The following is a 144,179-nucleotide window of genomic DNA, read 5'->3' on the forward strand; positions in this document are numbered from 1 at the left end:
ATGTACTTCGTACTACAGACTGAAAGCACCGAGCAGTGTAAAATGAAAACCCCACACCAAAAGGAAGAGCAAAAGCATGGAAGTGGATAAAAGGTCAGTGACATGTTATGTGGTTTGACCACGCAGTTCTCTGAGGCAACTAAATTGGATTGGATTGTAAGCAACAGGGAGCTGTTGAAGAAAGGATTTTTTTTACACAATTGACACAATGTTGGGTACAAACACATCTTTACATCTTGGCTGCCAACAAGAAAAGACATAAGAAAATAACATCACTGTGTGCTTTTGTGTGTGTACACTAAAAAAAAAAAAAAAAAAAAACTCTTCCCTCTCCCACCCCCATCTCTTTCTGGTAGGGTGGGTGGCTGGAGTTTGAGTGTCTCCAGTGTGGGTACACGGCCCCCGGTGCTCCTATGACCACGGGCACTACTGTTGGTTTCACCTTCCAGGCTCTCTCCAGCACTTTCTTGAGCCCTTGGTATTTCTCCAGTTTCTCATGTTCCTTTTCCCTGATATTTCTATTGTATTTATTGTTATTGTTGTTGCTATCGTATTTGTTTATTTATTTACTGTCATTTTTGGACTATAAGCCACACCTGACTATAAGCCGCCACCCGCCAAATTTGACAAGAAAACGTAATTTGTTCATTGATAAGCCGCACTGGACTGTAAGCCACTGCTTTCCTCACTGTATTCTGGGATATTTACACCAAAAGATATTAACCGGTAACACTTTATTTGTCAGCGGCATCATAAGATGTCATAAGACCAAATGACCCACCATGAAGCTTAGAACCAATTGGCTGCAAAGCTTCATTGCTTCAAGAAGCTTTCTTTAACCATCACTGCTCCCTAGGAGGAGACAGTCAACCTCTGCTGCCACCTGCCGTCATCAAACATGCCTCCTAGCATTCACTGCAGCGCTACAGATGCAAATAATCAAAATTCATGTTCTATGCTATTAAATCTTCATTTTTCTGTTCCAATTGTTTCAATAACTGCTAGTTTTTGTATTTGGCAACACTTTATTTGACACAAGACTGTCATAAGATCATATTAATAATGACATGACACGGCCATGAGCATTAATGAATGCTTAATGTACCGGCTTTCGATTACCAAGTAGCCCTGCTAACCGAGGTATAAAATTTCAAAAGCACCTTCTGATGATGATCCAGTATTTGTTTATTGCGATCGAGGCGTTTCCAAGCTTGTTCACAATCCAAATAATGGTGAGGGATTTCTTATTGCAAGCGACTTGAGTTTTGTTTGTGGTCAGTGGTCATGAGTCGTGGTCGTATGTCTTGTAAGTGTATTAAAAATGTTCAGATGGTTTAGGTGGTCAAAAAAACTGTGTGGCTATCCTGTCCGTGTCCAAAACAAAACTAGCTTCTCATTTCTATTTAAACACACCTGGTAGGTGTCAGTTGATTAGTGCACCATTTGCAGCTACCGTACCATCAACTACACAAAGGGGGTGCCATCTTTTCAAAATACAACAAACCAATACAATGGGTGACCAGTACTGAAATATGAACTTAGAATATGAACACAACTTTGCTAATGAATAATATGGCTTCAACACTTATGACAGATTTCATTTTGCGTCATCTGCCAAATTATCTCACTTTCGAATAGATGCAAAAGTTCCAAGCTGGACATAAATGGAGTTAGTGACAGAATTTGCCGGATGACACTTACAGTGGGGAGAACAAGTATTTGATATACTCACAATGGGAAAACCCATTGGCAGTGACATCCGTCATAAGCATTCATTAATGCCCATGACAGTCTCATGTCATAATTATGAAGGTCTTATGGCAGTCTTATGGCGCCGCTGTCAAATAAAGTGTTACCTATTAACCCAAAATAAATAAACAAATAAGCCGCACTGGACTATAGGACGCAGAATTTAAAATGAGGGCATAGACTTTATAATTATATTGACGGGACACGGGGCGCAGGGCCGACATATTGTTGCACTACATGAAGATGGCCAAGGCTACAAGATTGCCAATACCCTGAAACTGAGCTGCAGCACAGTGGATAAGATCATCTAGCATTTTAAAAGAGCAGGGTCCACTCAGAACAGGCCTCGGGTTGGTCATCCAAAGAAGCTGAGCACACGTGCTGAGCGTCACATCCAAATGCTTTCTTTGAAAGATGGTCGCAGGAGTGCTGTCAGCATTGCTGCAGAGACTGAATAGGTGGGCGGTCAGCCTGTTAGTGCTAGGACCATACGCCTTAGTCTACATCAAATTGGTGTGAATGGCTGTCACCCCAGGAGGAAGCCTCTTGTTAAGACGGTACACAAGAAAGCCCGCAAACGGTTTGCTGAAGACATGTCAACAAAGCACATGGATTACTGGAACCATGTCCTATGGTCTGATGAGACAAAGATTGATTTGTTTGGTTCCGATGGTCTCAAGCATGTGTGGCTGCGACCAGGTGAGGAGTACAAAGATATAAGTGTGTCATGCCTACAGTCAAGCATGGTCGTGGGAATGTCATGGTCTTTGGCTGCATGGAGAGTTACATTCCATTGAGGGAAACATGAACTCCAACATGGACTGTGAAATACTGCAGCAGAGTATGATCCCCTCCCTCCAGAAACTGGGTCACAGGGCGGTGTTCCAGCATGACAATGACCCCAAACACACCTCAAAGATGACCACTGCTTTACTGAAGAGACTGAGGGTAAAGGTGATGGACTGGCCGAGCATGTCTCCAGAATTGAACCCAACAGAACATCTTTTGGGGGATCCTCATGTGGAAGGTGGAGGTGCGCAAAGTCTCAAATATCCGGCATGTTAGGGCTCCTGCTCCTCCCTCCTGAGCCCTGGCCCACCTCCTGCAGGTGTGCCTGTTTTTATTTTGATTACAGATTGCACGAGACGGGGTGAGCGGCCACAGGTGATGGTGATGATAATCAGCCCTCTTTAAAAGCAGTGGACGCCGCCACCTCGTCGCCCGATCAACGTGTCTGTTTGCTAAGTCAGTTGTATCTCGCATTCTTTACTTAATTCTCTGATCACCGGCTCACGACATTTTTTGCTCTTGTCCCAGGTCCTGTTTTTTGCGCGCCCCTTGTCGGATTTCACGCCTGCCTCCTTCCCGAGCTTCATCGCCTCACGCCCACTCGGCTACCCCGATCAGGAAGTTCCACTGCTTTTGTGTTGGACACAATAAAGCATTTTTATTCATTGCCACACCGTGCCTGTGTCTGCATAAAGATCCCCTCCATTCCGAGAATCCTAACAGTTTGATCGGGCCACGATGGATCTCGCAGACAATCCTTCCGGCTCTCCCAGGTCACTCCGGGACCAACACCAAACCATTGACTTCCTCTTCCATAAGGTAACGGCCATTTCCCACTCACTCCGGGCCTTACAAGCACAACTAGCCCCGTCACCTCTTCGCCACGCCGCCGCCTCGCCAAACCGCGTTCCAGCAAGTAACCCGCCGTCATTTGCTACGGGCCGAGAGCCTCACGTCCCCGCTCCGGCGCCGTACAATGGCAACCTCGGCACTTGTCGCGCCTTTCTGTTGCAATGTAGCCTAGTTTTCGAGCTACAGCCACACACATACCACGAAGATAGAGTGAAAATTGCCTACCTTATTAGCTGCCTAAGCGGGGTTGCTCTCGATTGGGCGTCATCAGTCTGGGAGCAGGGATCCCCCGTGTGTCGCTCGTACGCGTCCTTCACCGAAGAAATGCGCAAAATATTTGACCACCCAGTCCGCGGCAAAGAGGCAGCCAAACGGCTCATGTCGGCTCGCCAAGGGTCTCTGAGCGTCGCCGAATTCTCAGTGGAGTTCCGGACGTTGGCCGCTGAGAGTCGTTTTAACGACGCGGCCCTACAAGAGGTATTCCTCCGCGCATTGAACGAGCCTCTCAAGGACGAATTGGCCACCCGGGACGAGCCAGATTCCCTGGACAATCTCGTCAGCCTGTCTATCAAAATTGACAATCGCCTGCGTGAACGCCAGAGACAACGCAGGGTGCGGCCGGACGCCCCGCATTTGCCCCTCACAGTCTTCCCGCGACCATCCCCGCTTCCTGTCCTGGCCACTGACACGGCGCCAACGACATCACCCCCTGCTGAAAGGACCGCGCCAATGCAGTTTGGCCACACCAGGCTGTCGCAGGAGGAGCGTACACGCAGGTATCTTGCACAATTATGTATTTACTGTGGTCAAGGTGGGCACTTTATTTGCAGCTGCCCGCTGCGTCTGGGCTCACCCAGAAAAGGGGGACTACTCGTGAGCCACATGTCCAATCATTCCTCAAGCCGGCTCCAGCTCACAGCCACACTCACCTGGAAGGACCAGTCCCGCACAGTGACCGCCCTTGTGGATTGTGGTTCTGACGAGAACTTCATGGATCGTGGCCTCGTGGAGCAGTTGGGGCTGGTTACGCATCCGCTTCCTGCCCCGTTAAAAACCACAGCACTCAATGGGCGTCTCCTTTTTAGTGTGAGTCATAAAACAGAAGCCGTCGACGTCATCTTGTCCGGAAACCACAGAGAGGTGAGCTCCTTTCTAGTTTTCCATAGTCCCGGCACACCGTTGGTCCTCGGCCTGCCATGGCTAAAAACACACAACCCTGCCATAGACTGGACACACCCCAAGCTAACTGCGTGGAGTGACTTCTGCCATGCTAACTGTTTGAAATCCACTTTAGTGCCTGCTCGTCCTGTCCAGAGCATGGGACAACCTGACCTGTCCGCGGTACCAAAATGCTACCACGACCTGGGGCAGGTGTTCGATGAAGACCGCGCAGCATCGCTCCCCCCACACCGTCCTTATGATTGTGCTATCGACCTCCTTCCTGGTGCGGCTCTTCCCAAAGGTCGCCTCTTTAACATCTCGCTACCAGAAAGGGAGGCGATGAAAAAATACATTACAGAGTCCTTAGCAACTGGTGCCATTCGCCCGTCGTCTTCCCCTGTAGGTGCGGGATTCTTTTTCATAGGCAAGAAAGACGGCGGCCTGAGACCCTGCATAGACTTCCGAGGCCTGAACGAGATAACAGTAAAAAACAAGTACCCTCTTCCCCTTCTTGATTCCACGTTCACCCCCCTCCAAGGTGCTGCTATTTTCACGAAACTCGACCTACGTAGCGCCTACCACCTTGTCCGTATTAGGCAGGGCGACGAGTGGAAGACCGCCTTTAATACACCCATGGGCCATTATGAGTACTTAGTAATGCCATTTGGACTCACAAACGCTCCAGCGGTTTTCCAGAACCTCATTAACGACGTCCTGGGAGACATGATTAACAAATTTGTGGTGGTCTACTTGGATGACATCCTCGTGTTCTCCCGCACACCTCAAGAGCACGAGAACCACGTCCGTCAAGTGCTCCAGCGGCTCCTTGAGAACCGACTGTACGTCAAGGCAGAAAAGTGCGAGTTTCATGTCCCGGAGACCACGTTTCTCGGCTACGTCGTAGGGCAGGGTGAGCTACGCATGGACCCGGCAAAAGTCACTGCAGTTCTGAACTGGCCTCGCCCCTCTGACCGAAAGCAGCTACAGCGGTTTCTCGGTTTTGCCAATTTTTACCGCCGCTTTATCCGTAATTACAGCCGGATCGCGGCTCCACTCACGGCCCTCACTTCCACTGCCAAGCCGTTTCTTTGGTCCAAGACTGCAGACTCCGCCTTCAGCGACCTCAAGAGCCGTTTCACCTCTGCCCCGGTGCTAGCTCATCCCAACCAGTCGCTGCAGTTCATGGTGGAGGTCGACGCCTCGGAGATAGGCGTGGGTGCTGTGCTATCCCAACGCCAGCCCGCCGACGGCAAGATACATCCATGTGCCTTTTTCTCCCGCAGGCTCTCTCCCGCTGAACGCAATTATAGCATCGGGGACAGGGAACTCTTGGCGGTAAAACTGGCCTTGGAAGAATGGCGCCACCTCCTGGAAGGGGCATCCCAGCCCTTTGTCGTGCTCACCGACCACAAAAACCTGGAGTACCTCAAGTCCGCCCGGAGGCTGAATCCACGACAAGCCAGGTGGGCCATGTTTTTCTGCCGCTTTGACTTCACCCTTTCATACATTCCAGGTTCCAAAAACGCCAAACCAGACGCCCTGTCACGCCAGTTCCAGACCACCGAACCCAAGGAGGAACCTGCCCCCATTCTTCCACCAACCTGCTTCCTCGCCTCAATGGAGTGGGAGATTGAGCGGAAGGTGAAGGACTCCCATGATGAGCACCCAGACCCCCGAACTGGCCCGCAACCTGACCTGTTTGTGCCCCAAGCTCTCCGTTCCCAGGTGCTGGAGTGGGCTCACTCCTCCCGGCTGTTCTGCCACCCCGGCATACGTAGAACGATGGCTGTGCTGCGCCAGCGGTTCTGGTGGCCGTCAATGTCGGAGGACACCAGATCCTTTGTTTTGGCATGTACAGTCTGCGCCCGCAGCAAAACTACCACCAAGCCCAGCTCTGGACTTCTCCGCCCGTTACCCATTCCGAGCCGCCCTTGGTCTCATATAGCGCTAGATTTCGTCACCGGTCTGCCTCCTTCCAAGGGTCACACAGTCATACTCACCATCGTGGACAGGTTCTCCAAAGCCGCCCATTTCATCCCCCTTCGCAAGCTCCCGTCAGCCACAGAAACCACAACCCTGCTCACTGACCATGTATTCCGTTTGCACGGCATTCCTGCAGATATAGTCTCTGACCGCGGACCACAATTCACCTCACAAGTTTGGAAGGCTTTCTGTGCGGCCCTGGGCGTGAGCGTGAGCCTCTCCTCGGGTTACCACCCACAGACCAATGGCCAGTGCGAACGGACTAACCAACAGCTCGAAGCGGCCCTCCGTTGCACTACTCAGGCTCACCCCAGCACCTGGAGCGATCAACTGCCCTGGGTCGAATACGCGCACAACTCCCTGCCAAATGCCTCCTCGGGTATGTCACCGTTCTTGTGTTCCTTGGGTTACCAACCCCCGTTGTTCCCCTCACAGGAACGGGACCTCGCCGTCCCATCGGTCCAAGGACACATAGATCGTTGTTCCAGGGTCTGGGAGCAAGCGCGCGCTGCACTCCTCCGCGCCTCTGAGAAATCCCGTGCCCAGGCTGACCGTCGCCGCACACCTGCACCCAGCTACGCCGTCGGCCAAAAAGTGTGGCTGTCTTCAAAGTCCCTGCCACTGAAAACTGAGTCTGTTAAGCTTTCCCCCCGGTTCGTTGGCCCTTTTGAGATCACAAAGTTAGTGAACCCTAGTGCTGTGCGCCTTAAGCTCCCTGCCCATTTCAGAGTCCACCCTACCTTCCACGTCTCCCAAGTCAAGCCGGTTTCCACGAGTCCCTTGGCCCCCCCTGTTCAGCCGCCTCCGCCACCTCTCTCGGTCGATGGGGGTCCTGCCTACCGTGTGGAGCGGCTTCTCGACGTCCGCCGTCGTGGCCGGGGGCTCCAGTATCTGGTGGACTGGGAGGGTTATGGCCCGGAATAGCGGTCCTGGATTCCAGCCCGGTGGGTGTTGTCCCGCGAGCTGATCCGTGATTTCCACCGCACCCATCCTGGAAGTCTTCGTCGGGCGCCAGGTGGCGCCCGTAGGAGGGGGGGTCCTGTTAGGGCTCCTGCTCCTCCCTCCTGAGCCCTGGCCCACCTCCTGCAGGTGTGCCTGTTTTTATTTTGATTACAGATTGCACGAGACGGGGTGAGCGGCCACAGGTGATGGTGATGATAATCAGCCCTCTTTAAAAGCAGTGGACGACGCCACCTCGTCGCCCGATCAACGTGTCTGTTTGCTAAGTCAGTTGTATCTCGCATTCTTTACTTAATTCTCTGATCACCGGCTCACGACATTTTTTGCTCTTGTCCCAGGTCCTGTTTTTTGCGCGCCCCTTGTCGGATTTCACGCCTGCCTCCTTCCCGAGCTTCATCGCCTCACGCCCACTCGGCTACCCCGATCAGGAAGTTCCACTGCTTTTGTGTTGGACACAATAAAGCATTTTTATTCATTGCCACACCGTGCCTGTGTCTGCATAAAGATCCCCTCCATTCCGAGAATCCTAACACGGCAGCTTCGCAACATTGTCATGAAGGAGTAGAAGAGCATTCCAGTAACAACCTGTTAAGCTCTGGTCAACTCCATTCCCAGAAGAGTAAAGGAAGTTCTGGACAATAGTGATGGCCACACAAAATATTGACAGTTGGCATGTTGTATGTTAATATTGACAACTTTCACTAAGGGGTGTACTCACTTTTGTTGCCAGGGGTTTAGATATTAATGGCTATATTTTGAGTTATTTTGAGGGGAGAATAAATTAACTCTATTATTATAAGCTGCACACAGACTACTTCTCATTGACTCAAAGTGTCATTTTGTCAGTGTTGTCCCATGAAAAGATATACTTAATATCTGCAAAAATGCGAGTGGTGTACTGACTTTTGTGATACACTGTAGATATGGACATAAAACAGTCTCGATTTTTGGTTAAAAGCAAAAAAAAAGAAAAAAGTACAGTTAGCATTTATTTTACGAAAATCTGTCGAAGTACGATGCTAGTCTATCAGTCAATGTGGCAGCTGCCATATGTAAACAGAGCTTTTCCGGTGAAAATGCTTGTGAATAAATGCTTAAGTCCATGAATCCTTTTTAGATATGGACATAAAACAGTCCCGATTCTTGGTTGAAAGCAAAAAAAAACCAACGTGCAGTTAGCATTTATTTTACGTAATGTGTCGAAGTACGACGCTAGTCTGTTAGACAACGTGGCGGCAGCCTTACAACAAAGAGCTTTTTCCGTTGAAAATTCTTGTGAAAAAACAAAAAATATAATAATTACCTTAAAACAAAAAATATAATAATTACCTTGAATCCTTGAACAAATCACTACTGAGACAATGCTTCCTTCAACATAAATCCAGCGTTGGATTGCTGCATGTGTCGCTGGGGCCGACTGCGAATAACTGAAGCGGATTGTGGGATGGCCCCCTACTTGAAGGCAATATCATTATGAAGTCTATGATGAGGGAAAAAAAGTAGTGGCTTATAGTCCGAAAATTACGGTATGTGTGTGTGGGGGGGAGGTGTCTATAACATACATATGTATGTAGGTGTGTATGCGTGAGTGTATGTATGTGTGGATGTAGGTATAGCAGATCATTTGAGGATGGTCGTTTGAAAAGTAACTCCAGAGGTAACAAAGTGTGGGCACCCCAGATATAAACCTTGAAATGCTTGGCGGTTTAATAAATGTAAGTACAAAGTACTATAAATATTGTATGTGAAGGTAAGTGTTGCCAGAATCAAATCTGCGTTCGCCAAGAATTGTTTACACCAGGATTCATGTTGGCAGCTCCTGACATCAGTGCTTGGCTGGCTCTGACCATGGTACCGAAATGAGAATTAAAGCATTTTGACGGTAATTAATATTGCCTTCATCAATGTAGGTAATGTCTAAAATTGCTATCTGGACTCAGGGCTTTATTCCATCCACAGGACACACAGATGCATGTAGACAGACACGCACAAACACGCTTACATGTTCCTCCAAAGTTTTGGTACAGTAAGGCTAATTCCTCAAATTTTTTCTCAAGACTGAAATATTAGGGATTTGACGTTAAGAGTTAAATAACAACAAGGGCTTAACATTTTAACTTTCAATTCCATCATTTTATATATTGATCTGGCACAGCTAGACCTACGTCCGTATGAAGATAGGACTTTTTGTTAAAGCCCATCCATTTTCATGTAAGCAAATGTTTTGGCACACATGACTGTCATGTATGTTTGTTACTTAAATGCTCTCATTTAATAAATTTCCAACCTGGAATGTATCAAACGAGAGATGGTTTTAGCGCAAATTGTGGCCATTCAAAATAGTTGTTTTTTTGTTGAGCTGTTTTATCATAACAAATAAAGGGCTTGCCACACAACAGCAACAATTTCGAATAGGTAAATTGGTATTTCTGCAGTGAGGAAAATACCTCACTTCTCATCCACATGTCATCATGCCCGCATGAGTGATTTTAAAAACATGCCTGCCTCAAAAGCAAGGACCGTGTGCTGTGCTGTTCCCCAACGTCTCAGTGCTTGCCTGACAAGCTACATCCACAATTCTCCTCTGGCTGACGGGCAATTACTCTTCCTGTGTTTTACTTTGTCAGTGTAGACAGGAGGTACAAAATGCCCCCAAAAGAACCATGTACCCAACACAGTGGCCTCATAATGGTCTGATGCATCCACTGAGGGATGATTATTTCATATGATTTAACAAGTAAATAATATTATTTGGGGGCATGTTTTCTACCATCTCTTGGATACTTGATGTGGTTTCTCTGACTACAGTATATTAACAGCACAATGAATAAAAATAATGATATTGACTAATTGTTACAAAAAAAAGAAAAAACAATACTTTTCAACACTTTCAGCTCATTTCACATTCAAATGATGTATTTTTGATTACTTCAGTGAACATGAAAATAACTCATGGGCACACTCTTCTAGCTAAGTGAAAATTAGGTAACATCATAAGTGAGCATCTCTGCTGAAGGAGCTGCTAGTTGTTATCAGCTGTATTAAAAGCCCACTGAGCATGACCTTCACAGCAGAAAACAGGTTAGCTGCAGTTTGTAATTAGCACAAGGGGGTATTAAATCATTTACAAAAGTCACGACCAAAATATTTCTTGTACTGTACATACATACCACTGGCCCTCTCTGAATTTTACTGCTACGAAACAAAACCATTCGTATGACATTGTACATTGAACCTGTAGACTTTCTTAAATTAACAAGACAATATGAATATAGAGTTTTTAGAGGAATCTGACCGTTTTTGTCCAATTCAAATAACAATCCTTAGGACGACATTTACAGTGCCCTCCATAATTATTGGAACCCCTGGTTAAGATGTGTTTTTTAGCTTCTAATATTTTTTTTTAAAAAATTCAAATATTATGGAACCTTAATGGGAAAAAAGAGAAAAATCCAACCTTCAATACAAGTGCATTTATTAAGTGGGGAAAAACATATAGAAATAATTATTTGACATCAAATAATGTGTGTCACAATGATTAGCACCCCTGGTGTTAATACTTTGTACAACCCCTTTTGCCAACAAAACAAGGTCTGGGGACTGAGATGGCCATGGGAGGAGCTTGATTTTGTGTCTGGTGAACCATTTCTGTGTAGATTTGGCCATATGTTTAGGGTCATTGTCTTGCTGAAAGACCCAGTGACGACCCATCTTCAGCTTTCGGGCAGAGGGCAACAGATTTTGATTTAAAATATCCTGGTATTTAAAAGCATTCATGATGCCATGCACCCTAACAAGGTTCCCAGGGCCTTTGGAAGCAAAAGAGCTCCACAGCATCACTGACCCACCCCCATACTTCAAATTGGGTATGAGGTGCTTTTCAGCATGCGCATCTTTCGTGGCACGCCAGACCCACTTAGAGTGTTTGGTTCCAAAAAGCTCAGTCTTGATCTCATCTGACCAAAGAACACAGTCCCAGGCTTCAACTTCAACACACATTATTTGATGTCAAATAATTATTTCATTATGTGGGATTTTTCCCCACTGAATAAATAATTTTTTCCATTAAGGTCCCATATTATTTTAAATATATGTATGTATGTATATATATATTAGAAGCTAAAAAACACATCTTAACCAGGGGTGCCAATAATTATGGAGGGCACTGTATAAACATTAACAAAAATAAGGAGAGAACTCGATTCAGTTGAAAAGCTTGCAAGGAGAAGGAGGGAAAACTATACAGCTTCCGCAATCGTTCTGTCTAGCCCCTCCTTTACCTCACTTTTATTTGGGATGGCCCTAGCAACAGACGGGTGTCTTGCCCTTGAAGGGGAAAGGGGAAGCAAGCTGGCGACACCCCTTGTCTTTGTTTGGCTATGTGTGTGCATGTATGTGGAATTATATACATGTGTGTCAGCACATTTCAGCAAAGCAAAGCGGCCTCTTCTGCCCTTGACCAGGCAAGAGGCTTCTTCAAGACAAAACATTCTTTGTGAACAATAATAAAAAGCAAAAGCATTTATCATTGCGGGCAGCAATTGATTAGCGCAAATATATAATAATAACTTTATAATTATCTCATCAAATACATTTCATGAAGCAATAGCATTTGGTCAGTAATAAAATGCAACAATATGATTTCTTAAATGTCCCAGACAGTTTTAGTTTCTCAATGTCTGTGGCTTGTATTGAAGTTGACCTCTGGAACCTGGGTCCGGTTTAAACCGGTCAGAATGACAAGGTAGTTTTATCAAGAGCTAAACATATCTATAGTTATCAATCACTAAAATATCTCTTTCTGTAATCAATCATGGGACATAGTATTATAGCAATTAATTCTTTATTGTGAGCCTTCATTGGTAAAAGCAAATATTTAATAACCATGTAATAATCATCTTATCAGTTTTTTTTCTTTCATGTGTATTCTTGAGCTCCTTTCCAATGTGAGTGTGCTCATGCACTTACTGCTTAGAACTATAACTGAGCTTCCTGTTGCAGACTCTCCCTCAACCTATTCCTGTCGCTGCCCTATGTCACTGTTCTTCCTAAGATCTTTAATTCTCCTCCACCTGTTTTTCAGTCACAGCGGGATTGTAGGGAACGTTACGGGTTGTTGGCGGCTGTCTCACAGATGTATTGATTTTTCAATAGCAATTGGGTTGGGAAACTCGCTTCTTTTTGAAGGGGGTGGCATTGTGGTACGCTGAAACATGCACACAGAGTTCTGCTTCTTTGAGACTAGTTGCACAGTGCACTTCCCTTAGCTGGGAATAATCTATTCTTAGCTTGTAAATCATCAACAAAATCTTGGTATAGAGACCAATGCATTGCTGTAATTCCTGGGCATTTTCCAGTCCTGTTGCAAGTCTTGTTTTTATTTATCATCTTGTTATGTGTTATGTCATTTTGGGGGGAGAATAACAGCTGCAGGGAACTAAATTGCCCTTGTAAATGGTCCAGTCCACAGTGTTATTTTGTATTTTGTCTTCCTTAGAAAATTGTTCAAGTTCACCAGGATCACCAGGAATTTTAAAGACAGAATGAAAATGAAGTGAAAATGCATTTGGGGCAGACTCTATTAAACCCTTGATAATGAAATCATTTGCACCCGCAGCTCTCCCAGGAGTTATCAATATTGCATACTGAATAAAAGGATAATGACCAGTAAATCTAATTTCACCCGGGCTTTTTGAGCTTATTCCACTCAAAATTCAGACAACACGGGAAAACAAGGATCATTGCTAGTAATAGACAGTATTTTGAATTAAGCATGACGAGCTGGGGAGGGGAGCTGTGCTTCCGCGGGGAATTGCTGAACAGTAGGTGTACTTTGGAAGGCGGAATAAGGTACAAACAAGCGTTTCAGCCAGTGCCATAGCTGGGCTGCGTTCCACCTGGGTTTTGAGGTCAAAGCAGTGTTGTGCTTGGCAGCTCGTTTAATTTTAGTCGTGTCTTTTGGAGATAAAAACTTATGTCTTTCTCATATTTTTGTCGGTTGAAAAGGTGTTTGTTTTCGTCTAGTCTTAGTAGACGAAAACTCAATGTCTCGTTTTACTAAACTAATATTTGGAATTTTTCCTCTGAAATTTTTTTTTACCGTTTTTAGTCTGTAAAAAATCAAAGCCTACCCGATTTAGGAGCTTACTTGAGGGCTACTCGGTATGAGAACCTGATCTGAATTGTTTATAAACAAGCAAGGGCGGGAGCTTAATTAAACAGCAGTGACAGACTGATTCACAGACCAGCGAGGCTAAAACAACAATCTCCCAATAGGTCACTCCTACCAGTTAAACATGATAATCAATGGAAAATTACCACTTCACTGTGGTTCTTGGTATGATCGGTAGAAAGTACAGACAGCACAGAATCACACATAACAGGTAGTTCTATTTCATCCCTGCTAACCGCCAGAGGCGGTGCTGAAAGCACTGAATGATCCCTTCGCGCATGCGCAGTGCGAGTATTAATACCAAAAAAGTCACCTGTGACCCCAGGTTGACCTCCTGCCGGGGTATAAGTTCCGGCGTCAACCTCGTACCAGCCCCTTTTTTCTTCTCGCGTGGCAGTTGCTACTTGTGTCGCGTATAGCCTTGTTAGACTTTGAGTCGGAGCTGCGGGTTCGCCCTCCTAAGGCTGCGTCACTCTATTGGCAATCGGGAAGTCTTGGGCTTTCTTCTTGTTTCGTTTTCCGGACTTGGGACTACTGCCGACCCGCGCCGGTGACGGCTTCGTGCGCGACCCCTCTCCCGGCCGGCGGCGTCTGTGTTGGGTGAGTGATCACGGCTGGCCCGCTGTTTGCGCGGCCGCCGGCTCCGTTCGCCCGTTTGATTGTCCCCGCCGGCGCGTTGCTCGACCGCCGCGTCGGCTTCCGTGCCGCCCTGTTTGGCCGCGCGCGGGCATTCGCCGTGTGGCGTCGCTTTTCCGCCGCTTGTGGGCGATCGGTCGCTGGCCTACCTGTGGTTTGCCTTTTTCGCTAGCTTACCTGTGGTTAGCCTTTTTCGCTAGCTTACCCGTGGTTAGCCTTTTTCGCTAGCTTACCCGTGGGTAGCCTTTTTCGCTAGCTTACCTGTGGTTAGCATTTTTGCTGGCTTGCCTGCGCTTGCCGTGTAGGTGCCGTTCGCGCCACCTTCCCTCGGCTCGCTGTTTTCACGGTCGCGTCGCTATGGAGGGCTCTCACTGCTGTGTGGCCTGCGGTTCCCTCCTTGGGCCGTCCGACACCCTGAACCGGTGTGCGGCTTGCTGTGGCCTATCTGACGACCCACGCGGGGGGTTTGCGGATGTTTGTTCGTCCCCCTCCCCCGTCGTGCTCGGGGGCCCGTCCGCATCTGAGACGCGGCCCCCTTCTGGGCTTAGGCGCTCGAAGCGTCGCGGTCCTTCGGCTCCTCCGTCCGGCCCCCGTCCGAAGAGATCGAAAGTTGACGAGCTGCTCGCCTCTGATGTCGAGCGGCTGCGCAGGGAGGTGGCTGAGTTGCGGTCTCTATTGGGTGACCGTCCCCCGGGTGACTCAGCGGCTGCTTTTGATCCGCGTTCGCCTGGCATGCCCGACCTTGACCTGGAGGCCGATGCCGTCTCGCTGGCGGCTTCGGCTTCCATGTTCCATGATGACGTGGGTGAGTCGGCGTTTGTGCCTTCGGAGCTCGGCTCCTCGTCCTCTGCGCTGGGCTCGTCAGCCGGCTCCCCTGACGCTTCCATACTGGCGGTGCTGCGCGGCGCGTTGGCGCGTCTACAGCTGGACTTGCCTCAACGGCCCGTTTCGGCGCCGGCGAGCGCATTTTTTCGGCACCAGCGGTCCGCCCCGAATTTTGCGGTCCCTGCTTCGGCCGACTTTGTTAGGGAGCTCCATGCGGGCTGGAGGGATCCGGCGGCTCTCTCTCGTCTTTCGGCCGATGGTCGGGCTCTGGCGGCCATGCATGATCCGGCCGCTGTGGGCCTGGACCGCATGCCGGGTGTTGAGCCCGCCATTGCATCCCTCATCGTGTCCCCTGAGGAGTCTCTCCGCCCGGTTGTGCGGTGCCCTCAGCCACAGGGTCGGCTGACGGATGAACTCATTCTCCGGGCCTATGGTGCCGGTGCGCGTGCTGGGCGCATCGGTAATTCCATGGCTCACCTCTTGTTGGCCCTCTCGGCGTCCTTGCCCGAGAGCGGTGCTGACACCTCTGCCGTGGGCTTCTGCGACGCGGCGTTGCACGCGTTCGCCCTGGTGACGCGGGAGCTCGGGCGGACGATGTCCTATCTTGTGCAGGCTCGTCGTCAGGTGTGGCTTGCTCAGTCCCCCCTGACTGAGCCTGCCCGGAGGACGCTCCGTGACGTTCCGGTTGAACCCGGCCATCTTTTTGGCTCGGCGGCGGTGTCTGCCTTGGAGAGGACTATTTCGGCCCGTGCGACCAGGCAACAGCTGTCGGGCCTGCGTCGGGGCTCCGCTCCTGCAGGTGGGCTGGGGGCTCCCTCTGCTGGTTTTCGTCCTCGCCGTGCGGCGCACCTTTCCCCTGATGGGGGCTATGGTGCCCAGCCAGCCTCCCGGCATTCAGCCGATTCCTTTCGTGACCCCGCCCGCTTGCCTCCACGTCGGGCGCAGGCGGGGCATCCCGCCCGCCAGCCCCCCAGGGCCCGTCGGGGCCGGAGGGGCAGGGACTGAGGCCGTTGGGCCGGCAGTCGGATTTTTTTCCCACCAGCAGCTCAGGTACTGGGCTGCTCGAGTTTCGGACCCCTGGGTGATATCCACCTTGACCCATGGGTACGTGCTCCAGTTCCGACGCCGGCCCCCCGTGTCCCGCCGGGTCCGGGTGACTACTGTCTCGGACCCGGCGAGGGCTCTGGCTCTGAGCCGGGAGCTGTCTTCTCTCCTGGCCATGGGGGCCATCGAGCCTGTGGATCCCCGGGCTTGCCCCCGGGGTTTTTACTCAACTTATTTTCTGGTTCCGAAGAAGACCGGCGGTTTTCGGCCGGTTCTGGATTTGCGGGGCCTCAATCGGTACCTGAAGGTACTTCCGTTCCGCATGTTGACCGTCGCGGATGTATTGCGGGTGGTCGCCCGGGGGGAGTGGTTCACCTCCGTGGACCTGAAGGACGCCTACTTTCATGTGCCGGTCGCTCCTCGCCACAGGCGGTTTCTCCGCTTCGCCTACAGGGGTCGCCACTGGCAGTTCAGGGTGCTCCCCTTCGGGCTCTCCCTTTCCCCGAGGGTGTTCACCCGTGTTGTGCGGGCTGGTCTGGCTCCCCTCCAGTCGGTGGGCATGAAGATTCTGCCCTACCTCGACGACTGGCTGCTGTGTGCGCCGTCGCGCGCTCAGGCGTACGGCGATACGGCAGTCCTTCTTGCCCACGTGGATCGCTTGGGCATCAGAGTGAATTTGGGGAAGTCGTGTCTGGTTCCTTCTCAGCAGGCGACCTTCCTCGGGGTGTCTCTGGACTCGGTGGCCATGTTGGCTCGACCGTCGTCCCGTCGGGTGGAGGCCGCTCTTCGCCTCCTCTCGCATTTTCCGGTGGGTCAGGTACGTCCGTATCTGACCTTTCTGCGTCTCTTGGGCGTGCTGACGTCCCTGACCGCGGTCGTGCCCCTTGGTCTTCTCTTCTTGCGCCCCCTGCAGCGTTGGCTGAATGGCTTTCGCCTGGACGCCAGGCGGCACCGACGACGGTTACTGAGAGTCTCCAGCCGGTGCGCGGTGGCCTTGGCGCCGTGGAGGAACGGGGCTTTCTTGTTGGAGGGCGTTCCATTGGGGGTTGCCCCAGTCCGTCGCGAGGTGGTCACTACGGACGCCAGTCGCTTGGGATGGGGTGCCGTCTGGCAGCGCAGGGCTGCTCGGGGCAGCTGGTCTCTGCGGGACCACGCTGTCCACATCAACGTCCTGGAGCTGCGTGCGGTTCACCTGGCTCTCCGGCACTTTTACCCTTTCCTACGGGGAAGGCACGTGCTGGTGCGTTCAGACAACGCTGCCGCCGTGTACCACATCAACCACCAGGGGGGCACGAGGTCTGCTCATCTCTTGGAGGCCTCCCGCCGTCTTCTTGTGTGGGCGGCCCCTCGTCTTGCGAGTCTGCGGGCCGCCTATCTTCCCGGCCAGTTGAACCGTCTGGCGGACTCCTTGTCCCGCCGTCGCCTCCAGCCGGGGGAGTGGCGCCTCCATCCCGAGGTGGTGCGCGCGATTTGGGGAGTTTTCGGCCAAGCCGAGGTGGACCTCTTCGCCTCCCGGGAGTCGGCCCATTGCCCTCTCTGGTTTTCCCTGGGGGAGCGCTCCAGCCCTCTCGGTCAGGACGCGCTGGCCCACCCCTGGCCGAGGGTCCTGCTCTACGCCTTCCCGCCGCTCCCTCTGATCTGGCTGACGCTTCGGAGGGTGTCTTTGGAGGGGCACTCATTGCTGCTGGTGGCCCCCTTCTGGCCGGCTCGCCTATGGTTTCCCCTGCTGCGCAGCCTGTGTGTCGGCGAGCCTTGGTGCCTCCCCGAGAGGCGGGATCTACTGTCCCAGTTGGGGGGCCAGTTATGGCATCCCGATCCTCGCCGTCTCCGCCTGCACGTCTGGCCGCTGAGGGGACCGACTCGCTGTTTGACGCCTGCTCGAGTTCAGTCAGGCGGACACTTTTGAACGCCCGGGCGCCCTCCACCCGGCTGCAGTACGCTGGCCGGTGGAGGTTGTTCGTGAAGTGGTGCGGGGACCGTGGGGATGACCCGGTGAGTTGTTCTGTCCCCACTGTTCTGGACTTCTTACAGTCCCTCCTTGATATTGGTCGCTCTCCGTCCACCCTCAAGGTCTACGTCGCTGCCATCTCTGCTCATCACGCCAAGGTCTCTGGTGGATCTGTGGGGAACCACGGCCTGGTCGCTACATTCCTCAAGGGGGCTCTGAGGCTCCACCCCCGCAGGTGTCCTCGCGCCCCGGTCTGGGATCTGCAGCTGGTGCTTGACAGCTTGTGCCGCCCCCCCTTCGAGCCTATGGATGCGGCCGGGCCTCAGTGGGTCGCCCGCAAGGCGGCGTTCCTGCTGGCCGTTGCCTCTGCTAAGCGGGTTGGCGAACTGCACGCACTCTCGGTTAGCCCGTCGTGCATGTTTTGGCACCCCGAGGGTTCAGGTGTCACACTGTGGCCTAACGTTGCGTTTATGCCCAAGGTGTTGGCTGGCTCCCGTTGCAATCGTCCCTTACGCCTTGCTCGTTACCGCCCCCCGCCTGGGGAGGGTGGGGGCAGACAGGAGCTGTTGTGCCCGGTGAGGGCCCTGAGGCTTTATGTGGACTCCACGGCAAGTTTTCGTAGGTCGTCCCAACTTTTTGTCTGCTACGGGGCACGTGGTCGGGGCTCTGCCCTCTCCAAGCAGCGCCTCTCTCATTGGGTCGTTGATACTATTTCTTACTCCTATCAGATGGCTTGTCGCCCCCTGCCGTCGGGTGTGCGCTGTCACTCTACCAGGGGCGTGGCCACATCCTGGGCTGCCCTGAAAGGGGTGCCTCTGGAGGACATCTGTGCCGCCGCCTCATGGTCGGCGCCTGGCACCTTCTTCAGGTTCTACTGTTTGGACGTCACCTCTCCCCACCCGCTGGGTGCGGTCTTCGGATCGGAGGGGACTTCCCTATGAGGTTTGTGTCTGTTTCTTCGTGACCCCGCTGGTATTGGTCATTCAGTGCTTTCAGCACCGCCTCTGGCGGTTAGCAGGGATGAAATAGAACGAAAGTTACGTATGTAACTACGGTTCTATGAATCCCGAATGACCGCCAGAGCGTTCCGTCACTCAGAATCCTCGTGCCACACGCGAGAAGGTTCTGTAGGGGCTGGTACGAGGTTGACGCCGGAACTTATACCCCGGCAGGAGGTCAACCTGGGGTCACAGGTGACTTTTTTGGTATTAATACTCGCACTGCGCATGCGCGAAGGGATCATTCAGTGCTTTCAGCACCGCCTCTGGCGGTCATTCGGGATTCATAGAACCGTAGTTACATACGTAACTTTCGCTTTTATTGCAACAAACAAGAACACGACCGGCTGCCCGCACACCAATTAATCCCGGCGCGCGTGTTTTTTTTTTTATAGCTTTTCCATGCATGCACACTCCAAATTTCCACGCACACAGAAACTGCTGACTTCTGAGGCAGTACTCGCAACAACAGATTTCAGTTATTCAATCAGCGCACAAAACAATATCATGTACTTACCTGAAACATGGAAGCTGGTTAGGCTCAAACTAGTTCCTGGAGCACCATTTTCTCCCCACAGGTCTCGACTCCTATCTGTCCAAAATTTCCTTAGTTTTTCAGATTAAAGTTCCATTGGGGGTTGCCCCAGTCCGTCGCGAGGTGGTCACTACGGACGCCAGTCGCTTGGGATGGGGTGCCGTCTGGCAGCGCAGGGCTGCTCGGGGCAGCTGGTCTCTGCGGGACCACGCTGTCCACATCAACGTCCTGGAGCTGCGTGCGGTTCACCTGGCTCTCCGGCACTTTTACCCTTTCCTACGGGGAAGGCACGTGCTGGTGCGTTCAGACAACGCTGCCGCCGTGTACCACATCAACCACCAGGGGGGCACGAGGTCTGCTCATCTCTTGGAGGCCTCCCGCCGTCTTCTTGTGTGGGCGGCCCCTCGTCTTGCGAGTCTGCGGGCCGCCTATCTTCCCGGCCAGTTGAACCGTCTGGCGGACTCCTTGTCCCGCCGTCGCCTCCAGCCGGGGGAGTGGCGCCTCCATCCCGAGGTGGTGCGCGCGATTTGGGGAGTTTTCGGCCAAGCCGAGGTGGACCTCTTCGCCTCCCGGGAGTCGGCCCATTGCCCTCTCTGGTTTTCCCTGGGGGAGCGCTCCAGCCCTCTCGGTCAGGACGCGCTGGCCCACCCCTGGCCGAGGGTCCTGCTCTACGCCTTCCCGCCGCTCCCTCTGATCTGGCTGACGCTTCGGAGGGTGTCTTTGGAGGGGCACTCATTGCTGCTGGTGGCCCCCTTCTGGCCGGCTCGCCTATGGTTTCCCCTGCTGCGCAGCCTGTGTGTCGGCGAGCCTTGGTGCCTCCCCGAGAGGCGGGATCTACTGTCCCAGTTGGGGGGCCAGTTATGGCATCCCGATCCTCGCCGTCTCCGCCTGCACGTCTGGCCGCTGAGGGGACCGACTCGCTGTTTGACGCCTGCTCGAGTTCAGTCAGGCGGACACTTTTGAACGCCCGGGCGCCCTCCACCCGGCTGCAGTACGCTGGCCGGTGGAGGTTGTTCGTGAAGTGGTGCGGGGACCGTGGGGATGACCCGGTGAGTTGTTCTGTCCCCACTGTTCTGGACTTCTTACAGTCCCTCCTTGATATTGGTCGCTCTCCGTCCACCCTCAAGGTCTACGTCGCTGCCATCTCTGCTCATCACGCCAAGGTCTCTGGTGGATCTGTGGGGAACCACGGCCTGGTCGCTACATTCCTCAAGGGGGCTCTGAGGCTCCACCCCCGCAGGTGTCCTCGCGCCCCGGTCTGGGATCTGCAGCTGGTGCTTGACAGCTTGTGCCGCCCCCCCTTCGAGCCTATGGATGCGGCCGGGCCTCAGTGGGTCGCCCGCAAGGCGGCGTTCCTGCTGGCCGTTGCCTCTGCTAAGCGGGTTGGCGAACTGCACGCACTCTCGGTTAGCCCGTCGTGCATGTTTTGGCACCCCGAGGGTTCAGGTGTCACACTGTGGCCTAACGTTGCGTTTATGCCCAAGGTGTTGGCTGGCTCCCGTTGCAATCGTCCCTTACGCCTTGCTCGTTACCGCCCCCCGCCTGGGGAGGGTGGGGGCAGACAGGAGCTGTTGTGCCCGGTGAGGGCCCTGAGGCTTTATGTGGACTCCACGGCAAGTTTTCGTAGGTCGTCCCAACTTTTTGTCTGCTACGGGGCACGTGGTCGGGGCTCTGCCCTCTCCAAGCAGCGCCTCTCTCATTGGGTCGTTGATACTATTTCTTACTCCTATCAGATGGCTTGTCGCCCCCTGCCGTCGGGTGTGCGCTGTCACTCTACCAGGGGCGTGGCCACATCCTGGGCTGCCCTGAAAGGGGTGCCTCTGGAGGACATCTGTGCCGCCGCCTCATGGTCGGCGCCTGGCACCTTCTTCAGGTTCTACTGTTTGGACGTCACCTCTCCCCACCCGCTGGGTGCGGTCTTCGGATCGGAGGGGACTTCCCTATGAGGTTTGTGTCTGTTTCTTCGTGACCCCGCTGGTATTGGTCATTCAGTGCTTTCAGCACCGCCTCTGGCGGTTAGCAGGGATGAAATAGAACGAAAGTTACGTATGTAACTACGGTTCTATGAATCCCGAATGACCGCCAGAGCGTTCCGTCACTCAGAATCCTCGTGCCACACGCGAGAAGGTTCTGTAGGGGCTGGTACGAGGTTGACGCCGGAACTTATACCCCGGCAGGAGGTCAACCTGGGGTCACAGGTGACTTTTTTGGTATTAATACTCGCACTGCGCATGCGCGAAGGGATCATTCAGTGCTTTCAGCACCGCCTCTGGCGGTCATTCGGGATTCATAGAACCGTAGTTACATACGTAACTTTCGCTTTTATTGCAACAAACAAGAACACGACCGGCTGCCCGCACACCAATTAATCCCGGCGCGCGTGTTTTTTTTTTTATAGCTTTTCCATGCATGCACACTCCAAATTTCCACGCACACAGAAACTGCTGACTTCTGAGGCAGTACTCGCAACAACAGATTTCAGTTATTCAATCAGCGCACAAAACAATATCATGTACTTACCTGAAACATGGAAGCTGGTTAGGCTCAAACTAGTTCCTGGAGCACCATTTTCTCCCCACAGGTCTCGACTCCTATCTGTCCAAAATTTCCTTAGTTTTTCAGATTAAAGTTATGATCGGACGCACTGTTTTCACAACAAATTATTGATACAAATGATACTTGCGTGTTCATGCATTCGGTCAGAACAAATTACTTTGGCATGTTCAGATTGATGCTACCTTCATGTGGTGTCATAATTATGGCAAATATGGTGAGAAACTACCATATATACAGTGGTACATCGACATATGAACGCATCGACATTTGATTTTTTTTTACATAAGACGTCAAATTTGACTCGTCATCTGTCTTGACATATGACGAAATGCATACAATACTACCGTAAATCTTGACATACAACGATTTATGGCAGCGCTGGAATTTCATTGTTTTCCTGCAAGACGGCAGCACGTCGGATTTTCTTGAGAGAGAAATCATCATGGGTCCCAAGAAAGCATAGACTTCATAATGTAATTGACAGGACACGGGCGAGGGGCCGATAAATAGGGTGCTTGCATTGTTGGCGAGGCCGTCAAAGCTGACCTAGTGGAATCACAGGCAAAGAGCTTTTTTCGTTGAAAATTCTTGTGAATAAATGCTTAAATCCCTGAATTATTTTATAGGTAGATAGCATTTGCAGGCAGTAAATGCAGGTAGCATTTATTTTACGTAAATATGTCGAATGTGCGGCTCGTCTTTAAGTTCACTGTGCCGCCGCCTTACCATAAGTCCACAACAAAGAGCTTATTATGTTGAAATTCTTGTGAATAAATGCTTAAATCCTTTAATTCTTTGTAAATATGGATGTAAAACAGTCACGATTTTTGGTTAAAAGCAAAAAAAAATGTGCAGGTGTTATTTATTTTACGTAAAAATTGCGAACTATGATGCCAATGCCTTAGAGGCTAATTTCTCCCTTTTTTTTTACAACGTTTCAAAATGCACGCACGGTACGAAAAGTATAATATTTACCTTGAATGCTCGAGCATATCACTCCTGAGACAAGCTTTGTGGTACAGCTTATGTACTTTTTGAACCAAAATCCACCGTGAGTTTGCTGCGTGTGTGTGTTTGTGAATTGCTCCTCTTGATGTGGGCGGCCCCCTGCTTGAAGGAGTTGCGCAGTGCATGGCCGAGCTGACCCGTCAATAATGATGATGTCTATGCAAGAAGGTTAGTACAGGTGGTAGTAGTGGTAAAAAAGGAAGAAGGCTACACTTACGATCGAAATGAAGAAAGAAATCATAGAAAATTATCAGCGTTGTGTGCGTGTGAGTGAACTGGCAAGACAGTAAAGCCGGAATATGTCTACGAACTTGATGGTCCTCAAGCAGATGGCAACCATCAAAATGGTCAAAGCATCCAATAGGACAACTATCTTCTCTAAACGTCATAGCGCTATTTCTGAGGAGATGGAATGCATTTTGCCTATATGGATTAAGGATAAATTGTTGTTTTTGCAGTGTTCAAAATAAATGTATTATACCTGCTGTATTGGAGTACATCAGGCACCAGTGCTACTTCGTGTTTTATCCATCAATGACTACTGAGCTAAAATTAACAGTTAGCTTTATTATGTTTTTATTTTACAACCTTATCACTCTACAGCGCTGTGTTTTTATGGATTAAATAAAGCCTGTATGAAAGACACGTTAGCCACACATCGACAGTAGTCATAATCAGTGTTGTTAATGTTACTTTAAAAAAGTAATTAATTACAGTTACAAATTACTTCTCCCAAAAAGTAATGTGTTAATAACTCAGTTACCTGAATGTAAAAGTAATTAGTTACTTGACAAAGTAACTGGTGATCATTTTCGTGGGTTTTTTTTTCTAAAAAAGAAAAACAACTGGTCACACAATCTGAAGTTTAAAGGGTTTTTGGGACAACAGGGGTATTGCAGATATTGCGATAACTAGATAATAATAATAAAAACTAGATACTAACCTTTGCTATGTGTGGAAGTCATTGAATGTTGTGACTCAATCGTTAAAGTTGTTAAAATTGCTCCCGTTATTGCATTAGTTCCCTTCCATCTATTTTCGACATGGATAAGTTTTAAAACTGTCTCATCATTTAAAGATAGATTTAAGTTAAGTTTTGCCGATTTAGGAGCATTTTAGATAAAAAGTGACTCAGGTTCGGCAGGAAGGTTCTCTACAACAGAGCCTTCATGAGAAGTCTACTGCTCTAAGATGCCGGCTGTTTACTAACGCATCTAGTTCTTTATTATATTGTACATGTTGCTAATGCAGCCATGTCTGTCATTTGCATCTAGTTATGTATATATGTGATATCTACTGAAGCATTATGTGGGCGTAGTTTGTAGGCTATCGGCTATAGTCAGGTATTATTGGAGCCACCTAGCATAGTAGCATCGCGTTTGCAACGGCGTCACACTCCCTTGCCTCCTCCCCACTCCTGCTCTGCTCTTTCGTCTCCGTGAGTCCGTCTTTTCCCAGACTTTTTCTCGGCAGTCAATCAACATCGTAACGCATAGTAACGCACGCCTTTTCCGCCTCAGTAACGGTAACGGCGTTGCCAAGATGAGAAAAGTAATTAATTAGATTACTCACTACTGAAGAAAATAACGCCATTAGTAACGTTGTTATATTCTAACGCCGTTATTAACAACACTGGTCATATTTAATAGAAACCTAGCCTTCTGCAGGGCTAACGTTACATTATTTATTAGCGCTACGTTAACTTAATTTTACCTTGTCTCGAGTTTCGCTCCTCCGCTCTCGGAGTAAACGAGGTGCGTTCGGAGGTGCTGCAGCATTGAAGACATGCTGTAGTGGTATACAAGCGCTGTCTTACAGTAAATACATGAAACAGTGTTCGCCTAGGTGTCCCACACTTTGAAATTTTCTGCTTTTTCTTGGTGCCTTTCTCCTGGCTTTCGTTGGCTTCTTCTTCGTTACCTATATTTTCATGCATGGTTGAAAACAAATATATCCGTCGCGTCTGTCTTCTTCCTGTACGCATGTTACGTCATAGCATTGGGCCGCATTAAATTTGGTCCGGGCAAAATGTAATGGTTAGAGCTGGCAAAATTAAACGACTCCTCGAGGTGGGGAAAATTCCTCGAACAATTTTTGAAATCAAGTTACTGGAATTATTCAAGTAAACGTTTCCGGCAGTGTGGTGTTCGGAGAACAACCTCCTTCTGAAGACCACAAAAGCTTCTTTCAAACTACAGGGGGTGCATATTTTCGATGACCTAGGAAGGGCCCAGCAGCGACTCCACTTCTTGAGAGTGCTCAAGAAAAAACACCTGGAGCAGAAGCTGCTGGTGTCCTTCTAAAGATCTGCAGTAGAGACCATACTGACATACTGCATCACGGTGTGGTATGCTGGGTTCACAGCAGCAGACAGGAGATCCTTACAGAGAGTCATCAACAGAGCCCAGAAGATCATCGGCTGCCCTCTGCCCAGTCTTGAGGACATCGCCTCCTCTCGCTACCAAAAAAAGAGCTGATAACATCATTAAGGACCCTTCTCATCCCGGCCACAACCTCTTTGACCTGCTGCCCTCCGGCAGACGCTACAGGTCCAATAAAACAAGGACTAACAGGCTGAGAGACAGCTTCTTTCCCAGGGCCATTACTACCCTAAATAAGCACAGAAAAACTGAACTCCCCATAAACGCTCTTCAACTGGTGTTTGTTACCTGCACTAAACTGTGAACCAGCACATTACTCGGACAACTTTTCTAGTTATAGAAAATTTGTATTCACATTTTAATCTTGTTTTGCACAAATGACGCTGCTAACTTCTGGAGTTTATTGCACTATTCCTGTGTTGCACTTACAGTATTTTAGTCCAAGCAAGCTATAATTACTGACTTATAGCCATAGCTAACAGTGCCAATGAGGCAATGGCAAATATATTTGTTAGAGCCTCTGCCCCTCCCTCCTGAGACCTGACCCATCTTGGGATGGTGCATGTTTTATCTGAATACAGGTTAGGACGGATGGAGCGGCCACAGGTGCTGGCAATAACAATTAGTTATCTTTAAAAGCCAGTGGATTCCTCCACCTCATCGCCCGATCAACTCATCTTTGTCCTATATCAGTTGTATCTCACATTCTTTCATGATATCTCTGATGACTCACTCACGACTAATTTGCTCTCGCCCCAGATCGTGTTTTATGTGCGCTGCTTGCCGGATTCCATGCCTGCCTCATTCCGAGCTTCCACGTCTCATGACGGCTCAGCTACCCCGAGCAGAGTGATCTACACTCGCCACGTTCTTTCTTGTGATCGCTAATAAAATATTACCCAAGTGCAGCTTCGGCCGTGATGTTGGTCTTTATTTCTTCCTTGGTCAAGTATTGTTTGTAAGTGCGGTTTGTCTAAAGTACAGTGCATATTTTTGTTGTCATACGAGATATTGTATTTTGTATTCAGCATTTGTAGATTATTTTGAGCGTAATTTATCTGTATAGTTATTATACGTAGATAATGCAAATTTTTACACTTTTTAAGTTTAATGATGGTTTAAATTGGGCAATTGTCAGAGCGAGGACAGCATATCAGGCGCATAGGTCGCACCGGTCTCTTTGGGCAAAGATTTCGTTTAAAGAAATTGAGACCTATACGCGTGTATATACGTTAAGTTTTTAAAGAAGATTTATCATGAATTAGCATCTCTTTGTTTTACGCCATCATGATAACTTACTGGGCACATTTCTAAAACTTATTTTTCAACCAAGTGTTTCCTAAAATGCTCAGTTACAACAAAAACTTACCTCTTTGCATTTTGACTCATTCTCTTCTTCTAATTATGAATTAATAGGTAAACAGTTTTGCCCATGCAACACACCAAAATTAAGTCCGTATCTGCTATGTTGTATGTAACAAAAGCACATGAACAGGACGTACTTGTAACATAATTACCAATGTGGTAAGGTAAGGTTGTGGTAAATTTCATCTTTCCCACGTTATGTGAAGGCAGCATGACACAAATTATACTGGAATTAGAGGTAGAAGAAGAAGCCATACTGATTAATTTCCTTGTCAGCAAAACACCTCTGTGGACCATACAGCACACTAATACATACATGTATAATAAGAAAATGTCACACATTTTGAACATGTGACGGAATCTTTGTCACATTTTTATCTTGTTGTCGTCTCGTCAGAAGAAAACTGGCATTTGTCTCCTTATGTTTTAGTATCCCAACACACGTTTTTAGCTTGTTATCCGTCATGAAAGAATTGTTGGTCGCCGAAATATTTTGGTTATTGTCATCGTTGACAAAAACAACAATGGGTAAAAGGGGTCCGACGTTGCACATGAATAGAGGATGGGGGAAAGCCAAAGAAGTAAGGAATAAGTCACCCAGGAACTTGTCTCAATACCAGAATTTCAATTGTCAAGGCCAGGACAAGAAAATGTCCATGATATTCGATACTTCAATTGATACTACAATTGAAAAATGGATGTGCTTCTAAAACCATTAAGGTCCATTATTAATTAATAATAATAATAATAAAACTATAAATAAAATAATAAAATAATAAAAACAACAATAATTACTGCAAAAATGTTTCCCTCATTCCAGGGTTGATAGACTCAGTGGCCACACCAAGGGGCAGGAGTGGATCCAGGTTTGGTCCCGCTCAGATTACTGGGAGTGTCGGCTCTTGTGACAACCCTAGTCTCAAGCTTGAGATCATGATAGCGGCGTGTTACAGCAGACAGTGCTTGTTTACCTGCTTTGGCAGTGCTGCTGCTCAGACACCTGTTTTTATCCGCTCCACACATCGTTTCATCATTTCTGGTGGCCTCTGTTTCTTAAACATCTTTGCAAATGTCCTCTACCTAGCTTTTTTTTTTTTTTTTTTTTTTTTTTTTTTTTTTTTTTAAGATAACAGTCGCCGACTGAGCTAATCACGTTCAATAGATGTTTGGATCAGTTTAAATGGGAGAGGGGGCAGTCTGATTGACCCAGTCTGACATCACCTTCGAGGTTCAACCACAGCAACAACACAGTAAGAAATAAAATAAAATAAAAAAGTTGGCCACAAGAGGGCCCATGAGTTTACAAAACCCACTAAACGTACACCAAGTACGCCCACTACGCCAGTGGTTTCAGCAGCTCTCAATGGCAGACAGGAGTTGACAATTTCTCAAATGAATCATGCAGGGCCGTCTAGATTTGTAGGTACAAAGTCAAATTCAATAAAGAAAATAAACATTCTAAATCCGACAACATGAAAATGTGTTGGATACATTGTATTCTCTTTTTTGTTTTTTTTCTGGTGTGTTTTCAATCGTCTTCCTATGACAGTGAATTTGCTTCTGCGTTTGACACCAGTCTCAAGAGAAATCTTTATCCCAGAATGCACTTTGGAATCAACTCTGGAAAATATTTTTAAAGTTGTACTGTGACAGGGATTTCTATTGACAGACATGTATTTTTGTCATTTGAAAATAAATGTATAGGTAATTATTATTTTGTTTGTTTATTGAAACAAAATTTAAATAGTTTTAGCCTTTTCTAAGAAGAACTAACAGTGTAACAGCAGAGATTCCACTACAATGTGTCGACCATTGTTGACTCTTTTTTTTTTTTTGTAATTATAACATGAAAATATACATAGGATTGTAAATGGGAAACATCTTCTCTTGGACGGGAGATTGTAATTTGTGTTTACTGAACTGGAAGGGTTCTATTGTGTGACTGGGTTAGATACTGTCTTTCCGATCTGGCAACCCTGAATAGGTTCTTCTCCTAAGTAATGAGCAAATGTTCTGAATGCTGTGTGATAGTTCAGCTTTTCTTTTTAATAAACCTACAACAATGTCAACGGTTCTGTGTTTTCCTGAAAAAAGAAAGAGAGAGAACTCACGATTCATGATTTTCTCAAATGACTGCAAGATAACAGTGAAAAAATTAAGAGGTTCTGAATACTTTCCATACCCACAGTATATTGCTATTTTAATAAAGATACAAAACCAAACCTTCCACTATGATATCTTCAAGCCAGCACTACCAGTGACCCTTTGCACTGTTCTCCACCAGTGTTATCCCATCAGATAAGGTCCCTTGTCAGTCAGATCGACCCCTGAGACATTGTGACATTTAGTGAGCAGAACAATATCACAGCTGCAAATCTGACCTTTCACAAAAGCTGTACCAACAGTGTCTTGGAAAAGCATCAGAGTTCCTTCCTATTGTATTTGTAAACAAAATACGTCTTAATGTGTGCTTGTCACATTTAGTTTAATCATTCCATAACTGTGATCAATTTCTTATTCATCTCCACGACTCTGTAAAAATTTTCCAACAACTGTGTCTACATATCAAGAAAAGCACATAGGGATATATCATATGCAGTTCAAATGAGTCACACATAATAATTACCACTGTCTGCAACTTCAAATGTGTTAATTTTTTAGGGCTTGGGCCTTAGGCTGTTGATCACTGAGACGACGCCAGAAGAAAACATATATTTGCACTGCCATCCAGTGTACAAACGTTTTATTACACTTTTATATGAGCATTATCAAAAGAGTCGGCCTAATAATGAACTCTGAAGCTCTATGATAGTTTCTACCAATAGAAGCAGTAGAAGAGTCAGTAAAGATACTATCATGGACTGACACGTGCATAAACAACTGTATCAAAATTGTGTGTTCAATTTAGGCCCAAACTGGTTTTAGTTATATTTATTTTTGGTTGTAACAAAATGACTGACCACGAATGTTAATGGTTTCATTGAGATGCAGAGCATGCTACAGCTGTGCTGTGCATGGGACCTGCCTTCATTTGGTTGGTACAAAGATCACAAATGTATGCATCTGGTCTGAACTATTAGCTTGGTCTGTAAAACATTAAAAGAATCTCTACAGACAGAATTTCAATAGTCTTGTATGTCACTGTATGCCATTTCCTTAATTATTATGGATATACTCTATATGGAGATATATCTTGGTGAACGAAAAACAAATATATTAATATGTAGATGTGTAGAAGTCTCTAATTTGAATATTTATATACAGGGAGAGATATAGTTGATCAGCTCATTACTGTATTGGCATTCCATTTTAGGAAATGGATCACTTCCAGGAATATTACTTCTCTTGCTCCGATACAAGAGGCACTAATGACCAGAAGCAAAAACAGTAAACAACTTGTGTTAAATGGCCTCAAGACTGGCTAAGCTGATTGTTGTACTCAACTATGTTCACAACTGCAGTAGGAAAGAGAGTCAATTTTCTTCTATTGGTAACATTTTTTAAACAGAAAAAGCCAAATGGAGAAGTCATGAAATAGCGTTAACATTGCTTTAAACTACCAACATGCGTTGAAATCTAATTACTTATTTGACTTTGTAGGGTACACAGTACATGCTGACTTCCTCCTGTCCGCCTCAGTCACTCACACACACAGAAGCACCCCCACGCACACTCACCCACTCAAACAAATGCCGTATGTACTGAATTTCAATAACAGCAAGTAGTGCTGTTTATTTGTTTGTCTACAGAAAATTACATAACTTCATGTTAACAGTAATGATGCTGATTATGGCAGCATCGCAATTAATCATGTGAAAATGACAACCCACTGTGCAATCAGGGTTACAATAGATCACCCTATGGTCGCTCATTAGCCATACATGATTGGCCTCATAGAACACACAAAGCCTAAAAGATTTTTTTTTTTTTTTTTTTTTGGATGGACATTGATTTGTAAACGTTCATCTCTCAAGACTCTAAAATCAGCCGATCTACAGAATCAGAAATCCAGGAACAGGAATTTAAGAAAGCAATGGTAAATGAAATTGACTGAATAACATTTAAATTGTGCAATAAGTGAAATAAAAGTAAAAACTGTAAAACTGGTGTGATGGATGCATGCAGAAACAAAAAGATATTATCTTCAAAATTATGAACTAATGTGTGGTGGAATAGAATGGCAATAAAAATATAGAGTTGACAATTTTTCACACACACACCCCCACACACACACAAAAAACCCTGTATGTTTTGACCTCTTGTCATGCCAGTTTTCAGAACGTGAGGAGGTGAATCGAAACAGACTAGTTGAAACTCACTTTGAAATTTTGGGATGTTGTCCACAGATGGTTGTCAAATAGTATTTTGTTGAAGCTGCCATGTCCAAGTCAGCACTGGGCATGTTGCCTTGATAAAACTCATCCATAGCAGCTGGTGAGTCACATTTTCTATCCGTCCCAGTGGACAAAAGAAATCAATTTCGTTAAGTCATCCAAAGGAGTCAGGCTGTGTAAATGTGATAAAATGAACTCAAATGAAATATGGGTCCTGTACTGGAAGAAGGAACGCTGATATAACATACAATGTTTTGACTGTTCTGTTGAGTTCAAATGCTGCTGTCATATTGCAGAATATGTTGACTACAAAGCGGATGCAAATGTGCAATTGTCATTCAAAACAATTCAACTGTTTATCTTAACATGCTAAAATCTCGTTCAATTTTGCAGCAAAAACAATGTTATGTTTAAAATTGCCCACATTGGTCATTCAGAACAACTCTCGCTTTTAAGGGTATGAAATGCTAGCTTTATTTGTTTTTGCATTTTCTCCCTGATGCTATGCATTATGCATGGCCACCTGAGCAACACAGAATAATGGTTGTCAGAAAGAAATTGTAGATGTATCTTTGACACCTGCAAGTGTAAACAAACTAATGTGCTTGCTGTGTGCAATACCTGAAAAAATACAACAGCAGGGAATGTTTTCCTTATCTACAAAATTTTATTGGTAAACACAGTGCAAAAAGGCTCATGACATAACAGTAAAACACAGTATATATGTTTTAAGTACTGTCAAAAATTAATACAAAAGTAATTTGATGCATTAATTTCTGGAAATTAAAAAACAATGGTCAACTTGTTGGAAATGTTGAATTTGCTATGACAATTTAGGAATGTTCCATGAAATATTCAATTTGCCGGCTATATTTTTTACACACATAAAAGCAGAATTGTTTTTCTAAATCACCTGCTCCTGTATTATGAGCATATCTGAATATGACACAGATATTAGCTGATGAAGTGTATATAATTTTTGATCATACTGAAATATGGCATGTCATATTTGGACATGTTGAGATACAGTAGTGTCCAAATAGTGAATCTATTCATACAAACATTGACAACATGTCTCACAGCAGCAAGGTGATGAGAATTAGTCACTCCTCTCGCACCAGCGGAGTGGCATCACCTAAAATCCTTTCTTAAACCCGTTAATCCATAATCCCTCTGGTACTTCATTGGTCGATTTTGTCTCTGTGCAAGGCTTGTCCAACAACATATAGATCTGGGTGGGATGCAGAACGTGGAATCACTCTGAGGTCTGATTGGCTTGCCCATGATTCCGCTTTCTTGGCTGGTTCATCATCTAGTCTATAACAATAACAAGAAAATATTACTACTACATAAAATAATGAGATTGAGTGAGAGTGAAAGGTATACATAGTATTTTCCGTTTTCATGCTGGCAGTTTTAAGAAAATGCAACTAATTCCCAAGATGATTTAGTGGGATGAATACATTTTCCTTTTCGATGGTCATGATCAGAATACTATACTGTGTTCAGACTTTTATTGTCTTGCTGGATGTCATTTGAAGAAGGCAGCCTTAAAACCTGAGACAGCTGGAGTAGTTTGTTTATGAAGAACATGTGCTGAGTGTTGCAGATGTCTCATTGAAAGTTACAGAAATCATTTGATTGCAGTGACTGCCTGAAAGCTTGTGCAGAAAAAATATTGAGTTCTTGGAAGCATCAGTTACCATCATTTTTGTTCAAGCCTCTTTCATGAGAACAAAAATTCAAGAGCAATGTCTGTTTTTCATTTTTAAATTTTTATTGAATTAGATTTTTTTAAACGTAATTAATTTAAATATTGTAGTTGTGGTTTTATCTATGATTATCAGAGGAGTGCCAACATTTTTTTCCTCATGTGTAACAAATAATCATTGGGGGAAAAAAATCTCACCCTTGTGTGCATATTGCAGGCTCACTTCCAAAGGTCTCAGCCATCGAAAGAAGTAGGTTTCTAGGTGTCAGGTCCATACTTGTTCTTCTTTTTGAGAGACTTTGGCGAATAACAGGTTGAGGTCCTTGGGCTGACATCGAACATCTGCCACGATTTCCACGGGTAATTGTTGAGCGAAGAGCACCTCCGACAGAGGTCCAGGCTTGAAACAATTGTGAAGTTGTAGAGGGCTGGGCTTCAAACAAGGATGGCGAAATGGGGCAGAAAACAGAACGTGCATTACTGATCATCCGAGCAGATTCTTCGGCGCTGTTCTCTCTTGACCATCGTTGTATTTTTGGAGAAGCTGGTGGAGATGGTGCTTTCAAAGGGTATGAGGAGGTTAAAGTGTTAGGCCTCAAAACTGGAGAGCTGGAGAGATGCATTTGACCTTCTGGCGGGGTTGTGAGTTTTCTATTAACTGGGGGACTAGCTGAAGAGGGCGGTGTTGGTGACTTTTTAAAGTTGCGGGGACTAGGAAGTCTTCTATGGGAAGAATTTGAAATAGAAGGTGTAGATGGCAAAATTCGCCCCTTAGACAGCAGAGAAGTGGCAAGTGGTTGAGTACTGGCTACAGATGTAGGAGGCACTTGAGAGACTGTAGTATTTATTTCACGTATAAAGAGGTTGTCATTCTCCTGCACATTCATGGAATCATCTGGATCGCTAGATTGGGATGTTGCTCCATAATTTATTGAATATTTCTCAGACTCTGAATCTGAGGAATCTTTAAAATATCTTATTTTTCTGAATTTCTTTAACCGAGTAGAATTAATTTCCATCACTGGGTCAATGTCTGGTTGATTGATAGTTGTCTGTGACGTTGTGACTTGAGAATCCCGTTTAACAGGAAAAGATCCCTTTAAACATCGAGGCACACCTCCTTTGCTGGGTAACACTGGTCCAGATTGAACTGAGGCCCGTAGTCTCTGTGATGGTCCTGCCCGTTTTACCATAGGTGACGTCACAGCTTTCACTGGCCCCTGAGCTGCTACACCACATGAAAGTTCACTTTCAAATGAATTGTCCAATAATACTTCTAATGTAGGCGGCGGAAGGTGATCCAGTTCTAAATAATCATTTTTTTCACATGAGGTGCTTTGAGATCTACAACTAGTTTTTCCATAGTTAAGGACAGTGCTGACATTTCCTAAACCTGGTAACACCGGAACACCACACTTTCGTACACCTCTAAGTGGTCCTACAACATTAGGGCTGTCCATCTCTTCTATTCCTTGACTGAAAGTATCAATGAGTTTTTTGACAGAATTCCTTCCTCTGTACAGGCCTGAGGATGGTCTTGGGGATGCAGGGGGGCTGGGGGGTGGCGTTGCTTTAACAACTCCTGTGAATATTTTCTTATCTTTGTTCACATCATCTTCCTCCAACTTAGTGGTTACTCCCTGAGTTTTGGTAAGACACTTCAAATGTGCCACCCTTTCACGTAAATTGCCATCTTTCTCCAAAGTTGGATGTTTTTGGTTTTGTTTCGGAGAGTTATCTGGTGAAGTTCTCTGTTTTTGTGATGATGTAGATGGTGTAGTCTTCAGGTTCCCCTTTGTATTTTCCTTTCTTTTGTTGACTTTCTTTAATCTTTGGCCTATTTTTTCCCGTGATCGGTCCAGTTCAGGCAAAGTGGGATCATCCCCTCTGCTTCGCAAAGATTCTGCTGAACGGGAACGCTTCTCTTTAGCCGCTGGGGTTGTTTTAACCACACTTCTTCGGACGGTTGTTTGCGATCTCTTTATAGTTGGTCTTTTTTCCTCAGGCCATTGGCCTGTACCTGATTTTGGACTGACTGCTACTTTTGATTTGGCACCAGCACTTTGCGCTTGAACACAATGTATTTTGCCATTCAACGCATTTTTCATTTTGATGGTCATTTCAATGTTTTTAGGATTTTCAATGAATTTGAAGGGTAAGCACCGTGGCTTTGGTTCACATTTTTCATGTGAATAATTTGCTTGCTTTTTCAAGCTTACTTGCCCACTACTGGTTTCTCCATCACTCTTATAGTTCTCATCATCATCTTCCTCACCATCATCGAAAGAGACTGATCCTAGTAATGAGTCCCCCTGTGCATTCGACATCATTGTGCACATAGAAGCTAATGAGTTCAATGAAGTAAGGGAAGCACTTGGGCTCATTTGACATGCAAGACTTTTCACTGACATTCCCGTCATGGAGGTATATTCCACTGGACTGAAGGGTGTAGCTCTATTTGTTCCGCTGGATTCACAACTCACGCGTCTATGGTGCTTTTCTGACCCAGCAATGGATTCACTCTCAGCACCAATACCACTGTCCTCACTGAAGAGTGCAGAGTCCTCAGGCCCAAGTTTGCGAAGAGATGCCAATTCAATGCGAGAGGTGAGTCGCATTATCCTGGTCTCAACTGCACGTTTGACTTTCAGCTTCTCCTCTAAAAGTTCAGAGACTGAAGAAAAGTAGTCCACAGCTTCCTCCAGGGCAGAGTCCCCAATTCCTCCAACTGTCTGGCTCACATTCTGCATTCTCTGTGTGGTGTATTGAAGCAGCTGCTGCAACAAATCAGGTGGGGGTTCAATAGCTGAAATAGATTTTAAAGCTGCAGCTGATGAGAGTTTTTTCATTTGACAAGGCCAAGCAAGTTGGTCTCCATATTCTTTCAGCATGATTTCTCCTTCATCAACAATTTTTTCCAGTGCCCGAATAATTTCTTCATAGCGCAAGGCCATAAAAGAAACCATTGGCTGCAGAGATGCTTGAGTTTGAGTTGCTTGTTCCAGTAGACCAAGGACAACATCATATTTGTTTATGCTGGGATTTAGAAAGCCATAAGCAGCTTGGTGGGCTTTTACCAGAGGCTCTGGGAAATCAATTTTCGGCATTTCCTTTTCTGTCTTTTTCAGCACTTTCATTCCTCTTCTTCGGGGTTTCTTCCCTGATTTTTTCTCTGTTATCTCCTGTTTATTCCCATTTTTGTCTTTTTTCTGTATGACAATGCTGTTTTCCATTCTTTGACTCTTCAATTTATCTGCGTCCTTTACCTCTGGGGCACACACAGTTGCATGTAGGTGTTCTTGCGGTGGCATATTACCATCTCTTTGAAATATTGCTTTTTGTCCACTTGTCTTTCTGCCTTTAGTGTCGCCAACAGTAGATCCAGTACAATTGTTATGATCTCCATCTGTATAATGAGCTTCTCTGGGTTGCTCTTGAGGTGCAGGGGGCAACATTCTTCCTCTTCTCAAGGAGCCCAGATTCACCAAAGTGTTCCCTCTGGATGGTGAGCATCCCATTTTTGGTATTTACAATTATCAACTTACACATTCATCATCTCGGTGATTTCACAATAGTACATATAGTGGTGAGCGATGCAAAGAATATCCAAGGTCCTTAGCCACCTGCTTTGTCGGTTACCCTTGGATGGCAGAGATTGTTAAATCTGATGAAAGCTCTTCCGATGAGGATGCAGCCAAAACAAAATGTTGATAAATCCATTTTGACATTACGCTGCCACGTGTCAAAGATGTGAAAAATAAATCCACAGGTTGCTCATTATGTCGGTTGAAATGTCTCGTTGCGTGCTCTTGACCACATCTCTGTATCTGACAAAAGGACAAGCAGCTGAAGGGCTTAGTGAGGCTTTCAGTGAATCCTTCGGCAAGTACATATGTCACGTTAAAGCATATAAAACTCACCCACTTGTAAGCACATAAGCTCATTTGGGTAATGAGGGTTTGCCTCTGCTGCCTTTTTATAGTCGGCACAAATATATCTTTCACAGAGAAGCATTTCTGCAACAAATCAACTAAAACAAGTAAATCATCTCAATTGATTAATATTGGCCTGATTAAAATATAATAAGAATAATTGGAAGCAACTGCTTTTTGGTAAGGTGTCATTCATTTCCCTCTTTGTGATACAAAGCTCACCATAACAGTTATCTCACAACATAGTGATACAACAATTGACACTTGGGTCTATGATCTATAATCTATGATATTGTACCATAAAACGAATAAAGAGGAAAGACAAGCTATTTCTAAATGTAAAAATAAACAATGTTTCTTTTTTTTTTTTTAGACTCTTGTGGACAATATGTCAAAAATCTTTGTTTTCCTCACAGACTCTAAGAAAGGTAATGGTAAATGGTGTTATATTTGCAGTGTTTCAGTGCGACATTTCTGTACATAAATAAAGCAATATTATTGCAAATTTCTTGGAAACAAATGATTGTCTTTCTTAACTCATCGGCTGCTACCACTAACAACAATAGATGTCCAATTTATCAGAACTAGGACTGTTTGCACTGTCCATGAGATGTTTTTTATTTTAATTTCACTGAGCTTCTTTTTTTTTTTTTTTTAAACAAATTAATTCTGATTCAGATTTTTATCAGTAGTAATTGCATTTTACTCCAATTCTGTGTATGAACATGTTATTTATGTATGTATTTTTTGGTGTATTTATTATTAGTTTATTTTAGCCGATGGAGATCGAGGCTGCAGTTTACTTTTATTTCTTTTCTCACTGATTCCCCAGAGGGAGTCTTCTGCATCAGGTGCAGTCGGTGCAGATGGCATTTGGTCCTTGGCGCGAGGCCTGTTATGAGCGCAATAGCACAATTTTACTATAGAGTCTACACTATTGGAGGGGAGTGAACAATCCGCCTGCTTGTCAAGAATTGCCCACCAAGTAATGATTTTGTCGCCGTCTTCGTATTGAGTAATGTAACGGTGCTAGAATGACAGTGTCATACGACCAGTACCAACCGGAAATGTGTACTTGGACCTTCTATTTAGCGTCAAGCTAACGCTAGCAGCTAATATGGTTCGGTCAGAAGTACTGTATTGTTATATTTCAATGAGGAATTAATTTAGCGTGCCACATATAATGGGAATATCCACGAATTATTTTACATTCATAATGTATTCTACCACACGGAGGTAAGGCATGCCTGTTCAGTTTGTTTAGCAACAGGAGAACAGGCGGGGTAAAGCTATATATTGTAGCTGCATTGCAACTAAAAGACGCCATTTAAAGGATGTAATTTATATAGAAAAATACAATTAAAAAACTATAATTGTTTCATAAATTGCATGTTATAAGGTTACAATTACTTTTAATAAAAAAGTATTTTCCATGACTTGGGTTCGTTTATTGGATTGTTAAAAAGCTTTTTTTGGGCGGGGTCACACTGTACCATCATGTGAGTTAATCAAAACAGAATAGCTCATTTTATTTTAGAATCACGTATTTCCTCTCTTTATCTCACCAGAAAGGCTTTCATCTCGAGGGACCGAGACAGTAGCATGATGACTCAAATTGACCAGATATGTCCTACCTCCACCACCTCAGGAGTAACCCCTAGAGAGACCTCCCTTCAGGGCAAGAGAGGAGTCACTCTTAAAAGAAGCCACAGTCCACCAAAGAACCACAGGAGGGATGAGATGGATTGTCTGAGAAGGTCTATACCACAAACCATTTTCATTCGGCTTGAGGAAATGACATCATACTTGAAACTTTTCGGTGAGAAAACTACACATTGCTATTTATTCCATCATCTGAGCCTACCCTCAAATGAATAATAAATTCCATTTCAGATGATCATCTTATCCACAATTTTTTGTTGATGGACCCATGCTGTAAAATGACAGACAAGGTAAGCATACATTTCTGGTAAAAAAACAAAAAAACAACAACATATATATACATTATATACGTGTATATATACTGTAGGCTATATACAAAAATTAATGTTCTAACTTGTCTTTTTTCAAGTATCTCCTGGCCATGGTTTTTGTGTACTTCAAAAGGTCACATTTGACCATTGCTGAATACACCAAGAAGAACTTTTTCATTGCGCTGTAAGGAAAAAATATGGATACTATTTGGCCTTTTGTTGTTGTTGATTTCTCATTTCTGCTTAATGCAATTTATTCTTTAGCTAATATTTCATCTGCTATTCAAACATACTCTGCCCATAGTATTTCATTGTATGAAGTCAATCTTGCCTCAATTTAATTACTTAATAAAAAGGATTCCCGACACTCATCTCATATGCACACATTGTAGGCATCTTGCCAACACGATGGAGGAAGAGGAACAGGAAAGTAAATGTGAGATTTTTCCTTGGGCGCTGGGTAAAACCTGGAGGAAGAAGTTTCAACAATTTCTCAAACAGAGAGACCAGCTTTGGGCGCGCATTGACTTCAGAGCTGCTGTAAGCAGGCGTTGTTGTGAAGAGGTAAAAAAATACAATTGCCTATTCAGTCACATGTAGTAAATAATGATTGAAACCTTTCAAGATTTGCTTTGACCTTGGTCAAAAAAGCTAGTTTGTTTTTTCTCTATAAAATTACGTCAACAGCATTTGATGACGGTTTCTGTGCTTGCAGGTGATGGCCATCATGCCAACTCATTTTGTGTGGAAACGAGAGCGCTCAGAGCAACACAGTGGTGCTCACAGGCATTATGAGGAAAGAAACAGAGTCCGTCTTCCCCGCGGTCCTACAGCCTCTCCAGTCGCTTGCGCTCACTGTAACAGAAAGAGCACATTCAATCACCAGTTGGTGCTCTCTTCTGTACCCGGAAGTTTCTCTGTGCAAAGCTACAACTCTACACTCCCTGTAATTACTCAGTTCAATTTGAAGAAAATCCCACCTGGGGCCACTAAAGCACACGGGCGACGGATCTGAGAGCAGTGACCAAGCATTTTTGGTTTACATGAGGTACCTAGTAAGTGCCTTAACTGGATCTACCCTTACTATTTTTGTTCAAATGTGCTAGTGGAGAATACAAAAAGTCTTCTTATTGTGATTCATGTTAACTTGGGGTCGAAATAGCAGTAGGCAACTTCTATTTGTGAAGCAGCTAAAATAACATTTTCTCCATGACCTGGGCCAAAGAGCAGGAGGTTAATATGGTAACACTTCAGGGGGGACAACCTATAGTTGTGCAGCCATTTATTAATCCTACTGGTTATTGTATTATAGTACAGAGTCTACAGACCATAATCTGTCCATCCTCGGTTCAATCTACCTTTCATCCAAAATGTGCCAAAATAGGCTTCATTTTTTTCTTCTGCTGAGCCTGAACAGGATTAAGAGTGTTATTATTTTTTTCCCAGCCATAGTAATAAGTATAGCCAGACACACTCATGATGTCCAATCCAAGAATTTAATGAGCTATTCAATGTTGGATGAAAAGATTGTATACAAACATTCAGGACAATAATTGACATAAAATATATTCGTATAGTGAAGGTAGTTTACAATTGACAAGTTGTCGGAAAGCAAAATGAAGTAGTAAAACAATAAATTACCAAAAGACTGAGGATTGTAAATTCAATTTTTTTTATTGACGCTTTATGTTCCCTGATAGGCTGTGCATCTTGCAGTCTTCCATACTTGACTACTGTATTCTGTTGACTGAAACAACGATGACTAGTCTCATGACATCAGCCTCGTCTCATTCCCAACTTTTTTCAATATTCTACCCTAGGGACACTTCTACTTTAAAGCTAATTTATTTTACCAGTATATCACTATTTGGCCGTCAGTTGGCTTTATGAACAAATGGGTGTACAGATTGTTGCCTGTGTAACACCCAACAATATGGTTGGGAAAAAAAATGGTATCCTACCCTCTGTTCTTGGTATTAATTTTATTTTCTTATACACTTAGGGTATTATACCTGACAACTCTGGGTTATTACTTTTAATTCATGTTTGAAAATAATTCTAATAGGTTGTTTTGTGCCATATTCAGATGTTAGTGTTTTGAATTGTCAATAAAGACCTTATCTTTTTGAAATTAAGTAATTCTGATTGTTTTGAAATTGCTTACCAAAGAAAGTTGTGGGCTCTTTACCTTTAAATCTACAATGACGTACAATTTAGGGCTGTTTGAAAAAGCCATTTTTCTGCCTTGGAGAAATTAATGCACAATGAGTGACATTGAAATTTAGTGCGTGGCCAGTGAACTTGACTTTTCTTTCTCCTGTGTCTATTTTTGCCTCCCTTGAAAGGCATCACAAAAATATTTTTGCTGAATTTTTTAAATCTACAATTTAACCAAAAATTTACACTGTGCAAAAAGACTTTTTCTAAGTACTTTATTCTGTTTACCCCAAAGTAACATAAAAGCCTTGGGAAAAAGATTATTTTATTATTGTGGCATTTTGCAAAATGTAATAATTTTGGTAATTCTAAATTACCTAACCAGGAGGCGTTTCGTCTGATTTAACATCAGACGGTGAGGAAAAATGTGCTCTTTTTTATGTAAACTTGTGGTATCAACTTTAAGGAGTTTGACATACAGTCCAGGAACAAGAACCAAAAATAGTAGTGATTGGTGACGGTCTTTGTTCTTTATTTCACAGATGGCACTACATTCCATATTTACACAGGAACATACAATATATTCTTCGTCAGGCTTAGCGGCTATCTCACAAACTTCCTCAGCTTGACCAGGAATGCTGAAAAATATAAGATGAACTCTTAATTAAAAATGAAGAATTAAATTAAAAAATACAATTTAAATCCTGCTAAAACTGTCCAACCTGTATGGCTCAATTGTTGTGGATGAGGCCTGGCAATGTATGGAACACTCCCAAAGACTGGATGTTCCTCTGAAAGTAAATACAGGTACTGGTGGTATACTTTCAAGTATTCAACTTGAGAATTTCAAGAGATGCAAAAACAGCAAAGTCACCTTGTTCTGTGCCATGTGCAGTGTTCTCCTGTTCTCTCTGGGTTTCATTGACTATCAGAGCTTTCCTCGAACAATATCGCCCATCTTTAAGAAGGGCGGGACCAACAAGCCAGTCTCGGAGTGGAACCTCGATGATGCGTTCGCACAGCAAAGGGAGTGCTGAGCATCGAAGTCCTTCTAACAGATCAGTCACCTGTGTTATACTAAGAGGGAGGGGCAGGAACAAAAAAAAAAGTAAACGCATTGCAACCTGTATACAAAATATATTTGACGAAGATGCTCAGAGTGATCAACTATAAGTCATTAGGAAGGATAGGATTCATCATTAGGATAGAATTGAAGTTGGTGGGGGGTGAAAAAATATATTTAGTCAATACAAATAGCTTAATTGAGAATGGCATGCGTCATGTTAGTTTTGAGGTTAACAGTCCTGTGGCCTATACTACGAACCGAGTTCAACCTCCCCAGAAGTAATCCAGTTTACCATCGGGTAACCGGAGTTGACAAAACCTGGTTGTCTAGTTTGTGGTCAATCGGTACTACGACGCTGATTATGAGGTTGATTAGTCGAACCTGTGTCAACCCAGTCAGAGTTACTGCGCGTTCACATAAAAGGGGGCGGTGACCAGAGTCAAACACTACTTGTGACGATGCCACGGGCACCTTACTTCACGGAGGAGGAATGCGCGATGATCATGCGGAATTATGAGGAATTAAAATCCACCCTCACCGCGAAATCCAACACCGCTTCGGCGAGTAGAGCGCAACGGGTCTGTTGACAGCGAATTTACAGATCGTGTGATTTGTGAATGCGTCAATATGCCAGTTTACTTATGTCCATGAAAAGAAATCAAGCCCGCTGTCAGGACAATAAAATAAGATTTGTTACATTAACAGTAAGAAATAATTGTCACGCATCACCACACGAAACAGGATGATTGTAAGTTTAGTCCCCTTGACTGTACGAATACGTATGTTCTTTTTTTTAGTTTGGGCCTAAAAAATCCGAGTCCGATCAATAAACTTGATTTGCAGGCCGGAGCCCGACAACCCCCCCCCCCCCCCCCCCCCAAAAAAAAAAAAAAATTATATTTCTGAGGACTCAGGAGAAGAAGGAAACGCGGGGATGCCATGCGTTGTTGCGTAAATAAAAGCCCGTCTTTTGTAGCGATTTTTCACAGTTAAACAAGACTAAGATGCATATTCAATAAACATTTATATCTTTTATATCTGTGCGTCTGTCCTATCAGTGGATTTGACATTTAATTTAATCTCCTCCAGTTGGCAGAAAAAAAAGTTTTCTCAATGTTTAAATAGTCTACATATTTCTATGATTATTATAAATGCATCAATTTGAAGCGTTTCCATACCGCGCTACGAATCGCACGGCATACAGTGTTCTTACGCAGATATTCAGCATCACCGATGGAATACATATATTGTCCCTGGCGAAAGAGCGCACGGACAGGCACACACAATCTGCGCGGTTGTGAGGGCCTGACTCGGCGGGTTACATTAGTGACGTCTGCTGCCTAGATCAGTTGGCACAGGTAAAGAATTCCCTCAGCTGAAAATCTATATCTTTCTTGGAGAACATCTTCCGGGTACGCCAGCGGATTCTGGCGGTCCCGAAAAACCCGTGCCCTCCGGAGAGAACCCCTCACAATCCGCGCGCCAATGTCGTATGGGTCGTCCAAGTACGCTGTCATTGTCAGGAGGACACGTCCGCGGAGGAGTGCTGTTTAAATAGAGCGTGGTTAATTGGAATCCTGATGTTAAGCAAGATCTAACTCTGACACGACCAGGTTTGGCGTGTGGCGTGTGTTGCCATGGCAACACTTCTCCGTTCCAACATATCCACCTTTCGTAGTCTCGCATAGCCGCGAACTTACGTCGCACGTGATAAAATTACTCTCGAAGTTACCCTGCTAAGCCACAAAACCGGCTTCGTAGTATAGGCCACTGGGTTTGGAATCTAAGCTCTATCTCTCCTGTGTGGCGTTATCCCTGTGATTTTGTGGGTTTGTTCCAAGCACTCCATGATCCTCCCAAATTATAAATATATGCATGGTAAGTTATTTGAAGACCAAATTGCCCATATTTTTGTGATTGTGAAGGTTTTTTTAATTGTGTGTTACTGTGTTTTTGGCTGGTGACCACAGTGTGCCCCGCCTCTAAGGTAATATCAGCTCTAATAGGACCCTGGTCACCTGCACCATGACCTGAATGAGGACAAGCTGTTTAGGAAATACTGTATATGCCATTAAGTTCAGTGACTAAAATTAAGTCTTTGAATAAAGATAGATGAAGGATGGGTAAATGTCATCCTGCCACCTAGGTTATTGCTTTTGTGGTGTAAAAAAGAAAAAAATAAATAAAACAAGTGATATTTGAAAGTTCATGCGTTTCGGGGAAAACAGTACACACTTGGCAAGGTAGATGGCACATACAGCTCCGGGGTGCAGATGTGGAATCACAGTGGGCAAAACAAGGTGTGGGTTTATCAGATCAAGAGCAACCTGCAATAGACGTAATCCAATCAGTAAACGCCTGCAGTCAACAAATCTACCGCCCCCAGTGTTACTTCGAAACACTACTGCGGCTTCCAATTCAAACATTTTAACACTGACCGCACTGAATACCCGACAGGTGAGAAGAGATGAAGCCGTACAAAGGTCAGCATTATGAAACTCGACGTTGTCAGGCCACTCCTCCCCTTTCCATGCTCTCCATGAGGTCCTCCACCGCTGGTAATTTAGTATGGCTCTTCTGAGGTGAGCCTCTCTGATGTCAATACTTAGCACGCTGCCCCTAGAGCCCACTGAAGAAAATTGATAAATATTTACTAGGTCAGTGGTACTTCAGTATTTTTTTAGACCGTCCGGAGGGAAGGCTCACTTTGGATTAGTTTTTCATTGCGAAGACACTAAATTTGTTACCCCTCTATTATTCGTGAGTAAACAAAAGGTTGGTAGATACATTGAAAGAATGTATACGTATCGGTCCTCTGAGCCTGATTTTTTTTTTTTTTTTTTTTTTTTTTTTTTAATGTATTTGTCTCAGAGCTGATTAATTATATTATTAATTGCAGACAAAAAGCAAAATTCATTAATAGAGAGACACTACCCAGTTCAATTTTTAATGATCTTTATACTTCTACATAATATCGATGACTATAATTTACAGCCAAAACTACAAATTCAACTACATTTTTTTGAATAGTTCTTAAGAACTAATTAAAAATACATAGTATAGAATATATTTTTATTACTATCAAAATGTTGGAACTGACCTTAAGATAATTTTTCGATGTGTTTATTAAATAGTTCAAGAATTCATGATTTGAATTAAAATACAATTCCTTTTTGATGATATTACAGTAAGTACACTGCAGCTGCACCTGCATTGTGCATGTGATTCTTTCGCCTACCACTAGAGAGCGCCCGCGTAACACTATGAAAATCGTTGCATCTGCAAAAATGCACTTACTGACCACTCCATTTAACTTCTGGCTTGTTGAGATCATAATTATTTATATATTTATATTTTACTAATTGTTCTAGTGAATAAAAAAAAAGAAGCTTAAAAAACAAACAATTCTCTGCGCCTTTACACAAACTTATATTACACAAATAAAGTATCTTTCATATCATTTACACTTAAAGCAGGGGTGTCCAAACTATTTCACATAGGGCCGCAAGTGGGTGCTGTATTTCATTCCAATAAACAAAGACGACACCTTTTCACCAATCTGGTGTTTTACAAGTGTAATCCGTTGACTGCAGTCAGGTGCTGCTTGTTTTAGCAGAAACCTCATTTGTTCTGGCTGTGCTCGATTGTTAGGAACAAAAACCAGAACCCACAGCTGTCCTTGAGGGCTGGTTTGGACACCCTGATTTAAGGAATGATGCAAGGAAGACCCCTGCACCTACCTGCTCGAGACAAAAACAGAGACATGGCCCCAGACCCAGATCCTGACTCCAGCACATAGTCTCCATCTGTGACATCCATCATCATCAGCATAATGCTGGCATCCTGTGGAATAGCAGATTACAGCAAACTTGTGAGCAATTAGCTCTGCAATTGGATGAATAAATTGACTAAGAAAGTTGATTTAAAAAAAAGTGTGAAACTGTTCTGTTCAAATTTCATTTTTTTTAGATACTGTATAGACATGGCTAAATAATTACCGTAACATTTAATCAATCTGAAATTTACTATGACCATTACCTGCACATACAATAAAAAAATATGCCATAGCATATTGGTATAAATAGGCTACACATAACCTAAAATTTAGCTGCATCACCTTCAGCTTTTCAATTACACCACTTATTCCGTATTGGGTACCGAGTCTTCCTGTATTTGTGTGGCAAACCTTTATGTGGCAACTCTAAAAATTCTCTAAATATGTCTGATTGTGAGAAAAAGTCTGACGCATGTACCTTTTCAGAGAACAAAACAATTGCCACGTTTACATGGAGCCAAATATTCCAATTATAATCGGAATATTTGTTCAAACCGAATAAATGTGTTCCATATAAACACCTCATTCGGAATTAACAGGCCCAAACCGAATGGAATTTCATTCCGATTCACAGGGGTGGAATATTCCTTTTCCCAAACCGATTAGAAGTAAAATTATATCATGTAAACAGGGAAGCGGAATGGTGTCTGGTTGCGTTCTTTCTGCACATGCTCCGTACTGACGTGGTGACGTCACTTTGTGACGTAAGTAACGTCACTTGCAACATGGCTTCCAAGCACAGCGCACCTAATTGGAGTCCGGCGGAAAGATTTTATTTAATTCAAACTTTAAAAGAATTGAATATAATTGCTCGCTTAGACGGGCGTAAAACGAGGAACACTGAACTATTTAAAAAGTTCACGAGAGGTTACACGAAGCCGGAATAGACCGGAGCGTTGACCAGATTAGAAACCGGTGGAAAACTGGCTACTACAAGGCAAACGAGCAAAACAGCAGAAGCGGATACGACCCCACAAACACAACAAGTGGGTTAAAGTTAAAACAGCAGCACTCCGACGATCGATCTCCATGTTTTGCAACGTGACGCTTTGTTTCGATTAATGTGCGCATGTCAGACGGCAGTTGTCAAACGTCCTTTCGGAATAAAGGCAGTCACATGTAAACGCTAGATCGGAATAGATGAAGTGACATGTAAACAGCTGATCTGAAATTTCCATTCGGAATGATTTGAATCGGTATGAATAAAAGTCAGCATGTAAACGTGGCTAATGTTTGATCTGAACCCGTTCAAAACTCAAAAGTGTCCAAATGTCTCTATAAAATCTTTGTTTGTTTTGTTTCAATTTAGATGTATGATTTAACAATCCTTGTGCCAACTGACGTTCCTTTTATGATAACACTTGATTGGTATTTGGAACTGAAATTCATGCCCTCTAGTTGACCAAGGCCCCAGTTCCAGCTGAAGAAAAACAGCTCCAGAGCATAATAATTGCATCAATATGCTTCATTGTAGGTGTACAGCCTATAGGTCAGATTAATAGTGGCTAATTTTGAAAGTATTTCATTTTTAAGATCACAAAAACCTAGAATTTGAACAGGAGTGTGTCAGTCTTTTTATGCTGTTACGTTAAATAGAATGTCTCAATAAAATTTCTGAAATGTTTTGACAATAAAATGGTCAAAAATATCAATCTTGGCTTATATTTTCTATGGCTTTGAGTATAATTAAAAAATAACTTGTGTACCAAATCTAACATGCAAACCGACTGTTTTGCTGTTGGAATAGATAACCGAAGGAATGGAACTGTTGTTTTTAAGGCGACAATTGGGATGATATATGGTACATCTAACGGAGAGATGGAGATTTTGTCAAACGCATGTACAGTATTTACCTTTGGATACAAGATAGCAGGGCCTCTCTTCATATAAACCACATAATCCTCCAAACTGGCACGTCGTATGAAGATGGGTACCCCTCTGTTTGTCCTCTGGAAATGACCTGCAGGCTGACCAGCTACATCTTCATGCAGTATAATCCCCCAGCTGCTCTGCAGACGTGTTCCAGGTTGAAGTTGGAACATCTTCCTGAACTCCACATTCCCTTTTCTATGATACTCGGCCACTAACAGCTCCCCGTACACAAGTGAGGTCTTTTGTGAGAGAGTGGGTGACATCAATTGTGTTCCATTGCACTGTGATGCGTAAGACTGTCTAGTCACATCTTTGCACGTGCCTGAATTAGATTCTGTCAAAAATATGCCATCTTTCGCGTCTATATCAGGATTTTGCTGTTGTTTGGACAAAATGGCCAAGAGATCAGAGGAGCTTTGCTCTTCTTGCATACATGTGTCTTCTTCATTTGGCTGATTATATTCTCTCAGCTCGATCACCTCAGGGCTCAATGATTCTTGAGGAAGCAGGTTACTGATCCTCTCGAGGGGAGACAAGGATCTTCTCCTAGACAGCAGAGACTGTTTAGCTATAAGCTTGGTGTTCAGCGGTTTTTCAGAAGTTTTGGAGCTGTTGCTATCACTGCAACATTTCACGCAGGCTGTTGAAAATGTTTTAATTTCCACTCTACTGGAACTAAATTTTATGAACATGTATCCTTGTAGGTTATGTCCTGGAGCTGATTTGTACATAGGTACGAGCCTGGACAAAATTTGAAATCCAGCACAGGACATTGTTTCTTTTATTGAATTAAACTAATTAGATAAGCGGTTCAGAAAATGAATGAACTAATTAAAAGTAATACTGTAATAAAATGAACTATATATGTCTTTGGGATCTCCTAAATTACTATAGGAGAATGAAATAAAAACATTAAAAGTAACATAACGACATACCTTGCCAAAATGTCAGTTATCAGAGAAGAAATAAACAATAATTTTGTCAAACATAAGAGGAGGCGAGGTCCATGGATTTCAGGTCAGGCTTATTTGAAAACGCAAGCAGATGACGACATAAACGCGCGACAGTCGTCGTAGCAGTATATTGCCACTTGTCCAGCAGAGAGCGGTATAGCAAAAGAGCAAAACCCTTTCAAATCTGTTCTAAACTCAAATTGAGCAGTCCACCCATTCATCAATATACGTATACAGTACGCATATTACGTTTGCCTACTGAAATCCCTTGAAAGGCAGACAAGCACGGGCGAATGTGCCACTAAATACCGGCTCTCTCAAAATGTTTATGTTGTGTTATTTATTTATTTCTTACAGTTGCTGTTACTTTACGAGAAACAGTACGCACACACATTTATATGCTGTATATTATTCATAAAACGGGAGTAGCACGACAAAATGTCTTCTCTTGCAATGTGGTTATGCAGTCTATTACGTTCAGATACGTACTGAATAAATACATTTAAAACAAATAAACTAGAACATGAAAATTGAGTGGTGACAGCCAATCAGCAATGGGTACACCCAACGCGTCATTGCGCATGTGCACAAGCATACACACGTGGTTGGGGTAAACCACGCACGCATTCTCAAGCGCTTTCAGAAATGGCGGACGGTGATAGCAGCTATTCGCAGCAGCTACCTTGCGTTTTTTCACCAAAATCACAACAATACCTAGCAGTGTGTGCTCAGGATGGAAGACTTCGAATTTGGAACACAGACAGTAAAACGCTTCACCAGGAATACGTGCCTTCAGCTCATTTGAGTGCTACTTGTACATGCATACATTGGGGACCATGCCGGACAGTCAAGGTACCGTGAAGCTGCTATGGAATTTCTCACAGTTAGCTAAATTGGCTAGCGAGGCCTAATCTACACAGGCAAGAACGATGTCGCTGGACTACACCGTTACGTTATCTGTAGCGATGTTTACTGAGAAACATGTACTATGATCATGCCACAACTGCCTGCTTAGCCGACGGACGTTTTCTCGTGTCCGTGTCATAATCTTAGGAATATACGCGTTAGCTATTGGCTAGCCTTCAACAGCTGCGCAGGACGCACATGTTTCTTCCACATGGTTGTGATAAGCGAGCGGACTGTGCATAACGCTTTAGTGTTTTGCAATTACGAGACTGCCTCAATTATTCAACTACCAAGGGTTAATATTTTCAAAGTTAGTGGAGAATTTTTAGTTCGACCATTAATACATTGTAAATTACAATGACATCAATGACAGAGGAATGTGAAAAAATGACTAGAATGGAACATTAAAATGACTAATTTAACGGCTCAGACTATCGACATTAGTTGTTGTATACGTGTCGTCATGTGTCGTCGAATTCCTTTGCACATGTCGGTAAAAGCAATCTAAAAAGGGTTGTTTGTGCGATCGGAATATTCACTACAGTACCTATAAATTAATTGCATAATAAAACAGAGTTAACTGCACGCTCATGCTATGTTTCATCCATGTAGCGTACTATAATGTATAAAACCCTACACAGGATTCCTAAACCTGACATGGATAATATGAAACTGTACACCTGAACCGTTCTTAGTGTTGTTGCCTTACAGATGCTAATCTGGCATCTCGAGACCCATCATTTTATTTTAGCAACAAACGTATTTGTTGCAACTGTTTCTTTTACTAATGTTATAATTTGTATCTAGCAAATAACTTAATATCCAATTTTGAGTAGTTTTTGCTATATAACGTCAAAAATCAAACGAAACATGTTTTTCAAGTCAGGAATCTTTTTCTGGAGGGGAATAACTTGAACATTAAGTATTTTTATTGGGGGTAGAAAGTGCTGGCATGGTGAGCTTTACATGAAGGTGTGCAGGTGTTCGGCAGGATTCAGATCTGACACGATTTGTGTCAAGACGTTCTCTGCACCTGATGACGCTGATGTGCTAAAGTAATATGCCGATTTATTTATAACCCGGTATGCTCGCGTGTGTAAACGGATTATTCCAAACGTCCAAAAAGATGTAATATGGACCTTTACTAAAATATTTTCTGTATGTAAGTCCATTAATTCATAGAGACAAATGTGGTATGTATTTTAGGAGGGTCCTCAGAGGAAGAAGAGGAAATCGGAAGCAGGACACGTAGAAGAAAAAGCGGACCTGTTGGCAATGGGCACGGTGGCAGGCACAGTGCTCATTTACAGTACAGCTAAGGGTGCTCTTCACTGTACTCTGGTAAGTTTCAAACAAAACACAGACATGTGATCTTTGTCTTAATTCTTAGTCGTTCCATTTAGTCTCCTCCATCTAATCACAAACTCACATTTTGGAGAAGTTAGACAACTTAGACGTGTTTCAGAATGATTTTCCTGTGTATAGGCACCCAATTATGGTACTATTCAATTTGTGGTATATTTTGCTTTTTCCTGAGTTTGCCATTACTCTTTTCCTTTACAGGATGGAGGCCATAGCGGGGGAGTAAATTGCGTACATTGGCACCCAGAAGACTGTTTATTGTATAGTGGCTCAGATGACTCACATATTGTAGAATGGGATCTACAAACGGGCAAGACACGGAGGTCAGTGTTGATATGAAATGTCTCAATTTGTATGTATTGTAATCAAAGTTGCACTGATACTAGTATCGGCAGGGGGTGCCGATCCAGACCAAATTGGTGGTATCGATATCGACGAGTACCAACATTTGGGGCGGTGATACCATCTACTGGTATCACTTCAGTGTTTCCCCTAGGATTTTTTGAAGCTGTGGTGGTGGGCTGCATCGGAGTCGGACAGCCTCACCATGTCGTGCCACAGCGAATTTTTTTTTCTTCATTTTTTCCCCCAAGAAGAACCATAACAAAGATATATTTGAAATATTTCATTAGCCAGGCTAATGTTGTACCTCTCAGCTACAGTACATGTATGTAAAATGCGTAGCTGATTACAGCTACGTTACCCGATGTACTAATGCGACTTTTTTTCTCGTGGCAATAGTACGACTTACATCTCGTAGTGACTCAGGGTTGGCAACCCAAACTGTTGAAAGAGCCATATTTGACCCCCAAAAAAACACAAAAAAAACTGATACAGTATGTCTGGAGCCACAAAAAATTAAAAGCCTTTTACAAGCCTTATAATTATCGATACTAGCTATATTAGCCTACTATAGAAATACGTAATTAGCCTTCATGATTAAATGTTTGTTTTCCCTGCAGTGGATCCTATAGAGAATGACACACCACGTGACTACTCTGTTGTACTATGCCACCACAAGTTTAACTTCATTACAATATTAATGAATTGAAAGAATGTTTGTGTCATGTTTGTCCTCCTAGAAATCCTATTAAAACAAAAAAATATATTTCCCTCCCCCATCTTTTTCCATTTAAAAAAAAAAAAAAAAAGCTCCGAAGCATCGCTAAAGAGCCGCATGCGGCCCGAGAGCCGCGGGTTGCAGACCACCGTCGTAGTCCTCCTTTTTCCTTTTATTTGACCCTCATAAGTACTACATTACCACAACAATAACAGTCCTTCTGTCAACTGACCCATTTAGAGCACTGGTGGAATTCTAATAGCCGTGTAAAGAGTTTTACTTGATTCGGTGAGAAGGTGAATAGTTTTTTCCCCGTTGTTCGTAAACTAAATTTCCACACAAAGGCACGTCGAGGTACCATTAACTTAGCAAGGAGAGGTATGAGAGTCATTTTTCGAGTGTCCCAGAGCTCGCGAAATTTGGGTGGGGGGGGGGGCGCATTTATCAAAGTTTCGTCAGCCGTAATTGTCTGAAGCTGGCGCGCCGGTGTTGTGCCGAAAAATAGCCACTCCACGTGAAATGTCCCCCCTGACGGGAGCGCCCACACGTCACTCGTACAAACAGCCTTTTCTTACCAATCGATGGACACAGAAACGACGTTCTTGTACCGTGAATATGTATCATTTTACTCTGCTTGAACTGATAAATCGTTTACTGTGACCAACGCTCTGAAAATAGAGCAAGGCTTTATTTTGGGCCCCGCCTCTCCGCAGTCTCTCAGCGCAAGTTAGTCAAAGTTTGCTTTCCGTCCAAGACGGCCGTCCACCGCTCACTTTCGCCGAAAAGTCCGATCCAAATTATTGTAATGCCCCGGATATGGGCAAGAAGGAGAGAAGTCTGTATTTGCTTACCCACTTTATTGTGGTAACAATAATAAAGAAAAACAATAACAAAATAACAGCGGGCTGCTACAACATGCGACCGCTATCTCTCGCTATCTCGCTCGTTCTCCCATTCTTCCTACTCGTTCCCCTTGCGTCTCTTAAGGGGGGGCCTGCATAGTTACGAACATTAGGCTACAATACACAATGAATAGGTGTCCGCTGAACTCCTCCCACTCGGCTGCCGCTAGTTTGAAGCGGCCTTAAAAAATTTTTTTTTAATTTAAATAAATAAATAAAATACATCTCATTTGCCAGGCGTGGCGGCTTTCATTTTAGTGTGGCGGTGCGCCACAATCTGTTGAATATAGGGGAATCCCTGCACTTGAACGCTCAACACAACTGTAGTGTCCTCCCCAATTGTGCTAATTCCCAATTCACGATGCATGACATCCTTATGATTTTCTCTCTTAATTTACTAAACGAAATAAACACCTTCGCCATCAGTATTAAGTGTTCGCACCACTGCAAATCCGCGACGATACTCTGCTCATATAAATATGGCATTCACAGTCGGTTAGCATGCGTTTACTGGAGTCTGCTGTTGAGACAAAGTTGGGATCAGAAATGTTAAGACTGTGGGACACTAAGCAAACTCAGTTTCATGATGAACAGTGAGTGGCAAACTAAGAGCGTCGTACATCAAACTCGTCCTGTTTATTAAAGTCGATTGTCATATGCTGAAGTTGTGCAGTAATGAGCAGAAATGACTTCTGTGGCGTTAGTTAACTTTTTCTAATTTCCCAGAAAACATTCTTGCGCACACACTAGATTAAGCCTGTCGCAATATGCAATAATTCCATTTATCGCACGGTAAATGAAAATGAAGGAGTTAAGTTTTCAGCTGCGATTTATCGACTTGCGTGCACCTGCGTGCGCGCGTGCGGCAGACATGCTGTTAAAAGTTTGGCTTCCTTCTTACCAACTACGCAAAATGCATCTTCGTTCCTGGTCCGGCAAAAAATAGCGCCAGAGCCAATCCGTTCCCATTAGGAAAAAAAAGCTGAAAGCTTATCGGGACCCGTCTAGGCATGTGCCGGTATGAGATTTTGACGGTACGATAACCGTGAGCAAAAATACCGCGGTTTCACGGTATTACGGTATTGCTATTTTGAGATGTATGGGTTAAAAAAAAAAAAAAATCCATTGAACAGGAATTTTTTTTTTTCAGAACATAGTTGCAAATTGGAACATGAATATATTGTTAATATAAATAAAATATCAATTAAAAAAACTAATATTTTAAATAAAATTAAAATACAATTTATAGACTATACCCACAGCTCAAGTTGCTCAAGATTAGAGCAAGAACAAAACAATTTCTATAAAAAAGTAAAAACACTTCTAAATATATATATATTTTTTTAATTATACTGCATGACTTTGTTTTGAGGGTGGAAAAGATCAAGTGAAGTTTCGCCATTTTCAGCCACTGTGTCAACTGTAGTCTACATGTCATGCCTTTGTGTTAAAAAGAACATAAATAATTTATAAGTTAATAAGTTAGTTAAAAATGTATAAGTTAGTTAAAATGTCAATATTGTTGTGGAAAGGTTTCATCTAAAAAAAAAAAAAAAAAAATTGGGGAGTGTGACTTCCCCTCCATCCAGCGAACGTGGATTTGTGCTTAGGGCAAGATCATCTTTCTGCAATTAGCGATCTTTGAGGCTACCTTTTTTTTTTTTTTTCATTCATTCAAGCGAATCAAGCTTGTTTTCTCACTCTGCGGCTGTAAAACTCGACGAAGTTGCTCACCCAGCTAAACCTTGGCTAACATTCGTCTTTGTAAGCTTTTATTTAGTTTGTATATCGAATTTGAAAGGAAAATGTGTGTTTTGTTTTTGGCGAACTTTTTCCATGGTGCTAATCTGTTGAAGCTACTCACACGGAAAAATACAATTGTACAACGTTTTAAATGTATGCATTTTGTATATTCCACTTACCACGATTTGAGAGCTCAGTAAATTGAAATTGAAAGAGTATTTGTTTTTGGGTCAAGCCGAGAGAGTCACTTTCACACACAGCAACAAACGGGAGGTGGTGAGCGCTGCCGCGCCACGTCCCTTCTGGCTGCAGTTTTGACACATGAAAAATAGCGAATACCGTTCTACGGTCTGACGGAAAATTTTAGTGGTTCTGAAACCGCGACGTTTTCACACCACGGTAAACCGTGAAACCGGTCACCGGCACATGTCTAGACCCGTCCCCCTGCGACCTTGGTGGCAGGGGGACAGGTCCCGATAAGCTTCTGCTTTTTCCGTCTCCTTTGTCATGTCTGTTCTCATCTTCTTTGGATAAACAAACATACGCGATGATTTCCCTCTTTCTCTTTCTCTCCTTTCTTTCTTGTGACGTTGATTTTAATGTTGATGATGATGATGATGATGATGACAATGACAATAAATTCAAATTCAAATTATATCCTATTGTTCAACGTATACCGGCCGCATCAGTGCTCCGGATTGACTGGGAACCATCTCCAGCGGGCTCCTTGGTTTAGGCTATGTTTTATTTTTGCCGGAGACGAATCTGTCAAAATAGGCGGAGCCGGGCCTGGAGTCGACAGCCCAGTTGCTTATTCACGGTTTAACCAGCGAACGTGGACGAAGAACGCTCCATCATGGAGGTGGAAAGTCACAAAGCGATTTACGATGCAGCAGATCATCATTATAGGGACAACATTAAAAAGGAAGCTGTATGGGGTCCTATTATGTGCGTTTTTCTGGCAATCAAATCAAACACACGACATGCTGACAATTTTGTTTTTTACTAACACAAGGCGCTAACACTTCCTCAACCTGTGGGTCTCGGCAGGCTGTGCCGCATCACATGAACAAAACAACATCACCGTTCCGTTCAGGGTACCTCGGAAAACATCCAATCAGAATATTACACATGGAACGCCATAGCAGAAGCTATGATGGGAACTTTTCATTTGCCTAAATGCTTAAGCTATTAAGTGTAATTTTTTTCCCCTTGAGAAAGACATTTTATTTCTTCTGTGTTTCTGTGCGGTATTATTATTGTTGTCTTTTACTTAAGAGGCATGGTCTATTGCTTTTAGTTGTGATTTCTTAAGTATTTTTTAATTTAAGAGTAAACGTTTATCGCCTTTAAATGGGTGTACTTGATCTATTAATATATACTGTATTCTCACTGTGTTATTGTAAACTGGTTTTTAAAAAATGGGGGTGCAGTAATATCGCATATCGCAAAAATTAATGAGATAAATTATCGCACACTAAAATTTATCGCAACGGGCCTACACTAGATAACATCAAATCGCAACCTAGATGTGCTACGTTAGATCCCATGCCATTAGCTGCGTGAGCCTAGAGACTGCCGCGTTGTCCATATACAAAATTGATGAATTAAAAACCGCCATGACTGAATGGAAGTTAAGCTGGCCAAATCAATCCATACCAGTGACTATGGGTAATGCTGCAAATACTGTTAATTCAGTACGTGACAGATGGACTCGGACCACAAATAGGATGTTTTGCTCATGTGGTAAATACAGCTGCTGAGAGAGCGGCAGCAATCAACAGTGTGCCACTTCTCACTTTACAAACAGTAAATATTGTTCTCGGCACTTTTAAAAAAATTTCTTCAGATCAGTAAGAAGTAAGCATATAAATATTATGCACTAAAATGATTGTTTATATGATGGCGTTGTTATTTCTGCTTGTTAGCAAATAAAAAAACAACAAAAACAAAAAAATAACAGTTATATTTTCTGTTTCAGAGCATTAAATGTATTGAATTGTATAAAAAATCTTACCTAACCGTGACTTAACTGTATCGTTGCAACTGCACAGCCAGGTATCTGTATCGGGCCCAAAAAATGGTATCGGTGCAACGCTAATTGTAACATAAGAATATTTTTAATAATTTCGACTATTGAAGGTGTCTGCAACATTAGATGCGTTTTTCTCTGGCAAATAGGAAAAACTTTTTTCTCCAAATAAAAGAAACAAAGGTCTTACTTATGTTGTCAGTTTGACACTAGTTCACTCATTTATCATTTGTGGAAGGTCAATATAATGTCAAATGCAAAAATAAAGTGATAGAAGGAATAACTGTTATAATTGCTGGATGTATTTTTACTAAATGATGAGAAATGTAGTATATCGTTGCATATTGACATGGTGTATAAAATGGCCCATATCATTTTTTTTCCCTCCATATTCCACATCACTAAATTATAACATACGCTTGAATAAAAGCATTTACCGTAGTAATTTGATGATTCATCTACCTTAAATATTGGATGGCATATGTATCGTATCTGTATCTACAATACTGAGCCTATAGTCACTTGTATGAGATCTATGCCAAAATATGTACAATCCTACGCCATTATTCTCCACACCATTTGTGTGTGACTCCTGCCTCCAGCAGAGCGCTAGTTTAATTTCAGAGAGAGAACAAGGCAGTGCAAATGCTTGTTTGTGCGTAATTAATCACGCTCCAAAAAACAAAATTGTTGGCAATTTTATGTATCGGACAGTAAGTCAATATACTAAAAATTGTCGTTCACCATGTTAAGTATCGGACGTTAAATCAATATAATATTTGTCATGATAGGACTAATTGTAATAATCGCTTCAGTTACATTTCTACTTGATCTCACCGAAAACACAAATGTTGTCAGGTTTGACAGCTGTTTTTAACAAATTTTTGAAATGCAGAAACTGTCAAGTTGAAACCGTTTGGGACCTATTGGTGATTTAGGGCTATATAAAACTTGAAGAATTTGATGGTTGATGTTGTGTCTAGTCATCTAATCTTGATAGCCTATTTTCCTATCAGTCGCACAGATTAGTTAATTGAGAAAATAAATGTATAGTTATACGAGCATAATTGTTGTTTCCAGTAAGTGGAAAGCAGACCGTGCTGCAGTGACCAGTTTGTGCGTGAGCCCAGATGGTAAACTGCTTCTTTCAGCTGGACAGACTATCAAGATGTGGGATTTGGACAGCAAGGAGGTTTATAGGGTGAGTAGTACTGAATATTGTATTTGTAGATATGAGAGAAGTCAACTAAAATTGGGCAAAGTATGTCCATCGCCTCATTAATTACCTTTCAAAAGCATTGGCCACAAGTCTGCTCAGTAGACTTTTATTCTAATTAATAGAAACCTTGAACCCTTCACTCGTTAAAAATCATCGGCTTTCAAAGTGCAGAGGCCTACGATTATTTTAGGAAGGAAAGTTGGGCTAATTTTTCTGCGAAGCACAAATCTGTGATCGTGCTGAAAGTGTGTTGTAAACTACGCAAATTTGATTTTTTAATTTATTATGTATTTTAAATGTTCTTTAAATAACGAATAAATCGTCACCAGAACTTACTATGAACAAAGTGAGCCTCAAAAACCCTCTCAATTTCAGCAGCAATCCACACTTTTTTCAGAGCGTCCGGTATTGTCAGATTCGTACCCCTATAGTGTAAATGAGACTTTAGTGCAACAGGGCCAGTGTTTCCTCTAGTAATTTCCTATAAAAATTGATAATTCAAGTATTAAATAACACAATAGATATGAAATAAACAAAACATCAATGGTACAGTTTGCAAGCTGCATCAATACATTTTTCTTGAAATTTTTGTTATCCCTCTGAAACATTGCCATCTAACAGAACTTGTCTGCTTCTCTTGTTTTGCAGAAATTTACCGGGCACTCCAGCGCTGTGACGACGCTACGCTTTGCCACCACACGACCCCCAGACAGCAGTGGTCTCTATTTTTTGTCTGGCGCTGTTCACAATAGACTGCTCAGTGTATGGTGTGTACATACAAGCATAAAAGCAATGCGATTTCACATCATGAACCATACATAATGTTGTAAATATGTTGTGTTACTAATTTAATATTCTTTTACTGCAGGCAAGTACGAGAAGATGGCAAGGACAAGAACTCAGTTGTGTCTTTCACACTGACAGATGAGCCTCGACATATTGACCTTGTCACATCCAGAAGCAAGGACCAGGTCAGCAAAGCTAATAAGTGCATCTTGCCAGTCCTCACAAAATATATTGTTTACTTTTACATTGTAATGTTAGGGTATCCGCGGGGTCTTAAAGTCTTAAAAAAGTCCTAAATCCAATCATTTGTATTCAAAGAATTAAAACGTCTAAAATTCTCTTAAAATCTCATAATATGTCCTAAATACGACCGTTAAAAGGTCTTAAGAATCTATTGACTTTACGTTTATTTAGAACATGCATAAACTTAAGTCCTGCTGTTAAATTTTCAAGTTTTGGGGACGCTACAAATTAACTACAAAGCGGAACTACCTGTGCTGCCGTGTCACAATATATAGTATCGAGCACCACCAGCTGTTGATGTGCACGCGCAGTTGTCTGTTTACAGTAGGGCTGCAGCTGTCGAATATTTTAGTAGTCGATTAATCGATGAGCTAGTTTGTTCGAATAATCGAGTAATCGGATAAGGAACATGAAAAATTAAAACACATGAGCTGAGCCTCAAACGATATAATTTTTTTAAAAATGAGGATCTTTGTACAACAAAAGAACAATTGGCTAACTTGGATAGAAAAAGTCTGCTAGCTTAAATGCTATAAAATGCTAAAGTGTTTTTTTTTTTTTTTACAATGCTCTTAACAAGTGGTTCAGACACATATTCCCACAAAAAAACGGCTAATTATACCTACAAACTAAATTAAGAATGCATTAAAAAAACATTTGCTCAAACAAAAACTTAGCTTATGTTCATCTTATCAGCGAGCAGTTGGATTCAGCCATGTGAAAAGAGGCAGACCAGAGGGCATTGTATCCACCCTCATCAGTAAAATTACATGCAAACACTTTTAAAATCAACCGTTACAATGCCACTTTAATTAAACGAATACTCTAAGCAACTAAATTTAGTTTGAATATTTTTTTCTAATCGAATACTCGAGTTAATCGATTAATCGTTGCAGCACTAGTTTACAGTTTAGTTAGTATCGGAAAAATCTCATCAAAAGTCATAAGTATGACTGTGAAAGGTCTTAAAAATCTAATTACTTTATTTTTATTTAGAACATGCATAAACGTCAGTCTCGCTTTTAAATGTTTTGATTTTTGGGGATGCTACAATGTAACTCCTAAGCGGAACTACCTGTGCTGCCCAGTCAGAATTTAGTGAACACCACCAGCTATTGATGTGCACACGCAATTGTATGGTGACAGTTAGCATAGCAGCGGAGAAAACTTTAAACAGAACCGAATTACATTACAGTGGTACCTCGACATACGATCATTTCGTCACATCTTTTCGACATCTGACGTAAAATTTGACCCGCTATTTGTTTCTGCATCCGACGACATGCTCGAAATACGACGATTTATGACAGCAACGCAGTTTCTTTGTTTTCCCGTAAGACGGCCGCATGGCGGAAATCAACATTGGTTTCAAGAATATTACGGCAGTTGGTGAAAAAAAGGTGATGCTTACCATTGAAATGAAGATGGAAATGATAGAAAAGTATGAGCGTGGTGTGCAAATCCGCGAACTGGCTTGAAAATACGGCTGTAGAATGTCGACTCTCGACAGTCCTCCTCCAACCTCCGTTCGTCAGTCATTATAAGTTAAGGTGACAATTATTATTGTGGTAACACCGCCAAAGAAATCGCAAGCTCCGTCAGGTTACTGATCATTCTATCAACTAGTGCAACAAAACATGCCTACTGTCTGCCACAGCTGAACAAAGTGAAAGTAAAAAGTCCTGTCTCACTATGTCATGTCAGCCACGTGAAGCATTCAGGTACACAACGCAAACACATTCGCTACATTAGAACCCGATTCGTTACATTATTACAGGTAATATTATTATTATTCCCATTTCTATTTATAATGTTTTTGTTTTACTCTGTGTAATTGCTATTTGCAATTGCACCAGAAGTATTTATTAAGGATTTAGTGTAGGTTTTCGGGCTGTGGAACAAATTAATGGAAATGTAATGTTATTCTTATGGGAAAATCCTGCACCACATACCACCATTTTGACTTACAAAGTCCTGGAACGAATTAACTTCGTATGTAGACTGAGGTACCACTGTACTTGCATTCATAGGTAAGTGACTGTTAGTCTTTGGCTGTAGAGTTTACAAGTCTTGATTCCCAACAGAGAGATTCCTGGTGTTTTCAGTTAGGTTAAGCAATTGGTATTGCAATGTGAAAGAGCTGTTAATAAATTCATATACTTTGCAAGTAATCCAGGCCTCCAATTTTCCTTCTAGTCTTTTGTATTTTTTTCCCGGTATTCATGTGGAATGGGTCTTAAATAGACTTCATTATGGTCTTAAAAAAGTTTTAAATTTGGCTTGTTGAAACCTGCAGAGACCCTGATTGTGTAATCGTTCAATTAATAATGTACCAATAATTCAATGGCCAAAAATGTTCAGCCAGAGCGGGACAAAAAATGTAAAACTTTCTCAGTGCTCCCTCTGAAATACTGCTCAATTGGTAAGACAATAAAATGGTTGACTAACTCTGAAGAAAAATTTTTGGTTCTTTCTTGACAGGCGGTAAGGCTTGCAGTGGTGTGTAAAGATGGACAGCTGCATCTCTTCGAGCACTTTCTAAATGGGTAAGCCATGGGTGCATTCAACTTAACCACTGTAAGGTAATATGAGGACATAAGTATTTTGTGTCTTATTTCTAAACAACAATGCTAATTGACCACATATCTGCTTTGGGATTCACCTGCGGCGTATCCTCCTGACTATTTTCTTTGTGCAATGTGTTAAATCTTAATCTGCATTATGGTTGGCGCTGAGTGGAAAAGCATTTTGAGGCCGGGTAGAGGTCAATTATTTCTGTATGAGATTCAGTATTGTATGGATTGTTGATATTTCAAATTCACTAGTTTAACATATTCCCACCCAATCTTGAAATTTGGTATTTAATGTTTGTTTCCACATTGTTCCTCATATTCAACACTACAATTTTCAAAAGCAAAAATTTTAAATATCAATTTGTAATGCGTCTTGGCTAGCTAGTGTATAAGATCCGTCTCTTGACATCGCAGGCCCTGCAAGAAGCCCCTGTCCCCTTCATGCACGGTGCAAATGTCAGACACAAAGGATTCCCCGATGCCAATTCCCCTCCTTGCAGCTGCCCTGAATGCTGAGTCAAGGGCTGTGACGCTGGCTTATGGCAACTATCTACAGCCCGTAATAGAGAAAGTGGTGAGTGCTGCTTCAATGTGTAGCCAAATGTCTCTAGCTAGAAAATACAAACCGGATTCAAAAAAAGTTGGGACTCTATGAAATGTGAATAAAAACTAAATGCAATATGTCAAAGTGCCAAATTTTAATATTTTATTCAAAATAGAACATTGATGACATCAAAAGGTTAAACTAAAAAAATGTACCATGAATCTTATTTGTATGTGGAAATATAATTTTTGGTTGAAGTTTTTTACACTGGTCAACTCTTGGTGGTCTTAGCCTATTTATTTGTAATCAATCAGAATTTTTCATTGATAAGTTAATAGAGTGTATATACCGTATTTTTTGGACTATAAGTCGCACCAGCCATAAAATGCCCAACGAAGAGGGGAAAAAAACATGTAAGTCGCACCGGAGTATAAGTCACATTTTTGAGGAAAATTTAATTGATAAAATCCAACACATAAAACAGATATGTCATCTTGAAAGGCAAAAACTCCGACTTATAGTCTGAATAATACTGTACAAGGAATAACGGACCGAACACAGTGTCAAATTTATCGGTCAGTTCTTAATGCCATTGTTGCTTTTCTTTTTTGCAGGATATCCAAACCGCTGATAGACATATTTGTCTGACAAGAAATGTGCAGACCACCTTGTCACTTTCTATTGCATCTACCCTATCTAAGGTAGTTTTCTTGATTATGTCCAATCTATGTTTCAATGTGTTGTCATATGTCCTACTTTATTGGATAATAAAAACATGTATTTTTGGAGGAATAAACGGGGCGTGTATATGTATGTGTGTGTATATATATATAGGTGTAAGTTAAATTGAGGTTATTATTCCCGCCAAAAGACGAACAGATTTTAGTTGGGTTGATGGCATTTATTCGGATTGGTCAAACATGAATAAATGCCAATTACACTCAACAAAGCTTTCAAAACATATATGTATTAATGTAATATTTGTCTCCGGGATGTGCACATTGCATCTGCCAATATCGCATGTCCATATTTTTTCAATTTATTGTGGCATCCACAAGTACATTGACTCATATGAAATATAAGTATGGTTGTAAAGGAAGAAGAAAATGATTGCTTAATATATTGTCTTCAGGTGAAAACCCCAATTACCAACTCTAAGAGCAAAGTGCTGATTCCTGGGCTTCCTGGTCATCAAGCCCCAGTCACAGGAACTTCAGTGGCAACAGAGAAAAGGAAAAAAGACTCTGATTCCAAAGAGGTTTGTGGACTTTAATGTCCAGTGTCAAGATGTCCAATTGCACTTATCTTAGCCTACAGAAAAACAACAACCTGAACATTGTTGTGATTGTATTGTAACACACTGAATTTATATCCACGTCTCATTTAGCAAAATCTTTTCCCTTTTCAGGTGTCAATAGCAGAGCGTCTTGGTGAAATTGATCTCCAGTCTACAGCTTCCACAAAGAAAGAGTCTAAAGGGACGCCCTCTTTAAAAACTGACAATTTTGCGGTTTTGCTGGTGCAGGGACTTGAGAGCCATGACAACGACATCCTAAATGTAAGTATTCTTCTCGGGAGTATTGGCCCTGAATCAGATTTTTCTTTTTTAATTAATCTATACCGAAAAATTGTTTCAGAACTACTTCTGCATCACAGTGCATCAAATATTTGATTGTTTGGCTCATTCCCCTCATTAGTATTTTTACTTTATCAGAAAGTTTTCCAGACCCGTAAGGAAATGGTAATAAACAATACTGTTTCACGGCTACCCCTCCCTGCTGTTCTGCCATTAGTGGAACAGGTGAGTGTCAGATCACATTCTGCAGTGACACTAGCCTAGATCTTTGTCGACATTTATTTTATCAAACATTTTTCTTCTAGATCACCAAGAGATTACAAGGGCACCCTTTCTCGTAAGTAAAAGCATAGCAATCCTTTATACTGTACGCATCAGTTTTAGGCCGGTGAATTGTCTTGCATTATGAGGCTTTTCTTGCTTCTTAAGAAGTCTTGTAGGTTCTTCAAAAATAAAACTGTTGTCTTTACGACACAATCCAAAATCATTGCCGTTGTCAAATTAAAAAATTAAAAAGATCAAAAATCTGTCTGAGGATCAATGTATACAAATCCCTAGAATATAGCTACCACATACCATTACGATCCAACCATGAATAACAGAAATGGCAATTTTCGTTAGTGTCCTCAACAACCAAATCAACAAGACCAAAGTGAGTGACCTTTTGGTCTCGCCCCTGGTCGGTCTAATAACAATACACAATATCAGTATGCTGTTCAATGTCCCCTGCAGTGGAAATAAAATTCCCTGATCTGCTCTGTGCAGTTCCTTATTTTGCGTTGTCCATAAGAGCTGGCGTTTTTATTTTAATTTCATTGTGCTCACCCAATAAAGGGATTCTGATTATGAACAGGACTAGTATGAATGAAAAACAAAATAGTTTTTGTCACAGGTAAACAGATTATCAGAGATCTTCAATCGAAATGGCCAAAATTCACTATTTTTATAGTCTGTGTAGCCTAGTAGTGGGATTCGGCTAAATGGGTTCTGGGATCTTAGGTAGTTGAACTTCCAAATCACAGCAAAATTTCTGTGTGTGTGCTCATGGTTGTCACCATGACATTTAACAGAGGCATGCATTTTAACTACCCCCCCCCCCTTCCTTTTAGGGCAGTTCTCATGGTCCGGTGGCTCAGAGCTGTGCTGATGCACCACACATCATACCTGTCTTCGGTGAGTCTGCTTGTGTTCATTCAGAGCCTTTGAAGTCATCCTGAACCATTACACTTAATGTCGTTTTCCTGCCAGTAGGACAATTCACTTTTGTCATTCTATGAATATGAAATATTTTGAATGTACAAAGTTAAAAAACGTCATCTATTCTGGTTAATTCTATAATCACACTTTCCTGTAGGCAAGCCATAGAATATGTAAGAACCTACTTCCCACCCTATTGTAATGGTTGCAAAGTCCCGACTTGCAACTATTGACCCTGTACAGTGATGACATGAGGTGTGTTAAAATTGGAGAGCCTGGTGAGGGAGAAGTGGGATGACAGTAGGCATGTACCAGTTACCTGTTTGAAGGTTCACCGTGGTATGAAAACGTCACAGTTTCAAAACCACTAAAATTTTCCTTCATACAGTAGTACGGTATTCGCTATTATACATATCCCAAAAATGCAGCCAGAAGTGTCTTGGAGCGGCAGCGCTGACCCCTCCCTCTCCGGTTGTTGCTATGTGTGTCAATGACGCTATTCTGCTATACAGCCAGCGAACAAAAAAAAAAAACACTCCAAACACAAGGGGTACTTTCCTTTAATTTATGGACATCTCAAATCATGATAACTGAAATAAACAAAACGAATGCATTTAAAATGTTGTACAGTCGTATTTTTATACGTGTGAGTAGCTTCATTAGCACAAACACAGCAAAATGTGAGGAAGTCATATCCATTAACACCATGAAAAAATTTGCCTAAAACAAAACATACGTTTTCCTTTCAAATTCAAAATACAACCTTACTAAAACTTACAAAGACGAATGTTAGCATAGTCTTAGCTGCGAGAGCAACTTCGTTGAGGTTATAAATCTCACGGCCACTGAGAAACAAGCTTGAATGAAGGAAAAGGGATAACATCAAAGATCGCTAATTCCAACAGATGATGTTGCTCTAAACACAAATGCACGTTCGCTGGACAAGACGAGGTCTGACTCCCAATGTTTTTTAGATGAAACCTTTACACAACAATATTTACATTTTAACTAACTTATACATTTTTAACCTGATAACAAATGAATTCTTTGTCTTTTTAACACAAAGGCATGACGTGTAGACTAGAGTTGACACATTGGCTGAAAATGGCAAAACTTTACTTGAGCTTTTTGCCCCCTCAAAAAAAAGTCCTACAGTAGATATATTTTAATTTTATTTAGAAGTGTTTTTACTTTTTTTTATCGCAATTATTTTTGTTCTTTGCCCTAATCTTAGTAGTATATATATAGTAGGGTAGTATATAAGTTCTATTGATTTTAATTTTATTTGAAATATTTTTTTTGTTTATTTTTTTTTAAACATTATATTCATGTTCCAATTTGCAAATATGTTCTGGGGAAAAAAAATCCCGGAAAAAAGTTGGGTTTTTTTTACCCATACATCTCAAAATGACACTTTTTGGAGCTATAATTGCAATACGGTGATACCGCGGTATTTTTCCTCAAGGTTATCGTACCGTCAAAATCTCCTACCGGCGCATGCCTAGATGTCAGGGGGTCACTTTTGTTTCAATTTCTGTCCCCTCCTCCCCCCAGATTCTAGTGTAAGTCCATGTGGTATAAATCGTGTATTATTTGCAATTAATATTTTCAATACGCATACCTAATGAGTGTTATATGATTTGTTAGCCTGCCTGCATTTATTTATTATTTCACATACCCTTGGCAATTGAGAAGCAATTACCACTGAGGCCTGGAGTTCTGTCATGTTGTCTGGTTCCATTGCAAACCTGACTTCTGTTCTCTATCCAACAGCTGCCCGACGTGGTTTCTCAGCTGGGAGTGCTTTATCACATTATTGAAAGCAGAGTGAAGATGTTCCATAAACTGACCAAGTTACATGGAAAACTATACCTCCTCGTTTCACAGGTCAGTACGATCAAATTTATGGCAATGTACAGTGCCTTACACATCCCACTTTACTGGTTGGTTGGTAATTTAATTTATCTTTGCTACTTGACCGTTTTCAATCAATCTGAATCTTGCCAGATTTTGATCCATTCGTATTATCCGCGAGTGGTTTCTAGTAGTCTCTGCATGTCTTCGCTGTCAGGAAGAATCATTACATCTCCTAGATCGCTCCTTTTCAGGAAATTGTGGCGTCTTACTTAAGTTAGCAAACACCGCATAATTGAAGTTATTGTCGTTGTAGGGTACAATATTATAGTGTTAGCAGCAGAGTATTTAATTATGGTTAGTAACCTAGTATTGCTGTTGTATACCGTTGCACATCAACAACATAAAATCGTATTCAAATGCTAATTTATTACGCTGTTCATTGTTCTTTTCATCAACGAACAATTTTTTTCATGACAATAACAAGCTAAAAATGTCTTGTGAGACAAAAATATAACGAGATCAATTTTCCTACAACGAAACGAGACGGAAGGATTTCAATTTTCGTCTGATCAGATGGCAATGAGACGAAAATAACGACAGTTTCCGTCAAACTGTGGCGCTTACAAGAATTCACAAGATTTAACTTCTCAAGTACAGAAGTCAGGCTCACTTTTCACGCACATTTATTAACAACCCACTCAACCATGTCACGCATTCGACAACTATTTAAAATGATGGTTCCACTCGAAAACGTGTACCCTTAAAAGTCTTTGTGCCTGCGAACAAACCAATAGGAGCATTGCGTTGCGTTGCTACTGCGAACACACCAACATGAGCATAACATAGCTACACTACAGTTTGTTCAATCTGAGCAATGTGTGTACCTATACAGGAGTAACTTTTTCCCCGAGTCTGACCACAGGTCACTCCTCCCACCAGCGAAACACAATAATCAATGGAAAATTAACACAAGTTACAGCTCAAAGCCTCACACTGACTTTTGGAGCACCAATTTCTCACCACAGATATTGTAGTCGTCTCTACTGGCGACAATGACTGACAACGTAGAAGCATGCACACACATCACGTGTTGTGCATAAAGCCATGAACTAATAGGGTACAATGGAGGTGGGGCAGTGGGACAGCAGTGATGCATTAATGACTATGAGGCGTTGCAATAGTGTAGCAATGCAACTCTCCTATTGGTGCGTTCACAGGAGCAACGCAGCGCCCCTAATGGTGCTTTTACAGGTGCAAAGACTTATGGGTACAGTTTTTCGAGTGGCACCATCATCATAATAGTTTTCGGATAGCAGACATGGGTGAGTGGGTTGTTAATGAAGAATGACAGTGTTTATAAAGTGAGGCCGACTTCTGTGCCTACATAATTGAAGTTTAAACTGGCGAAAATTTTCAGACAAAAACTTGTGGACTAAAACAGGACGAGAAACGAATGGATTTTCATCTCGTCGACTAAAACGAGAGGAAAATTAGACTGAAATGTTTTGATGCGACTAAAATGCGACAAAGATAAATGAGGTCTTTTTGTCCAAAAAAACGAGGGCTAAAATTAAAAGGGCTGCCAAAAACAACACTGACGCTGTCATTGGTTAAAATTGTATGGCTTCACAATTGCTCGGTGAATTATGCTCGCTATGAATATTTCTCAGAAGGAAAAGGATGTGGTGACGCAGTAAATAAAACATTGAGCCAAGTACAAACCAAATCATATTAAGATGAAATGTTTGGCTAACACAATTCCTTCTGTACTGAAGCATTTTAGTAATTTATAATAAAACAGGCGAACTCAAATTTAGTTTTGCAAATCATAAACATCCAATTAGCTAGGGGTGCACGATATCCATTTTTGAAACCAATACCAATAACTTCCTACTCCTCAAAGCCGATATCGATAACCGATAATAAATATATAATAATTTTTTTAAAGTGTAACCTGAGTTTCTGAACACCTGGAGGTTTAAAAAAAAAATTAGCGGTAGATTCAACATAGATTTGCCTTTGATCTCACCAGATTTTTCATAATGACATGAACAAAACAGTGCGTTTCACTTCTGCACTGCCCGACAGCCAGCTAAGAATGAATGCACTTCCATAAACCACAAGGCTTGGTCTTTTCTTGCTTTTATGGGAAGACAGTTGTCTTAATATTGTGAAATTACAACAGAAAAATACACATATTCAATACTCAATATACAACAAACTGCACAATACACAACTTATTATATGTATAGCATAGCACACTAGCTTGAGCTACTAAAGCATTGGCTGGCTTCTACAATACAACAACTTATGAAGTTCTGTACATATGACCCTTCACCACTGAAGTAAACATATATTGCACATCCATATGTTGTAGTAAACATAAAATACTTACATAAATTTCCAAGGCGGAAACGTAACAGAAAGCATTCACGATTGTCAATGCTACCGCTAGACACCGCGATGTGTAAGTGAATGAACCAAACTACTGTAACAAAAATAGAAGTTATTCTGACCAACAGGTGGCAGCAATGTCCCGCAAATGGTCAAGTGATTCCCCATACCAGTGTGTAAACTGTAAAGCCAGCACAGTACATATTATCGGTCTTATTAATAATCTTATTGGGTTTATCGTAATGACGTCATAATTCCTATTATGGGAGCGATAATTATCGCGCGCCAGTACACAGGGTACCCGCGAGTTATTAAAAGTATTAAAAAGGCATTGAATTTAGTTTTCCATTATTAAAGGTATTAAAAGTATTAAATTAGCTGTCGTAAGTCTGGAATTTTTTCACCATGCCAGAACATCTCAGTGCAACCTAAATTATATCCGTGACAAAGTTGTTTTTTTTTCTTTAAATTAATAATGAAGATGACGCGTAGATTTTTTACGATGCACTGCACCTCGTGCGTGCGTGCCGTTAGCATCATTAGCATCAATATCACAACAGCAGGCAATCGCACAGTACCAGGCCCGGAGTGGCTAATCGGGAGAACCGGGACAGTTACCGTTGGGCCGGCCTGACGTTTGGGCCGGTCGTAATACACATTTTTAACGAAGCTTTCAGTTAAACTATTTACTAACGGCATCACGCAACCCCGCTTTGCGCGATAAATTGTGGCCCTTCTAGCGTTCCGTAGTTTGAAATTCGATACCCCACAAACAGGCCTTATTCTCTAATGCCTCCAGCTCTGCCTGTGGGAAAGAGTATCATGATATCATCCTGTTGACTTGATTCTGGAAAAACTTAATTTTGGATTTTAATGGCCGAAATGGGGCACGTTGAGGCAGCATGACGAGCGTGAACCCATCTGGCTGTTGGCGCGACCCATTATCGTTGTTTTTGAGCATATTTGGATAAAAGTACAGCGATAACCCGTAAATTAACATGCAGAATGAAATAATTTTAATGAGAGCACCACTAAAACTTCCACCATGGAGGCTCCAGGCACTATTTTTGGGCACAAAGACGGAGGATTGGGGTGAAATCCACATTCTCAGGCAAAACATAAGTTTGGCATTTTAACCCAAAACATTGCACTCTGAGGTGGACTGTTGAGCGTGAACTACCCTGAAATACACAGGTGTCTGAACTGTATAAGTGCATTGGGAGACAACCGTTTTGGTGAGTTCAATTATTCTTTCAATCGATTAATCATTCAATCTTTCACATTTAATTGCGGTAATTTTATGTTATGAATAATATGAAAACACTCATAAGTAATGATATATTACATTAATTTTTTATTTATTGAAAACTATATATAGTACGCCCCCAAAATTTTGAATATCAGGTAAAAGTTGTTTTATTGTGGTAGATTAAACCAACAAAATTGAGTACCGTAATTTCTGGACTATTGGGCGCCCCTGATTACAAGCCTCACCCAGTACATTTTTAAGCCTCTCCTGCCTATAAGCCGCGTGTGCCCAATTAGTAAAATGAGACATTGACAAAGAAATACAGTTTTCAAACGTTTAATAACACACCTTAACTTTTCGTTCCAAACAGCGCCGGCAAACACGGCAGTTATATAGCAGCGGCACGGAAGTTGCATAGCATCAGCATGGCGGTGCAGCACTAATTGTGCTGGTTAATAAAAACATAAAAGTCTTTGTTAGCAATCTTAATCTTCTTCCTGTGCATTCAAAAAATGAAAGTCTTCACCCTCAGTGTCGGATATGAAGACGCTCAGATGCACTTCGCCACGCACGCACCTACTCAGTGTGTCCTTCGCGTCGCCTTCAATGTCTCCCATAATGAGGCATATTCACTCCCAGCCTGTGCCGTCCTCCTCGCAGCAGACTGGCCCCTAAAAGCCCACTGGTGATGGCGGACTCTTTCACAGCGCTTCACGATGCCAGGCTCCCCCAAAGCTGCTCTTCGCATTCGGCGAGTCTTGGCAAACGATCTCTCGCCGCTTGTCATCAAAGCGTCCCATACAACTCGGATGGCCAATTTAATTTCTTCTAGCATTTTCCATGATGCGGGTCTGCCAATTCTACTCATGCACAAAGACGAGGGTTCGCCACCTCTATTCATGCACAATGTACAAAGTTAAACTACCGGTAGTAGTGCAAAGTAGCGTCTTCCTCGACACATATATTCCACGTGTCTCACTCCCACATTCCATGCTCGAGCGCCCCTGGCGGCCGTCAGATAAATACACAAATTGGCCGCATCATTGCACACGCTTACGGTATGTCAATTTGCATGTACCACAAACCACAAAAAAAAAAAGTGAATACGATAAAAAGCTTCAGTTTTGTACACACTTGCCACATGTGTAATTCAAAACAGCTGCAAAAGGTTCCTCATTCTTTAAAAAGTCAGTCTAATATAAGATAAAATTATAGATAGTACCCCAAAAATAAAATGGTAACTTCACACAGAACCTGCGCTTGAGCCCTTGATCTCAGAACTGTCAGGAGACATGCTCTTCCTCTGTGCCTCCCTTTTTACAAGTTATTTGAGGAAAATTCATATTTGATTCATCTTTACAAGTGTAAAGGAAAACTCTTTTCTTGTTTCTAATGAGGCTTAAATTTGATGAACTCCTGTGCTAATAGGTGTATTTAAAAATTGAAATATATATTTTATGCATTTTAAACAATCGCAAGTTTACTATTGACAACATGCGATTAATCGCGATTTTAAAAAATTAATCGCTTGACAGCACGATTATTGTTACCATATTTTAATAAGGTAGGTCATGACATAAAGAGGGCCGGTCTGTGGCACGAAACTTTTTGTTCTAATTGTATCTTCAATTAGAGATGCACGATAATATCGGTCACCGATAATTATCGGCCGATAATGGCAATTATGACGTCACACAGATAATGCAGATAAAACGAAATTCAACCGATAATGCAATCCGATAATTATATACTTGATTTAGCCTCCAAATGTGCGCAATCAACAGTTTTGTCCAATTCTGCGAGTTTTAAGGAGGTGTTTTTGCAGTGTAGTAATGTGATATGTGTTAGAAATGGCTTACTTTTATAGGCATTTTTGTGCAACTTGGTTGTTCACTCTCTAAGTAATTGTTGCCAAAAGCTTACCATTACACAATGTCATTGCCATTGTTTAGATGTTGGAATTTACTACTTGTTCACATTTGATGTGGAAAAAAATAGCACTAAATTACATTTTTGCACAGTAACATTTGATCTTTGTATACTTTAAAATTTTACATACATATTTAAATAGAATTATCGGCGTGACATCATCGGTTATCGGGTGGAAGCGGCAGGAAATTATCGGTTATCGATATCGGTTGAAAAATGTATTATCGTGCATCACTATCTTCAATAAATGTGCATTCTTTTGTCAAACACACTTAATAATTGAGGTTTAAGTTGATGTTCAGTGCTTTATTTTTTTAATATGATTCAATATTATCTAAATAATGGGTGCGAGAAAAGTATTAATTTTCAGTTGAAATGGCATTAAAAAAGGTCTTAAAAGTCTTGAATTTAGATTTATCAATCCTGAGGGGACCCTGAGTACAATTAACTATGAGGTAACATAATGAATAGAATAGTCTATATTGTTATTGTTCAAGTAGCATAATGCATGCCAATGCCAGAGTAAAGAAAAAGGTGCAGTTATACATACAGTTCTTAGATAGTGAAGTGGTGAGACTTGATAAGTATATTTTTAAATGTATGCACAAACGACACTATTGGACTGACCAGTCTTGGGGATTTGTGGAAATGTTTTGATATTTTGGGCATACGAGTGTTTCGCCTAACAGCAACAATATTTACTATTGTCCAACTGATGAACACTTATCTTGCTATGTAAAAATTGATTGTGTTTAATGAGCATATGTACACTGCTATATCAAAAGTTGAGAGTCCTTTAAACCAAATGATTGCTCCTAAGTGTGCTGCATTCTTTTTTTTGATTTTTTATTTTTTTATGTGACTTCTGAGTTTTCTACAAAACTGAACGTTTTTCTTTTCCACTAGGTGGCAACAAATAATAGCACCAACAAGGTATCTGATGTTGACCACACAGCCAAGCTGGTGTATGAAGAGGGTAAGTGTATTTATTTATTTTTTTCTGAATTTGTGTTTATTTTTATTCCAACATGTTTTCTTCCTGCCCATTCATTTTAAATATTTAGTTGCAATACAGTCATATTCATTAGTTGGTTCATATCCTATTCCCACCGTTATAATTAATAGAACAATTGCTGGCCGTTGTCAGAGTATCTCATATTTTCAGTGCTGAGTACCTTCAAGTTCAATCCACCTTTGTAATAGGTCACAATGCTCTTCGGTTTAAATTACAGCGCTGACAAACGGATTTCTTATCCATTTTACTATTTTACATTTATTTTCTTAATTCACCTTAATATATTGTTGAAGAGCATAAAGCTTGATAGCAGTTTGTACATCACGCAGACATTTTCTGTGTGCACTGCATGCAAACGTTATAAATAAAAAATGATTGCAATGATGTGGAATTACCAAATTTCAATATTCAAATTTTAACATACACGGCTGGTTGAAAGCTTACTTAACCTTACAACACCTTAAAGAGCATATGACACGAGAAAAAAAGTCTTAAATGGCATTATTATGTGAATAAGAATCATATTTTGAGACGATTCGACTATATACAACAATTTAGCAAAGCACAGATGGCGAGAAATTAGTCTTTTAATCTGCCGGTTAGCCACACCTACCATTATAGGGCTTTAGCGTCCCCAACAGGTGGATGACATCAGCGGTAGACTGGGCTCATCGGTTTTACTATTCAGCCCATTGAGGGGGAATTGTTCACAACGAGGAAAACGCGACGAAGAGAGCCACAAAATGTCATTGTTTCAGTCTCTCTACTCCAATATTTTTACAGGATATTCTTTTTATCCAAGTATTTTTCCCCAATAGCTATATAAATGGCTTGAGAAGGACCAGTCAGCCCGTCAAGGGGGAACTATTCACAACGAGGAAAACGCGAAGAAGAGAGTGGCAAAATGTCATTGTTTCCGTCTCTTTACTTCAATATTTTTACAGGATATTCTTTTTATCCAAGTATTTTCCCCAATAGCTATATAAATGGCTTGAGAAGGACCAGTCAGCCCGTCGAGGGGGAACTATTCACAACGAGGAAAACGCGACGAAAAGAGCGGCAAAATGTCATTGTTTCTGTCTCTTTACTTAAATATTTTTACAGGGTATTCTTTTTATCCACGTATTTTCCCCAATTGCTAAATAAATGGCATGGTCATGACAAATAAGTCTTGTGCTGAATGGAATATGAAATAATCAGGCATGAAAATCTCTCACCTTTCGGCGAAATTCGCCGTTTTGAAGTCAAAAATGGCGACCTACGTGAATTGCGTAGATCCGAGGAGAAATTCTTTTTGGGAGGAGGAGGGGGGGTCGGGAGGTTTTATTTAATTATTATTATTGTAACGAATCGAGTTATAATGTGGCGAGGGTGTTAGCATGTGTTCCTGAATGCACCGCATGACGTGGAGGGGTGAGGGAGGTGCGGGAGAGCGAGGGACGTGCCTTCCGTGTTTACGTTTGTTCTGGCGGTGGAGATATGTGCGTTGGCTGCGGCAGATAGCAGTCGTGTTGTTCAATAAGTTTCCACAAATAAAGAATTTCAATCTGATAAAACGGTTGACTATTATCAATGTTACATTATTATTATCATCATGTGATTAACTTAGTACGTAAACTGAGCACTTAAGAAATCGGTTCTTTAAAAAATGTCACACTTGGACAGTCAGCAAATCCTTCTAGATGCTTCGCTGACGAGAACCAATCATCGGCCCAAGGTGCGTTCCATTATTCCAAATGTGCGCACTCCTTACTGTACATGGAGTGCTCGGAGAGCCTTTGGGTGGCATTGCATAGCTGCGAAAACAAAAAGCAGGCCTTATCCACATCGGGGCAGACCAGAGCGCAGCATACACACTTGCCTGTATTTGCCAGCAGATTGAATTTGGTGAGTAATGGTTTCAATCGTTTTCACATTTTGCGATATAAAAAAGTTACTGCCATTCGTTGCAGCTTGCGTTGAACACTGCCAGAGCTAGCCAAATCTCCCATGAAAAAAAAAATAGCTCCTGTTAAATTGGCGTCAAGCTTGTGTATTTAGCGGTAATATAAACGAAGAAACACACTGTTGAGTCAAATTAAGCGGCATGCTCTCGGATGGAGGTGGCGCCTCACATCGCTCCCGTCGTCCGCCGGAGACGCGTTATTTTCGGCTTGGATTTGGGCTGACGGCCGGTGTCAGCACAACACCGGCCCGACGAGTGGTGGGAATGAGTCCTGTTTCTTAAAGCTTTTCAGAAATACAGGGATCCCTCGTTTTTCGCGGTTAATGGGGACCAAAACCCGCCGCAATAAGTGAAAACCGCGAAGTAGCCCCCCCCCCCCCCCCCCCCCCATTTTTTTTGTGCGTGTTCAATGCATTTATTCAGATTTTACATTGGAAAAAAGATACATATATATGACATGTTTTTTCACTTTTTTCACCAAAGTAGCATTTATAAATGGTTTTCAAGCACTTCAAAATGTAAGAATTATGATAAGTTTTAAACATGTTCCTGCCCCACCGAATTATTTTTAAACAAGAATAAAGTAGTAAGAAAATGCTTGGCTTTATTAAATGCTTCATAGTGAGTCTACTCAAACCCTCTCAGGCTTTGGTAAACGGTGATTGACACGTGTGCAAAGTTTTTCTTTTTATATATATTTTTTTGTTTGAAGCAACTTATTTGATTGAATAATAAAGACACAAATGTCCTAGCCAAAATGTGGCCCAAACGCAAAACAACATTACTTCAATGGAAAAATTTGTTTCAATCAAGTAAAATAGTTTTCAAATGCTTTTTTTGTCTCAAATTTATTTTTGCAATCAAAAACAATTTTTTTTAATTGAAGTGACTTTTTGGGGATTAAAAGTATAGACTGTATTTTGATTGAAGCAACTTTGTTTTTGATAGAAGTAACTTTGTTTTTTGATTGAATAATAAAAACACGATTGAATAATAAAAACACAAATCTACCTCCATCGTTATTGAGAGAGAAAGAAATTAAGAAAGCTTTAAAACTAAAAGCCACCAGGGAGTCTGTTTTTTTTTTTTTTTTTTTTTTTTTTTTTTTAATATTTATATTTCATTACATAGACATGCCTCGTAGGGAAGGGAGATTGAGGGATAAAAAAAGGAGTTAGATGAGGCTGCTAAAGGCAGTGGATACCTCATCAGCTGGGTGACTAGCAGACCTGGTAAGAACAAGTTTGCAAGGATAGTCGGGTATTAAATACAATTATAAACACAATTACAATGTTACTTTTCTATAAGATTTTTATGTCATTGCTTTATTAATCATTAGGTGCTAGAGTTGTTAAGTATGGATAATAATGAAATAATAGTTTTAAGAAAACCGTGCTGTTGGTGGCTCAGTGACCATCTAATGTGGTTTGTTCTCAGATGAACAAGTTGAGGAAGGAAGTTTTGATGCAGAGGTTGAGGGAAGAAAATAGGCAGACTGACTGAGTCAAAGCCAGAAAGTGTTGATGACAGTTTTGATTTCTATTCACTGTTGCCCCCTCCCAATTAAAGTATGTCACAGTCGCAGCCAATAATTATCTAAAGCTGGTTAAAATTGAAGTTATGTTGTTTTAAGGTGTATTAAATACTTGTTCATGTGCTCCTTTTGATCTACGAGCAGCCGCCCCTCCACCGGTCTCTGCACGGCCCTGCTGAAACACAGTGTGGGTCGACAGAGCTCAATATTTTGTTGGGGTGTACAGTGTACTGGAACATATTTCCTCCACACCCTTCTCACCTTTTTAACCCCTGACCCATTTTCATGCCTGAATAATAAAAATGCATTTATTCAGGACGACATGGCAAAATTACTCCATAATGGTCAAAACTGTCGACTTCACCTTTACTGTCGCACCTCCCGAACGATATTTTATGACACCTAAATCGGACATATGTCATTTCCCTTCCCCGGCTTCGGAGAATGTAAACAAACCAGAAGACGTGACAGCTAGCCAACATGCTAACCCGAACCGAGTGATGTTTCAAAGTCTTCGAAGCGGAAAATCACACATAACTATCCTGGATTATTTGACATGACGACCCGGTTGTCGATTGTCTTCGCGGATCAGCAAACCGCCCGGCGGAGAGCAATTTACAGTTCGTTCCCCGGAGGAGGGTGGCTGGAGTTGTTGTGCAGCTAACGTACTGCTGCTAACGAGCATTAGGAGAGCTTTTTACATGCCTATCAATGATCAAACGTAAGTAGTCCTTCATTTAAAGGAAGTTTGTAGTGTTTACTTTGTAATCGCTGTATTCGTATTTGACATAATACAAAACAAGATGTTTACTCACTTCCTCGTAAGTCCAGTGGTCCCACAGTAAATATCCACGGAAAATGGGAACCTTTTCAAACTCCAAAAAGGCGCATACGCCTCTCCCTCATACAGAATGATTTTTCTGCAGCCGTTTGGCTGGCGTGATGCAAAAAATAAACGTATTAATCCGCAAAATCAGCTGAATCCTTCGTCCTCATACACAACAGTACACTGTAGCGTGAAGAGGACGTCTTCTACCGTACACGTCACAGCGCCCTCCTCCTCAATGCAAGACCGAAGCCGGAAGTCACTCATTTTCATGGCGCGGGATTCAAAAAACTAAATAAAAATAGCGATCGCTTCCACACACATCCAAGCGGTCCATATCATTCAGGGGCATAAAATACCGAGTGTATTATGAAATAAACATGCTTTTTCGTGTCACAGGCACTTTAAGCCTACTTTGTCCGAATTTGCATGTCTTTGATGTAGCCTTTATATTTCAAAGAAAAAAAATGTTCACAATGGCCTGACTGGGTCCCTTTTTTCAGGATACCATAACATCTTCATGTCAAAACTGTCGTTTTCTTCACTGACCAATTATAATCAACATTTTGGACCCAACAAGACAAAAAAATATATATATCCCAAAGTCTTCTGTCAAAATTAGTAATGTTGATGTCCCATTGACAACAAACAGGCTCGACGAACCGTTTTGAAGCTTGATAACATTTAACTTGTTAGGATAAACATCAGAAAAAAATACGACTGACTGAATAGTTTTGTATTTGACAAGTCAACTCAAATATCAGGTATGGTCATAGGCGTTTTTGGGCTTTACACATATTATGGTCAAAACAAGTTATATACAGTAGACCAACATTGACAAATACTGAAAAAATATGAATACATATATAACACAAAAAGGGTTTGGAGGATATCTTTTTGTGAGGTGAGGTATTGTATAGGGCTGTCCCAAATGACTAATTTCCTCCCGATTAGTCAGCCGACTATTTTCACGATTAGTCGACTGATCTATATATGTATGTATGTATGTATGTATGTATGTATGTATGTATGTATGTATGTATATATACAGTGGGGAGAACAAGTATTTGATACACTGCCAATGGGTTTTCCCATTGACAGTATCAAATACTTGTTTTTCCCACTGTATATGTATGTATGCATAAATATATATATATATATATATATATATATATATATATATATATATATATATATATATATATATATAATGTGTGTGTGTATGTATGTGTATATTGTATACTTGTTCTCCCCACTTTATATATATGTATACTGTATATTAGGGCTGCCAAACGATTACAATTTTTAATCTGGTTAATTACAGCTTAAAAATTAATTAATCGTAATTAATCGCAATTAATCGCAATTCAAACCATCTATAAAATATGCCATATTTTTCTGTAAATTATTGTTGGAATGGAAAGATAAGACACAACATGGATATATACATTCAACATACGGTACATAAGGACTGTATTTGTTTATTATAACAATAAATCAACAAGATGGCATTAACATTATTAACATTCTGTTAAAGCGATCCATGGATAGAAAGACTTGTAGTTCTTAAAAGAAAAATGTTAGTACAAGTTATAGAAATTTTATATTAAAACCCCTCTTAATGTTTTCGTTTTAATAAAATTTGTAAAATTTTCAATCAAAAAATAAACTAGTAGCCCGCCATTGTTGATGTCAATAATTACTTACACAATGCTCATGGGTGCTCAAGCCTGTAAAATCAGTCGCACCCAAGCGCCAGCAGAGGGCGGCAAAACTCCATGAAACACAACAAGTGAGCGTACTGTCATTTAAATCTCTCTGAGCGGGGCATCTGCGTTAATTGCATCAAATATTTTAACGTGATTAATTAAAAAATTAATTAACACCCGTTAACGCGATAATTTTGAGAGCCCTAATATATATATATGTATACATATATATATATATATATATATATATAATTTATGTGTGTGTATATACAGTGCTGCTCAAAAGTTTGTGAACCCCCTCAACATTTTGGAATTTTCTATTATTTCAACCTGATTTCCTAATCAATCAATTCAGTAGTTTTTTTTTTGTTTTTTTAACAGTTGTGTTGTCGAGACTAAATTAAAAAGAGTTTTCATCAACTGATGTAGGTGCAAAATTGAACTGTTTGGTCACAACCAAAACCGCCATGTCTGGCGAAAAGTCAACACTGCATACCACCAAAAGAACCTTCTCCCAACAGTGAAGCATGGAGGTGGGAATGTCAAGATCTGGGCTTGCTTTTCATCCTCAGGACCTGGACAACTCCACATAGTCCAGGGAATCATGAATTCTGAGGAATATTGTCAAATCCTAGAACATAACCTGACGCCATCTGTTTTGAAGTTAAAGCTTGGCAGAAGGTGGATCATGCAACATGATAATGATCCAAAGCATTCCAGCAATACAACCAAGGAATGGCTGAAAAAGAAGAAGATTCGTGTTCTGGACTGGCCCAGTCAAAGTCCTGACCTAAATCCCATTGAAATGCTGTGGCGGGACCTGAAGCGAGCAGTTCATGCCAGACGCCCATCAAACCTCTCTCAACTGACTGCGTTCTGCAAGGAAGAATGGGCAAAAATCCCCCAAAGTAGATGTGAGAGGCTGATTAGTCACTACAGAAACCGTTTGGTTGAGGTAATCTCTGCAAAAGGAGGCGCAATATCCTATTAACTGAAGGGGTTCACATACTTCTGCACACATGATATCGGAGTTTTTCTTAAATCAACCACTTTTGTTAAATAAAGAATGACAATATAACTATTTCTTTTGTTTCAGTCCATTATTTGGAATGTCAGTATTGTGGATTTGGGTATAACTTAACATTTAATAAGGTTATTTTAGTTTTTTTTACAAAAAATCTGACCATCGCTGTGGGGTTCACAAACTTTCGAGCAGCACTGTATATGTATATGTATTAGGGCTGTCAAAATTATCGCGTTAACGCGCGGTAATTAATTTTTTTAATTAATCACGTTAAAATATTCGACGCAATTAACGCACATGTCCCGCTCAGACAGTATTCTGCCTTTTAGTAAGTTTTACAGCAAGGCTTTTTGTGCTGTCCAACAGCGAACTCTTGTGGTCGCTTTGCGACAAGGTTTATTGTTTTTCTTGCCAGTTCAATATAGCTGCACTACGTCTCGGGCTGACGCCTACGTTGTAATGTTGTGCTTATATGATCCTTGGACAAGATTTGTCCATAAGTATGGTTGTTGTAAAGAATGTACATATTATGTTAGTAAGCGAAATGTTATATTTTTTGTATGAGACGCTTTTTGTTTATGTTTAGTGAACCTGTATAGCGTGCTAAGCTAACGTTGTTGCTAATGCAATGCTTGTGTACTTTTTTTTTTGTAGTTTTACGACGGTCTAAAGAGGACAATGGTTTGAGGCCATTTTATTAATAAATCAGATGAAAAAGGAAGAAGTCTGATTATTAAGGGGTCGTTCACTAGCTGTCTAGCTTTGGAAAAAGTAGACGCTTCGGAGTGAGGACAGCATAGACGGATTTAAATGACAGTAGAGTGAAATGCCCACTACAAGTCCTTCTGTACCATATGTTGAATGTATATATCCATCTTGTGTCTTATCTTTCCATTCCAACAATTTATTTTACAGAATATATACAGTACTGTGCAAAAGTTTTAGGCAGGACAACTGCCTAAAATTTTGCACAGTACTGTAGATTTTTTTTTTAAATTAATTAAATTTATTAGGATCATGGAAGCTTCCACTTGGGGAAAATATATGCATACAGTATATCATGTATATACATAATAAAAATATACAGTACTGTGCAAAAGTTTTAGGCAGGTGTCCTGCCTAAAACGTTTGCACAGTACTGTATGTAATTTACAGAAAAATATGGCATATTTTTTAGATGGTTTGAATTGCGATTAATTGCGATTAATTACGATTAATTAATTTTTAAGCTGTAATTAACTCAATTAAAAATTTTAATCGTTTGACAGCCCTAATATGTATATATGTATACGTATATGTATACATATAGATATATATTTTTTTTTTTTACTAATTTAATAATGAATTTTTTGTTGAAGCTTATTAAGACACAAAAACATTTTGGAACACCTAAATTCTTTATTAATGTGTAAATAAATAACATGTCAATAATAAATCACAAACATTGAGGTCAAATGCTAATGGCATTAACTAGTGCAAAAGAAAAATGTAAACGGAAACACTGTTATTTCATCTTTTTAACAGGACTCAAAACAATTCTTACTCTTTTTGTGGTATGTCTATATTGTTCTAAATGTTAAAATGCGTTGCAATGGGCCTCATGTCCCGGACAATCATCTTCAGAATATTTCGAGACAGTTCAGATGCTCTTTCTGGTGTGCATTCCGCCCTTTTTGGGGAGGGGAAAAACTGTTCAACTTTTGTCCGTTTTAACCTGAAAATAGATAAAGCAGAGGGCACACTGAAATATTACCACAATTATTTTTAAATGAAAGGCACACAGTCATAGTAACAAAAATTAAATATACTGTATAGTATTAATTGTATAGTATAATACTATATGTATATACTAGAGCTGAAACGAATACTCGAGTAACTCGAGTTTAAAAACTGATCCGAGTAATTTTATTCACCTCGAGTAATCGTTTATTTTGACAGCTCTAAGCATCACGTTTCGCTCGGACTACTTTTAATGCGGGACAACGCGCTGACGTCACGTGCGTAGAGGAAGAAGCAATAAAAAAATATTTTGAAAAAATTCCGCAGCTGACAGCCGCTCCAAACTACGCTGACGTTGCTAAAAACTAGCCCGCATGATGTTAAGTTGGTAGCAGTTAGCATCTGATGAGTCCCATAGAGATCACATGTATGTTGAACTAGATGCAAAACGACAGACTCGGCCGCGTCTGGGCAGCGTTAATAAACAGCCGCCATCTTGAAGCAGTAGAGCGCTAATAAAGAGCGCTAAGCGCTAATAAATAAGATTAAAGTTACTGTCTGAGTCACTAGCTCACGTAACGTTAGCCCTGCGGAGGGCTAGGTTTCTATTAATTATGACCACTTTCGATGCGTGGCTAACGTGTCTTACATACAGGCTTTAACATAACATAGCTTTATGAGGTGATGAGGGTGTAAAATAAAAACTCAATAATGCTAACTATCAATTTTAGCTTAGTAGTCATTGCTGGATAAAACACCAAGTAGCACTGGTCCCTAATGTGCTCCATTACAGCCTGTATCATACATTTATTTTGAACACTGCAAAAACTCAAAATCCTATCAGGACTTACAGTCTAGAGTAGCGTAAAACTTAACTAGAACTTAAAAATGGCTTGACACAAATAGAAATTCAATTGAAACACGTGGGAAAAAATCCTGACTTTTAAGTGATGTGTGTTATCAAGCGTAATGGCTTTTTTTTTTTTTTTTTTTTTTTTTTAAATGAGATCTAAAGGTTTTTTGAGTGAAAGCAGTGAATGTCTTTTTTTTTAAATTCTAGTTACATCTGAGATGCAATTGTTGGCTGTTTTCAACAATATACATCGAAAATAAAGACATTGATTGACTGAAAATGGTTCAAGATTAGATGAAATGTCTTGTTTTCTCATGTATATTTATAATTGCTCTTCACCTAAAAATATATTTGTTTTATCCGATTACTCGATTAATCGATAGAATTTTCAGTCGATTACTCGATTACTAAAATGTTCGATAGCTGCAGCCCTAGTATATACACAATATTACTTTATAATATAAAGTAACTAACATTAGTGCAGTCATGGATTATAGTAAGCAGGCCAGTGCTGTGTTTCCATATATATTTTTGTTATATTATGTATATACGGGATTTTTTTGTTCCCCCAAGTTGGAGCTTCCATCATCCTAATAAATACAATCTGCATGCCGTGCACGGATATGTCGAGATCTACCGCTTTTGGGAGCAGCAGCAGAGTAGATTAAAAACGTGAAGTACGTGGGAAAAAAACTTAATGATGCACGTTGATACGACGCGCATAAATGCAACTTCAATTAAAAAAAATAATTAGAAAGTTGTATGGACTTACAATCCGCTAGCTTGTTGTTTATTGTTGTCTTCCAAAATTACTCCTGGGTGACTGCGCTTCAAGTGTTTGTTCATAGCCGACGTGCTACCGTGGTATGCGAGCTCAGCTTGGCAAAAATACACACAGTGGCACCCTCCATATTTCCTTGAAATAATTCCAGGCTCTGGCCATTTTGGTCTGCTTTTTTTGGCTTTATGCCGCTTTTACCGCTTGCATCGTGAGCGCCTGTCATTCTAAACTTTATCCACGTGTAATTTTATCTATTTTTTTTTTTAACCCGTGATTACCCGTCGACTGTATGTTTTGCCCGTCGACACATTTACAGCATCGACAACGTCGACTATTCTGACAGCTCTAGTATTGTACCCATCACCTTATCAAAAGTATATACATGCAATCAAGCTTCTCGAACACGCACATCTATAGAAAATGAAAAGATTGATAGTGAAAAAAAATAAAATACAGCATTGAAAAAAGTCTTCAAAAATTTTGACAATAAACTAGTTTGCTTTTTTTTCCCAGGCATGCCACTCCTTGAACAGGACAAAGGGCCCCTTCATACACTACGTCACACAGCCCACTCTTCCGCCATTTGCGCTGTCGGCCTGTCACTCTTTCCAACTCGCCGACTCATCCGAAGAAAAGAACGACAGATCTGGTCCATCCTCTTCCTAGAGTTGATAAAAAATGCATTACGCTGTGCTAAATTTAGTTTTTTATTCATTCCGCACGTTTCAAAGTCGCTCGCTCAATCCAACAGGCTGTCGTTCGCTACCTTGCCTCCCTCTCCTTATGTGGCGCCCCTCTCGGCAATTTATTAAAAATGTTCACATTACGTCCGTCCTTCGTGACCTCACAATGGCTCCTGAGATATAAAGTCTTTCGTGGGGCTTTCGGTTGTGGGTAAAAAGGACAAGAAATGATGGAAATATGGACTATCATTGTCCATGCAGCATTTTAATGCTTATTTATGAGGGTTATAAAACTCAACTTATCTCCCGTTTTACTTGGTTGATTGACTTCAAGTAAAAATGGGCATGGACCTCAATTTTTGCATTTTCAAATGAGACCAACCAGCAGCACGTGGATGACATAATTACAGCATGACGAGGCTTCAAAGATGATATGCGTAATTTTGTCGCCGCCGACACGTTCGGTGTTAAAGGGTTAAACTGTGAATAAATATGAAATTACGCATTTTTCTTTATTTTATTTCCATATCCTCAAAAAATATATTTGCGAGTTTTCTTGAAATATAACATTTTTAGTCTTTATAGCCCACCCCTAATCCAAATACTGTACATCTATGTGAATGTTTGATCCGAGGAATTATGATATGTATTCAGGATTGTATCATTTTGAAAACACTCCTGAAAGGATAAACCTGGACGTGCCATTTTCTCTTGAATAGTGTTCTGCATTCTCAAAATGTTTTTTTTTTTTCCTCCCCATTTTTCCTCTATAGAATCTTCGGATGAAGATGAGGCCTCTGGGGACGAAAGACTTCTGGATGAAGACTCGGATGTATGTTTTATCTTTACATACTGCAGTATAGTCTTGTTAATGAAGAGCAACGATTTCTTGCCTATGACCATTAAATGGTGTTTGTTCATCATCAGAATTGGGAGGAGGAGGAGGTGATGGAAGATGACGGCAAAGAAGGTATTGACCAGGGTGACGAGGATATCGACAACAGGACAGATTCCAAAGAAAACGGGGAGGAAAAAATGGAGCACGATAATGAGAGTGAAGAAGAATAAGAACTCAATCCACAAAATGGACATGGAAACAGTTATATATACTTTCATTTTAGTTTCATGCTTTTGATTTTATTATGACAACAAAGTATTGTGTTACTAAATCGAGGAACGTGTTGGAATTAGTGCAGTTTGACCTCCATTTTACGTTAAACTTTCAGCAAAGATCTTTTACAGTCTGAAGACCGCCATCTTGGGGAGCGCAACACATTATGCAGCATTAAATTAATGCTGTCTGACTTAGTCAGTTTTAGTCTGCATCCCAGTTCTTTGTGGCCTGGTGAAGTTGTGAATGACTGAAGAGAATTTGGAGCTGTTTCCAGGTTAGTCGGCATTTAAGATGTTTTGTATTGCAGCCAACAACACAGTACAGTGGACAAGTCGGCACATTCTTATTGGTTGGCTATAACCATGTTTAGTCCTGGTTATTGACGCTGGGGTGAAGGCGTTATTGTACAAAATATTGTTTAATCCAGAGTTGATCTTGTTCAGTAAGATCATACATCATGTTCCTATACAGCAATGTAAATTTGTATGTACAGTGAAGTGTTTGTATGAGCTCTTCCCTCTACAACTATTCCGCAGAGGTCCTTCAGATTAAAGGAACTCGTTTAAAGTCTCCTGAAGGCTTTTCTTTATTTGTGTTTTTGCTATCCTATTTTTTTTAATAGACGTTATTTTGGGGCATACTGTTGTCCACTGCCTTAAACATGAAATAGGCAAATATAAAAGGATTACACAATGAAATGTAATCAAAAGGCTGAGTTTTAACGACATACTGTTTGTAAGTTGGAATGAATCATTTGAATACCTTGTTTTTCCCCAATTTTACAGTGTGTTCAAAATGAGTTGGGGAAAATAATGCAATCATTTAATACTTTGACTTGGGTTGTGTTTTATAATGCGTATAATGTAAATTGCAATGTACCAGATGTTTCCCAACACTGCACATACACCTACAAGTGGTTTTTCAAATGTGGATTCAAATTAAAATGTAGGTCAGAATTACTGCTATTGGTTTCTTTTTTTTTTTTTAATATTTGCATAGCAGCACGTATAGAATTGAATATTGCTCCCAACCTTAGTAAAGACAATATCCAGCAACACCCATCTCAAATGAAGAGCACCCTACTGTCCATGAGCACCCAATGCAACCGCAGACATAATCTGCTCAGGCTACATAAGATGCATGAATGGTCAGCAAGTGTTCAGCTTTTCAGCAGGGTATGAAACTACGAGATTTTTTTTTTTAATGATAAAACCCAGAGCTCCCTAATATATTTTAGGGGCAGACAATGTACTGGTAAATTGACTTGTGAAGTAAATATTTAAAGTACCACTCAATTTTACTTTCGCAAATGCTTTCATACCACTCATTTGTGCATTATTGCCAAAACAAGGCTTTGGCAACAAAATATTGAGGGGAGAAATTATAAAAAAGAAAAATAATGGTTGATGGGAAAATGTACTTGCAGTCTCAAATTCATTGTAAATAATTGGTCCTGGCAGCAGTAGCACACACACCATCTGCTCCGGCATCAACGTAGCAAGGCCCATCCAGGACCACAGTTGCTTTCGTTCGAGCAGGTGAGAAGGCTCAACCATCCAAGGGGTACTGCTCACGACAGCATGAGACTGGCAGCTCCTGATTGACCTAGGGAGACAGTTGATATTTCCAGGCCCCAATGCTGTTACATCACTTCGACCAGGCATGGTCTTGATGTCCGCGTCAAGCGAGCAGGTGGTGCTGCTTGAATAAACTGTCCCATTAGGCTGTATTGGCACCATGGAAAAAGTGCTTAGAAAATGGATTTCGTTCCACTGAAATGGATCTACATGATCTCTGCATTGTAATTTACATACGTTGCTAATTACGACCAAAAAAAAAGTTCTACTCACGGTTTCCAGTCATTTTTTAGTAATTAGCGTTTTCGTGTCGGTCTTTTTTTCCCCCCGTGGCGCAGTGATATTGATACGGCGGAGTCGTATCGTCAGTGTGTGAAGCCATTTTAGGTCACGTGCACCAATAGGAGACGAGGACTGTTGCTATGCGCTTCGATAAACAAACAATATGGCGGCGACCGTGCCAAGCTACGACACGAGCGAAGATGAACCAAAGATAAGAAAACCGCATTCGGAATTTAGTCAAAAGGCATCGAAACGATGCTATATGCATCTCTCAACTGTCCAAGGGCGAAAAAGGGCATGAATTTGGAAAAAACGTGCAGAGCCCGCGTGGTTGCGTCAGACAATGGCTTTCTTCCCAGGCTCCGTCGAAGGATCTTGCTGAAAATGCGTCGAATGGGATTTTTAACGACATTGACTACAGGTAAGCCACACACACGCCTTTTGTTGTGAATAACTATGGGAGTTGTGGGCTTCTGGTCCATGGTCCCAATAAAGCCATATTTCCACAAGCTTGTCCATTCGCAGCACTTCCTGGTCAACTCTAATCTTTTAATGGACGACGGTCTCACAGAAGAAGTTGTAGCTGTCAGTGAAGGGTGTTTCAGTTCTGAAAAACACGCACACACACATAAACCATGTGAGAACTGTTTCATCCATATCATATTTACATAATCTTCCAATCCAAATTATATAGGCTTGTGTATTCTGCCATTTTTTCCTGAATAAAATTATCAAATAGGTTTTTGGAACTACGGTTAAACAGACTAAATACTATGTTATTTGTCAATCTAAACTTTTTGCTCAAAGTTAACAATCTAACATCATAATAATGACCGCTACAGCCCAGAACTCACATTGCAAGTCTTAACTTCATATGTGATCTGACCAGAAGCCCACAACTCCCATAGTTATTCACAACAAAAGGCGTGTGTGTGGCTTACCTGTAGTCAATGTCGTTAAAAATCCCATTCGACGCATTTTCAGCAAGATCCTTCGACGGAGCCTGGGAAGAAAGCCATTGTCTGACGCAACCACGCGGGCTCTGCACGTTTTTTCCAAATTCATGCCCTTTTTCGCCCTTGGACGGTTGAGAGATGCATATAGCATCGTTTCGATGCCTTTTGACTAAATTCCGAATGCGGTTTTCTTATCTTTGGTTCATCTTCGCTCGTGTTGTAGCTTGGCACGGTCGCCGCCATATTGTTTGTTTATCGAAGCGCATAGCAACAGTCCTCGTCTCCTATTGGTGCACGTGACCTAAAATGGCTTCACACACTGACGATACGACTCCGCCGTATCAATATCACTGCGCCACGGGGGAAAAAAAGACAGACACGAAAACGCTAATTACTAAAAAATGACTGGAAACCGTGAGTAGAACTTTTTTTTTGGTAGTAATTAGCAACGTATGTAAATTACAATGCAGAGGTCACGTAGATCCATTTCAGTGGAACGAACCAACACAATTTTGGCTCAGCCAATACAGCCTACATGGGAAGGTCTGGTAAAGGAAGCCCAGGAGAAAAAGAGGGCCAACTACACAGGCCTGCTAGTAGAGTGTTGGCGAAAAGGGTGGAAGACCCACTGTGAGCCTACTGAAGTGGGCAGCAGGGGCTTCGCAGGTCAGTCTCTGCACTGGGTCCTGGGACTCCTGGGGATTTACAGAGTACACAGGTGAAGAGCCATCAAGAACATCTTGGAGGCTGCTGGAAAGGCTTCACGGTGGCTCTGGTTAAGGGGGGGGGGGCACGTAGAGAAGTTTTGACACAAGTCTGGGCCTGACCACCCCTGCACTGGTCTCTCGTGTTGGGATCTCTGATGTAAGACCCGAAACACCTTACGACTCCGGGAACATCACTGACGATGTGTCCAGTTTACACCACAGGGTGTGTTAAAGTATCTAGGGCAGTGGTTCTTAAGTGGGGTTCGACTGAACCCCAGGGGTTCGGTGAGGAAGCCTCAGGGGTTCAGTGAAGGTTGAGACACACAAAGCCATATTTTCTACGCTGTCTAAATCTAGGCAAAGTGGTGTTTTAGACCAGGTTTTGGACTGGTTTGCCCTCAATTTACAGGCTTTATTGCATTCATTTCAACTCCTAGCCCGCTATCTAATGGGAGGATAAATCGGTTTGCTCGGTGGAAGGTTGACTCGCACTTGGTATGAGGAAGTATAACAGACCTACATGCAGCATGAATTGTGTAGATAATTAAAATTAAAAAAAAAAAAACACTTGCATTTTACGTCATGAAAATAGTGTGCGATGCAAGGATGCGACAATAAAATGAGAATGTAGACATGAAAACAAAAGGAGCAATGTGAAACGAAATGAGTTGAATTTCATTTACCATTGTGAAAAATCAACAGCAAATGGCAAAATTATTTGTAGTAAATTAGAAATCTAGAATTTGAAAATAGAAATTCAAACAGGAATTCACTTACCGTATATGTTAGCTTGCTAGGTTTTGAATTCGTTAAAAAATGGCTTTATACCGGTAATGAAATTCCAAAGGGTTTAGCAGTGTTAAGAAACACTGATCTAGGGGGAAAATCCCATCATTTGGGGGTGGTCTCGAACCCTGATTTTACCTAATATCTGTGCTTTATGTAAACCAGCTGTTACCGTCACACACCAGACCCTGACGTGTAGCAAGGAAGGCAATAGAGAAAAACATTTTCTTGAAAGGGTTTTAATCAGTCATGATCACCAAACTTTTTTATTATTGTTGTTTAAATTCTCTTCCTTAATCTGGCATGAACTCCACAAATACATTTTTCCTTCAAATGTGTTTAGAGATACAGTGCAGTAGGAACATAATGCCCCCATTCTTGATGTCTGTTTTTTTTTTTTTAATTTATTATATGTTTATTATATTTTTATTATATATTTGTCAAAATTTTCCGTTCATCAAACCATTGTGAAAAAGTAAGTGCCCCTCTAAAACATAATGGTTTGTGCCACCTTTGGCTGCGATAACTGAAACCAAGCGTTTGCTGCAATTGATTTTGAGTCTTTCACGTTGCTGTGAAAGAATTTTAACTCTGCTTTGCGGAATTGTTTTAACTATGCCGAATTGAGGGTTTTGTAAAGAATGGCCCTCTTCTTACAGTCATACCACAGCATCTCAGTTGAATTTAAGTTCGACTTCGCCACTCCAAGTCCTTTTTTTCCTTTTTTTTTTTTTTTTGACTATTCAGGGGTGGACTGCTGCATGACCGGAGAGCGTGGGTTGTGTCAGTCAGCAGATACGCCTACAGCATCTGCGACTTGATGCGTCATTTCCCATTTTGAAGCCTTATTACATATACATAACATCGTTATTATTCATTCAAATAGGACAGGTTTGTTAACTACAGTCTTTTCTTTAGCCCAATATAATGATTTCCTAATGTTGGTTTTGATGGCACAGTCTCTTGTTACAGAAAAAAAATCGCTGTGAAGGAAACAAGTGCAAATGATTAAAAGCATGACATTTTTGCTTGGATAGTTCATTGCATAATTAGCCATCCATAATTACTTTATTGAACAGGCGAAGCCACGTGAAATCTCTGTGGGAGAAAAAGCAATCTCGGGCAAAATTACCAGTACTTGAAACTTCAATTCAGTTTTATTCTCACAACTTTAATTTTCTGGGTATTGCAGTATTAACACAGCTGTAGGAGCATAATATCTTCAACATCATCACTGACCTTGAGGTGTAACATGCAGTGTCAGTACTCTTTTCACTAAGGCGTAAATTATTAACTACAGTTTATAACAATACTGTTATTCATAGTTTAAGAACATAAAGGAGGAGGAAATGCTTGGTAACTGTATTAGGGCAAATCTGTGGATTTTTGTAGAAGTTTAAAATATTTAACTGTCTACTACATAAAGTAGAATGTTGAATAATGCTCCTGGTGCCAGCGCCAGTCATGAGCCCATAGAGCTGTCATCACTTTCTCCCCCTCTCCTCACTCCTGCATCCAATGTCTAATTAGTGAGTGATACAGTGCAAGGAGTGTGAGAATAAGCAATGACGGGGTCAACGGCGCATGGAGCTCCCCCGGTGGCTATCCTCATCTACGACAAGATGCTTTTGCCAGTTAAGGACAAACTCTGCCCTTCTAACAAATCCCAGGAAAGACGACACTGATCTGGCTCGATTATATTCTGCCTGCGCACCAATGTAAATTTGCAGAAGCAGCATTTTGCATCTTATTATAAATCACTTATCTATTGTGAGATTTACTTTGTCCTTCAACATACCCTTACAACTCACATAAACTCATCTATAAAGGGCTCAGAGTTCCTTTGACATCAGGAGCGTGAAAAATGTTGTTATTATTGTGTTATTATCAGGGCTGTCAAACGATTAAAAATTTTAATCGAGTTATTCACAGCTTAAAAATTAATGAATCGTAATTAATTGCAATTCCAAACCATCTCTAAAATATGCCATATTTTTCTGTAAATTATTGTTGGAATGGAAAGATAATCACAAGACTGATATACGTATAAATTCAACATACTGTACATAAGTACTGTATTTGTTTATTATAACAATGAATTCACAAGATGGCATTAACAATATATCTGTTAAAGGGATCCACGGATAGAAAGACTTGTAGTTCTTAAAAGGTAAATGTTAGCACAAGTTATAGTCATTTTATATTAAAACATTTCTTAATGTCTTTGTTTTAATAAAATTAGTAAAATTTTCAATCAAAAAAATCCCTGCTGTTCTTCCACAGTGTCTTTAACTACGTAGGGTAGTGATTGAAATACACCACAAGGTGTCAATGGCGAGTTTTAAATTACTTAGAAATCAAGCCAATGAGTGTGTTTTGTCCCTCAACTGACGCCGTAGTTCCCTGTTTTCATTGCACTTCACGGTCATTTGCGTGCTGGCTTCACAATGAACGAGACCTCTGATAGTTTGCATATAGTGACTAAATACTGCCATCCAGTGTATTTGTTGAGCTAAATGAAATGTTTGAATAGAGTTTGACCAAAGTCTGAATAGGTTTTTGGTGTATTTTGCATATTTATTTTGACAGGGAATGAATATTTTTCTTTTTGAGAGATAGGAATATTATTTTTGTTGTGCTTTCACTAAATGATACTTATGTTTGTTGTGAAGGAGTTGCCGAAGCTTATGCCAATAAACGGAGTGGTCCAATGAATGCCGGTGTCCACTCACCTTTCTTTGCCTCTTTGCTTTCAATGTGCAAAAAACAGTGTCATTGTAATCTGTTTGAGGCAATGCATGAGCGGGTCATTCCGAGCATATGTTAAATGCGTCAAATATTTTAACGTGATTATTTTTTTTTTAAAATTAATTACCGCACGTTAACGCGATAAATTTGACAGCACTGTTTATTATTGTTATTGTTGCCGTTCATTCACACCACTCTATCAAAATGGATTGGACGTCTACTGCTGTCAATAGCACTGAAAGATGAAAATTCACAGCCAGAATTGGATGCCTATCGTTGTCAATGGCACTGACATGAGTTAATTTTGAGTCATTTCCTTCTTAACTTTAAGGTACTTACGTGTCACTTCTTGTTGATTTTGGGTCACTGCCTGTACATTTTGGGCTATTCCAGGGTCATGGATTTGTACAGATACCGTAATCGTGCTATGGGTTTTATTTTTTGAATGACAAAAGGGCCTTTTCTGCTTGAGCCCGAGTATTCCTTTTTTAATTATGAGAATTATCACAAAATGTATGAATACTGAAACAATGAGGATCTTATCTTAATATACTTGCAAATCGATTTTGGGCCTGTTTTGCATGTGTTATTCTCACAAGAAGACATATCTTACTATCTTTATTATGGTAAAAAGGTTTGCTGTACTTTAAGATATCGAATGGAAAAGCATTTACATAGTTGTTCTGCCTTTTGCTACGCTGGCATCAATACATGAACAAAAATACTTAATGACAAAATGTTAATTTTCAGACATATTAAGAGAAACGGAATAATTTCATGCACCACCACTGATGCTCTCATACAGCACACGACTGTGCCCTGGCAATTTGGTTGGGAGTGACTGTGGATGAAATGATGTTTGTGAAATAAATGTGTTACTGCCCGCTGCAGGCTAATTACACAACGTAGGAGATGATTTTTATGCTACCCCAGACAGGACATGTGGAAGCAAATTATTTAATTGTGGCCACTATACAAATATAAGCAGTGCGCAAAACACTCATTTGTTGCCCTGAACTAGATGTTATGTTGGTTAATCTCCGGAGGTTATCTTTCTTTTTTAATGAAACACACAATTGAGAGGATTCTTAATAGGTGGTCCACCTCACATTCTGTAAGGCATAGCTATCATTGTTTCTCTGTCCTGAATAACTTTGTCATAATTTATATATACTGTATATATACGTATATATAAACTCTTCCCACACCCTCCGTCTATCTCTCCTAGTAGGGTGGGTGGCTGTTCATCTCAAGATAAGGTCCTCCACCAGAGACCTGGGAGGTTGAAGGTCCTGCACAGTATCTTTGCTGTTATGATCCTGCCTTTTTGTTTCATGCTGATGCCATTCTCCCTGTTCGCAGGCTGCACGGATGCGAGAGGGAACGGTCTCCTCAGGGGCGAGGCTAACTGCCAACACCTGTGGCTTATTGATTGAGCCTTTTTAAGCACAGGCCAGACACAAACCAGTTACCAGAAGATTCCAGCACAAGCACTCAGAAGCCTCACTCCTGAGAAGACCGCGTTTCCTGAATACGCCTTTTGTAGCATGTTTTTCCCCTTTAGGGTGACCTTTTGTTTGACACTTTGTTTTTTTTTTTTGAATAAACACTTAACCACCTCTGCATTTGGGTCCTCGGCATTTCCTGATCGTCACACATTTGCTGTTCCTAAGACTGCGCTCTGCTGGTCAGAGATGCGTGATGTTGCTCAAGGTATCTGCTGGAGCCATTTCTCCAGTGTAGGGGACACAGTGCTCCGATGACTACTGGCACCACTGTTGCTTTCACCTTCCAGGCTCTGGTCCACTCTTCCTTGAGCCCTTGGTATTTCTCTAGTTTCTCCTGTTTCCTGATATTGCCATTGTTGGGGATGGCTACATCGATCACAATTGCTGTCCTATGCTGCTTATCCATGATCATGATCTCTGATGGGTTGGCCACGACCACAGTCTGTATCCGAAGGTTTCACAGGATCTTAGCAGTCTCATTTTCCACCACCTTAGGAGGTGTTTCCCATTACAATCTAGGGGTCTCCATTCCATACTCTGACAGATGTTTCTGTACACTATACCGGCTACTTGGCTATGGCATTCCATGTATTGTTTTCCTGCCAGTATCTTACTTCTTGCTATTGTGTGTTAGACTGTTTCAGGGGCCTCTTTGCACAGCCTCTACCTGGGATCCTGACTGGTGTGGTATATCTGGGCCTTTATTGCTCTGGTGCTCAAGGCCTGCTCCTATGCTGCCATGATTTGCGCATCTGTGCTGTCTTTCAGTCCAGTCCTCTCTAAATATTGGTAGGACTTCTTCAGATCTGCCACTTTAGTTATCTGTCAGTCGTGCATCGCATACAGAGGTTTTTCCTCACATGATGGTTCCTCCAACTCCTACTTTTCCAGTTTCCAGAGCAAGAGACATTCACTAAATGCTTCATCTCTTGGGGCCATCTTCGTGGTGCATTCGTGGAGCTTGAATGTTTACATTTTGAATTTTTGTACAAATTCGTCGGTCACTTTGTGGTTGGCGCTACTTGCTTCACCAGGCCGAATATCAGAGTGAATTCCGATCCTCTTTCTGAACTTCTCAAACCATACACGCAATCCGTTAAACTCCCGGTGTTGTTCATGCGCTGACGTTTTAATAACGTGCCAATTGTTGATGAGTTATGGCAATATTCTTTTGCGAGATCAACCAAACGCACCCCTTTTTCATAATTTTCTATTATCTCTTGCTTTGTTTGTATTGACAAAATAACTATTTTTTTTCTTTTCCGCTTTTTACTATCACTTTCTTGGGGGCCGTGGTAAATAAAAGTTAATATTTACGCTCACGAGAAGCTGCCGAGAGACCTTACAGCCTCAGGAAGTGCTAATGAAGAGGATGCCACATACACGTACGTTGTACCGTGTTAGCCAATTGGATGCCAGGAAGACGCTTGGCAGTAGACAATGGAAGAGCATCTCAGTAAAGTCTGGGAGCTGCGAGTAGCTGCCCATACATGCATCTCCCCATACTGTGCTTTATTTTTGCCTATCGTAACCTGAAATTTCACACATAACAAGAGGACCTGAAAATATCATTTGTAGAGACGTTCGTAAGTAGAGGTACCACTGTATGTAAACACTAGCAGTATGGCCCGGCGTTGCTTGGGTTTGTGTTACGTGAATTCAACATAACGAAATGGCGGATAACACATACAGTGGTACCTTGACCTACGATCGCTTCGACACACGAACTTTTCGACTTTCTGTTTTTCTACATCCGACGACATGCTCTAAATACGACGATCAGATTTTCTTGTGAGAGAAATCAACAGGGGTTCCAACAATGTTAGTGCAGGTGGTGAAAAAAAGGAAAAAGGTGATGCTTACCATTGAAATGAAAATGAAAAAAAAAATGAGCGTGGGGTGCGCATCGGTGAACTGGCTTGACAATACAGCCGTAGAATGTCTACTCTCGACGGTCCTCCTCCGACCTCCTTTGCCAGTCTTTATAAGTTTAGGTGACTATCATTATTGTGGTAACATCGCCAAAGAAATCGCCAGCTTTGACAGGTTTCTAATCATTTATTGCATCAACTTGTGCAACGCGTACTGTGCCCCGCAGCTGAACAAAGATTTCAAAGTGAAACTAAAAAGTCCCATCTCACTCGGGCTCACTCTGTCAAGTCAGCCACCCCGATGCGTTCAGGTACACCATGAAAACACACTCGCCCCATTAAAAACCGATTTGTTACATTGTTACAGGTATTACAATTATATTATTATTCCAATTTTTATTCATACTTTATTTGTTTTGCTCTGTGTAATTGCTATTTGCTATAGCACCAGCAGTATTTAATAAGGATTTAGTGTAGGTTTTTCAGGCTGTGAAACGAATTAATGGAATTATAATGTATTCTTATGGGAAAATCCTGCTTGACATACGACCATTTCGACTTACAAACAAGGTCCTGGAACGAATTAACTTCCTATGTAGCGGTACCGCTGTACTTTCCTCAGAGATGCAGCCCGAATGCAGAAATATTAAAAGGAAATCATAAAGGGGTAATGCAGAATCGCTTTTTCATCACTGTTTCCTGTATTGTGGCCAGTGACGTATAGAAGAATGAGAGAGACCATTTTTATGTTTCGCACTCGTTGCTCTCGTGCCCCAAACACTGCACGAGCCTAGAGACAACGAGACAATGCCTTTATTGAACAGAAAACACAACGGCCACCACTCTCAGTCATGGTTGAACCATTGCGGGCTACTACCGGGCTAATAATACATAATAAATAACAGTCGTTACAGTATGAATATCTATCAGAAATTACTCCCTTAGTAATATAGTGGAAAATTGTACAGTGGGGCAAATGAGTATTTAGTCAGCCACTAATTGTGCAAGTTCTCCTACTTGAAAATATTAGAGAGGCCTGTAATTGACAACATGGGTAAAACTTATCCTTGAAAGACAGAATATGGAGGAAAAAAAAAGAAAAGAAAGAAAAGCACATTGTTTGATTTTTAAAGACTTTATTTGCAAATAATGGTGGGAAATAAGTATTTGGTCAATACCAAAAGTTCATCTCAATACTTTGTTATGTACCCTTTGTTGGCAATAACAGAGGCCAAATGTTTTCTGTAACTCTTCACACACTGTTGATGGTATTTTGGCCCATTCCTCCATGCAGATCTCCTCTAGAGCAATGATGTTTTGGGGCTGTCGTTGGGCAACACGGACTTTCAACTCCCTCCACGAAGCCACTCCTTTGTTGCCCTGGCTGTGTGTTTGGGATCATTGTCATGCTGACAGACCCAGCCACGTCTCATCTTCAATGCCCTCGCTGATGGAAGGAGATGTTCACTTAAAATCTCTCGATATATGGCCCCATTCATTCTTTACTTTACACAGATCAGTCATCCTGGTCCCTTTGCAGAAAAACAGCCCCAAAGTATGATGTTTCCACCCCAATGCAGTGGGTATAGTGTTCTTCGACTGCAATTCAGTATTCTTTCTCCTCCAAACACGAGAACCTGTGTTTCTACCAAAAAGTTCTATTTTGGTTTCATCTGACCATAACACATTCTCCCAGTCCTCTTCTGGATCCTCCAAATGCTCTCTAGTGAACTGCAGACGGGCCTGGACGTGTACTTTCTTCAGCAGCGGGACACATCTGGCAGGTCAGGATTTGAATCCCTGGCGGCGCATTGTGTTACTGATAGTAGCCTTTGTTACTGTTGTCCCAGCTCTCTGTAGGTCATTCACTAGGTCCCCCCGTGTGGTTCAGGGATTTTTGCTCACCGTTCTTGTTATCATTTTGACGCCACGGGGTGAGATCTTGCATGGAGCCCCAGATCGAGGGAGATTATCAGTGGTCTTGTATGTCTTCCATTTTCTAATAATTGCTCCCACAGTTGATTTCTTTACACCAAGCATTTTACCTATTGCGGATTCAGTCTTCCCAGCCTGGTGCAGGTCTACAATTTTGTCTCTGATGTCCTTCGACAGCTCTTTGATCTTGACCATAGTGGAGTTTGGAGTGTGACTGATTGAGATTGTGGACAGGTGTCTTTTATACCGATAATGAGTTAAAACAGGTGCCATTAATACAGGTAACGAGTGAGGTGAGTTAGACCTCTTTGACAGCCAGAAATCTTGCATGTTTGTAGGTGACCAAATACTTATTTTCCACTCTAATTAGGACGTAAATTCTTTAAAAATCAAACAATGTGATTTTCTGTTTTTCTTTCCACATTCTGTCTCCATGGTTGAGGTTTACCCATGTTGACAATTACAGGCCTCTCTAATCTTTTCAGGTAGGAGAACTTGCACAATTGGTGGTTGACTAAATACTTATTTGCCCCACTGTATATATGTATTTTTAAATCCAGCGTCTTGTTGTTGAGTACGCTAAGCCACAACCTATCACATATACATTGCCATTGCAAGAGACACGTCTTTTACGCTGTCTTCTCAACAATCATGGAGTTTTTTATGCTTATTTTGGGAGTTTCAAATTCATTTTCCACACTAAATGGAGGCATACAGAGATCAAACCCAAAGTACAAATGTGTAAAATTTCGTCAAAATCCGCGCAGCCGTTTCGGAGTCCATATGGAATCAACACACACAGACATGCGCGCACACTCAGACAAAGTTCCATTTATAAATATAAAACATACAATTAAGAAATTTGGTAGAAAAATATTAATTGTCTCAGTACTGTGCTCTGAACACTGTTATTGTTCAGAGCAAAACATATTGATATGGAAATATAAATTTTGTGTCGTTAAATGCCAGGAATAGCCAGCCCACAGTCCGCTCCCGTCTCGGGACTAGCCTCAAGTCGAGTATAAAATACTCTGCGTGTTGAAAAAGGTGCATAACCTAAATAGAGAGAGACCACTTCATCAACATTTTACTCCAAATACTGCAGAATTGATCGTCTAGAATGCAGCCATTTTTCAAAACTGAGACTCATTATTGGGTTCTGAAACTCGTTAAAATGAGATACTAAAATCTAAGGCGATGTCTTTTACTCACACTGAGATACAGTACTTTATATTGCAAAAACTCATGGTTTATTAAATACAATAATTCACCGTATATAGAAAATTTTATGGTATTTGCCATTTTCTTGCATGATTATTAAAATAGTAAAAAATCATTTGTATTTTTTTTTATCACTCAGTTCAATGAACCAGCTTTTTATGATGCAACAACACTGTGCAATTTTAATATCCCATATAGGAAGGCTAAAAAATTGCCACACACAGAGTGGTGCAGCACATCATATTTATTCTCAAAATGTATTATTGATCTTGGTACCCGGCAACAAATAGCTGAATGCAACAAAGTGGAGGTTCAACCATACAAGCTTTAATCATTTGTATGATAACTTTGTGTCTCTGCATAGTCTGGTAAACTTGTAGTGGGAAACTCAACTGCTGCTTAAAAATTAAAGCAAAGGATTAACTGAACACCGTTTGCTCCTTCTTCCAACAGTGTTTCTGTCATCCTTAATTGGCCTACAGTGTGTCACAAAAGTGAGTACACCCCTCGCATTTCTGCAGATATTTAAGTATATCTTTTCATGGGACAACACTGACGAAATGACACTTGTGACACAATAAAAAGTAGTCTGTGTGCAGCTTATATAATAGAGTTAATTTATTTTCCCCTCAAAATAACTCAAAGTATAGCCATTAATATGTAAACCCCTGGCAACAAAAGTGAGTACACCGCATGGGAACTACACGCATCCCTAAATGTCCAATTGAGTACTGCTTGTCATATTCCCTCGAAAATGTCATGTGACTCGTTACAGGAGTGATGTCAGCATTGCTGCAGAGATTGAAGAGGTGGGGGGTTCAGCCTGTTAGTGCTCAGACCATACGCCGTACATCAAATCTACATCTACATCAAATTGGTGTGCATGGCTGTCACCCCAGGAGGAAGCCTTTCCTGAAGACGGTACACAAGAAAGCCTGCAAAAAAATTGCTGAAGACAGGTCAACAAAGCACATGGATTACTGGAACAATGTCCTATGGTCTGATTAGATGAAGATTAATTTGTTTGGTTCCGATGGTCTCAAGCATGTGAGGCGGCGACCAGGTGAGGAGTACAAAGATACTGTAACTGTGTCATGCCTACAGTTAAGCATGGTGGTGGGAATGACCACGCCAACCTCTTCCATCTCTGCAGCAATGCTGAGAGCACTCCTGTATTGAGTCACATGACATTTTGGAGGGAAAATGACAAGCAGTACTCAATTTGGACATTTAGGTATGTACGTGTTTTCAAAGGGGTGTTCTCACTTATGTTGCCAGGGGGTTTAGATATTAATGGCTATATTTTGAGTTATTTTGAGGGGAAAATAAATTAACTCTATTACAGTATATAAACTCCACACAGATTTTGTGTATTGTGTCAAAGTGTAATTTTGTCAGTGTTGTCCCATGAAAAGATATACTTAAAGTGCCTGTGACACGAAAAAGCATGTTTATTTCATAATACACGCGGTATTTCATGCTCCTGAATGATATGGACTGCTTGGATGTGTGTGGAAGCGATCGCTATATTTATTTAGTTTTTTTAATCCCGCGCCATGAAAATGAGTGACTTCCGGCTTCGGTCTTGCATTGAGGAGGAGGGCGCTGTGACGTGTACGGGTGAAGGTGTCCTCTTCACTAAACAGCCGTACTGTTGTGTATAAGGACTAAGGATTCAGCTAGTTTTGCGGATTAATACGTTTATTTTTCGCATCACACCAGCCAAACGGCTGCAGAAAAATCTTGCTTTATGAGGGAGAGGCGTGTGCGCCTTTTTGAAGTTTCAAAGTTTCCATTCACCGTGGCTATTGGCCAAGCCCTACTACTGTGGGACCATTGGACTTACGAGGAAGTGAGTAAACATCGTTTTGTATTATGTCAAATATTAATACAGCGATCACATAGTAAACACTACAAACTTTCTTTAAATAAAGGACTACTTACGTTTGATCATTGATAGGCATGTAAAAAGCTCTCCTCGTGCACATTAGCTGCACGTTAGCTGCACAACAACTGCAGCCGCCCTCCTCCGGGGAACGAACTGTAAATTGCTCTCCGTCGGGCGGTTTGCCGCTCCGCAAAGACAATCTACAACCCAGTCGTCATGTCAAATGACCCGGGCTAGTTATGTGTGATTTTCAGCTTCAAAGACTTTGAAACATTACCCGGTTCGGGTTAGCATGTCGGCTGGCTGTCACGCCTCTTGGTTTGTTTACATTCTCCGAAGCCAGGGAAGGGAAATGACAGAAGCCCGATTTAGGTGTCATAAAATATCGTTCGGGAGGTCCGACAGTAAAGGGGAAGTCGACAGTTTTGACCAACATGGAGTAATTTTGCCATGTCGTCCTGAATAAGTGCATTTTTATTATTTCATATTCCATTTAGCACACGACTGTTATTTGTCACGACCATGCCATTTATTTAGCAATTGGGGAAAAATACTTAGATAAAAAGAATATCCTGTAAAAATATTGGAGTAGAGAGACTGAAACAATGACATTTTGCGGCTCTCTTCGTCATGTTTTCCTCGTTCTGAATAATTCCCCCTCAACGGGCTGACTGGCCCTTCTCACGCCATTTATTTAGCTATTGGGGAAAAATACTTGGATAAAAAGAATATCCTGTAAAAATATTGGAGTAGAGAGACTGAAACAATGACATTTTGCGGCTCTCTTCGTCGCGTTTTCCTCGTTATGAATAATTCCCCCTCAATGGGCTGAATAGTAAAACCGATGAGCCCATTCTCCCGCTGACGTCATCCACCTGTTGGGGATGCTAGGGCCCTATAATGATAGGCGTGGCTAACCGGCAGATTAAAATATTAATTTCTCGTCATCTGCGTGTTGCTAAATTGTTGTGTATAGTCAAATCGTCTCAAAATATGATTCTAATTCACATAATAATGCTATTTAAAACTTTTTTTCTCCTGTCGTATGCTCTTTAAATATCTGTGAAATGCGAGGGGTGTACTCACTTTTGTGATACACTGTATGTTTTCGTTTGGGTAAAGTTCCCCCATCTAGCACACTGGATGAAACGATGAAAGACTTACAGCTCTGAGATCAAGGGTTCAATCCTTGACTGCGTGCATTTACACTGAGTGATTCAGTTCCCTCTCACATACAAAATAAATACAATCATAAGGTTGATTAAACACTCTAAATTGACTTTAGGTGTGAGTGTGAACAGGTGTTTTTATCTTTTTGCTGTGTGATTGAGTGGCAATCAGTTTAGGGTGTACCCTGTCTCCAGCGCCCTTATGACCATTGTAAGGATAAGCGGTACTGAAAATGAATGAATGGATGAACAGCATACTGTATTCTCACCCGGGTGAGGAAATGAAACAATCTGTTCAGTAATCCCTTGCATTCCAGTTCAATTCTGTTCAAAATTAAAACAGCTTTCTAAAAAGGTCTCATGGCAATGTTATCCAAATTGGACTGCAGTTCCTATGCATTTTTTTAAACATTACATTAATATGGGCACTGCACGGTGAAGAGTGTATAAAAGCTGATTAGGGTGGTTTCTTTCCACATGAGTGTCTCAGGAAACACACACTGGTAATTCTCTAATCGCTCTGTGCAATGTTGCATAGGATTACAAGGATGAAGTATTTTCCTTGGATGACAATTGGGGTGAATACATTTTCCATTTTCTTTTCGGAGTTCACACCTATCTGCTGTCAGACTAATGATGGCATGAGCCAATGGGACAGGAGTCATTCATCAAAAGAATTAAAGCGCAAACGCTGGATCTCCCTCTCTCTCAACTGCTCATTAGAAAGACAAAATTACTTGTGAGGTGTGCTGCTTGCAGCTATCATGCTCTGATTTTGCAGGAGAGGGGGATTAATTAAACAATACTGAAGCCTTCTGGTCTGATTGAAATTTATTTCATTTTTAACGAAGCTGAAAGCAAACACGAGTCAAACATCGGTTTACTGGTACTCCACTGATGAAGTCAGTCATGTCAAGCAGTGTCTACAGGGTAAAAAATTCAGACCTAAAGAACAGAAAGCCCTGCAAATTTTATTTTATGTTTTAAAATACAGTATATGAAGAGTTTCTGTAGACACAGTGACAACTTTCTTTGGATCACAGGGCATTTTGAGTTTTGTTTCACCAAAACAACTACATAATTTTAATATATTGTGCAGATGTTGGGAATGATGAGAAAAGAGGCGGTGGTTCGCCTCGAAGCGGACCGTCAGCTCGAACCCGAGATCCAACTTCGAGCTTTTTAACTGCAGCAACTTTAAGATATGCTATTAGGAGCTGGATGTACCGAGGACAGCGGGATGGATGCCGCCGAGGGTCTCCGTGATGTCGGGTGTAAGTTTGGAGAAGCTCCCTTAAGCTCCGCTGTCTGATAACCCATTCTTCAGATGCTCAACCTTCATTAATATTTTTCTAATAATTTTCAGCTGGGCTACTAAAGGAAGTCTTTAGTTGCCACGGATCAAGTCTGCTGGCTCTTATAAATACCTCTCTCAGTTCCGGTTCTGTCCCAGCTGGCTTCAAACAGGCTGTAGTCAGACCCCTTCTTAAAAAAAACCCATCTCGACTCCTCTGTGCTGTCCAATTTTAGACCCGTCTCCCACTTGTCTTTCCTTTCCAAAGTTTTAGAAAAAGCTGTTTTGTTTCAATTGCAAAACATTTTTAGAGACAAACTCCACCCATGACAAGTTTCAATCAGGCTTCAGGTCCAGACATAGCACATAGTATCTCGTTTAGAACACTTTATAGGTATCCATGGTAATGCTCTACAATGGTTTAAATCGTACCCGGAATATAGGACCTTCTCGGTAATGATTGGGGAATTTTCCTCCTCACAAACTTCTCTGTCTTGCGGAGTGCCACAAGGCTCTATTTTAGGGCCTGTTCTCTTTGCACTTTACCTCCTACCTTTAGGATCAATAATAAAAAAAACATAATATTTCCTTTCATTTTTATGCTGATGACCTACAGCTGTATCTGCCCCTGAGATCCAACGAACAGACTGCTCTCACTAAATTAATGGAGTGCATATCCGGTGTGAAGCAGTGGCCAGCACAAAACTTTTTACATCTTAACGAAAGCAAAACTGAATATATTACTTTTGGCACACCTTCTATGTTGAATGCCCTTGAGCCCAACTCTAGCGCTCTGGCTCCCTTTTTTAAGACACATGTTAAAAATCTCGGAGTGATATTTGATAGCAGGCTCAACTTTGAAAAGCAGATTAGTTCTTTTGTAAGAGCAAGTTTTTTCCAGCTCCATCCCTTGGCCAAAGTGAAGCCTTTTCTGAGTCGCCACGACCTTGAAAAAGCAATTCACGCTTTTATAAGCTCAAGGCTGGACTACTGCAACGCACTTTATGTTGGTCTTCCCAAGTCCTCAATTTCTCGTCTCCAACTTGTTCGAAATGCTGCTGCTCGATTTTTAACAGATACACCTCGACATGAACATATTACCCCATGCTATCGTCGCTCCAATGGCTTCCAGTCCATTTTAGAATTGATTTCAAACTTTTACTGTTTGATTTTAATTCTATTAATGGCCAGGCTCCTTCCTACTGATCGGAAATTTTAACCATCCATAATTCTGGAAGGACTTTTTTTCTACCGGCCAACTTCATTTGCAAGTTCGGATGTCCAAACTCAAACAGTGGGAGACCGATCTTTTGCGGTTGCTGCCCCCAGGTTGTGGAATAGTCTTCCCCCTGAAATCCGCACCACTAAGAATTTAGGCCTTTTTAAATCTCAGTTAAAGACATACCTTTTTAGACTCACCTTTCCCCCAGGTTAGTGTAGCCTGGTTTTATTTCTTAAGGATTTTTAATGTTTTCGGATTTTATCTGTTTTATTGTTTTATTTGCAATCTGACTTTTATCGTGATGCGTTGTTTTGTTTCTTTTCTTTTTATTTCTTAATGTCATTGTATAGTACTTTCCTGCTTTTTATTTACTATGAGCCATGTTTGTCTTTGTTGTTAAGCACTTTGGGGACCTTTCGGGTTTTGTAAAGGGCTATATAAATAAATTTGAATTTGATTTGATAATTTTATAAATTGTGATTTATTAACCTGTTTTGCACATGCACCAATCGTTTAGTGTAAAGCGCTTTGAGCGCCTTAAAAGGTGGAAAAGCGCTATATAAGTATAACACCATTTACCATTTAAATAAAACAAGAAATAGAATCATGTTGTCCAAATGTTTTATTGCGATTGATGTCTGCAATAAAAAAGAATGACATACTATTTTTTTTTATATGTACATACCTTGTAGTATTTCCTTGTAACAACAAAATCGGTGTCAGCCCTTCTTCATTTGGCAAATGTAATATAATTTGTAATTTCACCTCATTTTGGTCACTCAAGTGGCCTGCGTATCAATCTATTCCTCACGTCAACACAGGCTGACAGGTGGTTATAATTTTGTCCACAAATGATCAACGAAGTGATAAGAATAATCATTCAATCTCATCTACGTCTCATCTACGTCATGCTGAATCCTCTTTGAAGATTCTTTGGGTTCCTCAGGCTTGATTTCGCAGTTTTAACGTCGTCAACACGCTGCTATCTTCAACCGCAACTCATGAGATTTTTTCTAAACCTGAAGTTCGAGGCAGACATTATCCAAGATGGCGCTGCCCATATTTCGCTCAGGAAACTTGTCTACAATTTGTGGCCAAATTTGTACTGTTTAATATAATATGCAGTCAGCCAAATATAGAACAATTTTTCTAGATGTACAACCAAAATCAGTTTAGACAGCAACTCTCGAACCTTTGCAGAGGTGGGTAGAGTAGTCAAAAATTTTACTTAAGAAAGTTTAAGTTTAAAATAGTATAATTCAAGTAAGAGTAAAAGTAGTCATCCAAAAAATGTACTCAAGTACAAGTAGAAAAGTATCCAGTGAAAAGAATACTCAAGCAGTAAGTAACATTTTGAGTAACTGCTTATTTTTGATTATTTTCTTTTTTAAACAATGGTATTTTTTTCTCTCACCACAAACATATCTACAGTGGGGCAAATAAGTATTTAGTCAACCACCAATTGTGCAAGTTCTCCTACTTGAAAAGATTAGAGAGGCCTGTAATTGTCAACATGGGTAAACCAAAACCACGAGAGACAGAATGTGGAAAAAACAGAAAATCACATTGTTTGATTTTTAAAGAATTTAATTGCAAATCATGGTGGAAAATAAGTATTTGGTTACCTACAAACAAGCAAGATTTCTGGCTGTCAAAGAGGTCTAACTTCTTCTAACGAGGTCTAACGAGGCTCCACTCGTTACCTGTATTAATGGCACCTGTTTTAACTAATTATCGGTATAAAAGACACCTGTCCACAACCTCAGTCAGTCACACTCCAAACTCCACTATGGCCAAGACCAAAGAGCTGTTGAAGGACACCAGAAACAAAATTGTAGACCTGCACCAGGCTGGGAAAACTGAATCTGCAATAGGTAAAACGCTTGGTGTAAAGAAATCAACTGTGGGAGCAATTATTAGAAAATGGAAGACATACGAGACCACTGATAATCTCCCTCGATCTGGGGCTCCATGCAAGATCTCACCCTGTGGCGTCAAAATGATAACAAAAACGGTGAGCAAAAATCCCACAACCACACCGGGGGAACTAGTGAATGACCTAGAGAGAGCTGGGACCACAGTAACAAAGGCTACTATCAGTAACACAATGCGCCCCTGCTGAAGCCAGTACACGTCCAGGCCCGTCTGCGGTTCGCTAGAGAGCATTTGGATGATCCAGAAGAGGACTGGGAGAATGTGATATATTCAGATGAAACCAAAATAGAACTTTTTGGTAGAAACACAGATTCTCGTGTTTGGAGGAGAAGGGATACTGAATTGCATCCGAGGAACACCATACCCACTGTGAAGCATGGGGGTGGAAACATCATGCTTTGGGGCTCTTTTTCTGCAAAGGGACCAGGACAACTGATCTGTGTAAAGGAAAGAATGAATGGGGCCATGTATCGAGAGATTTTGATTGAAAATCTCTTTCCATCAGCAAGGGCATTGAAGATGAGACCTGGCTGGTCTTTCAGCATGACAACGATCCCAAATACACAGCCAGGGCAACAAAGGAGTGGCTTCGTAAGAAGCATTTCAAGGTCCTGGAGTGGCCTAGCCAGTCTCCAGATCTCAACCCCATAAAAAATCTGTGGAGGGAGTTGAAAGTCCGTGTTGCCCAAAGACAGCCCCAAAACGTCACCGCTCTAGAGGAGATCTGCATGGAGGAATGGGCCAAAATACCAGCAACAGTGTGTGAAAAACTTGTGAAGAGTTACAGAAAACGTTTGGCCTCCGTTATTGCCAGACAAAGGGTACATAACAAAGTATTGAGATGAACTTTTGGCATTGACCAAATACTTATTTTCCACCATGATTTGCAAATAAATTTTTCAAAAATCAAACAATGTGATTTTCAGTTTTTTTTTTTTTTTCCCACATTCTGTCTCTCATGGTTGAGGTTTACCCATGTTGACAATTGCAGGCCTCTCTAATATTTTCAAGTGGAAGAACTTGCACAGTTAGTGGTTGACTAAATACTTATTTGCCCCACTGTATATGAACTGTTGTTATAACGATACCGTACAATAACCCATTACATAACCACATTAAGCCAAAGAAATACAAAAAAAAAGAAAGAGAAAGAGAATGAGTACTCACTAGTGGTGAAAATCGTTCCTTCAAAGTTACTATTATGAAATTAAAAGGATCATATCTCCAGTTTTCCGTCGTCAATCGGTGTCAAACAAAAATGGGGGAGAGGTTAAAATTTACGCTTTACGCTTTAAGGTGATTTAAAGACGCCATCTCATTGAACAGGCTGACGTGATCATCGGCAAGCTTGCGTCTGTCTGGTGTAATGGAGTCATGTGATTATTGTTATTGTTGGTGAAATAAGTAGCGCTATTCTTGGCATTGCAGGCAAAAATAATAATAAATCTAATATGGCGAATGAAGAGGAAAAATGTAACAACTCTTGTGTAGCCCAAAGTACCGGAGTAAGAGAAGCATTTTTTTCTTCCCAAATCTACTCAAGTAAAAGTAAAAAGTATGCCTTAGTGAAACTACTCTTAGAAGTACATTTTTATCAAAAAGTTACTCAAGTAAATGCAACGGAGTACATGTAACGCGTTACTACCCACGTCTGAACCTATGGTCCTGTAGATGTTTACATTTTCCAGTCATACAGATTAATGTGTACTAGGGTGTAATAATACATCAAGTTGGAGCGATACATTGGTTGGTTGTGTGCACAAGCCTTTTATTGTATATGAGGATAGGAAATCATTTAAATATAGGTCACAAAAGACAAAACGTTTATCTTTATTTATGGCAAAGTGGAAATTGCGGGGAGCACATTCATTTACCATAAATGTCCATAAAATGCTAGTATCTGAAAATACTGCACGTTTGCGAAAACGTAATCTTAATTATAATGAAAATCTTTTCTATCACTAAGTCTTATCATTTAAAAAAAAAAAAAAAGGCTAATTTAGGTTAACTGCTAAGCAAAGTTTCGCTGATTATTCCCTCTGCCCCAACTGTTAGGGACAAAAAGTACTGCTACTACTGATTCATTAGGTGTAAGGTGAAATGGTATGATTTCTAGTCCAGATCTCTACAGGACGGCAGACTCTTATCTGTATGCTCATCGGTTATGTTGTTTATTTCATTTTGAAGTCATCAGATTACAGTGACTGTCTGCAAACACGAAGGAAATATTTTGCAGCCCCAGTGAAGCATTTATTATCATGAGTCAGAGTCCTATGCAGTACAGCAAAACGTGAATCAACATATTAATCACAGGAAATAACTCAGGGATTCCTTGAGACATACTAGAGAACTGTGTGAGAGAGTTGTAGACACATCGTAAATGCTACACTTCAGAATATATTTTTATTGTTATTCAGACTGTCCTGGCAGTCAGCAAATGCTCTTGCCTCTTAAAAGTATGTTGATCGTATTTCATGCTGTGCTATGATTTTAGTGTTTTTGCTTTAAATAAAATTAGGATAAATTTAGAATGAAACAAACAAATGTGTTTTACCTGCAGACCTTCAGGTTTAATGTTTGCGTATATATAGAACTGATTATCTTATTTTTATGGATTATATGATTGCTGAGTGCTGAAAAAAGAAGCAGGAGGAATTCAAAGTTTTTAGGCAACACGTCACTGTAGAGCTGAACATCAATCTAAAAACAGATATACAGTAGATATACGTAGTATATTTAAGAAATTTATATTAACATTAACATGAAGATGCTACAGTGTACGGTATATGTACCGTATTTTTGGGACTTTTTTTCATAGTTTGGCTGGGGGTGCGACTTATAATGTGGAGCGACTTGTGTGTGAAATTATTAACACATTATTATATCATTTCACATGTTATTTTGTGTTTTTTTTGGAGTGACACTGATGATTTGGTAAATTTGTTAGCATGTTCTTTATGCTATAGTTATCTGAATAACGCTTAATTAGGGTTGTTCTGATCATGTTTTCTTGCTCCCGATCCGATCCCGATCGTTTTAGTTTGAGTATCTGCCGATCCCGATATTTCCCGATCCGATTGCTTTTTTTTTGCTCCTGATTCAATTCCAATCATTACCAATAATTTTTCCCGATCATATATACATTTTGCCAATGCATTAAGAAAAAAATGAATAAAACTTGGACAAATATATACATTCAACATACAGTACATAAGTACTGTATTTGTTTATTATGACAATAAATCCTCAAGATGACATTTACATTATTAACATTCTTTCTGTGAGAGGGATCCACGGATAGAAAGGTTTGTAATTCTTAAAGGATAAATGTGACCTTGCATATTGTGACAAAATATTGCCATCTAGAGTATTTGTTGAGCTTTCAGTAAATGATACTGTAGCCATTTAACGTCTGCCCAAATGCATGATGAGAAGTGCGACCGTGACTGTGCGTAGTGGTACCAATTGATATATCTTCTCTGCGTTGGGAAAAAAGATTCAAAGGCTGCCAAAATTCTCTCTACTCATTTAACGTTGCCTTTTAACTCTATGTATACGTAAAACGGTGCCATTATAGATTGAACGCGACAATGCGTGGGTAGTGCAGCGCATGCATTAATTGCGTTAAATATTTACAAGTTATTACCGCCGTTAACGCGATAAATTTGATAGCCTTAGTTTAAGCCAAAACTAAAGAGTCTGGATGAGTGTAAGACATTTTGTCTGTAATGTTAAATACAATTAGAAAAACAATTTAATTAAAAAATATATATACAGTATATTAAAAAAAGGCATGTCCGATATTTTTTTGCTGATTCCGATACTTTGAAAATGACGTGATCGGACCCGATCGATCGGTATCTACCAGCCACGTTCGCATTTCGTTGTTCATGCATCATGTAACATCATTATACTGTAGACTTATTTAGCATGTTGTTCTCTATTGTATTTTTTATTTTAAATTGCCTTTCAAGATGACATATCTGTTCTATGTGTTGGATTTTACCAAGTAAATTTCCCCTCAAAATGCGACTTATACTCTGGTGCGACTTATGTTTTTTTTTCCTCTTCATTGCGCATTTTTTGGCAGGTGCGACTTATAGTCCGAAAAATACTGTATTTTTATCTTTAAGAAAAGCATTTTGCTGAGTTTTTGAGTTTCTTTTATGGTTGTTTTTAACATTTCTGGTCCAAAACATCAACAGTGCACCTAACAATTAACCTTTTCTCCTGTAAACCAGGGGCGTCACAAGACCTAATACAATACTGGGGCACAGCGGGGCGCTCGCGAGCTGTTTTTTTTTTTTTTTTTAGCACTTATCTATCATAAAAAGTCAGAAATATTGCTTTAGACTATATATAATAAAACCAAAGTTTCTGTAAGACAGTGACATTTTTTGTTTTTGTTTATCAGCAATAAGCATTCAAAATTAAAATTGGTACATCCCTTGTTGATAGTCAATTCACCTCTGATCATGCTCATCAACTTTAATCTCTCCTTCACTTCTTATTCTTTGCTGCTCTACTTTGGACAGAAATGAGGATATATCACTGTAACTGTTGTAGGGCTGCAGCTATCGAATATTTTAGTAATCGAGTATTCGACTGAAAATTTTATCGATTAATCGAGTAATCGGATAAAACATAACATTTTTTTTAGGTAAAGAACAATTATATATATAAATGAGAAAACAAAACATTTCACCTAATATTGAACCATTTTCAAACCATCAATGTCTTTATTTTCGATGTCCACGGTTGAAAACAGTCAACAATTGCATCTCAGATGTGACTAGAAAAAAAAAAAAAAAAATCACGGCTTTCACTCAAAAAAACTTCTAGATCTTATAAAAAAAAAAAAAAAAAAAAAAAATCGTATTTCTTACGTTAATCTTATTTATTAGTGCTGCGAAGTCTACTGCGTTAAGATAGCGGCTGTTTACCAACGCCGGCAAGTCTGTCATTTGGCTTCTAGTTCTATATACATCTGCTAATACCGCCGAGTCCGTCATGTCACATCTAGTTCCATATACATGTGATATCTATGAGACGCATCAACGCTACCTGTTACCACCGTAGCATCATGCAGGTGTAGTTTGTAGAAATGTTGGCATAGTTTGTAGCGGCTGTCGGCTGCAATCAGGTATTATTGATTCTTCCTCTACAGATGTGACGTCAGCGCGTTTTCCCGCACTAAAAGTAGTCCGGGCAAAACGTGATGCTTAGAGCTGGCAAAATTAAACGATTCCTCGAGGCGAATAAAATTACTTGGATCAATTTTTAAACTCGAGTTACTCGAGTACTCGTTTCAGCGCTAAACTTTTATCTAAAAATGGTTTATGTTGCCTAGGTTGGTTACCTCTCTCATTCCTCCTTGCCGATTTATCCTTGCTGCATGCAAATAACTTCCTAATATCAATTTTCAAGAGTAATGCTGTTTGAGTCAAATAGAAATAAAATAAAATAGAAATAAGATACCTTGTTACAGATGACAGAGACTGCAGTAACAAAATGCTTGTAAAACAGCTGGAAATTATAATGAGCACACAGACAAAATTGTTAGAGGTTATATCCCAAAGATTATTGTCTAATGGCAATTAATTCATACAGATTGATTCTATTTATTTTGGTCATATAAACAAATACCAATAAATAGCATAAGTATTGATACATTTCAAATACCACATATTATATTAACACAATTAACACGGCAGGTAATCTGCTACTTCAATTTGTGATCTGAGTAGTTTACCGCAGTTACAGTAACCGTCTGATACGTAAAGAATAAGGTTGAACCATGTAAATGAACAATTCCTAGGAATAGATGATCAAACAAACATCAACACAGAGTTAAAAACAAACAATAATGATGGGCAGTTTATCTGGCACTAACCTGTAAAGCAGGTAGGAAGGTGTAATGTGCACCATCAACTGTATGATTACCAGTTTGGCACACGTACTGTAATATTGATGCTGGATTCACGTGTTGTTGGACTAATCGAAACAATGATTGTCTGTTACATCTATAAAAAGCGCCAAACAGTCACTCAACTTGTGATGTATCGTTGGAACATTAAAATAGGATACACTTCTTTGTAGCAACCATGTTTTTATCCCACATTACGGCTTTGCAACACATCAGAACGATTTTCCATCTTGGGAACTTAGATCTACATGAATGCAGCATATATCCCGAAAAAGATTTGCGGAAGTATCAACTCATATGCCAACCACAGCCAAAGTTGCATGCATAAATTACCATATTTAGGAGGCATGTGCAGATTGTGTGTATGTAGTGAATAGAGTAATATGACCATATTAAATTGGCGCACTCTGTAGATTATGCCATTAAAACTCCGATGTAATTTATTTATTTATTTATTTATTTTTTTTTACAAATGAAATTTATACCGGGGCACTGCAGGGAAATTTGTCTGGCGACGCCCATGCTGTTTACTACACCTGGGTGCTAGGTCATTTGGCATTTTGGCTCAATCTCTACTTTTGGTCTAAAATATGCTGCTTATTTGTTTAGGGCCGCTGTCATAAGCCTATGAAAAAACAAGCATTCCAAAGAAGAAGAAATGTAAAGAGGAGTGAAAAGCTTGCTAATACATTGACAATCTCTAGTTACTTTATATCCCAAAAACCTCACCATCAGCTTATGCATATTCGCTACACAATATCCTTCCTTCCATTTGCAATATTGTTTATCCTTTTAGGGGTCTAAGTTAAGCTGGAGCCTGAAACTGAGTCTGGTGGAGTCCACACTGGACTGGTAACTGTAACTGGCTAATCGGCCAGTAACAGTGCAACTGTGAACAGCAATGCCATACGATATTTTGATAAAATGCAGGGAAAAAATTCAGAGTACTTGTTTTGTGTCTTTTATGGTTAAAAACTATTTATTTTTCATTTTTCTCAGGGCAGAGGATCGATTATAACTGAGGGAGTGAATATGTGACTCTCGAACATGATGGTGTCTGGCGTTCCTAAACTACTGCAGTTAAATTTACAATTTTGTTTATTACTGTTTCACCTCCTTCACCAGCACTGCACTTGTTTTTCATTTCCTGTCAGCTGTGATGGTTCCCCCACGTGTCTCATTGCCTCATCACTCAAGAACCTATTTAGTTTTTCTCTTCTTCTTCAGTTGTGTCGTCCCATTTGTTTTGTTCTGCATCCAGGCGCAGTTCATTTGTCATCACATTTTTCCTGTCAGCATAGAACACTATACATCGCAGAAAAAACAATGAAATCGAAAGCCACATAAGTTTTGTGTTTATAGCCGCTTTCAGTCATAAAATACTGCACCATTACCGTCCGAGGTGCCCTGCAATCTACCCAGAAAATGAGTAGATTGCAGGTTTAGTTGCAGAACAACAGAATTAAAATGGAAAAATGCTCCCGCGGACCTTTACGCCACAAGATCGCTCATTTCACTGTCAATCAAACAGGGATATAGCCAAAGAAAAATTATCTAATCATCATGCAGAGAAGCTGAGCGTCCGTACCAGCCGAGCCCCGCCCACTGCCTCAATAACCCCCAGAAATGCTGGGCATTTGATGGGCGGATTAAACCCAGCATTTATCCCAAGACTGGTTTCGTTTATGGAGTTTGTTTGTGTCACAATTCTGAGCAAGAAATGATAGATTTTGAGCACAGAAAAATATATTGAACGAGCAGTTAAAGATTTTGAGCAAGCAATGACAGATTTTGAGCAAAGAAAAATATTTTGTGCAACAACAACAAAAAAAAGTAGTCTGTGCTCAGCCACTCAAAGAAAACTGGATGTACTACTTAAGGCAGTCTGGGCACTGCATATGGTATCCCATTCATATAGTACTGATAAATTCTAAGATTTAACCTTTGCGCTGTTACCTCCTCTCTCACCTTAACCAAAAAAAAAAAAAAAAAAAACATGAAATGTTGGTTTTGTTCCTAGGGGGCGCTATACACATATACGCATATTTTTATTTTTATTTTATTTTATTTTTTTACATTTTATCAAAGTTTTCACCAGTGTTCACCTGGCTGTTGAGTTTGGTGAGTTTTGAACCATTCTGAGGGGGTCAAAGTAGGGCTCAAAGCTTCGGCAGGACAAAGAATGACTGCTAGGGGGCACTACATAGTGTATTTGGAATTTGTCTTTACACGGTATCAAAGATTACGCCTGTCTTGACCTGCCTGCTGATTTTGGTGCATTTTGAAGCATTCTAAGGAGGTCAAATTGAGCTCAAAGGGGCTGCGGAACAAAGAATAACTATAATAATAATAATAAAAATGAGGAACCACAATAGGTTACCTAAAAAAACATTGTCACCTGCTTGTCCATACTGTACAGTTATGGATGTGTTCCAAGTCAAATAAAATCAAATCAACTTTTATTTGTTCAGACCAAATAACAACAACCGTTATCTCAAGGAGAAAACAAAACATGTTTTAAGGTGCAGTAGCCCTACGCTGGATTTTGACCTACTTGAGCATTGTAGCTTTTTTTTTTTTCTTTGGCCACCCAGGTAAGACTAATGCCCACCCACACCTGGCATCCTGGTAACACCACTGTGCTCCATAATTGTGTTTGCATGTTAGTTTTATCCGCTCACTCATCCCCCCCGCTCAATTTCTCGACCCTTGCATGTGCTGGTTTGTCCTCTCTGCGCCCTAAGTTTGGCAAAAACGTAACAAATGTGCCACTAAGCCGACCAATCAGAGCTGGCAGAAGTACATTCTGATTGTCTAGGTGGATAGTGTTCTCATTATAAAAAAAAACAATAATGAAAAATCAATCAATCAATCAATCAATCAATCAATCAATCAATCAAATAAAAAAAAAAACAAGTCAAATAGTCAACAAGTCCTTTCTTTCCTTGAATGCATGTTTTGGGTTGTTGTCCTGCTGGACCCAGCCATTTTCATTATCTTGGCGAAGACAAGGAGATTGTCACCCAAGATTTTAGCATAATAGTTTTGTCAAAGCTGATATATATTATTTAATAATTATCATTTGATTAAGGATTCTATACTTGACAAAGCACTGACTCAGCACTGAGAATTCCAATATAAAATGCATACAGATCATTCGATCGTACTGCATTTCTCATCAGGCCTGAGACACGGGTCACACTTTGGCTGGATCTAATTGCTGAGTCATCATGTAATATAATTGATGAATGTAAATTAATATAGGACATAGAGGAGCCTGGAGGGTTTAGCGGTTATGTAGTGTGGTGATCTAGGGTTTTTAACGAGAAGTTAAAAAAGCTGTCAGATTATTGCAAGAATTATATTTCACCATATTGGCAATGACTCATGAGAAATTAGCCTAATTCTAGGGCAGCTCAGTCCCCCTACATTAATTTAAATTTAGGGATTTCTATACATTTTTTTTTTTTAACAGAAAGAAACCATGAACTAAAACAGCGTTCCAAAAATGAAATACGTCGACAAATATTTGAAGTGAGAAGACTAATTACATATTAACTATGCTTTCATAGGACCCAATTGGAACTAATTGGAATTTTACACCCTATTTAAAAAAAAAAAAACAAAAACAAAAAAACTGAAAAGCAACAATTTAGCACGCAACTCATGTCTTCTTCTTGTAAACATTTGGATAACTGGTGCAGCACGAAGAAACTGTCTCATGCTCAAAATTGGAACATCCAGCAAGTGAAAAGGGATTAAATGTAAATCTGAACATAATGAAAATAATTCACTTATTAATAGTAGGGTCTATTCTTTCAACATGTGGGAAGACAATCCAAATTACCTATATAACTGAACTCATTATATAATGCAAACAATGATGCCTAAAAATTGGGGACAATTTGAGCATCCTGAAAAAGGGTTGTTTTATGTCCCTACCGTCCCTTTGCAAACCTACGCCTTTGGTTTGCATTGCATGATAATATTGTTGCTGGCTGATTTAAGCTCGAAGAACCCTCTTAGGTATGGCCATGGGTTGAATCACATCCTCCATCTTCCAAACTGGATCCTTTTTCAGCAACCTCACACTCATCGGTCATAACAGTCTCCTTTTTAGCTCCAATGTGACACTTATGTCACGGCGTTGCTGATGAAGGCCCGTGATATAATAAGGTCTCTCCGTATAGTACATACTTGTGTAGCTGACTGTCTGGCGCTGGAGTTATCAGACCCAATCAGTCGTCCAAAACCTAATGATTAATCCCCTTGGGACCATTAATGGGCCATAAATACAGTACAATACAATATATATTTTTAATTAATTTATTTATTTTTGTTAAGTAGCTGTTTTGTCAGGCTTTTTTATAGTGAAAACCACAAATCTGAATAGAAATGTCTGTTTTTTATTCTGAGATTGTGGTACAGTATATCAGGATTATTCTGTATTAAAAATGGGATCTGTTTACAGTTAGACAAACAGTCATAGCTCAATAGAACCTTATATCCCAACCACCCTTAGCTGTGATGACTTCCTAAATTTTTTAACAATACAATCTACAATGCAGAAAAATTAATTCACGCGTTCGTTACATCGAGATTGGATTACTGTAACTCCGTACTTGCAGCTTGTCCTAAAAGTTCCCTAAAAGGTCTTCAGCTTGTCCAAAACGCAGCAGCAAGACTTTTAATAGGAACCAATAGAAGAGAGCACATCACCCCTGTGCTCCAGGCCCTTCACTGGCTTCCAGTCGAGTTTAGAATTAAATTTAAAATCCTCCTTCTTACATTTAAGACCATTAATGGGTTGGGGCCATCTTATCTCTCCGATGCTCTGGTTCCATACCGCCCCAACAGAACACTCCGCTCTCAGAATGCAGGTCTACTGGTAGTTCCCAGGGTTTCTAAAAGTACTGTCGGAGCTAGAGCCTTTAGCCACCAAGCCCCTGTTTTATGGAATCAGCTTCCAGCTAATATTAAAGAAGCCAAGACAGTCTGCACATTTAAGATTAGATTAAAAACGTTCCTATTCAACAAAGCTTATGGTCAGGCTAGTTGAAGTCAGAACTCAAAGTTTCGTCTAAGCTTCACTAGAAGCTATAAAGCTAGGGGAAGTACAGCCACTGAGTTCTATCTCCTTTTTCTCAGTCTACCTACCACTTATCTTACTTTATTTCTATTTTCCAGTGTTAATATCTAGTTGTCCAGTCTCTTAATCACTAGTCACCCGGTGTCCCGTTTCCCCCCTCCCCAGAGGGGAGGGGCTATTTTTCAGCTACAGCCTCCTGACTGTCCGGACCCCAAGCTGGATGGACGTCCTCGTTGCTACCCTCGTCTCATCTGGCTAGATGGACCTCTTCTTGTTCCTTTACTCCACCACATTTTTTACGGACTGTAACTTCGCCTGCTAATTCCGATTAGCGGTCCTGGGGCTTCCTGTCTATCCGTCCTGGGAGTGGATCTCTCCTGACTGTGGTACTCCCCAAGGTTTCTCGTTTTCTCCCGAAGACTCTGGAGTTTTTGGATGGATCGACATGGAGGGTCTAAGGATGGGGGATACCCAGGACTTGAATTTATTTATTCATCTTTTTTTTGCTTCGTTTGCTGTTTCTGATTGTGTATCATATTGCCTCTGCAAAGCCCTTTGAGACAACATTGTTGTGATCCAGGGCTATACAAATAAAATTGAATTGAATTAAAGAAAAGGGGGGAAAAGTGCAGTTTTGTTACTAATGTGTCCCAAGGGTTTAAAGCCCCTGATCATAGCCAAACAGGCCATGAGGGACTATCCGATACTATGAAGGCAACTTTTTCATCGAGGGGGAGGTGCACATATAGGTCAACTACACAAAGGTTCTGTTTAGTGAAATTTGCATGCACACCTATTCTAGGCTTCAAAGCATTTATACCGCTTGGGCTTATTAAAGTTAATTTATGCAGTCAACAGTGTAAAAGTGAGCATTGCTCAGTCAGACAGAATTCCAAGTGAGGATAGAGAATGCAGTTTCACAATCGACCCAGAGATGGCATCAGTAGTTTGCATACCATGCAGAGTATCATGAAAGATCAACTAAAAATAGAACTAGGCAACTTGGAAATGGAAGGCATAATCTGCAAAGTGACAGAGCCTGTAAAGTGGGTCATAGCTCTAGTAGAAAAAGTAAAAAACAAAGACCGGCAGGCTTAGAGAGTGCCTAGACTCAAGGCCCTTGAATAAGGCCCGTGTGGTTGTGTTTGTGTACCAGAGAGATAGACCAAGATGCACAAACTAGCATTTAGGCCATGATGCTAACGAGGACAACATAACTTTTGTATTTTATTTTGTTTTATGTTTTTTTAAGCTGCTCCTTGGCTCAGTTTCAGACCAGCCTGAGTTTCAGAAGTAATGAAACCTATGAAGGACTCAACCTCTTTGTTGGACAAGTCAACAGAGTTGCTGTGTTTGGGAAAATATAAGAGGCACATGACTAAAACTTGAGAGCAACGTTTAATCAGACCATGGAAAAAGAAATGATTATGATGATTTGAGTCCCAAAAAGAGGGCACACTGCAGGTCAAATTTGATTTTTTTTTTTGATTAATTTTTTTCAGGTGTTAAAACAAAATAATCCACACAAAAATTATTATTTGAAATAACAAAAACATCTGAAAAGGAGTGAGAAGAAGCATAGCTTATAAGGTCGCCACCCCTACACATTTAAAATACAATGAATTTTATACATAAGACATACCTCCATATAATTCAAAACTGTACATGCATATCAATATAACAAAATAAATCAATAAGTAAATAAACACAAAAAGATAAATACAAACTTCAAAACCATCATTGCACAGGCTCACACATGTAACACTGAAATATTGACTGTTTAAACATTCTCTTGAATTGATAAATATTTTGACATTCTTTTAACTCTACCTTCAGAGCATTCCATAGCTTTACTCCACAAACTGATATGCTGAAACCTCTCATTGTTGTTCTGTTCTTAATCCTTTTAAAATTAAATGTCCTTCTTAGATTATAATGCGCGTCTTCTAAATTAAACAATTGTTGAATACTACCAGGCAATTTATTATTTTTTCCTTGAACATAATTTGTACTGTTCGGTAATCAACCAAATCAGCGAATTTTAAAATCTTTGAATCAAAAAAAAAGTGAATGAGTATGGTCCACATATCCTTTCTTATGAATAACACGTATTGCTCTTTTTTGAAGAATAGTTAGAGATTGCAGTGAAGTTTTGTAAGTATTTCCCCAGACTTCCACACAGTAAGTTAAATAAGGAAGAACTAAAGAACAGTACAAAATATAGAGAGAATCAAAATCTAAAAACAATTTTGCTTTATTTATTACTGAAATACTCCTTGATATTTTATTTTGCAAATATTTAATATGTGATTTCCAATTGATTTTTTTCGTCAATGACGACTCCAAGAAATTTGATTTCAGAAACTCTCTCAATGTCCACACCTTCAATAGAAATAAATGCATATGAATTACTTTTATTATTACCAAACAACATGAATTTTGTTTTTCCTAAGTTTAATGATAATTTATTATAATCAAACCAAATTTTCAATTTACCCATTTCATTCATAATATCTCCCTGTAGTTTCTTTAAATTCTCTCCTGGACAAAAAATATTTGTGTCATCTGCAAAAAGAACCAAATTCAATAACTTAGACACATTGCAAATGTCATTAATATACAAAATAAACAATTTGGGCCCCAACACCGACCCTTGTGGTACCCAACACACAATATCCAGTTGAGACTAACAAAGATCCCCTACTTTAACAAATTGTCTCCTATTAGATAAATAGCTCCTAACCCAATCTAATACTATTCCCCTAATACCATATTTATCTAATTTGCTGATTAATAGTTGATGATTAATGGTATCAAATGCTTTTTTTAAGTCAATAAATATTCCTATAGCAAATAATGGATGAGGCGCAAGCATTATGCAGGAAAGGAGAACTTTCTTATATGAATCCAAGCTTTTATACAACAAAGCCAAATCATCCCTAGATTGAGAATGATAATGCTGTCCTGTTTTGATGCAAGATATTCCCTTGATGCAGTATTTTGACAGGGAAATTGTTAATTGTGAAATCTGACCATTAGACGTTGCTGGCACTGCAGAAATGCAGCATAACTTTAATCTACACCGTAACTGTCATCTCAAAACCCGTTGCCTAGTAAGTCTTTGAATGATCATGATAGCTCATTATCCGAAGCCATGGAAGCCTAAGTGCACTATGTGCTCACAGCAGCAGCAGTGGACAGGATGAATGACATCCAATCAGCCATTGCCCATGACTGACAATCTATTCTGGCATTTGCAATATGAACTATGTAAAATGGGTTTCCGTTGGCATCTTGAAATGTAAATTGTTGGCATTGGAAGCAGAATTTTTACCCAACTGGGGATTCATGATCTGTGGAAGCAGAGTCGACTTGGAGGTCTTTGTGAATAATGTGAAATGTTGTCACACTTACCACAAAAACATGGAGAGTGGCCATCAGGTGCACAAGGAAAGGAGGAGAAACGAGCAAAGGATCTATGTCTAAAGACAGCGTTCTTATTAATGACCGTAGTATGTTGTTATTTCATGAGTAGAGGATGGGTTCCTCTAATGTGAAGTTTACTGGCATAGTGCTTTATGACCCCTTGAAATGTCTCTTTTAACAGCCAGCCTGTCCTTCCCTACATTCTTCTCGGTTCAAATTAGCTGGGATTAAATTAGAAGATAAAAGTAAGAGCACCTCAGGGGCAGTTTGCAATTGTTGATAACTTCTCACTTATTTGTTTACTTTCTATAACATTTGAAGTTCATGACTAATCATTTTATCGAGAGGTAAAACCTCAACTTTACATTTCAGCTTTTCCCATTATGAGTCACTGAAGCACATTTCCCTTTTCTATCTAAGCCTATCCTCTGCATCCTTTCTAATGCAAACTTCTCATGTTCTTCCCCACTGCATCTACCAACCTTTGTCTCTGTCTTCCTTAAGCACTTTTGCTTGGCATCTCCGTCATCATCACCTTTCTGCAGACGTACTCCCAATCTCTCCTTGGGATATGTCCAAACGATCTATGTCGGCTCTCTCTAACTTTGGCCCAATAGCATTTAACCTTGGTTGTCCCTCCCTAATTAGCTATTTTCCTATAAAAACCTATCACTGTCAAGTAACAAGGCTATTTGGGAGTCTTACTTTAACATAGAGAGTTAATGTAAAATGCTGTTTTGAAGCCAACCTCCAGTGGCAGTGTCCAGCTTTGTACTGTTTGATAGTGCTTCAGGGGACTAATTTCTGCACATTGTAGATTGCGCCTTGATCCTGCCATCCAGAATTGACACCTTCAATTGCAGGAGGTAGGTACTGTAGAGTACCGTTTCATTGTGAACAGCCTTTAAGTCTAAATCCACCCTAAGAACACAAACTTTTAGATTCAATCTTTAAATATTTATCCACTGTGTAGTTTTACATCTTCAATAAAAGGATCCCCAAGCCAAAACAAAAACAATCTAGCACAGTTTTCACAACCATAAAACCTCTGCTGAGGTGAGATATTTGTTGGTTTGTTTTAAATGATGTTACCTCATGTAGCTGCTGCTACATTCTCACTTGTCTATGAATGCGTTGGCTGTGAATTTAAGATGCATTTTGTGTTCTGTGTTTTAAACTTGCTGTGGCGGTGCTGCTGGACCATTAATTATGTAGCTTCCCCTCTGTTTCTTAATTTCTCGTCTCACTGGTTGTGAGACATGAATTAATAACATCATTTAATAAGCTATTTTTTTGTCTTGTTCCTGTCACAGATCTATTAGTGAGGCGTGCTTAGGATGGCAGCAAGAGGATGCTACAGTTATGAGAAGTTGTTGTTTCTGTGTGGGCCTCATTGAATTCAGTAATTAATGATTTTAGTTGCAGAAACACAGAACTGGTGTGTGGGTGTGTATCTGAAGGTTTGCTGCCTCCTGTTGTTTGTTAGTTGAGAAAAAAATATCAAACACAGGTAGCTCATGCATAACATGGTTCTGTTTCTCAACAGAAAAGTGACTATCAAAAGAATTTCCATGTAAATAAATGGTTATCTTTAAACATTAACCAACAGACAATTTCAAGTCTCTATTTATGTTTTTTGGAATAGTGGAGAAGTACCAAGAGAGGCTTGTTTTGAACCCCCAATTTGTAAATTGTGGGACAAATGTGCTAACCAGTCAGCCATGTTGTCACATTTGTCAAGTTTTCCGCCACTTTTATTCCTACACTTTGTCAGCATTGAAACTCAATTGCTTTTTATTATCCATATGTAAAGTGACCAGACTCCAACTGGATTTAACCATGTTCATCTTTCAAAGATGAAATAATTGAGTACTAAATTACATTTTAAATTGAAGTATATGAAACAGGGAGCAATATCCTTGTATTTATTTTTGAGTAGACTCAGAATTACCACATAAATGGGGTATCCCTACTATCAGTGTTATACTGAATTGGCAATCGGGCAACTGGCAATTTAGATAGTCTTCTGCAATAATTTAATCTACTCGATTTGCAGCCTAGAATGACTGATAGTGTAACTGTTTCCCATGGCTGAGCTATACAGTACATTCTAGTATTAAGGAAAATGTTTTCTAAAACACTGCCCAGGCCGACCATTATACATGCACAGGTTCGATACATTTTGCATTATGAACAGATTAGACAACGGCACATTGAAGATTGAACTGTAAACATGTCTACGATTGCGGAAATCAAGACTCATAGCTACCCTTTTTTGATGAGATCGGGATGTTCGTTTTTACTATTAAATTTACCTGTTTACAGTCTGGTTCAAACCTTCAATTTGGTCTGTATAATTGCTACATGAGTTATAAGGCTTGTATTCAAGTTGTAGTCTCTCTTTTAAAATATTAGTCTATTGTCTTGTGCACTTTTGGAGTCAGTCCTGGAACTCTGGCACTTGTCGTGGCAACGGATGGTCATCTAACATCTACTGTAGAACCCTATCATGGTGCTGGGTAGTGGCTACCAGTTGCGGACCTGGCAGCCACAGTAATAGGGCAGGCGGTGGGTCTCACACTTTTCTATTTGGCAAGGCTCCCAGGGCCGAGCCTCTTCATTGTCTGGGTTGCGCAAGAGAGGAAGGGGGGGGGGGGCTCTGGCCGCCTCTCGGCGTTCTTCTTCTTCCGTCTTTGTCTCTGTTTTCTACCAGGGTATCCTCCTCAGCCACAGTCCCCTAGCCTCGTGAGCCTTGGGGGTTCAGCGGTGTGCTGCGTCGGTTGGGGGGTTGCAGCGGTGGCAGGGGCTCCAGTTGGGTGGGCAAGCGTGGGGTGTGGTGGCACGTCCCCTCATCCCTTCCCAAGGTACCCGCGGGTTATTAAAAGTATTTAAAAAAAGCATTGAATTTAGTTATCCATTATTAAAGGTATTAAAAGTATTAAATTAGCTGTCGTAAGTCTGGAATTTTTTTCACTGTGGTTTTAATTTTGAAGAACATCTCAGTGCAACCTAAATTATATCCGTGACAAAGTTTTTTTTTTTTTTTTTTTTAATCCATAACGAAGATGACGCGTAGAATTTTTACGATGTACTGCACTACAAATCATAATGCACCTCGTGCGTGCGCGCTGTTAGCATCATTAGCATCAACATCACAACAGCAGGCAATCGCACAGTACTGTGTGCTAACGTAAGGAACTGCTCAGATGTCTTAGTTGTTATGTTCAACGAAAGCCTCAACAAGACAACCAAGTCCAAACAGTTGGACCAGCATGTGAGGTATTGGATCGGCGACCAAGTCGCATCCAGATACTTTGGGTCGCAGTTTATGGGTCATGCGAAGGCAGTGGACCTGCTTAACATTTCAAAGTAAGTTGCCAATTTCTCCAATTAAAATGTGTTAGATGCAATAATGCATTTATGCACGGTTTGCCTTTCGAATGAATGTGAATTTCGTAGTTTCAACTCAAGAGTTAGCCATGTTCAATGGGGTATTGGCAGGTGCACTAGCCTTAGCATGGATAAACCGGAGTCGTAGATCCACCATCACCCTCAGATACACAACACGGTTGACACTATTATTGGAACAATTGCGGGGTAACGTTGATCTGAATAACATGGCGTGGTGATAGGCAAATTATAATGTAGGTGATAGTAAAACACCTCCTGGTATATTTAAATGTTTTTCATGATTGAATAAGAGTATGGATTTTCTCTATCTGATTAAAAGAAATAGCTAACAAAGGATTAACATGTGTTTTGTATACTTCTTGTAATGTGATTAGAAAAAAACAATTACCAAGGGAAATGGTCATGTATAGCTTTTTTATTTTGTGGTAATTAATGGTAAACTACTGCCATTTAGTGGCTGTTTTTTAAACTTTTACTGCCAATTGCAAGATTTTCCCAAGCACTTTACAGTTAAGGTGACCAACTTGACAATCACCAGTTAAGGTGACCAACTTGACAATCACCAACCTACCACCTTGACAAAGTCCTCTTAAAAGGGAAAACTGTTGTATTGCAAATGTAATTTCTGAAGTTGCCTTACAAAAATAGTGTAAAATCCATTTTATCCTGGGGAAAAAAAATCTGAAAGACCTTATATTTAAATGTGTTTTAATTGTATCTTCAGTAAATGTGCATTCTTTTGTCAAACACACTTAGTAATTGAGGTGAAATTTGATGTTCAGTGCTTTATTTTTTTGATATGATCCAATATTATCTAAATAATGGGTGCGAGAAAAGTACTAATTTTCAGTTGAAATGGCAGTAAAAAAGGTCTTAAAAGTCTTGAATTCAGATTAATCAATCCTGGGGGTGTCATGTTTATGTGCCTTCTCAGTTCTTTTCTTTCCTTTCCAGCACATTATGCAGCTGGATGGGCGGGGCTGTGCTGCACACCTGTGGCACATTTGGAGCGCTCATTATTTAAGGACTCCTGTCACCGTCTGCGAGTGTCGGACTATTGCATTTGCTTGTTACCTGCTTTGCTTACCGCTGTGTGCTCATCGTCACCCTTGGTGCTTCCCGACATTCTTCGATCGTGTTCTGGTTTGATCTCATTTACTTTTGTGTTTTATTGGGATTTTGTAATTGAAATTTTGTACTGTTATATTCACGCCATTTTGGCGTGCTCTCTCAGTTGTATTTTCTTACTCGCGTTTTCTAGCGTGCTCTCTCAGTTGTATTTTCTGACCCGCGTTTTCTAGCGTGCTCTCTCAGTTGTATTTTCTTACCCGCGTTACTTAGCGTACTCTCTCAGTTGTATTTTCTTACTCGCGTTACTTTGGCGTGCTCCCTTTGTTCTCGTTTTTATAATAAATACTTCTAATTTCAAAGTCTGTGTTTGGATCCATATTGTAACATAACAGGGGGGACCCTGCCTTTCCTGAGTGCTGGTTAATGTGGTTGTAGATGGTCCGGGGACCGCCCTGGGTGCCCAGGGGATGACGGTAGCCCCCTTGCCAGAGGGAGGAGGGGTGAGCCGAGCTTGACCCCTCTGCGATTGGCTGGGGCGGTGCCGGTGCTCTGGTGTGGCCGCAGCGTTTCCACTCTTCTGCAGGACTATCACAAGTCTGAATGGGTTCACACATGACTGGATGCAATTAAACACACCCATGTAGAGGTCTGTAATTTGTATCATAAGTTCTCTTCAACTGTGAGGGACAGAATCTAATACAAAAAAAAAAAACAGAAAATCATGTTGTATGATTTTTAAATAATAAATTTGCATTTAATTGCATGAAATAAGTATTTGATACATCACAAAAATTGAACTTAATATTTGGTACAGAAACCTTTGTTTGCTATTACAGATACCAAACATTTCCTGTAGTCCTTGACAAGGTTTGCACACACTGCAGCAGAGATTTTGGCCGACTCCTCCATGCAGATCTTCTCCAGAGCCTTCAGGTTTTGGGGCTGCTGCCGGGCAACATGGACTTTCAGCTCACCTCCATAGATTTTCTATCGGGTTCAGATCTGGTGACTGGCTAGGCCACTCCAGGACCTTAAGATGCTTCGTATGGAGCCACTCTTTAGTTGCCTTGGCTGTGTGCTTTGGGTCGTTGTCATGCTGGAAGACCCAGCCACGACCCATCTTCAGGGCTCTCACTGAAGGAAGGAGGTTGTCAGCCAAGAACTGGCGATACATAGCCCCATCCATCCTCCCCTCAATACGGTGCAGTTGTCCTGTACCTTTGGCAGAGAAGCAGCCCCCAAAAATGATGTTTCCTCCTCCATGTTTCACAGTTGGGATGGTGTTCTTGGGGTTGTACTCATCCTTCTTTTTCCTCCAAACACGATGAGCCGAGTTTAGACCAAAAAGTTCAAATTTGGTCTCATCTTACCACATGACCTTCTCCCATTGCTCTTCTGGATCATCCAGATGGTCAGTGGCAAACTTCAGACATGTCTGGACATGCACTGGCTTCAGCAGCGGGACCTTGCGTGCGCTGTAGGATTTTAATCCATGACGGCGTAATGTGTTTCCGATGGTTTTCTTCGAGACTGTGGTTCCAGCTCTGTTCAAGTCATTGATCAGGTCCTGCCGTGTAGTTCTGGGCTGATCCCTCACCTTCCTCATGATCAGTGATGCCCCCAAGGTGAGATCTTGTATGGAGCCCCAGAACGAGGCAGATTGACCGTCAACTTGAACTTCTTCCATTTTCTAATAATCGCTCCAACAGTTGTTACCTTCTCACCAAGCTGCTTGCTTATTTTCCTGTAGCCCATCCCAGCCTTGTGCAGGTCTATTATTTTATCCCTGATGTCCTTACACAGCTCTTTGGTCTTGGTAACAAGTTCAAACAAGTGCAGTTACTTCCGGTAATGAGTGGAGAACAGGAGGGGTTCTTAAAAAAGAACTGAGAGCCGAAATATTTACTAATTGGTAATGTATCAAATACTTATTTCATGCAGTTAAATACAAATGTATTATTTAAAAACTATACAATGTGATTTTCTGGATGTTTGTATTAGATTCCGTCCCTCACAGTTGAAGAGAACTTATGATACAAATTACAGACCTCTATATGGCTTGCAAGTGGGAAAACCAGCAAAATCGGCAGTGTATCAAATACTTGTTTTCCCCACTGTATTTTGATAATTATCATTTTACTTTTCTGAATGATTAACACCCACCATAGCTTATAAAAATGCCAATGTGCATCTCGGGAACTTGTTGTTTTGCAAATGTTGGACAATCACTTCTACCCACTAAAACACACTTGTCCCTAGTAAATCCTATCGGTGCAGTCTTTTTATTTACATTTTTGTTCAAATGTATTGGCATTTATACTTTATAAAAAGGGATCTCAACCTGGGGGTACGCCTCCCTTGTAGGCTTTGAGTCCTTCTATGTATGAATGTAAATCACTAAAAGTGGGAAGGTTCTCAGGATTAGCCGGCTTTCAAATCATGTATTCATCCTGACTACTGTACTACTGAACATATGCCTGCTCCATCACACTGACATGGCTCCCTGGATGTCTGCATTTGTGTGCTTTTCTTCTCTGTGCAGTGCGGAAGATGTAGAGTGGGGTGTAAAATCAATTTCCTCTGGCCTTGAGGGAAATTAGTATAATAAATAATAAAACATTAAAAGAGAAAGTTAAAATGTGAAGTGCAGGAGCAGCCTCTCTCTCCTCATCTCATACATGACGTATATGACTTGTATTGCAACAGTTAATATCTATTTACACTAGAATTACAGTTAGGCCTGCTAAACTGCGAGAATTGTGGCTGAAATTTGAAATGTGTTGGATCTGAAGATTACAACTAGTCGATCTTGCACATAGGTTTTAACGCATTTTACAAATAAATTGTCAAAAGCCTCTGACACATATCCACAGCATGTTCTACATTATATATTCTTCTCACATCTTGGTACTGTCCAAAAGCGATTGTTGAGATCAATAACGGAGTAAAAAACCTGTCAGTTTTCAAGAGAGTCACAATCACTTGGTTTTACTATAAACTGAAGAATGCAGGTTTCACATGTAATTATATTTAATTTGCAAAAAAGAAAAAAAAAAAAAATGGTCTGACTGTAGTCCAAGCTTAATGTAATGTTAGGATTCCTGTTATTAGGAAATGCATGAAAATCCTTGAGTTGTTCGTCCACACCTTCACTAATAAAAAGAGGTCATCAATGTACCTGCTGAAGCATTTTATATTGTCCTGGAAGGGGTTCATATCGCTGTAGATGTGCCTCTCCTCCCAAAGCCCCATATAGAGGTTCACATAGTTGGGGTTTTAAGTAGCTCCCATGGCAGTGCCTTTTATTTATCAGTACAGGCGATCCTAAAATAGAAAAACATTGATCCCAAGAGTCCATTCGGTAAAATTAAGCCGGTGGGGGGCCATGGGGTCTGTCCTATGCTGCAAAAAATGCTGCAAAGCCTTCAATTTATCCTCATGGCGTACATTAGAATATAGGGCCACTACATTCAATATTGCCAGGAAGGAATTGTGAGGCACATATGTCCCCTAATTTGTTAAGGACCGGTACATCTGTAGAATCTCAGAAGCAAGATTTTAGACTCTTTTTGAGGGTTTTAATAATTTATAATTAATTTTAATAATTTAAATCAAATGTAAAAATCCAACCACCAAAATATTAAGAGCGAACAAGTAATATGGGATGCGAAACTGATCTGTGAGCTGAAAGAGATAATCTGGCGATGAGGCAGAGGTCCAACTGCCATAAATAGTGGCTTGTTAGCAATTGCCCATCTGACACTGTAATTGACTCACACACACCTACACACACTGTATTTAGAAAGGTCTCAGGAAGACTTTAGGTAAAATGGAGATGAAAGTGTTAAATTTGTACATAATAACTAGGGCTGTCAAAATTATCGTTTTAACGGGCGGTAATTAATTTTTTAAATTAATACGTTAAAATATTTGAAGCATTTAACGCACATGCCCCGTTCAAACAGATTAAAATGACAACAGCGTCATGTCCACTTTTTACTTGTGTTTTTTGGTGTTTTGTCACCCTCTGCTGGCGCTTGGGTGCGACTAATTTTTATGGGTTTCAGCACCATTAGCATTGTGTAATTATTGACATCAACAATGGGGAGCTACTAGTTTATTTTTTGATTGTAAATTTTACAAATTATATTAAACGAAAACATTAAGAGGGGTTTTAATATAAAAATTTCTATAACTTGTACTAACGTTTATCTTTTAAGAACTACAAGTCTTTCTATCCATGGATCGCTTTACCACACAGGTGTCAAACCGATTCCAGAAAGGGCCAAGTGGGTGCAGGTTTGCTTTCCAACCAATGAAGAGGACACCTTTTCACCAATCAGATCTTTCACATGTGTAATCAGTTAAACTTTGTCAGGTGCTACTTGTTTCAGTAGGTAGTTCATTGGTTAAACTCTCTGCACGGTATCGGTTGGAACAAAATCCAGCACCCACTTGGCCCTTTCTGGAATCGGTTCGACACCTGTGCTTTAACAGAATGTTAATAATGTTAATGCCATCTTGTTGATTTATTGTCTTAATAAACAAATACAGTACTTATGTACAGTATGTTGAATGTATATATCCGTCATGTGTCTTATCTTTCCATTCCAACAATAATTTACAGAAAAATATGGCATATTTTATAGATGGTTTGAAATGCGATTAATTACGATTAATTAATTTTTAAGCTGTGATTAACTCGATTAAAAATTTTAATCGTTTGACAGCCCTAATAATAACATATAAAATCGATCGAAGTCCATTCTATTGGATTTGTGACAGACGAAACATCATACTGTTGAAAAATCAATATCATATAGTCATAAAATGTCGCTTATGAATTTAAGTGACATTGCATCGATTATACGTTTGTCTACCTTCTACAGCTTTCATAACTTCACCTCTTCTAGGAAAGCTTTTCACAGGGATTACCAGTGTGTTTATAGGAACCTTTGACCATTATTTCAGAAGCGCCGTTGTGAGGTCAAACACTTATTTGGATGACTAGGCCCGGATCTCCTTATTTTTCTAATTTATCCCAAAGGTCAAATTTGGGACCATGCCTGTATGGATTGCAAATTCTTTGAGTGGATGAGCTTAACCGGAATGCAGAATCTTCACCTCAACCTGACAGAACACCATTGGTATTAATTAGAGAAGAAACTGAACACAGAGCTTTCTCATCCAACAGAATGGTCAAAGAATTCCCACAGAAACATTACTAAGCCTTGTAAAAGGCTTCTTTCTAATCTTCTCAGAATATTTGAAGACATTGTAGCTGCAAAGGACAGGCCAAAAACAAAGCACACATGGGAAAGACAACTGGCATTATTCATGAGGACATTGACCATTAGGTGAACATAATATGCTTTATACGAGACAAAAAGAAAACAACTGGTAAAACTTAGACATATACATTACATATGTGCATATATTAATGTTAGGATTGACTGTGCATAATTAAACATACTCTGACTCCATTTTGTGTTTTTAAATGCGTAACTACTACCAGCTGAAGCATGTTTCCTGCAATGTCTGGAATCGTAAAGTAAAATAGCAGAATACAACTGTAGTTCCAACCTTGAGGGACCCAGTAAATGAACTATTCTCACTATTCTCTAGTTGTTCAAAATAAAATAAAAAAAGCAACTCATCTAGATGAATATGAATGAAATCATGAATATATTCATCACAAAATCGCTCTTTTAAAAATTCCAGTCATTCACCATGCTCCATCTGGGGCATGATATTAGAGTGGTACCTTGACATATGAATTTATTTTTTTTTCCAGGAGCTGGTTTGTATGTCAAAATCGTCAATCAAATCAATCAATCAAATTTATTTCTATAGCCCTTTACAAAAACCCAAAAGGTCTTTAAAGTGCTTTACAACAATGACAAACATGGTTCATGATACAGTAAATAAAAGGCAGGGAAGTACTATACTATGACATTAAGAAAATTTTATAAAACTAAAATAAATAAAATCCGAAAACATTTAAACCCCTAAGAAATAAAACCAGGCTACCCTAGTCTGGGGAAAAGGCGAGTCTAAAAAAGTGTGCCTTTAACCGAGATTTAAAAAGGCCTAGATTCGTAATGGTGCGGATTTCAAGGGGTAGGCTATTCCACAACCTGGGGGCAGCAACTGCAAAAGATCGGTCTCCCCACTGTTTAAGTCTTCACCTGGGAACTTGCAAAAGAAGCTGGCCGGTAGAACCCTGCCTGAGTTACGGATGGTTAAAATCTCTGATAAATAATAAGGAGCCTGGCCATTAATAGAATTAAAAACAAACAGCAAAAGTTTGAAATCAACTCTAAAATGGACTGGAAACCAGTGGAGTGATGGAATGATAGCACGGGGGTAATATGTTCACGTCTAGGTGTACCGGTTAGTTGCAGAGGAGAAATGGAGGACTTGGGAAGACCAACATAAAGTGCATTGAAATAGTCCAGCCATGAGCTTAAAAAAAGAATTGCTATTTCAAGGTCGTGGTGACTAAGAAAAGGCTTCGCTTTGGCCAAGAAACAGAGCTGGAAAAAACTTGCTCTTACAACATAACTAATCTATTTTTCAAAGTTGAGCCTGCTATCGAATATCACTCGGAGATTTTTAACGTGTGTCTTAAAGAAGGGAGTCAGAGCGCGGGAGTTGGGTTCAAGGGCATTTATCAAGGAAGGTGTGCCAAAAGTACAAAAGAACAGTTTTGCTCTCGGTAAGATGTAAAAAAAAATTGTGGTAGCCACTTTTTCACATTGGATATGCACTCCATCAATTTAGTGAGAGCAGTTTGTTCATTGGGTCCCAGGGGCAGATACAGCTACAGGTCATCAGAAAAAAAATGAAAAGAGATATTTAAAAAAAAAAAAAATTTTTTTATAATTGAACCTAAAGATAGGCGACAAAATGCAAACAGAACAGGCCCTAAAATAGAGCCTTGTGGCACCCCGCAAGACAGAGAGGTTTGTGAGGAGGAAAATTCCTCAATCATTACCAAGAAGGTTCTATGTTCCAGGTACGATTTAAGCCATTGTAGAGTGTTACCACGGATATCTATGAAGTGCTCTAAACGAGATACAAGGACTGTATGGTCGACAGTATCAAATGCTGCTGTGAAGTCTAGTAAAAGAAGGATAGCTGGGTTTCCCATTTTCCACAGAAAGGGCAATGTTGTTGTGCACTTTTAACAGTGCTGACTCAGTGTTGTGTCTGGACCTGATGTACGTCGAGACCTATTTCCCCATTTCACCTTCTTCCTTTTTTCACCACTACTACCACCTGGACTAACCTTCTTGGGACCCATAACGTTTTTCTCACAAGAAAAACTGACGTTCTGCCGTCTTTTGGTATAACAATGAACAATGAATTGTGGCGCTGTCGTAAATTGTCGTATTTTGTGCATTTCATCATATTTTACGGGCTATGTTGAAAAAAATCATAATCATACGTCGATGCATTCGTATGTCGAGGTACCACTTTATTTATAATCAGGGGTGCACATATTTTTTTTGCCCAGGTTCTCAGAGGAGGACCTGGAGATGTGACTTGGTCCTCATTGAGCTTGAGAGCCGACCCGCCTGATGCGATAAAATTATGACAAGCTTTACCTAGAGCCAATTACCTTTAATTAGTTATAGTAACAATTAATGCTTGATTATCAACTGGCACAACAAAATTGCCATTACTTTGAAGTGAAATGTAAAGAAATAAACATAAAAGCTGTGCTGTCCTCACAACACGTCACGTGTGTTGCTATACAGCCAGCGAACCAATAAATGAAACTCTCCAAAGACAAGGCGTACTTTTCTTGATTTTATGGAGGTCTCAATTTGTGTGTATAACGTATGTTGTTGTTGTGATGCGGTAACTGAAATACAATACGAAATATAAATTAATAATACATTCAAAATGTTATACATTAATATCTTGCACGTGTGAGTAGCTTAGCACAAACACAATGTCTCCAGTCATATCAATGAATAACGAAAAAGTTCGCCATAAACAAAACACACATTTTTCCTTCAAACTCAACATACAAACCAACTAAAAACTCACAAAGACGAAGGTTAGCCAAGGCTTAGCCGGCAGAGCAAGTTCGTCGATGTTTTAAGCCTCGCAGGCGCTGAGAAACATGCTTGGAAGGAGGAAAAAAGGCTGGCGACAAAGATCGCTAATTGCGACAGATGCTCTTGCTTTCAACATAAATGCACGTTTGCTGGAAAAGGCGAGGTCTCACTCGCTATCATTTTTAGATGAACTCTTTGGACTACAATATTTACATTTGAACTAACTTATAGAATTTTAACTAACTTATTAACTTATGAATTACTTTTGTCTTTTTAACAAAAAGGCATGACACTCCCCGCTTGATATAATTACATTATATCACTATTAAACGAGAAACATATGACATCACGGTATTCAGTTAATATCTGAAAGTAAAACAACAATTTCTGACACAGGTCTTAAGAACACTTTGGCTGTGCCATCTCTCACGATCCGCACTTCAACTTTGCGGACCCTATTGTCACCGCTGGGTACAGTTCTAACTATCAGTCCCATTGGCCATTCGTTCCTGTGTGCTTGAGCATCTTTCAACAGGACAATGTCTCCTTCTTTCACATTCGGTTGATTGTTCGTCCATTTTGAACGTTTTTGCAAGCTAGACAAATATTCCATTTTCCATCTTTTCCAAAACGTGTCCGCCAGATGTTGGACCCGTTTCCATTGTTTCCCATATAACTGACCCTGGGAAAAGTTTCCGGATGGAGCTGAAACGGAACTTGCCTTTTGAGTTAGTAGCATTGCTGGAGTGAGTACTGTTGGGGACTCAGGATCTGTGGACACTGGGACTAGAGGTCTTGCATTAATAATAGCCATCACTTCAGCCATGAATGTGCTTAAAATCTCATGAGACAGATTGGTCTGAGCATTTTTTGTCAACATAGCTTCCAGGATGCGCCTAGCTACCCCAATGAGACGTTCCCAAGACCCTCCCATGTGGGATGCATGAGGTGGGTTAAATGTCCATGCACATCCTTTCTCTTGAAGGAACTTTCCTGTAGCTGACTTATCAGTGTCCAAGCCCAGTTCTTTACAAGCTCCAACAAAATTAGTTCCTCGGTCTGAACGCAAAAGTTTAGCTGGCCCACGAACTGCAAAAAATCTCCTTAATGCATTTATAAAGCTGTCAGTTGACATGCTTTCAATTAGCTCGATATGTACGGCCCTAGTTGTCATGCATGAGAAAATAACAGCCCACCGTTTGCTTAGTGCACTGCCACCTCTCGTGCGACGTGTAACTATTGTCCATGGCCCGAACACGTCCAAGCCCACTGTTGTGAAAGGGGGCTCTGGAGTCACTCGGTCAGCAGGCAAATCAGCCATTTTCTGAAACTGCATTTTGCCACGCAACTTGCGGCAGGTGACACAGTTGTGTATCAAAGAAGAAACGAGCCGCTTACCTCCCACTATCCAGAACCCAGCACTACGGACAGCTCCTTCTGTGATGTGCCGTCCCTGATGAGCAGACTGTTCGTGGAAGTGTCGCACTAGGAGTGTGGCTACGTGACTGGAAGATGGGATGATCAGAGGGTGTTTTTCATCTTCATTAAGTTCAGCAGAAGATAGGCGCCCACCGATTCGCAAAAGTCCATCCTTGTCCAAAACTGGGTTAAGTTTCATGAGTGTCTCTTTTCTTGAACCAATCATTTTCCCCTGTTTTACTTTTTTAATGATCCCACTGTATGCATCCTGCTGGACTGATCTTATAATGATATTTTTGGCTTGAGTGAATTCTTCCATACTTGTTATGTGACTTGAAAACCCTGCTTTTCTTTGCTTAAAGAGGGCAACAAATTGAATGAGCCTGGATATTGCCTTGCATGCTGTTGTCCAGCTTGAGAACCTTTTGAAGCGCTCTGAACCAAGCACTGACTCTAGTACTGAGGTAGTAAGCGTTTTTACTTCTTGACGCATTTCTTTGTCATTTTCGGGTTCGACAAGTGGGAACTGACTGACTTTGGGCGAGTCATTTGAATACAGAAATTTTGGCCCGGTGAACCAGTTACTGTTTTTGAGTTCAGCAGCTTGGAGTGACCTAGTCGCCTGATCTGCTGGGTTTAACTCTGTTGGCACGTAGCACCATTGTTCTGGTTGTGTAGATTTCCTAATTCGTGTGACTCGGTTGGCTACATACATGTAGAATCTTTTCGAAGAATTATGTATGTATCCTAACACAATACGGCTGTCGGTGAAAAACTTGACATTGTGAATTTGAATGTCCATCTCATCTCGGATTAACTCGTACATCTCTACTGCGAGCACGGCAGCACAAAGTTCAAGCCGAGGAACAGTGTGTGCCGGACGAGGAGCTAGTTTAGACTTTCCCATCACGAAGCCTACGTGATATTGGCCTTGACTGTCCACAGAGCGCAGGTAAGCTGCTGCCCCTATCGCCACAGTTGATGCATCTGAGAAAACAAACAAATCATGACTTTGCATAGTACTCACTGAACCTGGCCCATAGCACCTTTTTATTTCCAGATCCTCAAGAGCATTCAAAGAGTCTTTCCACGAGATCCACAACTGCTCTTTTTCAGGGGGAAGATGTGCGTCCCAGTCTTTCTCATCACATGACAGTTCTCTGAGCAGTGCCTTGCCCTGCAGGATTATAGGAGCAGCAAATCCTAACGGGTCATAGAGGCTATTGATTGTCGATAGCACTCCTCTGCGTGTGAATGGTTTTGTTTCATTGGATACGCGATAAGTGAAACTGTCAGTTTCCAAATTCCAACAAAGTCCTAGGCTTTTCTGAACTGGAAGGGGATCAACTCCAAGGTCCAGATGTTTCAGTTCCTTTGCACGGTCCTCCATAGGAAATGCTTCCATGACCAAGCTGCAATTCGATGCAATTTTGTGAAGGTGCAGGTTGGATTCTGCTAACAAACTTTTTGTTCTTGTTAACAGGTCAATTGCATGTTCTGGAGTGGGGACAGATGTAAGTCCATCGTCGACATAGAACTGTGTCTCAACAAACTGTCTAGCATCTGTGCCGTGTTCTTGCTCACCCTCCTCTGCTGCCCGGCGCATACAGTAAATGGCAACAGCAGGTGATGGACTGTTACCGAAGACATGTACTTTCATTCGGTATTCCACTACATTTTTTGTAAGGTCATTGTCTTTAAACCAGAGGTAGCGAAGATAGTCCCTGTGGTCTTCGCACACCTCAAAGCAATAAAACATTTGCTGAATGTCCGCTGTTAAGGCAACTGGTTCCTTCCGGAATCGCATCAAGACACCTAACAGGGAATTGTTCAGATCGGGTCCCCTTAATAGCACTTGGTTAAGGGACGTACCATCACACTCTGCACTAGAATCGAACACGACTCTAATTTGATCTGGTTTCTGCGGGTGATATACGCCAAATGTTGGCAAATACCAGTGTTCTTTACCTTCAGGTAGAGGCGGTGCAAGTTCAGCTTGATCATTATCCAGCATTTTCTGCATAAATTGGATGTAATGCCCTTTCATTTTTGGTTTCTTTTCCAAAGTCTTTTTAAGTGAATAGAGACGCTTCAGGGTTGCATCTCTATTGTTTGGAAGCCTCCTCCTTGGTCTGCGGAAAGGCAAAGGAGCGACCCAATTGTTCTCTTTGTTTTTGCTCACATTGTTCTTCATGATCGTTAGGAAGGTTTTGTCATCTATGGACAGTGCTACCTTGTCATCTGATTCATCTCTGTCAAACACAGATTGACCTAGCTTGTCTGTGATGTCTACAGAGTCCATTCTGTTTGTACTTGTCAGTATGTTTTGCTCAATCCCAACACTATGGTCCTCTTTTACAGTAATGACATTTGGACATGGCTGAAGAAAGGTTGTGCGCCCATTGTCCAACATGTGCGTTTTGTAAACATTGACCTCTGTGTTGCCGTGAATCTTGCCTAAACATACCTCCCCCACTACAACCCAACCCAAATCCAGTCTTTGGGCGTAGGGAGCGTTGTTGGGCCCGTTAATCTGCTCACGTACCTTATGAACCCTGAGAACGTCTCTTCCCAGGAGTAGAAGGATTGGAGCGTGGTGATCAATGGGTTGAATTTTGTCTGCAATTCTGAAGAGATGAGGATGGTGCTTTGCAATCTCAGGTGATGGTATTTCTGATCTGTCATCAAGTATTGAGTCACATTCAATCAAAGGAGGCAGTTTGATGTCAGTTTTGCCATCCATTGACTGTATGAAGAAGTTTGCTGCTCTTCTGCCTGAGGTTTCTGCCTTTCCAGAACATGTTTTTAGGGTGTATGGAGCAGGTTTGGCCTTGATTTGAAACAAATTAAAGAACTCTGTTCTTGCCAGGGACCTATTGCTTTGTTCATCGATCACTGCGTACATATTTAGCATTTTGTGTTTTTGGCCTTCTGGATAAGCTCTCACTAAACAGATTTTGGAGCAAGAGCGAGGGCTTTCATTTTGACCGCATACTTCCGTACACATGGAAAGCACTGCAGTTTCCTGCTCAGTAACTGAACTTTCTGAGACGTCATTTTTGGGAACAGAAGTGGGACCTGGATGAAGTGCCCACACGTGGTTAGGACTGTTGCACTCAACACACTTGACTGCCACCTTGCAATCTTTTGCAACATGTTGTACTGAGCCACAACACCTATAACAAATGCGATGCTCTTTGAGGAAGGTGCGGCGCTCTTCCATAGGCTTGTCTCTAAACAGTTTGCATTTTTTGAGAGGATGTGGCTTTTTGTGAATTGGGCATTGCCAATCTGGCTCCTCTATTTTATTTTGGTCAGGCCCACTCTGATTTTCGATTGCAACGTCTGTTCTGTGTACTGTCACAGCAAGTTTACGATTGTGTGGTGTCGACCTCTCTGTGCGACTGGACGTTTGTGCGTTACTGTTGTATAAGGCGAAGCTCGGATCATTTCGCATTTTCGCCTGTTGCTGTACAAACTGCACGAAAACTGAGAAAGGGGGAAACGGCACACTGTAAGTGTCTTTATATTGTGAGCCCACAACTGTCCACCTTTCTTGTAAATTGAAGGGGAGTTTTTCCACTATTTGCCTTACCCCTCGTGCCGTGTCAAGATACGCAAGCCCTGGAAGTGTTCCGTCTGATTTTGCCCACTCTAACTCTAACAAGATGTCACCAAGTTCTCTAAGCTTGGTTGGATCTTTATTTGTTAGTCTTGGGAACTCTTTTATCTTTTTTAGAAGTGCATCTTCGATCGCTTCTGAGGATCCATAACACTCTTCGAGGCGTTCCCAAATCATTTTTGTACCTTTAGCGGGATTAAGAGTGTGAACTATGCGGATTCTTTTAGCTTGTTCTGCTGATTTTGGCCCCAACCACTTTGTTAGTAAGTCTAATTCCTCTCTAGCGGACAAATTCAGATCTTTTGTCGAGCTGACAAAGGACGCCTTCCAAGCTCGGAAGTTTTCTGGTTTATCATCAAATTGCAGTAAACCAGTACTGACCAATTCTTTGCGTATGAGATATTTAGCGAACTCTGCTGCTCCATTTAGTTCAATTTGGTTGTTTTTTGCCGGTTGAAACGTATGAGCGTGTGGGTTCAAAGATTGGGTGTTATTTATATTTTGATTTATTTTCATTTCGTGTTTGACGCCCTGAATCGTGGGTTCTGAGACGTGCGAAGTTTCGGCTTTAACTCTGACATGTTCATTTGTGACTTGCATGTCCGAGCTATTAACTACTGTTTTTGATGGCACTAATAATTTGTGTTGCTGTTCAACATATTCACTAGTGCGCTGTATTGAATTCAAAGGCACATTTTCCATTTGAGGTTCTATGTCTGACTCCCGCTCTGACGTTCTACTTCTTCGTAGGCTGCAGCTTCAGCTTCGGCTGCAGCTATTTCTTTTTCACACTTCAGAACGTGGAGACTAGCCTCTAATTCTGCTCTTTGCCTCATCATGTTAGCTTCCTTTTCAGCAAAGCTAAGTTGGGCCTTGGCTGCCCGAGCTTTGGCGTAAGCCCTTGTTGCTGAGAAACCCGACGATGAAGATGAGTGTGACCGCCGACTGGGAGCGCTGGACCTAGTGCTGCGTGGAGGTGAAGGCTGTCGTCGAGGCGAGGACCACTGTTGAGGCGAAAGTTGTTGGCGAGGCGAAGACCACTGTTGAGGTGAAGGCTGTCGCCGCGGTGAAGGCTGCTGCTGAGGTGAAGGCTGACGCTGCGGTGAAGGCCGCTGTTGAGGTGAAGACCGCTGTTGAGGTGAAGAACGTTGCTCCATCGACGACGGCTGGACTGTAGGGTCTAGTCGATCTGTGGCTGTCCCGGCGTCCAGTTCGTCTTCCGAGTCGATTTGTGGCTGGAGGGCTGCTTCATCTTCAATCTGTTGGTCGTAACCTCCCAGATAGCTTCTTCCTGAGCGGAGACTCATGTTGCCTCGATATAGCTCTGTGCTGCTGGAGCCCGCTGAGTAATCGTCTTTTTACTGTGCTGTCCTCACAACACGTCACGTGTGTTGCTATACAGCCAGCGAACCAATAAATGAAACTCTCCAAAGACAAGGCGTACTTTTCTTGATTTTATGGAGGTCTCAATTTGTGTGTATAACGTATGTTGTTGTTGTGATGCGGTAACTGAAATACAATACGAAATATAAATTAATAATACATTCAAAATGTTATACATTAATATCTTGCACGTGTGAGTAGCTTAGCACAAACACAATGTCTCCAGTCATATCAATGAATAACGAAAAAGTTCGCCATAAACAAAACACACATTTTTCCTTCAAACTCAACATACAAACCAACTAAAAACTCACAAAGACGAAGGTTAGCCAAGGCTTAGCCGGCAGAGCAAGTTCGTCGATGTTTTAAGCCTCGCAGGCGCTGAGAAACATGCTTGGAAGGAGGAAAAAAGGCTGGCGACAAAGATCGCTAATTGCGACAGATGCTCTTGCTTTCAACATAAATGCACGTTTGCTGGAAAAGGCGAGGTCTCACTCGCTATCATTTTTAGATGAACTCTTTGGACTACAATATTTACATTTGAACTAACTTATAGAATTTTAACTAACTTATTAACTTATGAATTACTTTTGTATTTTTAACAAAAAGGCATGACAAAAGCACTAATTCTAAATAAAGGGCATTATGCGGCTCCCACATTAACTCCAAGCCTTTGTAAAAGTGGGATGTCCTCCTCATAAGAGCTCATTGAACGTGCATGTTTAGCTTTGTGAAATGCGAGCAAAAACATGTTTGTCAGTGCATGGCGCTGTTCTTAACTTTATTCCACCACTTGTTCATAGGGCGAGTGGGGTCCTGACATTGATAGTTTGCTTAATTGCCACATGCTCTGTTTTTTTCGTGCTTTTCAAAGTTTGGAGGGCTGAAATTCTTTGACCCTGCATAAAATGCGCTGCTCTTATCAGCGACATTGGGATTCTCACGGCAAATTTTGGACTACATTTCCGTGCGAGCATCATTTGCTTCTAGCCATGGTACCTCCTGCAGCCACTTTTCAGCAAAAGTCCTTTTTTTTTCGGTAGCTCCGGTGACGTCTCTGTCGTCTGTCTGTCTTTTGACGGGGGTTGGGGAACACAGAAATAATTACTTAGTGGGGCTGGCCTCTTTGACATTTTGAGAAGTGCTTTTCTCGTGTCTGCTGCGGTTACAGCGGTCAGCCATCGGTACGCAAAAGCGCATAGAAGTCGTTGAGGGCCAGCGCATTTGTCTACGTCCAGTACGCATGCACGCATGCGGACCACTTATGTGCACCCCTGTTTATAATCCTAAGTGAGTTAAAAATCCCTGGTTTCATACAATGCTGTAAAATTTGCAATATCAGTGTTATTAATAACGGCGTTAGAATATAACGGCGTTACTAACGGCGTTATTTTTTTCAGAAGTGGGTGATCTAATTAATTACTTTTCTCATCTTGGCAACGTTGTTACCGTTACTGAGGATGGAAAGGCGTGCGTAAATATGCATTGCTATATTGGTTGAATCAATAAATCAATAAAAGTCTGAGGGAGACGGACTCACTGAGACGACAGAGCAGAGCAGGAGTGGGGGAGGAGGCAAAAAAGTTGTGACGCCGAGCAAACGCGATGCTAGGTGGCTCCAATAATACCTGACTGTAGCCGATAGCCTACGAACTACGCCCACATGAAATGGTAGATATGGTAGACATGGTAGATATCACACATATATATATGTATAGAACTAGATGCGAAATGACAGACACGGGTGCGTTAGCAACATGTACAGTATAGGAACTAGATGCGTTAGTAAACAGCCGCCATCTTAAAGCAGTAGACTTCTTAGCAAGGCTCTGTTGTAGAGAACCTTCCTAGCGAACCTAAGTAACTTTTTATCTAAAATACTAAATCGGAAAAATCTTGACTTGAATCTATCTTTAAATGATGAAACAGTTTTAAACCTCCACATGTCAAACGTAGACAGAAGGGAACTAATGCAATAATGGGAGCAATTTTAACAACTTTTAACGGTTGATTCAGGGTAAAGGGTAAATTAAGGTAAAGAATTGGGCTAGGGCCAATTGTCCCAAAAAACTTTTACACTTCACATAGTGTGACCTAATTTATATATATATATATATATATATATTTTTTTTTTTTTTTTGAGGAAAAAAATAATAAAACATGAAAATTATCACCAGTTACTTTGCCAAGTAATTATTTACTCTTACATTCAGGTAACTGAGTTACTAGCGCAATTACTTTTTGGTAGAAGTAATTTGTAACTATAATTAATTACTTTTTTAATGTAAGATTAACAACACTGGACAATATGCACAACAGAACACAACGTTGTTTATAGTATCGTTTGTGTTTCTTTAAGATCTGTGTCAGAGATATTTTATAAGGGTCTCCGACTTGGCTGTTTAGCTGAGATTAATACATAGCTATTGTCGTTAACCATACTGCAAAAGTATATAACGCTATCCCCAATACTGTAACATTATGATGCTAAGTGCAAACAGCCAATTATCTTACTAGATAGGTTAAATAATCTAGTAAAATAAAAATAAACTTGACTTTATCAACAGATCTTGGATTTTTAAGCACAGCAGTCGTATTAGTGGTGTCTGTAAATTGGTTTCCAGTTTTGAACCATTATAAAATTGATCAATTTTTTTAATCCAACCTTGGTGCTTCAGCATATCTCAACTGACTTTGGGCAGGAAGACGGGTGAACTTGTTGCCATTAGACTGGAGCAGATATTAATTGCAAAATTTTTATATGAGCACAAATTACAACAATAAACAGTCAGAAAGTCTGCCTCAAATTCCTTGCCCTGCACCCAAGTATTCGTTCACAACAATTTGGAAGCACTCCTGCTGGATGATATTGTGCCCGCACAGCGTCAAATCCTCTCTCAAATGCATGAAACAGTTTGCAGGAATGTGTGTTCACATTGTTGTATTGCTATCCAGTTGAGGTAATGTCTTGTGAATTACATTTCTAATATTGAACCCAGGAACATTTTGTTATATTCTTTGTTTGCTCTCCTATTAGTATACTGCATAAACTGTAAATGAATAACAGTTGCTAATTTTATCAGAAGTTATGTGAAATGTCTCAACAAGAAGGGCGAGCTTTGATAAGTGTTGCTGCTTAGTGTCATCTATTAAGAGCTAATATTGGAGAATTCCTTGCCATTTCAGTCCATAATAACTAAATAAAAAATACACAGAAATATGCGTTCACTTTTCATACATCCAACTTAATGAAATGGTCACGCCAAAATGCTGAGATAAGGGGAGGGGGGCAAACTTTCAAGGTTGGTAGAAGAGGAAAATTTATTTTAGCAAATAGAGATCACACTGCATCCCACCTTGCTGGTAAGTCACCGCATTGTGCTTCATGATACAGCAGAACTGACCGGGATTTCATGGTATAGCACACAACCCAAAGTCAGGGTTTTATGAAAGCAAATTGCAACATAAATGTCATCCAACAGTTAAATAACGGACACATTCAATGAACTACTGGTAAAACATACACGAAATATTGTGCTACAAAAATGTTATCCAAGTACAGTTTATGATAGGTCAGCTTCACAATAAACATGCAATGTCTGAAAAAGTTTACCCTTCCAAAATAGTACATCATATAAGAAAAACATGGGAAAAAGACTAAAGAGGAAAATAACGTCATCAAGGGAATATAAAACAAAGTTTAGCAATAAACACAACGAAAGCTTGTCCCTGGTTAGTTGGTGAACATTTTTTCGGAATAGCCTGCCACTTAAACATGTATTTTGGTAGCCCATTAAATCCATTAATTAATATTTAGTTGAAAACCCACAGATCATTTCGTATACTTTTTGTCTTCATTTGGGCCACTTCATTGGGTTACCAGTAATCGATACTAATCACTTTGCTTAAGAGAATGGGTACACCTTGGACTGGTTGTGAGCCAATCACAGGACACATATTAACTAATAATAATTTGAACTCACATTCAAAAGGATAGACATTATATAGTAGATTCTTTCTGTCACCTATCATGCATAATTTTGAAATGTGAAAGAAAGGCTTCCAAGTCCTTTTTAGGGAATCCAAATGTTCGA

General features: G+C 40.9%; 6 protein-coding genes and 1 long non-coding RNA gene across 10 annotated transcripts; 3 read left to right on the plus strand and 4 right to left on the minus strand.

Moving 5' to 3' along the window:
• Positions 1 to 19,785: 19,785 nt before the first annotated feature.
• LOC130931280 (uncharacterized) lies at positions 19,786 to 21,892 on the plus strand. 3 transcript variants are annotated; one of them, XM_057859931.1, is made up of 2 exons: positions 19,786 to 21,275; positions 21,386 to 21,892. In XM_057859931.1, the coding sequence occupies exons 1-2, from the start codon at positions 19,805 to 19,807 to the stop codon at positions 21,619 to 21,621; spliced, it is 1,707 nt and encodes a 568-aa protein (XP_057715914.1). In that variant the 5' UTR covers positions 19,786 to 19,804; the 3' UTR covers positions 21,622 to 21,892. The 3 variants fall into 3 exon arrangements, with proteins under 3 accessions (XP_057715914.1, XP_057715912.1, XP_057715913.1); XM_057859929.1 differs by having other exon boundaries at positions 19,786 to 21,058; positions 21,137 to 21,892; XM_057859930.1 differs by having other exon boundaries at positions 19,786 to 20,701; positions 20,780 to 21,892.
• A 9,616-nt stretch (positions 21,893 to 31,508) lies between these two features.
• Positions 31,509 to 36,877, minus strand: pcare1 (photoreceptor cilium actin regulator 1). Its single transcript, XM_057859928.1, has 2 exons — positions 33,206 to 36,877; positions 31,509 to 32,613 (listed from the first exon to the last, which is right to left on the minus strand). The coding sequence occupies exons 1-2, from the start codon at positions 36,523 to 36,525 to the stop codon at positions 32,478 to 32,480; spliced, it is 3,456 nt and encodes a 1,151-aa protein (XP_057715911.1). The 5' UTR covers positions 36,526 to 36,877; the 3' UTR covers positions 31,509 to 32,477.
• Positions 36,878 to 37,774: 897 nt separating this feature from the next.
• On the plus strand, positions 37,775 to 41,047 carry spdya (speedy/RINGO cell cycle regulator family member A). 2 transcript variants are annotated; one of them, XM_057859764.1, is made up of 6 exons: positions 37,775 to 37,924; positions 38,508 to 38,758; positions 38,833 to 38,891; positions 39,011 to 39,096; positions 39,305 to 39,476; positions 39,628 to 41,047. In XM_057859764.1, exons 2-6 carry the CDS (start codon positions 38,542 to 38,544, stop codon positions 39,925 to 39,927), a joined length of 834 nt encoding a protein of 277 aa, XP_057715747.1. In that variant the 5' UTR covers positions 37,775 to 37,924; positions 38,508 to 38,541; the 3' UTR covers positions 39,928 to 41,047. The 2 variants fall into 2 exon arrangements, with proteins under 2 accessions (XP_057715747.1, XP_057715745.1); XM_057859762.1 differs by lacking the exon at positions 37,775 to 37,924 and adding an exon at positions 38,007 to 38,175.
• Positions 41,048 to 41,561: 514 nt separating this feature from the next.
• Positions 41,562 to 48,770, minus strand: trmt61b (tRNA methyltransferase 61B). Its single transcript, XM_057859570.1, has 7 exons — positions 47,824 to 48,770; positions 45,876 to 45,978; positions 44,574 to 44,764; positions 44,371 to 44,462; positions 41,944 to 42,146; positions 41,792 to 41,860; positions 41,562 to 41,707 (listed from the first exon to the last, which is right to left on the minus strand). The coding sequence occupies exons 1-7, from the start codon at positions 48,613 to 48,615 to the stop codon at positions 41,673 to 41,675; spliced, it is 1,485 nt and encodes a 494-aa protein (XP_057715553.1). The 5' UTR covers positions 48,616 to 48,770; the 3' UTR covers positions 41,562 to 41,672.
• A 629-nt stretch (positions 48,771 to 49,399) lies between these two features.
• wdr43 (WD repeat domain 43) lies at positions 49,400 to 86,539 on the plus strand. The gene is made up of 18 exons (XM_057859770.1): positions 49,400 to 49,647; positions 50,908 to 51,042; positions 51,265 to 51,386; positions 57,881 to 58,001; positions 58,668 to 58,786; positions 58,888 to 58,990; positions 61,530 to 61,594; positions 62,036 to 62,195; positions 62,780 to 62,866; positions 63,298 to 63,423; positions 63,574 to 63,723; positions 63,880 to 63,966; positions 64,047 to 64,078; positions 64,851 to 64,914; positions 66,712 to 66,825; positions 73,274 to 73,343; positions 85,230 to 85,288; positions 85,384 to 86,539. Exons 1-18 carry the CDS (start codon positions 49,441 to 49,443, stop codon positions 85,522 to 85,524), a joined length of 1,962 nt encoding a protein of 653 aa, XP_057715753.1. The 5' UTR covers positions 49,400 to 49,440; the 3' UTR covers positions 85,525 to 86,539.
• LOC130931197 (uncharacterized) lies at positions 81,779 to 87,700 on the minus strand. The gene is made up of 3 exons (XR_009067172.1): positions 87,421 to 87,700; positions 87,046 to 87,294; positions 81,779 to 82,134 (listed from the first exon to the last, which is right to left on the minus strand). It is a non-coding gene; the product is annotated as an uncharacterized LOC130931197 (long non-coding RNA).
• Positions 87,701 to 130,121: 42,421 nt separating this feature from the next.
• LOC130930589 (uncharacterized) lies at positions 130,122 to 139,404 on the minus strand. Its single transcript, XM_057858551.1, has 2 exons — positions 133,651 to 139,404; positions 130,122 to 133,462 (listed from the first exon to the last, which is right to left on the minus strand). Exon 1 carries the CDS (start codon positions 139,402 to 139,404, stop codon positions 134,017 to 134,019), a length of 5,388 nt encoding a protein of 1,795 aa, XP_057714534.1. The 3' UTR covers positions 130,122 to 133,462; positions 133,651 to 134,016.
• Positions 139,405 to 144,179: the final 4,775 nt, after the last annotated feature.

The sequence above is a fragment of the Corythoichthys intestinalis genome, chromosome 15, assembly GCF_030265065.1.
Source record: "Corythoichthys intestinalis isolate RoL2023-P3 chromosome 15, ASM3026506v1, whole genome shotgun sequence".
Classification (NCBI taxonomy): Eukaryota; Metazoa; Chordata; class Actinopteri; order Syngnathiformes; family Syngnathidae; genus Corythoichthys; species Corythoichthys intestinalis.

What these genes read in the sequence shown, in the direction of transcription:
- LOC130931280 (XM_057859929.1), top strand. Translation starts at nt 19,805, where the DNA reads ATGGGGTGCCGTCTGGCAGCGCAGGGCTGCTCGGGGCAGCTGGTCTCT. An exon ending in GCGAACTGCACGCACTCTCG is followed by an intron (nt 21,059 to 21,136) that starts GTTAGCCCGTCG and finishes TTTATGCCCAAG; the next exon opens with GTGTTGGCTGGCTCCCGTTG.
- pcare1 (XM_057859928.1), bottom strand. Translation starts at nt 36,525, where the DNA reads ATGGGATGCTCACCATCCAGAGGGAACACTTTGGTGAATCTGGGCTCC. An exon ending in CCTGCAATATGCACACAAGG is followed by an intron (nt 32,614 to 33,205) that starts GTGAGATTTTTT and finishes TTATTGTTATAG; the next exon opens with ACTAGATGATGAACCAGCCA.
- spdya (XM_057859762.1), top strand. Translation starts at nt 38,123, where the DNA reads ATGGGAATATCCACGAATTATTTTACATTCATAATGTATTCTACCACA. An exon ending in ATGTATTCTACCACACGGAG is followed by an intron (nt 38,176 to 38,507) that starts GTAAGGCATGCC and finishes TTATCTCACCAG; the next exon opens with AAAGGCTTTCATCTCGAGGG. An exon ending in ATCATACTTGAAACTTTTCG is followed by an intron (nt 38,759 to 38,832) that starts GTGAGAAAACTA and finishes ATTCCATTTCAG; the next exon opens with ATGATCATCTTATCCACAAT.
- trmt61b (XM_057859570.1), bottom strand. Translation starts at nt 48,615, where the DNA reads ATGTCCTGTGCTGGATTTCAAATTTTGTCCAGGCTCGTACCTATGTAC. An exon ending in CTGCTATCTTGTATCCAAAG is followed by an intron (nt 45,979 to 47,823) that starts GTAAATACTGTA and finishes GCTATTCCACAG; the next exon opens with GATGCCAGCATTATGCTGAT. An exon ending in TGCACATGGCACAGAACAAG is followed by an intron (nt 41,861 to 41,943) that starts GTGACTTTGCTG and finishes ATTTACTTTCAG; the next exon opens with AGGAACATCCAGTCTTTGGG.
- wdr43 (XM_057859770.1), top strand. Translation starts at nt 49,441, where the DNA reads ATGGCGGACGGTGATAGCAGCTATTCGCAGCAGCTACCTTGCGTTTTT. An exon ending in CAAACGGGCAAGACACGGAG is followed by an intron (nt 51,387 to 57,880) that starts GTCAGTGTTGAT and finishes TGTTGTTTCCAG; the next exon opens with TAAGTGGAAAGCAGACCGTG. An exon ending in AATAGACTGCTCAGTGTATG is followed by an intron (nt 58,787 to 58,887) that starts GTGTGTACATAC and finishes CTTTTACTGCAG; the next exon opens with GCAAGTACGAGAAGATGGCA.
- LOC130930589 (XM_057858551.1), bottom strand. Translation starts at nt 139,404, where the DNA reads ATGGAAAATGTGCCTTTGAATTCAATACAGCGCACTAGTGAATATGTT.